Source organism: Pituophis catenifer, unplaced genomic scaffold (assembly GCF_029215685.1).
Source record: "Pituophis catenifer annectens isolate HBS135680 unplaced genomic scaffold, rPitCat1.0.hap2 SCAF_7, whole genome shotgun sequence".
Lineage (NCBI taxonomy): Eukaryota > Metazoa > Chordata > Lepidosauria > Squamata > Colubridae > Pituophis > Pituophis catenifer.
In genome coordinates, this window is record NW_027256887.1 from 59,822,488 (window position 1) to 59,966,666 (window position 144,179).

The 144,179-nt window shown below is 37.7% G+C and overlaps 5 protein-coding genes and 1 long non-coding RNA gene across 7 annotated transcripts; 2 read left to right on the plus strand and 4 right to left on the minus strand.

Annotated features, from left to right (window-relative positions):
* Positions 1-2,228: 2,228 nt before the first annotated feature.
* Positions 2,229-21,154, minus strand: CSDC2 (cold shock domain containing C2). The gene is made up of 4 exons (XM_070947206.1): positions 21,077-21,154; positions 11,234-11,427; positions 5,603-5,725; positions 2,229-3,752 (listed from the first exon to the last, which is right to left on the minus strand). Exons 2-4 carry the CDS (start codon positions 11,407-11,409, stop codon positions 3,590-3,592), a joined length of 462 nt encoding a protein of 153 aa, XP_070803307.1. The 5' UTR covers positions 11,410-11,427; positions 21,077-21,154; the 3' UTR covers positions 2,229-3,589.
* Positions 21,155-29,508: 8,354 nt separating this feature from the next.
* Positions 29,509-57,779, minus strand: ACO2 (aconitase 2). The gene is made up of 18 exons (XM_070946695.1): positions 57,590-57,779; positions 54,625-54,767; positions 51,188-51,446; positions 49,949-50,041; positions 47,087-47,245; positions 46,613-46,763; positions 45,880-45,984; positions 44,578-44,669; positions 43,617-43,722; positions 42,946-43,103; positions 42,767-42,840; positions 41,633-41,744; positions 39,591-39,713; positions 38,708-38,863; positions 35,631-35,822; positions 33,998-34,130; positions 31,273-31,394; positions 29,509-29,984 (listed from the first exon to the last, which is right to left on the minus strand). The coding sequence occupies exons 1-18, from the start codon at positions 57,623-57,625 to the stop codon at positions 29,847-29,849; spliced, it is 2,352 nt and encodes a 783-aa protein (XP_070802796.1). The 5' UTR covers positions 57,626-57,779; the 3' UTR covers positions 29,509-29,846.
* Positions 57,780-59,234: 1,455 nt separating this feature from the next.
* Positions 59,235-67,272, plus strand: PHF5A (PHD finger protein 5A). The gene is made up of 4 exons (XM_070947945.1): positions 59,235-59,507; positions 61,393-61,416; positions 64,598-64,764; positions 66,629-67,272. The coding sequence occupies exons 1-4, from the start codon at positions 59,456-59,458 to the stop codon at positions 66,716-66,718; spliced, it is 333 nt and encodes a 110-aa protein (XP_070804046.1). The 5' UTR covers positions 59,235-59,455; the 3' UTR covers positions 66,719-67,272.
* LOC139319895 (uncharacterized) lies at positions 64,845-71,822 on the minus strand. The gene is made up of 3 exons (XR_011600654.1): positions 71,574-71,822; positions 65,083-65,295; positions 64,845-64,957 (listed from the first exon to the last, which is right to left on the minus strand). It is a non-coding gene; the product is annotated as an uncharacterized lncRNA (long non-coding RNA).
* A 2,926-nt stretch (positions 71,823-74,748) lies between these two features.
* Positions 74,749-86,620, plus strand: TOB2 (transducer of ERBB2, 2). The gene is made up of 4 exons (XM_070947944.1): positions 74,749-75,024; positions 76,990-77,062; positions 79,485-79,560; positions 82,236-86,620. Exon 4 carries the CDS (start codon positions 82,313-82,315, stop codon positions 83,330-83,332), a length of 1,020 nt encoding a protein of 339 aa, XP_070804045.1. The 5' UTR covers positions 74,749-75,024; positions 76,990-77,062; positions 79,485-79,560; positions 82,236-82,312; the 3' UTR covers positions 83,333-86,620.
* A 32,317-nt stretch (positions 86,621-118,937) lies between these two features.
* On the minus strand, positions 118,938-132,396 carry TEF (TEF transcription factor, PAR bZIP family member). 2 transcript variants are annotated; one of them, XM_070947007.1, is made up of 5 exons: positions 132,146-132,396; positions 129,552-129,872; positions 127,488-127,708; positions 124,450-124,661; positions 118,938-120,192 (listed from the first exon to the last, which is right to left on the minus strand). In XM_070947007.1, the coding sequence occupies exons 1-5, from the start codon at positions 132,285-132,287 to the stop codon at positions 120,171-120,173; spliced, it is 918 nt and encodes a 305-aa protein (XP_070803108.1). In that variant the 5' UTR covers positions 132,288-132,396; the 3' UTR covers positions 118,938-120,170. The 2 variants fall into 2 exon arrangements, with proteins under 2 accessions (XP_070803108.1, XP_070803109.1); XM_070947008.1 differs by lacking the exon at positions 118,938-120,192 and having other exon boundaries at positions 124,446-124,661.
* Between the last annotated feature and the right edge of the window lie 11,783 nt (positions 132,397-144,179).

Consider the following 144,179-nt stretch of genomic DNA (forward strand, 5'->3'; position numbering starts at 1 on the left):
CAGCAAAAGGAAAGTGGCCTTCAGATCCTCACTTCATTGGACTTAAGAGCAGCTGCTGCATCGCAAGGAAAAGTCCAGAAAAATTCTCCCTCTATATCTACATACAGATGAATGATAATTCCTTTCAAAATCACTGTACTTCATTTTCTCCTGCATGTATGGAGTTTTCTTTCAAAATAGACCATTGGGGATGTTTTATTTGGGTTTTTAATGGAAGGAGGCAGAATATTCATATCATTAGTCACTGGTATAATGAGGACATTTCAGGAACAAGGGAACAATAATGTTCCACAGAATGACCTTAACCAACTTTTTTATAGCTCTGCTTGAAAAGAACTCATTTCTTATCACAAACATAGTTGTAATAAATCCACAAAGAGACTTCTTGGAATATGTTAATTAACAGCATATTGGGAACAGAGGGGGAATGTTAGGGTACCGTTTTATTTTAGGTTCCCCATATGAAGAAACAAATTCAGGAAAAACTAGGCTAAAACTTTTCTTAAATTTGCACTCCATTTCTACCCATATCGTGTTTATGGGAGAATATTTTTAAAACTTGGCTGTAGTGTAACATCCATCCAAGAAAGAATTGTATGAAAGCCTTCTCTACCTTGGCACCCTCCAAGTGTATTGAAATGGCAGTTCCCAGAATTTCCACACAATATGGCTTTCCAGGAATTGTAGCCCTAGCAAATCAGAAGGGAACTAAGTTGGAAAAGGTTGTGTTATACCAATGTTCTTCAAACTTGGCAACTTTAACATATGGACTTCAGGTCCCAGAATTCCTCAGACTGGCTATGAAAATTTGGGATATGAATTACACATGTTAGAGTTGCCAAGTTTGAAAAATGCTGCATTAGACTGGCATCCTTACAGCTAGTTCTGATATCATTTGGAAGTCCCCAAATCCTTATAGCTATGAGGGCTTTCTTTTTAATCTTTTGGGCTGAAATATAAATAGAGCGGAACTCAACACCCTGTGGCTACCTTGCATGAAATTTGCCATAAATCTAGGTTGGCAGTATTCTGTAGAACTAAACTATCTGTGTGGGGTGTCCTCCTTGAAAACTAAATATGAACATTAGGCTGTTTTCAAATGTTTATTTCTTCAGAGCAACAGCCTATCCTGAACCCTCCCCGTCTCACCTCACACCTAAGTGCAAGTTTGTAAAAGATCAAAGGGGCTGAAATCCCACAAATAGGAACAGTAAAAGTATGTTGGCAGACATTCACACACACACACACTCATTAAGGACACTGGAAATACATCCCAAATACAGAAAGCATATCTTTTATAGACACCAGTTTTATTCCAGCATACTGCAGTACCGTTATGCTATAGGCTCTACTTTCAGACTTCCTCATCTCATTCAAGAGAGCCTTACTAAATCCTCATCTCTCACATTCTTACTTCATTTACTTAAACACACCCACTAATTCCTAGAAGTATAGTATTTGCTTCCATGCATTAATTAAAAAACTTACTATCCATGTACATCTTTTCTTTCCAAGATTATGCAACTTCAGTGTGGCACTGCCCATATGCTTTCAACTTGGCAGACCATACAGTTTAGACTGTCTGACAATTCCATGCAAGTTCTGAGAATGTACATGGTATCATGGGAAACTCTTCTTAATGCATCTAAATCAATATTGTGCTTTTAAACAAGACCCTGTATATCCTGGGGAATTAAGATGTTGGGGAAAACACTGGATAGAATTGGAACAACTGAAGGACAATACTACTAGATACCATTTATATAATACTACTCATTAATCTTACCTCTGCTGAACATTTCTTCATCTTTTCTACACATAATCCTCATTCTCCAGTCACATAGAGGATAATTGTTAAAATCTTGAAGTTTGTACAACAGGAGGGAGAATGGGAGAATTAGCCTAAACATCCATTCTGAGGAAATGTGTTGTGAAAAGTATTCAGAAGTGCAATTACATGCAGATAATACTGAAACCTACATCTGTGAAAGCGTAATAAACAAAGGTGCTATTTTTCAAGCAGATCTTCAGGGCCAGAAACTATCATTCATAATATAAGAGGATGAAACAGATGCTTCCTGGTGATTTTATTTCAGATTTTCCTAGCATAATACAGACCAAATGAGTTGGAACTGCACCTCCCAGTAACATCTGGAGATACTATGTTAAGAAGACCATTCTAGCCCCTTTTAATGTTAATAATAATATAATCTTCTAACAAAGAAAGCTTCATCTGCAGGGGATTTTATTATTATGTATTACTTTCAGTAGATACAAATGCAATCATGGGCAATACTTAACACTTTATATGAAAAGTACAATGTCAGCAAAATAACACATTTCAGTAGAGGCTGAATTCTAGAATACCCTTGGACACATACTTTTAATGGCAAATAATTCCTGTATTTTGCTACCCTTTTAAAAAACAGATGCAACTTAGTTTACAATTAAGAGAAAATAGGAAAAGTTATTTTTTAGGTATAATCTGAATGTATATCACAACAGTCTGGAAGCAAGATACTGCTACAGTTCAGGCTACCTGGGACAAACCACTGTGGTGCGCATGGAAAAAATTAAAGTCAATTTGAGATTAATACATTTAAAAAAGTTCCTTCTTCAGCTACTTCCAGCAAAGAATTATTTGCAAAATTTACTGACTCCTTTGCATGGCAACAAGCAGAAGATCCTGATTTTGGTGATATCATCTTTTATAAGACCAAAAAAATCCCTCCACCCATTTTAGATATATCTGAACAAAACTTCACAGTGAGTTATTAATTTGTCTTTAGAAATGCTCCTTCCTTAGTGTTATATTCTATTGGATTACTGCATAATTATTTCAGACCCTATGCATGAAGTGTTTTTGAAAGAAGACTTGAAGCTATAGCAATAATTATATACACAAGTGGTAACCAAGCCATTGATCTCAAACTCAGCCAAAGATAAATAGAAATTTAGAGAAGTGTGATCCCTATGCAGGAGCAAGCCTATAGGCTCTTTTTTTGCATATGATTATACATGTAAGAAATACACACAACACCCCAAACAACAAAAAACAAACTTCAAGCAGGTGATTTAGAAAACTCTGAAAGAATGACAGCTTCACCATATTTGGACCATACAGAACTGTGTCCTAAAAAATACTATTTCACTGAATGCCTGTTCTGGCCGAGAAGGGTGCATAATAACAATGCAACAGCCTCTGCGGAAGATGGAAGGGGAATTTTTGTTAAAGGGATAGGATAACAGACAATTTCATTGCTAATTTGTTTAGAATAGAACCAGATAAACATCACTGTGGCCAACATATACTACTTTGATAGTAGATTTCTTTCATCCTATTGGGTATAGTCAGGAATTCATGACTTAAGTGTAAATCTACCCAGCAAAACTTTTCCACTCCTTGCTTGCCCTTCTATAACAAAAAAGCACATTTACAAACTAAGATTAGATCTTAGAAAAGACAAGATAAAGTTGCAAACATGTCACACAGCAAACAAAAATTGCCAGCCTGGCTCTTTCATTGCTCCAGTAGTTCCACCACCCACCATATCATTCAACTCCACTTCCTGCAGGCTCAAGAAGTAGTTTATGAGCCAATTATTTGGCCTGACCATGTTTCATGCTTTGTATGTGGTGCTAAATGAGTGAGCACCACCTCCACAGCCTGGAACTTCTGATTCTTTGGTGGGATGGGACAGATTTTATATGTGACCACATCTCCTTCTACTGGGACATATTCCCCCTCAATGCTGAAAAAGAAAAAAAAAGGAACATTTCAGAGCTCTGAATAAAAATATGGTGGAAACAAATGATGTAAAATTTGTCAGACAAGGCATAACAATTTTTTAAATAACTGCATTCCCTTTAGGAAGCTTCAATGCATCAGTATCTAAATAAGCAATTGCTATAAAACTAACATATAGAACTATCAAAGAAAACTGTATAAATTAAACACCATAACAGGATGTGAATTACATTCCTCCAAACATTATGCATTTTGTAGCACTCTAATTTAGGAAGAGTTCTGCCATCGTAGCAGAATTAAAATGTTAGGGTTTGGAATATTAGCCCAAATTTATTTTTAATAAAATTTTCTACTGCATTTACTATGAAGCACCTTTTAGCCAGCCAAAGATGACAACAGAAAATGGTTAATTCAACTTCCTCCAGCTACAAAATTTACAGCAAGATTTCTTCCTGTTTGGAGGAAATCCCTATTTTTAATCATGTACACTGATTTCTGAATATACTAACTGACCTAAGTGTAATTAAATTTCTTTGTTAAATAATTCACTGTATCAAAAAAAAAATATCTTGATGGTATCATAGACTCTCAAAAATGAAAGAACAATGTATACAAACACAGGACAATACTTTATAATTTGACCTTTAGTCTCTTGAACTGCCTCTGAATTTATCTCCTTTCAGTAGAGTGGGAGATTTCTTCAGATGCCACAAGACTCATTTGTATTATTGTTTACAGGCATACCAAATAAAATGGTCTATAAGCCAAAATGGTTTCCACACTGGTGGCTAGAAAATTAGAATATAGGAGATATTTCCATTTATTTTTCAAGCACAAAGTTGCAGCCTTCTGATTCCAAATAATCAGCGAGGCTGTAAGAGATGATGTCTGGGCATTTTAGGAAATGGCACAAGGGCTTCTTCCTTATCTCCACTAAGACAAATTTGAAGAACCAAAGTTCTGGAACATAATGTGCTTCACTGTCATGAATGGGCCAAGTGATAGGTGGGGTGGGTCCCCATCTTGCTGACGTATCACAAGAAACCTCTGCTCCTTTCTAAGAGAAAGCATTGATAATTCAGCCTCTTAGTTGTTCCCTTTATGTACTTGGCTCATATAGAAAATCAGACTGTCTATACTACATATACAATACTACAATAAGAATGTCTATATGCTTTTTTCTAAAGCGTACTTTAACCTTGATCTGGTTTACATAAGTTTTGGTCCAAATATTGTTTGTCTATCCCACTAGGTGCCACTCATTCACCTGCTGTGAAAGTGCCTTCAGAACCAATCATACTTTTCCTCAAGTTGATTGATAGGGAATATTGATGGGACCATTTGTGATGGGACCATGATCCTTGCACTGACTTTTTTTTTTTAATTTGAGGAATCTATCCCATTGGACAGGTATTGTATCACCTGAACAGCTCTCCAACTGGCATTCTTTACCAATGCAATAATTGAGCTACCTTACAAATTCTCAAAACAAGCGGGACAAATTGACTGCTCTGCACACCCCAAATATGTATACATGTATTTGTAAACCTTTATCCTGCCACAAGTGACACAACAGAAAGTTTCTGGAGAACAGTATTTCCTTATAGAAATTGAAATGGAAGGTCTGCAACACAGGTGTATATAAGTGATTATTGTATTGGAGTAGGTAGAGAAGCAGAAAAAATAGAAAGTTCATCTTGTTTTCTGTTAGTATCCATACATGAAAAAATGTAGTGCATAAGAATAGAATAATGTCAATAGTGAAAGTTGGGATGGAGAGAGAAAATAGGGATCCTCATTTACAAACACATAAGCCACTAAAGACATCAATGTTCCATTCCCCATAGAACTCACTCAGAAACATGTACAAATATGTCTTCTGTGCCATTCTCTGGAGTGATGAAACCATGGCCCTGGGAGCGTGAAAACTGCTTACATACACCTTTGTAGATGGGACCAGCAGAAGCACGAGCCGTCCTAGGGAAAAAAAGAGAGGGAAAAAAAGAAAAATGAAAATCAAACTGAGCTGTTCTGGTATTCAGAATAACAGAGTTGGAAGGGACCTTGGAGATCTTCTAGTCCAACCACCTGCTCAAGTAGGAAAGCCTATACCATTTCAGACAAATAGTTGTTCAATCTCTTCTTAAAAACCTCCATTCTTGCTTATGAAGTATTACCTTAATTAACCATATGCTTCTTCGTGAGAAGGATGCTTAAAGTGAGTAAAATATAAACAATTATGCTATAATAGGCAACACTGAAAAACATCTTTGATATACCTCTCATAAGACCAGCCAACATATTACCCTAGATTGTTTATTTATCTACTTCCAATATTATGTATACAAAGATAGATTCCATGGCGCCCTCCAGGTTTTGTGCAATTTAAGATATTACTACCTTTCACTGTTGGCCATGTTAGCTATGGCTCATAGGAGATTTACCTAGAATTCAACATCTGGAGATTCACATGTGTACATGTTTCTAATCTCAGGCTGTTTATACTATTTCAACAATACAATCTATAAATTAGATTCTCCAGGAATCTATTATCATTCAATCATTTTCTATTTTTCATGAGCTAATGGACATCATTTTGCCAAAGGGCCACTGGCAATCAGGCCCTTCTATCCCTTTCCAGGTGACCAGCCCGACATGGCCCAGGCATACCAATACATGTGGAGGGAGTTATTGACTATTAAAAATAATGGCCGTTAAGATAAAAATCAAGTTAAACGACACAATAATATAAAACATGTGATGGACAACATTGCTCAACTAAAAATGCCCCAAAGATGTCCTTTCAGGCCAAATGACCCCTCACCAATCCTGCTGTTTCAAAAACATGTCCTCTGTGGACCCAGATAGAGGCCTAAGGAGCCTCCCTCTTGTGGCAGCCAGGATCCAGGCTCTAGGCCCAGAGACAGTTGTCTTCTCTTCCTTGGGGTGGCAATCTCTCTCTCTTCGTGAAGGAGTCAGCCTCTTTTCCTTGTAGCAGCTTTGTTCTTTTCGCTCCCTCTCAATTCTTTTTTCCTCAGCTCTTCCATTTTGTCCTTCTCCCCTGCTGGGGACTATATTTCCCAGCCATCCCTTCCAGGGCTCCTTCTTGTCCCAATTCCAGGGGAGAGGCCCCAACCAGTCAGCCAACATGGAAATGCTGCCAATAGAGCAGGCTACATCAGGATTATCCGTTGCCAGCTACTACTTTGAATTCTTTTAATGTTTGTATCTTCAATATTAGTATTTAGCCAACCTGACTTCTGCTAGCTTCTTTTTCAATTGTCTTTGATTTTTCCAAGCATTAAGATTTATCCAATGATTGATGCTTTCACATTATGTGTTCAAAATGTAAGCTTCAGATTCATTATTAATATCAGTGGTGAAATCCGGCTGGATCTATCCGGCTTACGCAAACTGATAGCGCTGGTGGTGGGAGGCTCTGCCCACCCTCCGGGACATTATGTCCCATTTTTTACTCTCTGTGCATGCACAGAAGAGGCGTGCGTGAGCATAGCGAGCGCATGCACGCTCACATTCCTGAACCGGTAGCAATGGTAAGTGCATTTCACCGCTGATTAATATTGCAAGTAAGTAATTCAATTTTTACTTCTACTATTGAATAATGTGTTCTTGCAGACCAAAGTATTCTCAAACATTTTTTTTCAAGCAACACAATTCAAAGGCATGCAATTTTCTTCATTTCTGTTTTGTTTTTGTTTTTAATTATATAAACAGCTTTTTGGTGAGAACCAAATTATTTTGAATACGGCAAGCCATAACATAGATGAGGGACTTTATAATTTAAATTGGACACTAGAAGGGATTAAAGTCCAGGCAAAAAAGAAAAAAAAACTTGCCTTTTGGATTGGGATTTAAAAAATGACACTAAAATACCATAACTGAAATATTAAAAAACATCTTCAAAGAATGGGGGCAGAAATTAGTAGCCACAATATCAGTGTCTGCTTTTATGGATAGACTAATGAAGGACCGACAGAAGTGAAGCAAATTTTGCTTGATGCAAAAATAATGGAATCAGAAAGACTGAATTTAACAAAAGTGTGGATTATAAAACAGACCAAGCATTCAACTTGGAAATAACAATTTACAGGAAAAAATGTGGATTACAACACAGAGTACAGACAAGAGTTGAGAACATTTTACTGGATTCATGAAAGAAGCTTGCTAATGTTTTGAAAAACAAAGGGGAAATATAAAATACAACTAAAACATTGACCTGGATAAGGAATTTACTTCTCACAATTTTTTAAATCTTATTTCTAATGTTAAAATACAAAAGAAAAAAAAACCAACCATCAAGCTAACAACTATCAAACATTAATGATAAAAATAAAAAATGTGCACAAAAAAATAACAAATGACGAATATATAATTCACACTGACATTAAATATAAAATATTAACCCTGGTTGAATGCTAAAAAATACATTGAAAATATTTGATACATTCTCTTCCTCTTACATAACAGGTCCACAAGTAATTATAACTTTCCCATCTATATTTAATACTATGTTACAATACCCCAAAAAATGTCCCTGGTATGGAAAATTGTGATTCCATGCAAGTGGTGAGCAATCATGCACATGTGCACGCAGCTCCATTGTCCAAAAGGCAGCCTCCCACACCCACCCAGACTCAGACAAACGGAGCAGCCTTCCACTTGCGTGTCCTGTGAAAAACACTCAAAAAAGCCTCTGCAATGGGAAAAAGAAAATGAATTAAGGATTGAGATCGTTAGAAGTAAAAGAAAGGAATATAACAGTTTGCGTGATCAATATTAAAATATGACATGTTTTTGTAAAGCTCTGGTAACTCTTTAGGGACATTTTGCTAATGTCAGGACTGAAAAGCTGATGATTTATACTTTTGCATATAGAAGGGATAGGCTGGGGGAAAAGATATCTGTAAGTTTATGATGAGTTATTAATTTTTTTTTTATTTGTGATGAAGACTGGCAGCCACTTCTTTACATATTTCTTTTCTTTTGATTCTACTTCTTTCCTCTTTTTGTTCTAGTTTTCTTTTTCTTTCTTTGCACTTTATTTTTTTTCTCTTTGTATTTTTTTCTCTTTATATTTGCTTTTACTATTGTACTGAAAATTAAAATTAAAAAGCTTCCTTAATTGATCTAATTCAGTACCTTGGCTCCTACAGATTACGAACTGTTAATGGTACAGTGATCCTTGGCTTACAACAGGAATTGGCTTACAACAGATAAATTACACAGTTGTGAAGTAGAATTTTCTGTGACTGTGTCACTTAGCAATAGCAATTCTGGTAGTCTCAATTGCTGAAATTAAACATGACTATGTGGACCATTAAGCAAGGACCTCACGTGACAGTAACTTCTGCCGTCCTGCCAGTTTCCCCATTGACTTTGTTTGTGGGAACCTGGTAAGGAATGTTAGAATTTAGTAATCACATGATTACTAAGTAATCACATGATCACGTTTGGCTGCTGTAACAACTGAAACTCCATCACACTGTAAGTGCTTCTTATTCAGAGCCAATGTAATTCTGAATCGCTGTTTAATGAATAGTAATGAGGACTATCTATATTTCAATTGCAACAATTTGAAAGATTTTGGGTAGTTTGGCTAGTAATTCATCAACTTTTACACATTTTTGTTAGCAATATTTTCTAGAACCCATTTAACTATGTCATCTCTTTAGCAATTTTTTATTTCAATTAGACAGATATTCCATTTACTTATACCATCTTTTTTCACCAATATATCTTTGGGTATGTTGTCTTTTATGGAGTCCACCATTATTTAATAGATTTCCTTAACTTCCATGATTTCCTTAAACAAGTCTTTTATTTTTTCCCTTTTGATTATTATATCTAAATATGCAATCCAAAGAAACTGTGGATGTCTCTTGTCTCTTCTTGCTCTTCTCTGGAACTTGATGTTTACTTGAGCAAATACATTTCTGTTGCCTCTTGCTTTTGAACTACTTTCAATATATCAACACACAGTCATTTCACCTTCTTTTGTACTTTCTGCATATCAGGATATTTCTATTTTGTTCCAGCTTTACAAATGTTATAGCACATGTTATAAACATCAGTCCAGAATTTTCATTTATCATATCCACTACATAATATCTATTATTTACCATCATTGCTGTTGCTGAAATTGTATGCTATTGGTTTGATGAATGTTTTCTTTAATTTAAACTATAAAGGATTCATGATCTGAGCTGCAGTCACATCAGGTCTTATTTTTGCTGGCTGAAATCTTTGATTTTGCTCACAGCATATATTTTCAGTCTGATTCAGTTATATGTAAAGCCATCTTTTAGATTATAAATTAATCTAAAATATTTTAAATTACTAAAAGAAGGAAATTGCTTTAAATGTTAAATTGCCTCAGCAGAACTCTTTTAGTTTGTCTCCTACTTCCTTTCTATACTGAAGCCAACTTTCCCATTATTCCAGAGGTTATTTCAATTTTAGCCCTGCAATCATCTACATTGGGAGGATGTTATATCAATAAAGCACTGCACATTATCATAGAACTATTCAACTTCTAGTTCCTCTGCACCTGTGGTATTGGATCACCACAATATTGTCTTTTATATGAATTAATAATGGCTATCCCACTTTTATGATTTCTCATCCACATTAAATCTAATACTCCTCTGATATAAAGTGACTTATTCCAGTACATTTCAGTTTGTTGATTCCCACAATGTCAATATTCATTACTGACAACATCAAGTTTACCTGGATTTATGGTTCTGATGTTCCACAGACTAATGATGCATGTAACAATAGTATCAAATGTACATTGTATCTCTGGGCATCTCAGTGACTGGACATTCTTTCAACCTTAATCTACAGCAGCAGCAGCACCACCACCACCACCAGTACTACTACTATTGCCCTTTATTCTTCCCCAATAGTTTACTGTATATGATACCTTCTAACCTGATGCATTCAGTTTCCAGTATATTATTTTGATTGGGAATATCCATTTGGTTTTCTTGGAAGAACATTGGAATTGGTTGCCATTTCCTTCTCTAATGGAATGGAATAGTCTGATTTCTCATCTATAACCTGCTCCCATATCTGCACTTCCAGGATTAAATACATTGAAATGGCAATTGTATAACACAAAATCATGGATTAAACAGGGCTATGACCTGGTCCAAAAAGGCTCTTATGATAATTTTAATGAAATATGGGTATGATTTGGTATTCTCATTATGTGAGGAACTGAATAATCAAAGTTATCCAAAAAAAGCAGCATTGCAAACATTGCAATGTTCAACTCTTTCTCTAGGATCATAATGTGTAGAGAATCAGGGAGAAATAGACCAGAAATACATGCACCTGGGAACAAGGATACAATTATGACTGCAATTCCTCACTTCTTCCAGCCTCAACTAATAGGCTTCATGTCATCAAATTCTAAAATAAAAATCTGATCAATAATTCTGGTCAATTTTGGATACTTACGCGGAATAAGTCCTTGTTCTTTTTGTGGGAAGAGGGCTGGGTAAGTCCCGAAGAAGGTGACTACCCCTCTCACAAATCCGGCTTCCCTCTCTGTTGAATGGGAAAATAGGCCACACAGGTGACTTTGGAGAGTGGAGAGGCGGTACTGTAGATTGAGATGTCTGGTCAGATGACATGGTGGAAAGATCTGTCTCCTGGAATGAAAGAATCAGTGTCAGTGGGAAATTAAATGAGCAGCAGTGCTCAGCTTTGAAGTTTGACTTGCAGTGCAAGACAGAAGCAAAGGAATACATTGCCTAAGGATTTTTTTTTACTTCATGGTAATTTTGATAAGAGGTTCTAACAACATTAATGTAATTCCTGAGATAATTCAGTGTATATACACACCTACACTATATTGATTCACTATAATTCATCATTACTGTATTAATACCACATAGGAAGAATCTCTCTAAAACAGTAAGGGATTAGCCAGGCAGTGAGAACACTACAATGTGTGTTTGCAAAAATGTTTCCCATTTAAAGTTGGCAAGGAAGGATTCCAGACCCAAAACACCTGAAAAACAACAGGCTGGGAAAGACTGTTCCAAAATGCATCTAAACTTCCCTCCTCTGTCTTTCTGCCTCTCTCTCTGTCATCAGGGAATAACAATACTGCAATAATAAATAATAGGCACCTTGGGTGCAATTCTAAAACATCTACAGTACCATTTGAACATAATTGACAAAACCACTATTAATCAGCTGCAAAAAACAACTTTACTTGGAAATACTTACATCCTGCAACAATACCTTTAATGCCATCAAACGACATTTGCCTGGCCTAGGTCTTGGGAAAGACTCAGTTGATGGACAAAAATGCCAAATCCATTCTAAACACCTGGTTGACTGTACAGACAGCCATAATTTATTAAACTTATATGCAGCTTGACTCTCAATTACTTAGCACACCGCCACTCTAACCTGGTGTCTCTTATATCCTAAACACTCTCCTTCCCAAGTATGCATATCTTTGCATTCTTAGATACAGCCACAATTATTAAAAGAAATGAGTTTTTAATTATTTTTACTTTCATATTTAGCAACCATCTTCATCCTCACCATTCACAGTTTAGTTATCTGTTTGGAAACTAGACAAGTGCATCATGCAAAGCCATGATATGGTTTGTTTTGTTTTGGCTGCTTGTTGTATGAACTCAGCCATATTTTTATATGATTTAGTGTAATGTGTGAAAGTAGCAAGTGGTGACCTATTCAACAGTCTTCATTAAACAAATCACAAAGTACCCTAAAAGATAAACTCAGACATAGAGGAATAAATGTTTTGTATGATTCTCCAAAAATTGAGGGAACAACTTTTAGGGAACAGTAATTCAGTCATCTTCTAGCTTTTTGGCAATAGCAAACATCTGGTTTTGCTACTACTAAAAGATTTATACATCACAGGGCAAACAATGTATGTCAATGTCAAATTCTCAGTGAGTTATTTCTTATGAAATGCAAGGGACAGGAATGAATTCCCTGAATTCTTTGATCCAGGGCAGACTAAATATATCAGCCTAAGGCAGTCTAGTATTGCGCATTTCTTGGAAGTCCTTAGGCTTGTACACTGCAGAGTCTACCTTCCCACATGAAACATTCATAGCATACATCTGGGGCAGAAGCAAGCCTTGGAAAATACTGGCTCAATTCCAAAACAAACTTAACCATTTCTATGGAAATACAGCATCAACTCCCAAATTTTGGATTATTTGAACACTGCTTACAGTCTTAAATCTTAAAATAGATTTTATCTCACAAGTAAATAAACAATTGTTTATTGTCCTATTAAGACTGTATTTTCCTTGGTGAAGTTCAGTGGTTAAACCAAGGCTTCCCAGATAAGTGAGGACACAAGTTCTGCCATTTTAACTTGTTCTTCTTTTGCCAGACAAAGGAGTGTCATGACAGACAGTTAGGCTCATGCTCCTCTTTTGTGAAGCTATGCCATTCTACTTTTCAGAAATTCTTTAATCATAAAGATTGAAGTGCAAAACTGAGAGAATCTCGTACAAACCAGAGTGTAAAGTAAGCCTCTCCAAGGCTACCATGGGAAACAAATCAATTTAACCCTTAGCAGAGTAGGGAAAAAGAGCCACAGATTTACTATAACACTAAGCCATAAACTATACTATGCAAATAATAACTAATTAATGGATTCACACAATACACTAAGGCTGAGCACATTGTAAGCCGCCCTGAGTCTTCGGAGAAGGGCGGCATATAAATCAAATTAAAAAAAAAAAAAAAAGGCAGTGTTTCTCAACCTTAATGACTTTATATGTAGACTTCAGCTCCCAGAATTCCACACATCTTAAATTTGACAACGTTGGGAAACATTGGACTAAAGTAAAAATGAAGAGTTCATTACAGCAGAAAAGAACCAGGTCTTTAGGCAGCAGGCCAAGAGACTTTTCTGCTGAAGTGCTGTTCTTTGGACAAGAAAGATGGCTGCATCTTCCCTCCTTTTTGCTTTACAATGCTCTGTACTCTGTACCTTGCTCTCTTCAAGGGAAAAAAACCAGCAATTATTCCTATTATCTCTCTCTCTCTCTCTAAGATATAGAGATATCGATCTCTCTTCACCCATTGCATTAAATATAATGCATAATATACCAACTAAGTTTTTGGTTTGAAACGTTTCGCTGCTAAATGTACTTGCATTCCCTCAGCGCATAAAAACCGGTAATAGATGCAAAGAATCAAACTGCAAAGGCAGGACATGCTAATTAATTCATTTCATGCTTGAATTTATTACCCAAAACTAGGTCCAGTATGAAATAACTAAAGGGAGCAAGGGACGAAAACATATTAAAATCAGATATTAAGAACAGTAATGTTTATTTATCTTCCAGGTATGCTTAATGAGGTGAGGAGTTATATTCTAATACTCTTGAGGATGCCACATTAGAATAATCTGCCCTAGACTGATACACTAAATTGCTGATTGGGAATAGATTTTACATGCAATTCAAGCAGTCACAATGTAAAAATGACCATGTAGCATAAAGATATCCTCATTAGCGTATCTTTCCATCCTTTTATGAAGAGATACAGTATTATCACACACTTCTTCGTTCAAATACCCTAGAATATTATGGCACGTTTTCCCATATTCCTATTATGTTCTTTAGGAGGCTGCAGATTTTATAGCTAGAAATAGCTCTTATAGCTTACTTTCAAAAGGCATCTAACCATCATTAATTGGGGCAGAAAATTAGGTGAATAATTTTTCCAGGGGAAGAAGAAATTCCCCAACAATTTTTGAATATCAGAACTGCCCACTTAACTGGTGTCTTCTCATTAAAAAAAACTCATGGGCGAGTTCTGTTGTGGTATTTTCAGTTAGAATGTTATCAAATGTGGAAACTCAGACTGCAGATCAGTGGACAGATAATCTTATCTTCTCTTTCACTCTACATTAAGACATACTCCTTGACTATCTTGCAGCTAACTCAGGGCAAGAACTCAACTATCTGCTCGAAAGCATTTTTCAAAAATTCTTTCTTCTTCGAAATAATTTATAAAGTTAAACTCCTTTTCATGTAATGAATTAGAATTAGGAAAAAAATTGCAGATTACTCTGATAAGGATATTCTGTTGTTTTTCCTGTGGCAGTCTGCTAGGTATTATATAATAATAGACAAGAGTCAAAAGAAGATGAAAATAATGGCTTATCTAGTGCTCTTTGGCACCATTTATATCAGCGTGTGATCTACCAGTGTAAGTTTTTCCTTGAAAGAATAAGACTTTAGACAAAACAATTTCTCACTCTGCTCTGTGGGCAATCATTTACTTACAGATGTTTTTAGAAGCTCTTCACTAAGTTAGAGGAAAGTTAGAGTGGTTAGAGCTAACCATGATTCAAGTATATAATAACATCTAGTTTCTGTACTATTGATTTGTTAAGTATTAAAGAAATACATTTATATACACTGCTCAAAAAAATAAAGGGAACACAAGCAGAAGACATCCGAGATCCGAATGAATGAAATAGCCTTATTAAATACTTTGTTCGTTACATACAGTAGTTTTGTGTTCCCTTTAGTTGTTTGAGCAGTGTATAAACTACTGTATATAAAGAACAAAGTATTTAATAAGGCTGTTTCATTCATTTAGATCTTGGATGTCTTCTGCTTGTGTTCCCTTTACTTTTTTGAGCAATATACTACTCCATATGCCACATGTATTGAGATTTACAATAAGAATGTTGTAAAACAACATTTAAAATAATTTTAAAACATATTCATTAAAGGTGGGGGGGAGAGTACTTTTCCAACATTCATATCTGGAAGAACTGGGCAAAGAACAAAGTTTTCAAATGGAATTTAAAATGAAGTATATTAATTATAATTATTATCTGGTTTACCCAAAATGTTAAACCCAAATACATTATATGATCCAAATCAATGTTAGAAGCATAATTTTATCTCCTCTTTCAGGAAGCAGTCCTGGGTCTGCTTATTAGCCATTTTAAAAGAATGGAAAGATACTGCTTTGTGCTAGGGACTACATAAGTATATGAACATTACTCTAGTTAGAACACTGGTTTCCCATTGCCATCTGAACTTATATTTTAGGCCAAAAATGTGACAACTGCAATAAGATAGGGATGCCAATGCCAATAGTCAGATATTGTCTCTGAACAGATATCCATTCTATTTGTAGGATAAGACTTTAATTATATATAATTAATCCATCAGGAAGTTGGTTGATTGCAGAACAGCACTTATTACCCATCCTTCAACAGTTTATAGATTTAGAAAGGACCAAAACTATTTTGTTGCTCTCTGAAAATCAAGCTAGATGATTGAAATACTACAATAGAAAATTCTGAAAAATATCTAATGGAACATAGGAATACAAGAACTTTCCCTTATATAGTGTTTATTATTGATTCTTATTCATTCTGGGCCCAAGATTTGTTTACAAATTCTTAAGCTTTTTTTAGTAAAATAAATTTTAATCTCTCTTTTCTGTATACAAGTTGAGAACCATCTCTGACTTGATGTTGTAACTGCTAGCCACATTATCCCTTGAAAATTTAAAATGAGGGCATTATCGTGATTGCCTGCAAGAAGCAGCTATCTACCAGTCACAGCCTTCTATCTCTGAATAAACCTGTTCTGGTTTTAGTTACTAGGATAAATAATATCAATTTTTCATAAATGTGTCGACCCTTAAAAAATACTCATACTGCATGATGCTAAAATTAATTCTCAATATTAAATATTTAATTTGACATTCCCAAACCTATTGCTAATATTTTTTTCTGGCTGCCTTCAAAATTACACCATAGCATTTTAGTTATTTAGTTGTACAGATTTCCAAAGTGTCACTAGATATAGTCGGTTAGACTTAGTTGCCAGAGCAATACAAAGAATATTTGCTAATGTAACATTATGTTTTGATATTGCTAAATGGGTGTATGGGTGAATGCAATATAAATATTTATGTCTTTTGCTTCATTTTGAGTATTTTCAAGCTTTTGTCAATTTCTTGTATTCATTTACTGCTAGACATCCAAATCCCAGCTGCAAAAGATGTGGAAGGTCATCCTGCTCTGCAGATCATATCAAGACATATATTCAAACATTTGTCGCAGATGAGAACCCAGAATACTTAGCTGCAAGGCAGTGGAGCTTTGGAGGACAGAATTTCCAATTAAACCTGCTCTTTTTGGTGATTTAGGCTTTCAGTTTTGGGCTGCAAAAACCTGAACTAGTAGATGGCAGCAAAATGACACAGAAAACTTGTTCCTGTCATCTAGGGTCACCTGGATTTTTGTAGCCCAGATTTGTATCCTTACTGCTTTACTGTAAAATGCCTTGAGTTTTGTTGGAGTAAAAATCATTAGAGACCCAAAGTCCATTATGACAAAACCAATGCCTCTTCAGACTCAGATTTAACTACAGATAGTCCTCGACTTACAACCATTCAGTTAGTGACCATTCAAAGTTGCAATGGCATTAAAAAAAGTGACTTACAACCAGTCCTGGTGCTTACAAAGGTTGCAGCATCCTCAAAGTCACATGATTGAAATTTGGGGGCTTGGCAACTGGCAAGTATTTACAATGGTTGCAACATCCCAGGGTCATGTGATCATCTGCAACCTTCCCTTCAGGCTTCCAACAAGCAAAGTCAATGGGCGAAGCCAGATTCACTTAAAATTGCATGATTCGTTTAACAACTGCAGTGAGTCATGTAATCTGGCAAAAAAAAAAAAAAAAAGGACATAAAACAGAAATTCTGGTTCTATCGTAATTGTGGTTGTAAGTTGAGGACTACCTATACCTATGCAAGAGTGTTTGGAGTTTGTTTGTTTGTTCGTTCATTTCTTACATATCATAGTTCATGGTGTTCTGTGGTCTTAGAAGAAGATGCAGAAAGTAATATCACAGCATGAGAAAGCACCAACAAAGAAATAGGTCTCTAATTCATTACTCATCATACATTCAAACAAAGATCATCTAGTAAATACTATAACCCTCTTAAGGTTTTCAATTAACAAAGTTATGAAAGTTTTAATGAATATTTGCAATTTAATTTGCCTGTTGAAGGCAAGACAGAATTATCCAATTCTACACATTATTTGTGTATCAGGATCTAAATGTTGTAATTTAGTTTTTTCATTATCCAAGAACCAGAAAGAAGGAGCATGTTGGATATACATATCATCAGAAGCAGGTGGCTTTTTTTTGCTTTTTACTTTTTTTTTAATAGGGTCTATTTATTTAATACAGAACACCTATTCTTTGTTGGAAGATGTCTGAGTGTCTTATGCAACTCATGCTTTAACAACCTTGTCCATGTATATACAATATGCACATACAATGGTGTGCAAAATGCTTTAAGTTGAATTGTTTTGAATTTGAAACATATTGTTCTGAAAATAAACTACTCCACTTCAAGTGTTAAACAGCCCTTTCAACTACTACTAAAGTGTTGTAAGCTCAAAACCTCTGAAGTTTGAAATATTTCTCAAATTCTAAAATAAAACGATTTCATGGGTGTTTCATATTCAAAACAGAGTTGGGAAGACTCAACTCTGCACATCTCTGTGACAATATTTGTGTTCTATAATGAAAAAAGTTGATGATGATTGTCATCAGATTATTGTCCACTGGTTCATAGTAACATGTTGGTTGCTAGCACCCAAATTCTGATTATGTGACAATGGGGATGCTGCAATGGTTATAAGTGTGAAGACCAATAAGCCAGTTTTTTCAATGTCCTTGTAAGTCACTAAACAAATGGTTGAGAATTGAGGACCACCTGTACTTAGATTGTTCAGGCTTATTTTGAGCTGTATATAAGTACCAAGGAAATATGGATTTTATGTCAGACAGAATGAGAACCTTGAATTCACAATTCACAGAACACAATCAGTAAATGGAGTTCAGACCAGAATTCAATTTGCTGTGCCAGCTTTATTCACATTCCAATTTAAAACCAAAGTTAGATTATGGCCCATCAACTTTTCATTCTAATTTCCTGGTGTCAAACTATATAAGGATGAATTGCTTAGATAGGCAATACTAATTTAATAAGGTTTTTCTCTATTTTTCTTATAATAAATCTTGTAAAATTATATTAGTTATTGAGCAAGGATTATAATGTATAAGCAGTTTCAATAATGAGAAAATGACACCATTTGAGCTGGTAAAATAAATCCCTCAATAGCATTTTTGTGCATGTGCACACACAGCCATAACCAATACCAAAAACCAATTAATTTTTAAATGCTATCACTCTTCCATGTACCTTAAATATTGTCATACCAAGGGAAAATTGCCAGAAAAATTATCTGTTTAAATAAATACATTGGTTCTTCCAATGCAGAAAGCATGTAGATACTATACTAAATGGAAGCTTTCACCTAGAGGCAAAAGTAATCACACCTAATTGGATTTCCAAGAGGTAATTTGTTCCCACTGTCTGGCCCTTTTATTAGATCCTTGGTTTTTAAACAAATTATTATATATACATAGTTCAAAAAAGAGAAACATTGGTAGTTTTATGAAGATTTTTTTTTAATTCACGCAATGCTAGCAAGCAAACTTGTCCTCTCTTACTAAATGGCTCCATCAATTAAAAATGCACACTTAAAGATAGTGCCTTCCCCCACTTTATCTTAAAGTGCCAGGAATGAATTAGAAAACAGATTTTTGGCCCCAACTACATCTAGCCATATAATGTTGCCTTGATAAAAACAAAAGACCCCTCTTCTAACAGATCAACATTTTAAACTATAGCCAGAGTGAGTATAACAAACTGATTAAAAGACAGATAAATCCAATCCAAGATAATATTCCATGCATTATTAGCTAAAATTACCTTTGGTCCCCAGAAGTACCATATGAGACATAATCAATGTTAAATCTTTAAACTGGCACATCTTATTTTTACTGCAACAGTTACCCTTTTGGCAGTTATTATAAATGCAGATATACACATTAGTGTGTGTGTGTGTGTGTGTGTGGGTGTATAATTTATTAATGCCACAAAACAGCCTCTCCAAATGTAGTCCCTCAGATGTTAGATTTCTCCTCTTAATCTCCAAGCCTGTTCTAAAATCTTGCCATAAAACATGGTTATAAATCTTAAAGAAATAATAGCTATAAATGTGTGATTAAATGTCACACTTTTATTTTGCTGTGGGTCACAGATTATAGTCCCCCTCTTATACTTCCTTCTTTAAATGTTCAAAACTATACATATGCCACTGAACAGTTAAAAGATTAAACTATTCATTCCTTTCCTAAGATGGTAGAGGGTCAATGCAAGGGAAAACACAATCACTTTCACTTCCATGTTATAAATTTGTAGCAGGACTCAGCACTCCTTCAAAAAAGGGAACTTCTATACAAAAGGCATCTCTGAAAGTAAACAATTTTTAAAACCCACCCACCAATAACTGGGTTTCCTCCAAGGGCTACCACTCCCCTACACAGAACAATCAGTCGCACCCTTATGGAGGAGCCATAGTTAAACAGGCACATTTGCAACCACTATTTAATCTAAGGCGAGATGAATGCCATCTTTATGGTCTGAATACAGAAACCTCCTCAGTGCTAGGAAACCAGGCATTAGGAGGAGGCAAGCGAGGGGAGAAGCGATGAAGACCAAAAGGGGTGCGGGGAACTGAATTATTTTACAAATCCTACAGGCCGCCTTTATGGTTTTTCTAAGGCAAACACACAAACCTCCAATTACGGTTTTCGCATCACTTCCTCCGCCCTCCACTGCCCTCAAATCCTGGCCCCTTGCCGCTTGCTCCCCTGTCAAATTGTATATACCCTGCGAAGGGGCTATATAGCGGATTAACACCTATTGGGGAAAACCCCTCTTGGCGCTTTTATTCTGGGGCCAGAGCTCCTTTTCCTTCGGAATAAGAGGCAAGAAAGGCGTCCCACCTGATCCTAGCTTCAAAGAAACAGAGACAGACGAACGGCAGGCTGTTCAAAGGCATAATATACGTGCACAAGCGCGCACCCAGACGAATCCGGGGGGGGGGAGGGAATCCAGCGCGACCCTTCGCGCACATCCAAAATCTCACTCGGCTGTTATGCATCAGGCGGAATTGTTAGTCCCAGCGCAATAAATGATAAATAAAGACGAATCCCACGCATTCCGCTCCAGCGCCTCTTCTCTCTCAACGTGGCGCCTTTCCCCCCTTGTTCAGCTCCCGTTTTCCTCCTAAAGCTGCCTAGCTGGGAATTTGCAAAGCATCCTTGCCTCCCTCCCAAGAGAAACTATCGGTCACCTTCGCCCGAGCGGTGGTTCCCTCACACGGCGCTTTACCTCAGGGCTTCGCCTTTGCGCTTCCTCGCCCGCTTTGATTATGATCTTCCTCGTCTCTCCCAAACTACCAGCAGCCTTTCTGACGAATTTAAAGGACCGGGGTGTGGGGGGGAGGGGGGATGGAGAAACCTCCCCTCCTGACGTCAGAATAGTGGAAGGTGGGCGGGGTTTGGATGGCGTTTTGTGTACCAGATTTTAAAGAGACCTGGCTTGGCCGGGGGGGGGGGGAGAAGGGAAAAGAAAGGCTGCGTCCTAGGAGTTGCTTTCATTCGCCTAGACAACAAAGCCTTTTCTGCGAGAATTTACCAAATGCAACTGCTCAATCTCTAGAGGGTCTGTAGGAACAAACCTGGGCCGGAAGGGAAGCAAATTTTGTAAAAAGGAGCCTCCTGTGCAGCTTTCTCTGGGCCTCGAAGCTTTGGCCTGTTACCTTAGTGTAGTAGTAGAAGATGCTATTTTCCCACCCTTTCTTCTGCAATGAGAGTCATCTATCAGTCTGGTTGAATGAGTAGCCTGGCTAAGGTGGAGGGTGGGGGGGAAGGGAGAAGGGAGAAGTGGGGAGGGAAATCGCCTTTGCCTTAAGCAACAAAGTATCTTGAGATGAGTTGGACTAGTTGAGTCTCAGGCAAGTTAGTGAATACATCCAGTACATACTGTACTAGCAACCCATGCCTCGGGAGTATTTCTTACTGGGTAGGAAAGCGGAGGTAGATCTCACACATTTGCTAATAGCTGAATAAAAGAGAAGATGGCTTTATTAGGAATTGCATACTATATAAAGGTAAGAACCACCCAGGTGCTGACATTGCCTTTCCTACACAACCTTCAAAAGCAACAGATCCTGCACTCTTTTGTGGCTGGCCAATTCCAGCCATGTCTGCTTATTTCCATAGTAAGATTTCTTGCCAGCTACTATTATGCATGTTCAGTGTCCACTAAGCAAAATAATAAGGTCCACAAAGCTATCGAGGTTCTGTTTGCCGAACATACTAAAAAAACCTAGTTAACTACCTACTACAAAAATGAAGTCTGCAATTCTATTCTCATCTAATGAGGATGAGGACTTTCTAAAATTGGGACTTCACATGCGTTTGCCTATCTAACCCAGTATGGTTTTCTGCAATCTTCTGCAATCTGACCTCTTGCAGAACAATCCAGGTTTGTTGGGACGGTAATTTGCATCATCCCTCTCGCTGTCCTAGCTAGATGATACTGTTGTAGAGTACCAGTTGTAAAGGAATCTGGCTACTTTAGCAGTCACTATCCAGGTAATAGGATAATTCTCTTTTAGAACCTTATCTTTTGGGAGGACGGGGCCTGGTGAGGCAAGTCTGATGTGGTAGTGACCTTTGCAAAGATTCAGCCTACTTTTTCCTTTTTACAGCTGCAGCAGTTAACATAAAAATATGTTTGTGACTAAACCTTGCAGAAGCTTGGTGGACCTACAGTGTTTTTGCATTTTTATGTATCAGGCACACAGACTTACTCCCAAAGAAGGAAAAGGTTATAAATAATAGCTTTTGTTTTGCCATAAAATTCAATTATGTAAACCTGGGTCATCTGGGAACAACAAATTAGTACAAAACTATATGTAGCCCAAGGGTTGCAAGTTCCCCACCTGTCTTAAATGGAAATAGTAGCAAAGTTAGCTTTTTCTGCATGCAAATCATGTGTTTGTTATGCCCCGTAGAGATAATGGGGGAAAGAACTCTGGGAAACTATTTTGGTTCATCTTTGAAGCATTCAAAATATAGAAACATCTAGACTAGAACTTTAAAATTCCATGTGGGATCACTTCTCTATTATCTTAGAAGGACAAACTGTTTTCTGAATAAAATTGATGGTCTCCCAGGCTTCAGCATATCTAGACAATTGCTTATACAGATCAGTGTTTTTTTCACATCTGTTATTAACATTTTTTTCCATGGCTTTAGCTGGAGAAGATTGCTGGGCTCTGCATACACAAAAGAAGGCTATTCCATGTGCCAAGATGCTTCCATTCACAACAGATTGTATCTGAGACCTGAATATAAATCTCCTCCACTGAAGGAGGGGAGATTTTATACCAGTGAACAGAATTTCTATCAAAAGAAATTAAGCAGTTCTTCCTTTTGTGTGGCTGAGGCTTCCTCCTTCTCTCCACTCCCACCCCTTTTTTCATATTAATTGAGAATTATGTATCAATCATATGAGGATTCAAAGTCTCCCCACCAAGATATAATTGATACCTTTTAATATTTGTTCACGTTTATAAACTAATGGTTATTTCATTGTTGGAATTTAAATGTTATGTGGCTTTGTCCAAAAGGCATCCATTCCTATTTAAATCTAGAGGAAAAAGGAGGAAAGAAGTGAGAACAGTTTACTTGTACATTAGGGTTGAACTTTCTCAGAAGAGAAAGTAATTTTTTGTTCAAAATAGTTATTTAAGTATTGCATAAACAAATAAATATAAATGCTCATAGAAATCTAAGCATTAAAACATCTGTTTATCCTGGGTGCATGGCAAATTATACCTAACGATGGTATTATTAATAGAGAGATCAGCACATTTCTAATTTGCTTCATTGTTTGGACCATTTTTACTCCATTCTGTTTTTTTTTTTACTAGAATAACCAACCAAAGAAAAATACAAATGTATGCCACAACATTAAAATAGCCTGACAATCTCAGCATTGATAACCATTGTGATTTAAAAAGGGGGGGAAGGAAATGCTACAAAATAATGTTAAAAACATTTATCATGTTGCTTGTTTCTTATTCTACTCCTAAGGGTTCCTAAGATGGATAATAATGAAAATAATGAAAACATATATAAGATAAATATAAAGCTATATTAAAAATACTAGGAAAACTAAAGTATTACAAAACCTAGATTTAAATGAGGTAAAACTAATGTAAAAGATATACTTGGGTAAATCTACATGTTTTCATCATGTGGTAATTGAGATCAGGATAGAGAGTTGCTCTCAGAAATGTATGCAGGAGCCCCAACCCAATAGAGACTATGGATTGGCTATTTGGGAGACTTGTGGCTTTCAGAGGCACAACTTTCTAGTTACCTGGATGGAGACCCTACTGGTGAAGGTGGAATCCAAGGCTGTTATTAGTATTGTCTTTATGATCAATAGGAGCTTCCCCCACTCAGCTGCTTAATTGTCAATGGTTGACAATGGGGTTTCCCAGACTTATAATGCTAGCTAGGAGATTTCAACCTGCTTTCATTGTAGGTGACTCATCAGCAGCTAACGAAGCATCAATCATGGGCCTGATCCTAGTCACTTAGAGCCTGACAAAGAGCAGAGATCACACTCTAGTTATTCTTTTTTGGTTCAGAGCAGTAGCAATATGATCTGGATGGGGGCAGAGGGACATGTTAACAATCCCTTGCCATAGTCAGACTACTATTAGACTGTTTGGAGGTCTTAATAGCTGCTGCTGCCACCACATCACCTCTCCATAGGGAGGTAGAACTTATTTTGGTCCATTTACGGCAGTTTTATGGACCCTGTTGGATCTCAAAGGGAGCTTTTAGATTGTTCCTGAGACTCTTGTGTATGGTTTAAAGGAAGCCTTTCATGGAATGAAAGAGTGAAGACATTCTTAGATTGCATTGGATCTGTGCAAATCCGTTGATGTAAAAAATATAGAGTTAGCATGGCACTGATTATATATATCCCTTCTCACCCCTATGTGAGTGGGTGGTATATGTCTTCATCAAACTTGGGTTCTCTACCAGAGTCCTGGGAGTTTGTGGGTTCTGAGCAGTATCTTAGCTGTTACTAGCACTGTTCACTTCTGGATAGAGAGCTAATATTATTCCTGGGATCTGCGGGAGCCATTCTCCCAGTTTAAGAGTCACAGCCTAAAGTCACAATGCTCCTACTTCCACTGAGACTACTTTGAATTTTATTTTCCACATCCTCTCTAGTTCCTCCTTCAACCCCGGTATTCTCCAGCTTTTCATAGTTTTTCTTCCTGATGTTGCTGTTATCTGGCACCATTATATCTATCATCCCCACTGTCTATTGTCCAGTGATATCCAGTACTTGCCTGTCTGTATGGATCTGGAAGTTCCACAGGATGTTCTTATTCTCCACAACCTTCTATGGAATCTCCCATTCTGGACTTGGGAGAATCTAGTCCATACAGTGTGTAGATTGTTCCTGTACACATTGCCAGCTACTTGTTCAGTGTATGTTGTTCCTGTCTGAATCTTACACCCTGCTATTGTGTGTTAGACTCCCTCTCAGGCCTCTCTGCATAGTTTGCACCTTGGATCCTGTCCAGTGTGGCAGTGCTTCTGGTGAATCTAGTCCTTAGCGCCTGTTCTTATGCTGCAATGATCAGCGCCTCACTGCTGTCTCTTAGTCAAGCCCTTTCTAGTTGCTCATAGAATTTCCTAGTCTGCCGTCGTAGCTTGCTATCAATAGAACATCCCACACAGCAGCGGTCCCCAATCTTTTTGGCTGCATAGACCAGTGGTGGTACGTGGCGGGGTGGGGAGAGGAGGGGATGAGTTTGTGTGCTCAACCTAATCCTGTGAATGAGCAAATGAAGCTTTGTGCACTCGTCCACTGCTTATGCAGCCTGGTTCCCAACGGGCAGCGGCCAGGTAGCAGGCTGCAGTCCAGGGGTTGGGGCCCCCTGGTATACAAGGTCTTTTTCTTACCATGGCACTTCCTCTGCTTCATCTTCCTCCCAGGTCTACTGCTGCCTCAACAGCTCATTTTACTTATGTATTCCTGGATGTTCTGGGTTTTGTCCAGGGCAGGGGCTTTGACACTCACCAGACTCTACCTGCCGTCTTTCTGGTTGGTATACAGATTTTGGGAATTGGTAACAGTACTGCTGGTAGTTCCAGCCCATCAGTCTTAACTACCTTCCCTCTCTTAAGTACCATATGGCCACGCTTCTCCAATCCAAATGACATCCCAGTGTCTTCCCTGTAGATCCATGTCAAGTGGACCAGCAAGCCAATGTTGACACTTAGCAAACAACTTAATGTCATCCATGTAAAAAAATAATATAAAAATGGGATTTGTTTTGTTGGCTCGAGATAGGCAGTATAGTACTTCTTTTCTAACATCACAGGATATGCATTTTGTTTTATTCTTAAGAAAATAAAACATTTATTGAGGGAAGAGATATAGAAGCAAGCAGTATGAAAGTAATCAGCTGTTTTATTGTTTTCACAGTAGCAAGCATTTAAACCAATTCTGACACTCTGAAGGGATTAACATATGGGGTACCAATGTGCTGTCTTATTAGTCTTGGACTTTCAGCAAAAGCTATGGCCGGAAAAGAAACTTGGTATTGTATTGCTACTAATCTCATTATATTGATTGATTGAATTTATATTGCCATCTATTTGCCCATGGCGACTCAAGGCGGCTTACAGAATATAAAACCACATTTAAAACAATAAAACTAATAAAAAGAATCGAATAAATTAATATAGTATAATAAAATCACACCCCCACCCCCACCCGAGCGACAGCAGATCACACAACCCATTTAATGGGCTCCATCCCACTCTGGGTTCCCCGAGCCCACTGGTAGAACCAGATCTTCAGTGCCTGGTTTGGACTGGTTTGAATCTCATCAGTGTGCAAATAACATAAAACCAAAAATGAATGAGCCTCATATTGACAATATAGACTAGATTGCAAGGCAGCTGAAAAAGTTAACAGTACAAGTAGAAACCATTCAGCTGCCCTATCTTCATGTCTTGTTATGTTCCTGTAAGCAAATGATTAAGAGTATTGTATTTAGTTTGGTTAGGTAGGTGGCCTGTATTCTACTGTGCAAAACGAGCTAAGTTTTATTGGAAACTATTGACAGATAACAGCTACATTTTTATTTTGGTTCAGAACGCAATGTGTCCATGAGTTACTTTAAAAAAAAAATAATCCAGCTTTCTCAACCAAGTTTCTGTGTTAGGAAGCGGTGGTTGTTCCTATGTTGCTATTTAGAAAAATCTTGCTTTTTCCTGGACATTGCATCTATCTTTAGGCAATGGTGTTTCTTGCCTTTTCAAGAACAAATATGACATAGCAGTGAAACAAAATACTAAAATCTATTACAAAAACTATCTTGTTTATGAGTAGTTTTACATCTGTAGTTAAAACTATTAGATATACATATAATTCTATGCAATTAGTTTTTCACTACACAACTTGTAATTCACACTTCATTAGTGCAAGAAATATCAAGATTCTAAAGCTACTACACTATGCTCAACATAGCTCAAAATTAATTTGTCCCATCATCAATAACTAATGAAGCACATCCCTCTCTAATAGCAGGAGTTTAGCTGATTGATAAGCATAGCCAAGAGAGCCTGCAATTCTTACATCCCACTTAAAAAGAAAATACTGGCACCTTTCAAGCAGAGGCAGATACATTTTAGAGGAAAAATGGGAAGCAGTTTCATAAATGCCAAAATACCTCTGTTTGGGGGTAGTTATGTTCATTTGTTTTGTTTTTGAAGATGAACTTATTTGTGTTCAGTGCTCATCTCACTGTGCTCAATTTTTCAGGACGGAAAAGTCTCATGCACAATACTTGAAGCAGGAAATAGCATTAATTTCTAACGTTGATACAAATATTATGAGAGCCAAATTGGTCAAATGGCTAAGGCACCAAGCATATAAGTACTATGAAACCAAGTTTGGTCTACTTATTAAGGCCCCCGACTAGAAACCATGAGATTTTGAGCCCTAATCCTGCTATAGGCATGAAAGCCAGCTGGGTGATTTTCAGTCAGTCACTTTCTTGTAACCCAACTCATCTCAAAGCTTTGTTGCTATGGAGAAAATAGGAGGAAGATTAGGTATGTTTGCTGCCTTGAATTATTTATAAAAATAATAAAAGCAGGGTAAAAATATCTAAATATTATCAATTTGGTTTTGACTTTTTCATATGGTTTGTCGGTTACAGTAGTATCTTTCCCTGCATAAATGTAATATGTTGTTTAGCTTATCCATAATTCATCAGCTTGGATAGTTAAGTATTCCAGGCCTCTAGAAATTTAGGGGATGACTATGTTTAATAATTTTGATCACTTGAAAAGCTGTAATTTTCAAGAATTTACTAAGTACAACAGCAAACTGTATCAGAGCAGCACTCAGTGATTTCAGGAAGATGTTAATAGCACTTTAATTAATATTCATAGCATGGCTCAATACTGAGAAATATGATAAACTGCTTTCATTGCATAAAAATGTATTCTATGTCAAAAATTAGTTTTAGGAATATTCTCTGAAAACTCTTTATGTTGATGTAAAAATAGGAAGGTGCTGACAATTTAGACATGCAGATTGAATAAAAACATGCCCTCAAACTATTCTGTGAAAGGTATAGGTCATTCCAGAATGATCCCAAAGCATTAATATTTGTTGTATAGGAAACAGATGATATGAAAAGCAGCTGAACTCTGAATCAATGCCATTGATATTTTGGAAATAATTTAGAGTGTTTTGGCTATAAACCAATCATCTGATAATCTGTTTATATTTGATTAATAATCTCCATCATCCACTATGAAGACAGTTCTTGATCATCTTGGCTGAATGTGATGGGCATTGAAATATATCCCAAAGACACCAGGGGAATTCCACTACATGAATGTGTCTTAATATGAAATAATTTCACACTATGTTTTTAAAAGAGTCACTTAAACACAATCGGGAAGCAGTGAGAGGTGGCAGGCTCATAGCATCACTAAGACATCTTTTTGTGAACTAATCTATTTCTCAGTAGGAAACAGAAAACTACAATAACGACAACAGAGCTATACCTAAAATATATAAAATAAGCCCCCTCTGAAAATAAGCCCTTCCCGAAAATATTTAAATGCATGCGCAGCCGGTCCCCACCATTTCCTCTGGTTTCCTCCATGTGCTCCAAAATAATAAGACTGCCCCGAAAATAAGGCCAAGCACTTATTTCGGGGTTCAAAAAAATATAAGACATGGTCTTATTTTCAGGGAAACATGGTAGTAAACAGGATTATAAGAAGTTACCACTAAAATTATTTTCAATTTTTCCTGCTTCTTTTAAAAGTAAGACATAGGGATGGGATGGGTAGGCACATTATAAAAGAAGAGAAATGAGACATTTAGAGCTGAGCCACAGGTAGAAATTTCTGTCAAATGGGAAAAGATCTACTTGATATATGGAAATATCAATATGCTGTCAGTTTCATATTGCAGCAGAAATTATTCATAGATCAGGATGTTTACTGAAACTCTTTAAGACAAATAAGGTTGTAATCAAAATTAAAATTTTCATGATTCCAGGTGTATACATATTATTTATGGTACTTATATTGCTAAGTTTTCAAACAACCCACTCTCAATTTTAGCTCCACACTCATGCTTCCATTCCTCACAAACTTGAACAAAGTGCTACTAGGGACGCTCAACAATCAGGTATGTCAGTTACAATTTTATTTTCCACAAGAGCAATAATCATCTAATTTTTCATTCTTTTGTCATCACTGAAATTACTGGGCAAGAAAATAATTGAAAAATAAATATGAAGCAATATTAGACAACCGAAAACAGGCAGTAATGAAAGATAGAACTGTATAATGGACAAAAGAAGAGAAAGAAAATACTTTTATTGGTGTAGGCAAGTGAGTTGAAATGAATAGGAAGCTAAAGTTACATTTGATCACATACATTTATTCTCAAGAATTGTTGTGGAATTGCACTTTAATGGAAATTACTCATCAAGTCCACTGGATACATTATGTGTGTAGATTCAGTGCTTCTGTAGCTCTTTCATTCTGTTGAGTGCACTACCAGCTTTGAACCACTCAATCTGAGTCTCATTGAAGGTGTGGTTCAATGTTATTGTTTCTTGGCTCCCATTAGGATGTTTAATGATGCATTTCAGGGGCTGTTGGAGAAATTAGAGAAATATATATATTTTTGGACTTCCTATGATAAGTATGCATTTTGTTAAATCATCATTAACTCTGCTGGTTTTTAGACATCTGATATCCTCTAAAACATTTACCACAGGAATTTAGGAACATATAGTTTCTGAATTTAGGGGTCCACATAATATGCCACAATTTATTCCCTCATTTGATCATTTAGCAAATCTTACCAAATATTGAACACAAAATATGTAAGGATCCAGGTACTGTGCTAGACTTGGCAGAACACAGCATTTCCCCTAGTAGGCCTCTTAAATTAAATATTTTACTTTAACCCATTAATGTTAAGACACACCAGCCAAGAAATGCTGCTCTCCCCCATTTTAATATCCCTGCAATGCTTCAAATCTCAATAGTGCTCTGGAATGCTCCTGCATCAAGGCTGAAGAAGTTTAGAGAAGCACCACCAAGTGAGTGTAGCTGCTTCAGCACATGAAGCATTGGCAAGTATTCAGTTTCCACTCTCAACACTAGATTTGAAAAAAAATACTTAATTCTTCCCCAAAATACAATAAGTATTCTTTAAATTCATGTATAACAAAATATTTTGTTGAAAGAAAGAGGAAAAAACACAACTACTAGAGTGAAGAAACACTAGCCACCATATATGATTTCTAAATATACTAGGGCTATGCAAAGCATTTTGTTTTGTTTCAAACATGAAATTTCACAAAATTTAAAAATGTTCCATTTTGAATATGAAACTGCTTCTGAGGTGTTTCAAGCCCCAAACAGTCTCGACACCTGTCCAAGCCTGAGGTACTTCCAAAATGCATGGAATAGCTTGTCTTGAACTCAAAACACCAGTTTGCTACTCTCAACAATAAAAATTTATCTTCCAAATGTTTTGTACACTCTTCTAATTTCCTGTAGATTTGAATATTTCTGAGAATTCAAGTTATTTGCAGTACGGTTGTAATAATATTTATTATTATTATCTTCTATACTCTTCCCTTTTATTGGTATTATTATGATTATGATTATTCTGTTGCTTTGCATGTACACTGAGAGCTTATGCACTAGAGACAAATTCCTTGTGTGTCTAATTACACTTGGCCAAATAAAGTATTCAGTTTCATTTGATATAAGTTGTATTTTTAATATGTAAAATTCAGCAAAAAGTATTAATGTATTTTCAAATACATTGTTTCATTATCAGAACCCTGAAATACAGTAGTTCATGATAAAGAAGGTACAAGAAAATGAGTTGGAGAAGGAGTATGGCTGAGAGCTGGGACCATTTACCTTTCCGGGGGCAAAATCTTTTAGACCCACAATGCTTAGCTTGTCCACAGGGTGAATCTTGTCATAATCAGCTGGATCAGCAAATGTTAGTGGCAAGAGTCCTTGCTTCTTCAAATTGGTTTCTGTTAAAAGATTTAAATTTAATATATTAGAATGTGCATTCCAGTAGACTATTGCAAAGAGCAAAACCGCAATGCTATTTGTGCATTTTGCAATATGCCTTGCATCTCATCATCACAAGTACCTTCAAATATTTATGAAATTGATTGCTTATCACCCTACTTGCATCTAATTTTGTTAAATTGATAGGAATGGTAGTTGTACTATCACAAAGTAACATTTTCATTTTTCACTGAAAGATGAAATTGACAGGAAATTAACTCCACCTCTTCAATGGCAGAGTTTAAGATCTTTTTCCTGCCATGTGCAGAAAACTCCATTCCATAAAAGCAGACATGCCATCCTACCACCAGCTTGCTTTGGAGTACAATATATATAGATCCTCTCTCACTGAGACAACCCTTAGTTCCCTAACCCGCTTAACCAGCATTAGCACTATCAAATGATTGCCATCAATTGAAGTATTAACAGGCTGTGTACTTTACTGAGGTACTTTTAAAAATTGCTGAGATTTTAAAGGCTAGATCAGTAGTTCCCAACCTTTTTTTGGCCATGCCCCACCTAAGCATTTCTAAAATCCTGATCCCCCACCCCCCGATGACATATAATTCTTACTATTCAAAAAGTGAACTCCTACTCACACAGAGGAAGCCTAAAAGGTCATTAACTTGGTTTAAGTAAAGTTCCAATTGCCCCCATTAAAAATCAAATTGCTCCCCTATGGGGCGTGGGCCCCACCTTGGGAACCACTGGGCTAGGTGGTTGAGGAAACCAGAAGGAATTAAAGATCACAATGAGAGAAGAGCATTTGAATTTACTAATACAAAATGGAACAAAATACTTTAACATACTGAAGAATAATTGTGAACAATGGATCCATAAACTAATTTTTAAAATGTCTGACATTATGGATAGGCTATGTTTGGAATGATATGGAAAGACATATTATACTGGATATACAAATGAAACTGGATGATATCTTCCTACCTCCTTGTTTGATTGGTTGTTTTGGGGTTGATGCTTGGGATTAGATCCTAAAGATTGGTCACCCTCCCCCTCCCTCGTTTTATTTAAAGCCCTTTGGATAAACTGAGCCAATCATTTTCCAAATACATTCTTCCCGGTTATTGTGAGGTGCAGCCCATGACTTACCAGAAGCCCTTGATGTAGATAATACAGACTGTGGTCTAAGAATCAAAAGTTCTCTTGATGGCACCATCTCTTAAGCCAGTGGTTTATTTCTAAAATTCTTTGTTCCCTCATTGGATGTGGACTTTTCATTAGAAGCACCAATGAAAACATCACCTGTGCTTCTAACTCCTTAAATTTCTTGCTGCTCATAGTTTCCTGATATTGTTTTCAGGGTCATTATCATGTCATTCATCCCCACATGAACGAGCAGAAAGGGATAGTAAACTGTAGGCTTGATTATTTTAGTAAGGCTCTCAGCCACATCTTTGATTTTGCTCCAGGGAGACAACATACCTCCCTAAAATGACTGACGAGTCTCAGGCTGCTGATTCCGGTCCCCTGATAAGTGAATCTCCTACTATTACCAACACTCGGCTTTTTTTTCTTGGGAAAGTATGGGCTACTTTTCTTCCTGTCATAGGAACACTTGATGATGTCCCTTCTCAAGGTATCTGCATGCTGTTGTGGCTCCGATCACCGAGCCTGTGTTATCAGCAGGAGAGGACTCCGAGAGTGAAGGAGAGGAGTTGGCAAGGCCTCCCTCTCCAGGACCCTCCTCTCTGGCAATGCTTCCGGTGTCCTCCGAAGGCCAAGAGATAGGCCCGGGGCCAAGCACTTCCACGCAACCGCAGGTGGACAGTAATGATGATGATGATGAGTCTTGGCTGGACCCTCGACAGCGTCGCAGAGATAAGCGCGCGCAGCAGAGGAAGAGGCGTGCCAGGGATTAGGCTGAGTCACTGGACCACACCCCACAGGGTGTAAAAGGGGGTGTGGTGGCCGTTCAAGCTCTGTGACGAGCAAAAACTGATATTGAACAAACCTCTCTGCATTGCTGGACTTTTTGAATATTCTCTTATCTGTTGTGTGTTGGCTTTGAAAAACACTCCCTTCGTAAGTAAAAGACTCTTGGCAGCCAGCCACTGGGTTGCTGCCAAGTCTGCTCTTAGAGAAACCTTTGTCGGCTGGTTTATTTCACTATTGACTGTCTGTGGGGGTGCGTGTGTGAGACGGGGACAGAACACATGCTTTCTTTAAGGATGAGGATATAAAATCGATTGCTTAGCTCCAGTGGGACTGCATTGAATTGGGCTAAACTAGGCAGCAGGTACAAGTATTGACAACAATTCAAAACTTATCAATTGTAACAGTATATACTCCTAAACAATTTTTATCTTATTTACTTATTTAAGTTTTTACATTTATACCACAATAAGGAAATAATCTCATTCTTACTTTGTCTTGAGTTTTATTAGATTTTATTAACATTGCTTTTTCTCTATCTCCACCAATTGCCTGAAGATATACAAGAAAGTCAAACTAAATATGAATTCTATTATTCTGGTGAGCAAAATATCTTATACATCTAATAGCCTTGTAGCAGCAGTTGTTTTGCAGAAAGTGGCAGTCTTACCATGAATCCTGGCAAAGCTCTTGACAATAATGGCCCTTCCTCCTAGATGTCGCGGCTCCAACGCTGCATGTTCCCGACTTGAGCCTTCCCCGTAGTTTTCATCTCCAACAACAATCCATTTAACATTATGTTTCTGAAACAAACAAAATATTTATTCAATAGTGTAATACATAATAATATTATGTATAATACATACATAAATTATGTCAGGAAGCAAAGCAAAAAATAAGTCTGTTACTCTATTGTTCTTTGAAAAAAATGGTAAGAACAACAATGAATGATTGCATCTGAAAACTTACTTGAGAGCTATGAAAATGGGAAAAGCATACATCCAGTTGTAAAATGTTGGAAGGAGACTAGTAATTGGTAAATTTCCAAAAAATCGTAAGTTGTCTTTCAAAAAAATATTGTGTTGCCATCAGGGAAAGCATACGATACTGGTATATATTTCTTTTAAGCAACTGCCTGTTTTTCCTCTCTCACAAAGCCATCAAGATAGAACTACCCACAATGGTCTGTGAAGTTATAAAGAATGCCATCTGCATACCAGGATTGGGCAACCTCTGGCTGGTATTTCAGCAATACCACGGCCCTCTTTTCTTTTTTTTTTAATTTGATTTATATGTCGCCCTTCTCCGGAGACTCAGGGCGGCTTACAATGCGTTAAGCAATAGCCTTCATACTTTTGTATATTTATACAAAGTCAGCTTATTGCCCCCACAAACTGGGTCCTCAATTTACCTACCTTAGAAAGGATGGAAGGCTGAGTCAACCTTGAGCCTGGTGAGATTTGAACTTAACAGTAATTGCAGACAGCTGGTGTTAATCACAATGCTATTAGTCTGCTGAGCCACCAGGCCCTCTTGCAAAACTCTGCCCAAATGTTCAGAGAAAGGTGGTATATGGAGCTTTCTCTACCTCTTCCATTTCTCAGACAAAGCTTTTGGGTACTTAGGCTGCAAAGGCCTGGCACTAAAAGACACATCCTCGACCTCCAACCCTCTGGTGCAGGACCTTTCCAGACAGCAGCATGCATAGAGGATTTCACCCTATCCCCTAACACATCTGGCCTGCTGGAGAACACCTAGAGAGACCCTTGTGTCAGATTTTGTTTTCAGCTTCCTAGCATCCTAAGAATAAATAAGTAGTGGCAATGTTTTATTTAATGTAAACACCAAGGAAAGACATTTTCATTCTCAAGTTTGAATGCATTTAAATGTGTAGGCCTGTTATCTTGTGTCAATTACTCTAGTGAAGTGAGCACAAATGTAACTAAGGAAAACATTAACATAATAACAAAGTGTTCACAGTTAAGAGAAGGGGCAGAAAAGTTCTCATACTGAGTTAGACCCAATTTAATATTCTCTATTTTAAGTGACAGTTATTCTAGGTTTTCTGACAGAGCTCTTTCCCAGTGTTTCCAAGAGCCATCTAAAAAAACAGAAAAATTCTAATGACGGTCAAGGTCTCAGATCTACCCAGAACATCCACTATTTTCAGTTCTGGACTTCTGTTCTGAGCATATGGTCTCTGGCTCCTCACAGCATCTGAATAGCTGTATTGAAAAACAGTCTCTTTCTGCTGCTACACACACACATCGTGCCTAAAATACAATTAAATTTCAGAGCCTTACCTTGTAGTAACGGGCTGTGTCAGGAACAGGTCCAAACTCCTGTGTTAATGCATTTCTAACTGAGTTTGCCTTGTCATTTTCAATATTTATAGCTCCAATCAATAGATTGTTTGAAATGTTGTCCAGGTGCCCACGGAATTTGAGCCAGGGGCCTGCTGCTGAAATGTGGTCAGTTGTACATTTCCCTTTTACCTGAATGCAAGATAATTTCAGACATTCAGTCTGCATAAAAAGAGCATTCTGACAGCATCAAGCAATTCTTTAGGACCCCAACATTTATTTTACCCTCTGGATCATTACCTTGTAGCATGAAGCAGCTTGCGCATCCCAAGGAAGCTCTGAGCTATACCATTGGGAGTATACATTTCCAGAAGGGTCATCCATTCATCCATGACAGGCAGGTTATAGACAAGGGATCAAACTAAATATGATCCACTGGAGAAGGAAATGCAACCCCCTCCAGTATTCTGCCAAGAAAACCAAATGGATATTCACAACCAAGACAATGTAAACATGATATGGAAGATGAGCCCACAAGATCAGATAGTATCCAACAAGCTACTGAGGAAGACCAGAGGGCAAGTACGAGTAGCAATTATGAAAGCCAAAAGAATGTGTAGTTGCTAATATGCCAGAGACAAAAAGAAAGTTCTTTGCTGTAAATATATATAAATAAAAAACCCACTAGTATGTAGAATGTAGAACCATGAACAAACAAACATGATGTCAGAGCAGAAACTCAAGATTCAACATTGATATTCAGGGACTCAACAAACTGAAGCAGATCGGAATGGGTCATTTCACATTAGAAGAACACCCGATCTTCTACTATGGACAAAGGAAAAAATAGAGAAGAAATGGAGCAGCTACCATTATTAATAAAAGGTTGTCAGAGTCAATGCTCAGATACAACCCCCACAAAATGACAAAATACTATAAGTTTACATCCAAGGCAAGCCAACTAGCATTATAGTGGATCAAGTCTATATTCCAACCACATATGCAGAGGAAGTAGAGACTGGATGATTCTATAGTAACTTGAAATGCTTTCTTGATGCAACACCGAAATGGACACTCCTTATAGGTATACCGGAATACTAACGTTGGGAACGAAATAGCATTTGGAATAATGGAAAAATGTGGTCTTTGTATACAAACTGAAGCAGGAAACTTAGTAATAGATTTCTTTCAAGACAATTAGACATTTGCCTTCTTTCAAGAACCTACAATACACCTTTATATATGGATATCACTGGATGACAAACACCTACATCAAATTGACTATGTAAGACACCAGGCTAGAACTCATGAGATTCTGACTTCTAAACTTTAAGCATGAAAGCTGGGTGGGCGACTTTGGGCCATTCTGTCTTTCTCAGCCTAATCCATCTCATGGAGTTGTTGTTGTGGGGAAAATAGGAGGAGAAAGGAATATTAGGTATGCTTGCTGCCTTGAATTATTTATAAAAATAATAAATGTGGAAATAAAAACAAATGCATAATCTGCAAGTACTACTGTATTCAATCAGCAAAAAAAGAAGATATGTTGCTGTCTTAGGTTATAAACTTCCATTTGCAAAATTACAATTTAAATTAATGAAAACAGAGTCATACCAATGAGATAAGACCCAAGTAATATTCAATATGATTGTAGGGTGAAGATAAAGTAGATTTAATTGGTTAGATTTGATAAATAAGAATGCCTGAAGAACACTAGACTGAAAAGATGAAACAAAAAAAACATCCTGTAAAAGAAGAAAGTGAAGTTGCTGTCTGCTGACATATTGCAAACAGGACATATTTTCAATGCTGAGGAAAGACAGAAAGCAAAAGATGATAGAAATAGAAGAAAAATTGTCTAATTGAATTCCAGAAAACAACAAGAATCAAGAAGTTATACCTCAATAAGCAATGCATTGAAACTGAGGATAACAATCAAATGGAAAAGGCAAGTGATTTAACCTTTTATGCAATGGTTAGAAAATTTAAAGGAACATACACTCAGTCTCTGGCTAATAGACTAAGAATAATCCCACACTTTGGATTCTCCAAGCAGCGCACTGGAGAATAGCAACAGCAAGACTTATATACTTCACAGGCCGCTCTAAGTGGTTTACATAGTCAGCATATTTCCCCCAACAGTTTGGGTCCTCATTTTACTGATCTCAGAAGGATGGAAGGCTAAGTCAACCTTGAGTCATTCAGAATTGAACTTCTAGAGTAAACAATGAGTTAGCCTGTAGTACTGTATTCTAACCACTGCGCCATTACGGCTCCCCAAATTGATTATGCAAAGACTTATTCAATTAATCAAAACAGTGGAAATTGAAGATAAATGGCCCTAAAAATATCACTATACATAGAACTTCAGTAGTTAATTAACATCCAGCTGAATTGCTTAAACTTTTGCAAGATACTGCAATCAAAGTGCTACTTGCAATTTGCAAGTAAATATGGAAAATGTAGCAGCACCCAAGGCACCCTAAAGGATAAATTTATATTTCAATTCCAGAAAAGAGCAGTGGTAAGCCATGGTCCAACCACAAAACAACTATACTTATCTCAGAAATCAGTAAGATAACGTTCAAGATTTTACAGTTCAGCCTAGAACAGGAAGTGCCAGATGTACATGGTAGATTCAGAAGAGAAAGGGATACAGAAGAGAAAGATCACATGGCAAACATTCTGTAAATAATGGAAAAGGTAAGAAACTTCAAAAAAAGATTTTACTTCATTGATTGTTATGTAGTCCATAACAAATTGTGGATAACCTTGGATATACTGATAATCAAGTGTTGTGTTTGTATTATGACATGTGTGGATGTGTTATGACATAGAAGCAACAGTTTGAAAGAAATATAGAGCAACTCTACGATTCAAAATTGGAAGGAGAGCAACGCAGTTGTATGCTGTCACTACATAATTGGACCAATACTTATTTATTAGTTAGTTACTTAGTTATTTTTGTTCTTTGCATTAGAAATGCTTTATAAGAGCCTATATGAAAGTTTAGATATTATCAAATAATTGCACAAAACAAAGCTCTTCAGATTTATCTGTTTGCCTCCAGTTCTCACCTTTATGAGGATCAACATATCTTCCAGGTCCTTGCCATTCCACTTGTCAAAGGGCTCAAGCAGTTGCAAACGCTGGCTAGTGGGGCTCACATCCACATGTTGGCTACTACCATCCTTTGGAGGATACTGATAAGTATCCTGGCCTGGATCGAATTCCTAATAGAAAGTAGGAAAAAGTGACTGGAAAGAGGAAAGGAATATTATTTAGAAAGGAAAGACAAACACTAAGTGTTGGATGCACACTGTGTCTTGTGTATATCAATAAGCCAAATAAACTTTTATCACTTGAATCATTTTGCTCTAGCATCCTCAAGTATTATTGTATTGTTGTTATTTGTACTCAAATAATTTTCCTTTCTCCTTCCCTTTATTGAAAGCTTAAATTAATACTCTTCACCTATCTCACTTCAATGTAATACATTGAACTACATTGTAGTTCATGAGGATTACAACCTATAAGGTATCTATGGAGTATTTTGCGTTTTATACAGCTGTACTTAAGTAAGTGCTACATAGTTAGCCTACCTACCATACAAACAAAATTATATTGCCACACATCTAGTTAATGGAACTCTGTAGGGTAGCTAGAAAATAGAAAACATAATAAACAATCGAACTACATTAAAAAGAATCAAACTGATGCTCTTAAAAATAATTCCTTGCCAATATACTATATACACATATGTATGTGTAACCACCCATATATACACATCTCCATTAAAGTCCTCATACCAGTGCCTGGATGAAAAGCCAGGTTTATAGCTTTTTCAAGAAGGTTGTAACCATCCAAATCACTGGAAGGAGGCTGTTCATTAGGGAGTCACCACGACAGGGAACATACATGCTTCCTAGAATTTCTGAAGATTAAGAAAAAAATAAGTACCAATTTTGGCAACTCATCAGCATCAGGTGGCTCAAGCTTAAACTTCTTTCCATCTGCTCCTGTCAGTAAGTCAAGCTCCGGATTAAATTTCAAAGTGCCAGCAAGTGCCAGGGCTGTTACTATCTAGAAAATACAATCCATTATGAGTAAAAAAGGTTGTCTCATTTCTGTCTTATTATTTGCAAGTAATAGCATGCTAAGTATTTTTGTAACCATCATCCAGTACTCCAACTAAAACCCTGGCATTGTATGAAGAGAAATACCTGATTGGGGAAAGCTACTTGAAGCATGAAGTTCAAGTATTGGATGAGCAAAAATTGGAATATAGGTCCAGAATTGAATAAACAATCTAAATTAAGTAAAGGCCTCTGAGAAAAGGAGGCAATTGAAATACATTCTTTTTCTAATACAGATAGTCCTCAGTAGTTCATTCAGTGCTGGTTCAGTGCTGAACAGATGATGGTTATGACCAGTCATCAGAATTCCAGATTTCCAAGCACCCCTCACGGTCATATGATCTTAATCTGTGTGCCTAACGATCTGTTCACAATTAGGGACAGTTGTCAAATGCCCTGCGATTATGTGGTCACCATTTGCAACCTTCCCTGCGGGCTTCCCCAGCAAGTCACTGGTGTAAGTCTCCCCCCTGCTTGCACACTCTCACTAGCCCCTCTGCACCAACACCAGCCATTTGCATATCCTCATGCATCCTTCCTGACACAGTTTCCCTGACATGCAGGGCACCTCATCCACCCTCCCCAACCCCATGATGTGACATGAGTGCAATGTCACACCAGCCATTTGCACATCCTCCCTGACTCATGCAAAACTTTTCACATATTTTTCCCATCCCACTGGACATTGTCAGCTCTCCCAAGCAAGCCAGACAGGAAATATAACCAGATGAGCTACGAGCTACTTCTGCTTTACTGGAAGGCTATATTCTCAGAATCTGCAAGTCTGAAAATATTCTCCCACTATTTCTTTTATAGCCTTAATTGGGCGGGGGGGGGGGAGGGAAGAATCCCTTCTGAGCCTCTTTCTCCTGCCATTTTTCAGCTGCAGGCTATGACCTTTTATATGACCTTTTCCTAAACAGCATATCTTCCATCTCTGAAGGTCATTGTCACATACTGCTGAAAATAAGACTCAGCCGGAAAATAAGTCCCAGCATGATTTTTTTCAGGATACTCGTAATATAAGCCCTACACCCAAAATAAGCCCCCGTTAAGATTGTCAGCCAGATGGATGCATTTAGTACAGTATTTTCCCCAAAATAAGACCTAACCAGAAAATAAGCCCTAATGCATCTTTTGGAGCAAAAATTAATATAAGACCTGGTCTTATTTTCGGGGAAACATGGCATTACATGCACCGACTTGCACCCTTCCCAACTTGCACATTTCTCATGCACACCCTTGATCCCTTTCCAATCCCAGTGCTTTTTAGCATCCTCTCACATCTTTCCTGACATGCATTTGGGAAGAGCATCATGCACTCTTCCCAAACTTAGCAGCCCCCATTTCCATACACCCTCCTGACTTGCACAGCACCTCATGTGCACATCTTCATGCAGCCTTCCTGTCCACACAGTGGCTCTCATGCACTCCCTCACACCATTCTGTACCATCCCCAACCCACACGTCTTGCACAAAGTTTCTGACTCCCCCAGCATTTCTTATGCATTCTCCCCAGCCCTCTCTTGCATCTTCCCCTTGCTATGCTTCTGTGGTCCTGAGACTTGCAACTTACTGTCAGCTTCCCCACTGACTTTGGTTATGGGAAGCCAGCAAGAAATCGTCTTGCCTAACGACTATGGAATTCAGTTAATTATGGCAACTGGGACTGCAGGGATTGCCATCACTAGATGATGCAGTTGTGCTTTATGACTTCATTGCTTAGCAACAGAAATTCTGGTCCCAACTGCTATCGTAAGTCAATGACTACCTATATACACAATGGGTTTGTATGGTTTTAGTGTGCTGTGTGAAACTATGCTAAGCAATTTGTTTTTACTCTCATACACCTGTCATATACTATACCTCTGGAGACGTTACAAATGCATGTGTTTCAGGGTTGGCATCATTACGACCAGTAAAATTTCTGTTATAGGATGTAACAATTGTATTCTTTTCACCTTTTTTAGTATCTTTTCTGGAAAGGAAGAAAGTTTGTCCAATGATTAAAAAGTTTATCCTGCCATAAGGGTATGAGCAAGTCATTGTTAACTTCCTAAAATTTATGTTACTTCAAGCTAATGCTCCTAAAAATTCATAGAAAAATTCCTATTATATATAAAACCTGAATAATTGGAACAAGAAATAATCTACTCAAATAAAACATTGTCTATAGAATGATGTAAATCAGTGGTCCCCAACCCCCGGTCCGTGGACCGGTGCCGGGCCGTGGAGTACCTGGCACCGGGCCGCACAGCGGCCGGGGGACATGAACGCTGCAGCGCAAAGGCTCCTGGGCTGTGCGCAAAAGCTCCTGGGCCGTGCGCAAAAGCTCCTGGGCCGTGCGCAAAGGCTCCAGGGAAGAGAGCCCCGCGCAGGTACGCACGTGTGGCCCAAAGCCCCCACCCCTGCGCGCGCTCAGCGGGCCACGGTAAAATTATCAAAGGCTGATTGGTCCGCGGCGATAAAAAGGTTGGGGACCACTGATGTAAATGAACAAAACCCACTTAGAAACCACAACTGTCCTCATTTAGCAACTGTCATTGGTTCCAGCAAAACAATCACTAAGCAAGGATCTTTGGTTGCTGCTGCTTCATTTAGATAAAGTTCTATTGTGCAGTAACACCCATATTACTCTCACTCCAGTGTGTGTTGCTATCAGGCACAGACATTTGGTTGTAAGTGTATACATTGATTGGAAAATGATTTTTTACTACTGTTTACTACTATTTATTATAGTTGTAATTGTAAATAATCACTTAACAAGTCAGTTGTGAAACAAGGATTACCTGAAATTTTTAAGTTTCTTATTTATTCAATTTTATTTATTCCTTTTTTATTTCTATTTATATTCTTTAGTTTGTCTAATAAAAAAATAAAACACTTATTTCTTATGGGAAATTAACATATATATATATATATATATATATATATATATATATATATATATATATATATATATATATATATATATATATATATATATATAAAACATCTTACCTGTCCCATTGGCCTATGCAGGGCCCACACGCATTAGCAAGAACCACTCCACCAACATCACGCAAGATTTTTGACTGAAGGAGACAGAAAACAGAATTAGACAGCAGATATAGTGCTGGTCTTCAACCTGATTTTTAAAAAAGCATATTCCAACTTCAAAGAGGAAAAAGAATACTTACATATCCATCTCTTTCGATTGTGGCCCGTATCTGCTCTGAACCGGGTGTAATAGTGAACTGAGACTGGCACTTAACACCGTGACTTAATGCTTGTTTTGCCACTGCTGCGGAGCGCCCCATATCCTCATAGCTTGAATTAGTGCAGCTACCAATCAGACCTGTGCAGACAGAACAGAGAAGAAATATCACTATCAGATTCTTTTAAACTTTACCCTGTTGAAAATACTTTTTCTTCACTGAAAGAATTATCTGAATCCATAATTTTTGCATGGCTCTAGCATCTTAGAATGAGATTAGGAGTAAACAGCCAGTATTCTGTCATATCAATTTGAATTAAATGGCACAAGCTACTATTTAAGAATAAAATGAAGGTCTGTAGTGAATACTTTCATTTTCCAAACAGTTTAGTTAAATAACTTTATTAAATCACTTTGAATATATAATCACAAAAGGACCATTAACCCTATAATAAACAATGAAAAATAGGTGAAAATATTGGTTCCATTATACTACAGTAAGCCAATATTATTTTTTTCCAGAGATTGGCATGGCAGAATAAAATACATTATGCAAAAAATGTTTAAATGTAAAAGAAATGTTAATTGACTGTTAAAGTGGAAAGGAAAGCTACCTTTAAAAGAAAAGAGTCAGCCCGATAAAATCCTACTCACCAACTCGAATATCCACTGGCCATCCCTTTTTTTCTGCCACAGAGCCAATCTCTTCTATTGTATGTGCCAGATCTGGAGTAAAAGGCCCATTGATAAGGGGTTTCAGCTTTAGGAAAGAAAAATTTAGGCAAATATTTGAGAATACTCTAAAGACCATTATAAGAACACAATTGTTTTTTTGTAATACATCAATGCATGAATTGTATCAGGATATGGTATATTTTAAAATTGTTCTTACACAGCAGGGGTCTTTAAACTACGGCCCGCCAAAGCCATTAATCTGGCCCATGTGGGACCCCGAGGCTGCCCCACACCACATCGCCTCATCTACCCGTCAGCTCCCACCTGCCTTCTGGAGACAGAGGAGGCCAAAAACAGGACGCGCAGAGGCCTCAGAGGCCAAAAATGAGATGCACGGAGGCCTCGGGAGGCCAAAAAGGAGCCAGTTTTCGGACAGCAGAGTGGTTCTACAAGCCAGTTTTCAGGCAGCAGAGTGGTTCTGAGGTCGAGGAGGCCAAAAACAGGCCAGTTTCTGGCCTCCCCAGCCTCCAGAGTGAGAGGAGGGAGGGAGAGAGAAAGAAAGACATACACACACACACACAAACAGAAGTCCCTCACCCACCCACCCCAAGACAGCCACATCCCTTCACTAACCTGCTTTCCACCCCCAGGAGCATAACAAATTAAAGTTTAATTTCTGTGTATTGTTTAATGGACTGCTAAATTGGCCATGACCCCCCAGTCACATGACCACCTAGCCACGCCCACTGAGCTGGTCCGCCCCACCCTAACATTATGAGGGACTGTGAATTGGCCCCCCGTTTAAAATGTTTGAAGACCCGTTACACAGGCATCTCAGTAACAAAGATAAGGAAAAAACGAACACGCATAGCAGAATCCAGATCCCCTTCTAAACCTGTTATTTCTCTAGCTTTCTTCAGAAGCTACAAGAATGATTTACCTCGCTGAGATTAATTTCAATTAGCTGATCATAGGAACAGCCAGGATCAGGTTTCAAATGCTCTTGGAATTCATCTGCCACATTAGCAATTTCTGAAAATAGAAAAAGAAGAGGATAGATTAGAAAGAGAAAAACTGACTATGATCACCTGTGAAGAAAGAGCAATTAATTTTTCTAAAATTACTGGACAGGACTCTGCCTCACCCAAAATATGTTTGTACCAAAACATGCAAGCTAATATAAAGTACACTAATATAAGCAGTTCTTACAATTGCAACTGGGACCAGGATTTCAATCATAAATTGTGAGTCGAAAGTTGAGGCACCAACATAATTAGATACAATTATTTTTACCATTTTGGTGGCAGTCATTAAGCAAATCACACGATCATAAATCCAAATCCATTCTCCTGAATGAAAGTTATTTTTGCCAAAAATGGGCCAAAAAACCCTCATCATAAACCATGGTCATCTAACTGTGTGACACTGCAACCAGTCATAAATGTGAGACAATTGCCAAACACCCCAATGCAGTAATGGGACTGGGGGGAAGGGGGGAGGCAACATTTTACAAGGGCCAGAAGTACTTATGAGCCATAAAGCAGGGGTCTCCAACCTTGGCAACTTTAAGACTTGTTGACTTCAACTCCCAGAGTTCCTTAAAGTTGCCAAGGTTGGAGACCCCTGCAATAAAGCACCCTTCCCAAAGGGGTTCTAACTTCAGATGGTCATTAAATGACTAGTTGAAAGTTGGGGTAATCCAAATCTTGATCAAATTAAATAAATTGAATTAATATAAAAGATAATCACATAATAAATGCAAACATGAAAATTAAACTATCTTAGCACTTTCCAATTTCTTCAGATGTTTTTCAGTCTTTCTGCATTTATACATAAAAATATAAGTAATCCTTATTTAACGACTGCCTTGTATAAGTGGCCATTTGCAGTTGCAATGGTAATGAAACAGTAACTTTGCAACCAATCCTCAGATTTATGACCTTTGCATGTCCATAAAGCAAAGAAAAGCTGAATTAAGCTCACAGGCATAGTCCCTGTTTCACTTAGCAACCATTCTGCTTAACAACTGAGTTGCAGGTTCCAGGAGTACTTGCTAAATGAGAACTATATGTATGCATGCATTATTATACCACTATCTAGACTGTTGAATATTCATTTTTCATCACCATCATTTCTATGAAACAATTGTTAAACCTAACTTTATCTCTGTTTCCCAGAAAGGAGAATAGTGAAAAGAAATAACAGCCTTGGGTAAAATCTGACCACTCATCAAAGGTCTTACCAGCACGTCCAGTCTTGGATAAATATGTCTTCATACGGTGATTGTAAGGGAAGACTGAAGTAGTTGCACCAATCTCTGCTCCCATATTACAGATAGTTGCCATTCCTGGAGTTGAAAAACATTCAGACAAGTGAAATTGGAACCCAGAGTAAATACCATTCACAAATTGTTTACTCACAAAACATGTTTTACATAAAGATAGGAGGTAAGTAGCATTTTATGTATTTTAGTTAGAAGCAGTAACTCTTAAGGCCAAAACAGTTGAATTCCATCTCTGATTCTTTATAGTCATTTCTCTTCCTAGTCATGACTAGTCCCTCAGGACTCAATTTATATTTAAATATTATAAAACATTTATTTTCCTGGACAGAATGCCTCCAATTGCTAACAAATGAAACCAAAATACCATTGATATTCTCCGAATGTATTAAGACTCTTAATATATTCGGTCATTGTAGTTCAATGACAGTACTGAACTGTTTTGGCTGATTCAAGTTTGATGCAACTCAGCTTTATAATTATTTTCTAACAGACATAATAAAGGGCCAGCATACAGCAGCATTTGTTGTAACACTGCTGATCCACATGGCTTAATGGAAGTCAAGTATTTCCCTCCATAGATTACAAAAATTATGCATTTTATCCAGTGAAATATCACTCTGTAACACCCTTAATAGTCCATCATCAATGATCAAACATTCATTTTCATTGATATGAAATGGTTGTTCCTCACCTGTACAAGAGATGGAATCCACACCAGGCCCATGATATTCTATGATGGCTCCTGTACCACCTTTCACAGTAAGTATACCAGCCACTTTAAGGATTACATCTTTTGGAGAACTCCAGCCTGATAGTTTACCAGTTAATTTTACTCCAATCACCTGAAAACCACCAATGAAAATAGATTACATCACTTAGATTTAAGTAAAAATTCAGTTCCTCAAATCTTTTGTGTAGTGTTTTACAGTAATTGGAAATACAGAAATAAGGTATTCTTTCGATTAAAAAAAAATTGATTAGTATTAAGGCTCTCATATGTTTAACACAGTGGTCAGCAAGAATGGAGAAATGATTAAAACTTCAGAATTGCCCCATCATAGCAGCATAATTAGCAACGTAGCATCTCCACTTTTAAAAAATACTTTCTTGTTCATATAGTTCCATTTGCTGGATGAAGAAACATTTTTATTCTTCTCTAATTTACCTTTGGACATTTAAGCTCCCAGGGGATTCCTGCCATGACATCAACTGCATCAGCACCACCAACTCCAATACAGATTCCACCCAATCCACCACCATTGGGGGTATGGGAATCAGTGCCAATAAGCATAACACCAGGATAGGCGTAGTTCTCCAGAATAATCTGAGACAAACAGTACAATGTAATTTAAGTAAAGATGAACAAACCAACAATTTAAAATGTTTTAAACAAAAACAGGACCAAAACTGCAGTGTTTGTTATAATCTTTCAAAAAAAAAAATTAAAACTAAGTTAATCATAGAATAAACTTAACATCACAGTAAATAAGATTGCACCATTCCTTTCCAACCCGGGCTTCCTCCAGATATGTCGACTTCCAAATTCCCCAGCTAGCATGATGAAAGTTTGGGAACTGAAGGTCATGCATCTGGAAGGCATCCACTCATTGGAAGGATTCTACCTTTCCTAATTCCTTGCAATCTTAAATTGTTTAACTATAATAATCCTCAAAAAAACAGTATGGTAAAAAATAACTAATTTAAAAGTGAAATCCAGTGAAGATTTATTTGCTTGACATTTTGCCCATCACAAATGTATTCCTACAGAGTAATGCCAAGCAATCAAGAGGTACCACCAGAGAGACTAGTAACCCACAGTGAACAAACAGTAACTTCATCTTGCTAACATTTAGCCTCAGCCTGTTCTACCCCATTCATGCTCTCACAACATTCAGAGACACTGGATCAACACATAGATTGTTGTTGTTGTTAGTCGCGAAGTAGTGTCCGACCCATTGCGATCCCATGCACAATGTTCCTCCAGGTCTTCCTGTCCTCTACCATCCCCCAGAGTCCATTTAAACTCACGCCAACTGCTTTAGTGACTCCATCCAGCCACCTCATTCTCTGTTGTCCCATTCTTCTTTTGCCCTCAAATGTTCCCAGCATTAGGTTTTTCTCCAGTGAGTCCTTCCTTCTCATTGGGGACCAAAATATTTGAGTTTCATCTTCAGGATCTGGCCTTCTAAAGAGCAGTCAGGGTTGATCTTCTCTAGGACTGATCAGTTTGATTGCCTTGCAGTCCAAGGGACTCACAGGACTCTTCTCCAGCACCATAGTTCAAGGGCCTCAATTCTGTAGCTGCTCAGCCTTCCTTATGGTCCAACTTTCACAGCCATACATTGCAACTGAGAAAACTATAGCCTTGACTATACACACTTTTGTTGGCAGGGTGATGTCTCTGCTTTTTAGTATACATACATTCAGTAAATACATTTAGTAAACACATAGATAGCATTACTTAAATGTACACCCCCAAGGTGGCGATGTACAATTGAGCACCATCAGCATATTGATTATACCAAACTCCAAGCCATTCTATGACTTCATACAGAAGTCAGGGAAAAAGGGGATTAATCTTTGTAGTTCCCCCAAAGGAGAGGCTGCTTGGCAGAACTCTCATCCTTACAACCAAATAACTTATCTATTGGGGAAGGAGCAAAACTACTGCAACATGGTTCTTCAGAGCAACAACCCGTTCTCGTAGTCCAGAAGGGTACCATGTTGAGGATACTGAAGGCTGCTGAAAGGTCCAGTAGGACCAGGAGGTGCTTATCTCCCTCCAATCCAGGTCACAACAGATATAATATATCAGAGAGACTAATACTATCTCAGGCCCATGCCTTGGCCGCACTGGAAAGATCCAGATAATCTGCTTCTTCTAGAGTGTGCTATAGCTGAACTCCAAACATAGTCTCATTGTTTTTCCCAAAAGGAAGATTAGAGACAGAGCAATACTTAAGCAGTGCAGATGTAACCAGGAAGGGCTTCTTGAAATGATATACTATGATCTCCTTAATGAATACTGATGTTACCACAGTGTGAATTGCTTCTCAGAAACAATGTGTCATCCTGTTCTAAAGAGCCAGAAAGGATAGGAATGAAGCACACAAATGACCAGGGAAAATCTCAAGAGCATCCTATCAACTTAATCAGAGTTCACAAGACAAAACTGATCACAGTTGATAGGTCTGGCTCCAAACACCACAATGGACGTAACACACGTGAAGCATGATTTTGCTGAACCTGAATAATTTTATTAGCAAAATGCCATGTTACACTGTCAAGGCAGCCAGTGAGAAATCTACCTGTCACCCTTTAAACTATAATAAAGTGGGTTATAAAAAATTAAATTAATAATAATAATAAAGATAATTTATTTAAGAGGGAATTTGCCACTCTAAACAATGCACAATCTGCTGATACAATAAGGGAGGAGGAGGAGTTAAGTTTCTCCTGCTTTATCATCATGGAGTAAGTTTAAGACATGTTCAAATAATTTTACTTTTAAGTTTCCTTGCAACAGCAGTTCAAGTCACTTCATTTCCTTGGAGCCTTGAAAAACCAAGGATGTCAAAGGAACAAGAAGAATCACAGTCTATCCAACAAACACTTATTATAACAAGCTCTGACTCAGAAAAATATAATTTTAATTTGTGGATAAGAAAAAGCTACAGTCATTCAAAATATTGGTTTTCAATAATTCATCTCAGTAGGAAGAAAATACGTAAAGAACTCAGGCAAATTCCCCAATTAGTGAATTAGATTCAAAAGATAAAAAAACAGCACTGTATTTTAAGAGATTGGTGCCACTCACAGAATTATAATGAAATTCTACACAATTAATTACTTTCCTAACTTTTTGATCCTTTTAAACAGAAGCTAGGGAATTTTCTGAAGTTGGGACTGAAGTCCCAACAGTTACTGTCAATCAATATTCAAAATAGTGAGTATCCAATTTAGCGTAAATTAACTTCCTTTGTCTCTAACCTTGCCTAGTTTTCCCTTAACAAAGAAAAAAGTTTACCTGGTGAATAATTCCTGATCCTGGTTTCCAGAAACCCACTCCATATTTGGCACCTGCTGTGGCTAGGAAGTTGTATACTTCTTGATTAATATCCTGTTTATGTGTACAAAATTAAAGTATGTTCATTAAATATATTCATTTGAGTAGGACTGGCTTAACTACTAGGAAAATCCAAGTGACAGTTTCAATTGCACACAGTTTCATTATTTCAAGAGTTTCACTTTGTTGTTCATAAGACAACAAAATGATACCAGAATGCTGCACTGGCAAGCATTTGAGAGAGGATACATCAGAGATTTCAAATTCTCAGAATGCCTGATCAAAAGACAAAGCTCTACTGATTGTGTGATTTCCTTGGTAACAAAAGTGGTTTGCTGCTGCTTCCTTCCAGGATGTTGTTTTCAACTTTCCAGCCTAATCCAGAGTGTGGATTTCCCATCCAAGTACTAGCCATTAATAAGTCATCATAGACTATTAGAATGTTTTCTCCTCCTGTAATGAACTGATATTTACTCATCAAAATATCTTCTTATTAAATACAACAGAAAGGAAAAGATGTGTGTTCTTAGGGAATAAGCAAAGTTAAACAGTAATTTGTATGTTAAATCTTGGACATCTATTGAGACAGAATCTAAAAATGAAAGGATTTTCCTCTACAATGAACTGGTGGAAGCTTTTAAAATGATGTTTACAGCAACTCAAGGGCCTTAACTAGAACAGAGTACATTCACATGGTATGATTAGATGCAATGTCATTGCCCATTCATCCTAACTTATTATGTGTCAAATAGCTACTTTAAAAGTGCAGCTGCAATTTTTATTCTATTGCCATGGAACAGACAAAAAAGAGGGAAGTGTTTCAAAACTTTCAAAGAAGTTCAAATGACTAGCATTAGAATTCAGAAAGCAAAGTCCATAGAGAGGAATATAATAAAAAAAATGTAAATTAACTACCAAAAGCATGCCAAGTAGACAATTCTTGAACAGCAATTGAATAGAGAACACAAAGTAAGGATTTTATAGGATCAATTTTGTTCTCTCTTTGACCTTTTGCAAGATAATTCTCAAATCCAGAGCCTGAGACAGGATAGGCTACAAGTTTATCTTTCAGGCCACAGTTCTCCAAAACAACTCTGAAAAATAATTATTATCTTGTAGTGCAGGAGTCAAAAGTAAGGTGGGCTACATTTCACGTTAAATTTAAAGCAATTATTTCACCGTAGGCTAAATAATATTAACCTTTGCTCTTCGAAGATCTTTTTCACCACCTAGCTGAGCCTCAATAAGGTGATCACAGTGGATAGTTGAGGGCACTGCAACCTTAGGCAACCCACTACTGATGAACTGCAGCATGGCCATCTGGGCGGTGGCATCCTGCATAGCTACACGATCTGGTCGCAGACGCAGATATGTCTTGCCCCTCTCAATATCCTGTTTGACAGGATCATCTAAATGACCATATACAATCTTCTCTGACAATGTAAGGGGATGGTCCAGTCTGTTGGGAAGAAAAGGCAAGGAACATATATTTCAACTCATGTAAAATTGAAATATGTTATTCATATCACATATTTCAAACATAAGAGTTTTAATGAGAGTCTTAAAAATCCTTCCTGTAACTGTACAGCAATAAATGGTTAAATGATCACCACTGGAGACAAAGACCACAAAGAAACAGTTCTCATACTGTACAATCTAATGTTTTTGTTATTTCTGAGGTTATTTCTTTATTTCAGCTGTTGTTAATGTTACATACCGTTGCTTAGATTCATACTTTAAATGGGAAACTCAACATCTGTCTATGGTTTATACTAGTAAGAAAGTAATAGATAAAGAAGTGACAACGTTTTGGAAAACCAGCACCCAAAATCAGGCTAATTGGTTTCAGTGATTCTTCTCTTGAGATATTATGCAATATGCATTTTTGCCAGAATCTCATAGGAGAATGGCATAATCTAGCACTGTGATGGCAAACCTATGGCACACGTGCCAAAGACATCACGCAGAGCCCTCTCTGTGGGCACGCGCACCATCACTAACTTCTCTTCTGGTTTCTGCCGCACACATGCGCATGCCAGAACCCAAAAGAGAGCAGCTGTCCGGTGCACGGGCCGGAGCAACAGAACCCAGAAGAGCAGCTGGCCGCCAAGGGCATGAGCACTGGCTAGCTGCTCTCTTCCAGGGTCTGGTGCGCACGCATGAACACACGCTCCACTTTCGGCACTTGATGCCGAAAAGGTTAGCCGTTAATGGTCTAGCACAATGATCGCGAACCTTTTAGGCACTGAGTGCCCAAAGTGCATGTGCCCAAACTGTAAGGTGCGGGTGCATGTGCGTGCACACCCCGCACATGCCCCACACCCAAACTGCAAGGCACGGGCGCATGCGGGCCTGCCTCCCACACATGCATGAGCTCCCCACGCATGCGCGGCAGAGACCTAAAGACCAGCTGGCCAGCGGGAGGCACGCGCACATGCGCAGCAGAGACCCAAAACAGAACTGGGGCAACGGAGAGTGCTCTGAGTGCCACCTCTGGCACGCGTGCCATAGGTTCGCCACCACTGGTCTAGCACAATACTATTTCACAGGGTTTCAGCTACAATTTAAACTTGTAATAGTGATTCCCCCAAAATAAGACCCAACTGAAAAATAAGCCCTGGCATAATTTTTCAGGATGTTCGTAATATAAGTCCTACTCCAAAAATAAGCCCCAGTTAAAATCATCAGCCAGATGCATTTAGTACCATATTTCCCCCAAAATAAGACCTAACTGGAAAACAAGCTTTAATGTGTCTTTTGGAGCAAAAATTAATATATGACCTGGTCTTATTTTTTGGGAAACATGATAATATGTACACCTATAGGCACTACTTAATGATTGTCATGAACACCCTGATACTGAAACTGTTCTATGTCAGCATAAAATAGCTTGTAAACATCACAGGTAACAGTTGTATTTATGCAAATGGGAAATGGAAGGAGAAGAATGTCAAAATCCTATAACCCATTCCTTTTTGACTGATCATAGATAAACATGTTATGTCTGTATTGGCTCCTAAAAAGATTTGATTTTCAGATTTCTTGATTTCTGATAAGTATCATTTTTGAAGAATAAAATTAGTCCCTTATATGTTAATAAGTATTTTATTAAGGGACCCACAGAGAAAAATATCTCTAAAGTACATATAAATGTAAGATGTAATTTTATTATTTTTCCCTTAGAACTACAAACAATAAACCAGTTAATGCAAATATTCTCATACCCAGATTTGCTATCAACAACGGTCAGTTTAAAAGAAAATACAAAGCAGTTATCCACACAGAAGAAATTTTTAACACCCTCTAATTATTTCTACAAAGTTTTGTCCCAAAGTATCCTCAATTTATTTAATTATAAGAATACTCAAAATGCTATGATGGATCAGATCAAAGGTTCTGCATTCTGTTTCAACAGTGTCAAATTACTTATTTATTAAGAACACTTATGTACTATACTTCAGCTAGAAAGCTTCCCAGTGCAACTTACATTAAAAAAAAAATAGATTGTCCTCGGCTTTATAATTGAAAAAGAAATACATATAAATGAAAAAGAGAGTGATAGGATAAGAATAAGAAAATATGGGATACCAGTTCTTAATGTTTCACTGAATTCAGCATTACTCTTTGCTTTAGTTTGGTCAAATGGCTGCCAGTTAATTGTGAAGAAGCAAAATGTACAGATCTGGATTTGAGGGAAGGTTGCTTATATGGTTGCTTTCCTTCTCTCATCACAGCTAAGAGAAGCCCCAAACTGAAATACTGGTAAACCCTATTATTAACATTCCCCAATCCTTTACTCAGCCTTTTGCTACCAAATTGTAGAATTCTACTTCTTCTGAATCTTCCTTTGTTCAACTTCATTAAATGATGTGGGTTTTAGCCACCATTTTCATATCCTGCCTAACTATAAACATTTGTATCATATCTACTTTGGATTGCATTTTTCCTAAGCAAACATTCCTAAGCAAAATACTGTTTCAGACTTTTCCTGCATCTATTTAATTTCCATTCTATAATACTCTTTTGGGCTGCAGCAAGAAGAATAGTATATTATTTTCTAACAACTGTCACATCATAAAACTGTATGGTGACATTATCATACTGACAGTTATTTTAGATTGTCTAACATCCCACAATAGTACTTGCCCTTTTCACAACTACTGAATGATCTACTATTTTCATTGAGCTATCCACAACTCCAGAATCCCTTTCCTGATCACTTATCATTTCCTAGGCCTGTTCAATAGATAGGTAGATCAATGCACTTTATAACTGATTACTCTAAACTGCATTAATCATTTTGTTCTAACTTTCCCTCAAATTTAATTTTATTTACAAACTTGATATATTAAGCATTCTGAAAGTATTCTAAAATCTTAGCAAGGAAGAAACTTGATTCCAATGATACAAGATAGAAGATTTATCCTATATGCATGATAACTTTTAACAGCACGTTTCATCTAATTACCTGATAGGGTGATTAAGGAAACTAGCCTATACTTCCCTGAATCTTCTATGAAAACAACTGGCATATTTTGGTCCTTTGGAATTAAAGCCAAGCAGATACATTACACAATAAAGCCTTCAGAAAATTACATATTTCTGTGTAATAACAGCTATATTGTCTTCATTCTTACCTTTTCTGAACAATGTTGATATTTTTTTCAAGCTGTTCATACTGTATATATTCATTAGGCTCAAACTGGCTCATGGCCACTTTGGACCGTTGGCACAGGAAGGTAGATACATGGTACCTTCTAACTCCTTTACTTAACAGTTGCTGAGACAGAACAGATAAGAAAGCAGTTAGCTAATATCATTGACAATTAAATGTATACTTTCTGTGTATAAATATATAATTAAACCTCATCAGGACTTCCAGTTTTTAGGAATTAAAAAGGTCTCTGCAGGGGACAGAAAGCTGGAAGTACCATTTTTTGAACAATGTATTTATTTATAATGTTACTTTTTTATGCTTGTAGCACTTCACTAAGGTGGTTCATTTTTCCATTCAATATCCAACAACATCATGTCAGCATTTTGTTATGATCTCATCTCATCTGAAACAAAATTCTAACCTAATCATTTAAAAATAGGGCCGATAAAATATGAGAATTATAACTAAGACAGTGGTATCCTGAATCAGACTCAAGATGTTATTTGATGTCACTCTTGATCTATTTTCCACCAGAAACAGTGGAAAATTGGATCTAACTCATGTACTGGATTGGGTTTCCACTACTGCTCTGAAGCAATGAACCATAATTACAATTAAATGAATACTTGAGAGGAATTAGAGCTAGTTTGATTGCGTGGTGAAGGCACCAGGCTAAAACCAGGAGACCATGAGTTTTAGTTCCACCTCAGGTCTGACTGAGCCAGTCATTCACTCCCAATCTCTGAAAGTTAGTATTTTAGATTAACAAAACCAATTTCCATTTTATATTTATTAAGCTTATTTATCTGATCAGCTGTGCACCAGTCACTAGAGAAAGTGAACAAAAATTAAAAGAAAAACCAAATTCACAAACCAGTAAAGAAAAAACAGTAGTAATTTCTGGTTGTATGCACAGAGATGGGTATCTGAAACCAACTAAAATGACCCTCTACTCATTTTAATACAGCTTGCAAAGATTACTTTCTTATAGATCAGTTTCTATTTACTATAACAAATATGGCATATTTAGGAAGCAATATTAATATTTAAATAATTCTATTTTTAATGATGCACAATATACTATTTAATAATAATTCAGACAACCTCTGCCTACCTCAGGTCCTTAGGAAGGATTTGATAAGTAGATAAAAATGCAAAATCCAGTATAAGCAACTGGCTGATTGTGTGATGAACCATACAATTTGTTAAATGTATATGCTGCACAACTCCTCTAACAATTCTAGATGGCTCAAAATTATTAAAATATTTAAAATGAAAAAAAAACAAACCAATCACACTCTCTCAGTCCAACCCATCTCACAGGATTGTTGTTGTGGAGAAAATAAGAGGCAGGTGTGTTGGGTATGTTCATCACCTTGAGGTATGAGGTATTAGTAAAAAATTGTAAGGGCGTGATATAAATAACTAATAAATAAATATACCCACAAGGGGGAGGGAGAAAGAAAGGAAGTATTATCATATCATTTTTTATAAGTGACAGAAGAACACTACTGCAACATTAATATAGGATAGTAGCTCTTTTCAGGTTTTTGGTAACTGTACAACTTGATAAATCTCATTTTATGATTAGGAGAGAGGAACAAAAAGTGAGAAGAATTTATTGTTCTGATGCTATTTAATTCAAGTCTAATATGAAAAAGCTATTAATATTTTAATCATCTGCTTATCCATTAGTAGCAAGTTCTGCTAAATTCAGAGGAACTTATTCCCATATAAGAGGTACTTATTCAAATATAAAAGTACAGGATTATATATTTACATAATATACTCTAAAGCCATGGTTTTTCAAGTTGACTAAATAGCAGGCCTTAGTGGAAGATTGTGAAAAAATTGTAAGAATTTTGCACAAATTTGTTCCAAATTCTACATATACTCTATATATTGTATAGTTAGTTTGGTCCAGTGGTTAAGGTATCAGGCTAGATTGAAAATAGGAAACCATGAGTTCTAGTCCAGCTTTAGGCATGAAAGCCAACTGGGTGACACTGGGCCTGTCACTTTTTCTCAGCCAATCCTACCTCATAGGGCTGTTGTTGTGGAGGGAAAAGAAGGATGGAAGAGCATTAGTTATGTTCACTGCCTTGAGTTAAAAATAAAAGCAGGATAAAAATAAACAGATAACAGAGCTGAATGATAAGTATCAAGTTTGCATAAGCAAAATGATGGATCCAATGATTATGTGAATTAGACTGCTTGAGAAATACCTGCTAAAGTATTCTCTTACTGCATCTCCTTAGTAGAAAAATTATGCTTGTAGAATTCCTAAGTATGTTTGAAAAGGCTGTGACTCTCTGCATATCGACACATACTGACCCCGGCTCTAAAATAATGTGCCTTAAAAATGGGGATTTTCTTACACAAAACAAAGCAATATGCCACACTAATATCTGCACTTTTACTGCAAGCACTGCAATTGATTAGGAGTTCAGAACAGAATCATTTGAATAGGGTAGGAATTGAATCTAGCTGGCCTAATTATTTCAAACTATAATACATGACAGCAAAGCAATATTCAGCATGTTTGGAATACATATTGAATGATTGAATTACAATGACCTAAGCTGCCTCAAAAAGCAAGGCAGGATGCCAGTCACCTTGCCCTCACCTTGGCTGCAAGGGCAGAGAACTACCGGGCAGACTAGCAGTACAAAAAAAAAAAAGAGAGAGCAAAACCTATTAATGCACATGCCGAGGAGAGAAGTCGATTTGCCGCTTTGCTACCGAGCAAATATTACTCCACGCGCTCCAGAGAGCTGCAAGCAGGAGGAACATGCTGACCTACAGAGAGGAAGGAGAATGCTAAGAACCGAAGAACAGACCAAACAGGCCCCCTTCGGCTGCCATCCTCGCCATCAGCTAGATGGGAGACGCTCGTTTTTTACCTCGGATCTATTAGCAACCCGCTCTATCGCCACTTTGCTCACCTGTAACCGACTGACTAGGACATAATACGGCGCCATTTTGTTCACTGACAAAGATGAAGTCGCCTGGCAATAGCGTCACGCACCGACGTTTTGTAAGCACGAGCTGATAGGCGGGGCTTTTTTAGGGCCATCATCACGCTTTCCTTTCCAAGAACTCAAGAGACGCGGTCTCCTTGGCCCTGGAAGTTATAGTACGTGTAGTTCCGGAGGATTGAAAGATCAACAGGAAACAGTTTTAAAAATTCCGCAGTTGTCAATTATTGTATAAAACATAAAGAGACCTGAAAAACGTAGAGGAACTCATCTTGGACAGGGTTCCTACCGCTTTACGTTGAAAAATTTGTACTTATTTCTGTTTCAGTGGCTGAAGCAAACGCTGCCTACATAAAATAAAAACATTCAAGCGTTATTTTAAATTCAGTCTATTGACTTCCGATTGCACATGAGCGGGTGAAGTAGGGGCTTTATCATGAAAGGACTAGATAGGTTAGTTTTTGAACGTGTATAGCCGGAGCAAAATTTGCAGCGGATCAGCAGAATGAAAATCTGCTCCAAAGACATAGCAGTACTGACTTATCAGATACAAAGAGAAATTAAATACCTTATCATGTAATGTGGGGAGACGATAGGATAAATGAAAATCTAGAAATCTAAAATTACGTATGTATGCCACTAGGAAAGCAAAGGCAGTTAATCTTGCGGCAAGGTGCAGGTTTAATTTATATACAGAAATACCTTGCCCTGAGTTCAGTGGAGCTTGTTCCCTAGTAAGTGGATTGTATTCTTAAAGGCAACCTGATTTAATTATGACAGTCCTGCAATTTGCAATGTAATCTGTTAAGTGCATTAAGTAAAACTACATTGGCTGCAATTAACATCAAAAGAGGGAGTGCTTGGTACACGAGAGAACAGACACTATAGAATTAAAAGATGATAAAGTAAAAGCTATAAAATTGGAAAACTAAAAATTGAAAAGCTATAGGTTAACTAAGATTTAACTTTTAATTAAAAATCAGAGTGAGGAGTAAAATTATATGCTGCAACAATATTAGTTATAAAATTAAGTAACTAGAAACAGCAATATAATAGAGCACATCACGTGTGATCAGCCTGATTATTCTAGCTGGACGTGAACATCCAGATTTTTTTTTTAACGTTATTGTGCAGAATTTGGCAGCAGTTTGTGTTATGTTAAAGTCATAAATGTAGTGATCAGAAAGGTTTTGAAGGATGCACATGAAAAGTCCTGCAATTAAGCGTTAGACATGGGACTGCTATAGACTCCGATTCCCCCTCACCACCCAAGCTTTTTTAGGATTAAATAAAAAGTAATTCACTTACTCCTTTCAAGGCGAGCCTAGCCTTTAACTGCATGCTGGCTCCTAAAACTACGAATTACAGGTCGATACTTTGTTCTTTATTCCTTTCAAATGTTTAAACGCTTTTAAAAATGCTTGTTTAGATGCACGATTACTTGTATTTAATATAATCTGCATTTTATAATTCTTACAAATTAAAAAAAAACGGCTCTGACTATTTCTTTCGTGACTTTTTATATAAATCCATCTACAATACAGGGTAACTACACGATCAGTGACGGTAGATATAAGGGGCGGGCTTTTTCAGGTCCTAGAAGAGAGAGCGATACAATTTAATAATAAGTTAAAACTTCATATTCTCCTTCTTTATCTAAATTGTTAGTTCTACAGTATTTTAAAGCTCGAAGCAAGAGGACGTACTTTTCTTTCGCTAAGAGAGGAAGCCCTCCGCTTAATTCGCAGGGCTTCTATCGTCCTTTGGGACCTGAAGAGTGGAGGTCACGGGTAAAACGTCGTTAACAACGGCGCGAGACGGGAACCTGAGGTGATGGCTAAACATCATCCAGATTTAATCTTCTGCCGCAAACAGGCGGGAGTGGGTGAGTAGTCCGTTACAGAGAGGGCGAGTATTGCTCTGCAGCCCATACCTGAAAGAGTTTCGTTTAAAAGATGGCGGGCGGGACGGAGAAAAGTAATTATGAACGATGCACGGTAGCCATTCAAGTTGATTTCAGTTACTCGTTCCCAACCAACATGCTGGGCAATTCTGCCATGTTTAATGGCATGTGCTATGTAGCTAAAAGCTTTTTGTAAGTCTGGCGGCTGTACAAATTTAATAAATAATATTTTTTGTAATATTAAAATAAAATGGGTGAGTTTAGGCCAGTCATTCTCTCAACTCAGAACAACCTCACAGTTGGTGGTGGTGGTTATGGGGAAAATAGGAGGGAGTACTACCGGTATGTATGTTCGCTGCCTCTTGAGATACTTATAAAGTAATAAAGGTGAGGTAAATAAAACCATCACCCATTTTCAGGGCCAATGGTTCCATCATGTAAAAGTAAAGTGCCCGAAATGGGCAAACTGAAGAATTTGGGCAATATAATGATAAAGGGAGGGTCTGAATTAGAGCATTCTGAAATTGTTCCATTGTATTGTGTTAGAATTCTCCTTGAAGTCTTTTACAATCAAATATCTAAGATTTCTGAGGAATGTGTAATTTAAGTGGATGGCAGGCACTGAAATAAACCAAGAGGAAGAGAAAAATGAGTTGAGCCAGAAAAATATTTTTTTCTTTTTTATTGTTGGCACTTGGAAAACTTCCTTGTCTGCTTTCCTTTTTCAGAATGGACTGGAAGGTTGATAAGCAATGACTGGGTTGGACATTGGATTAAGTAGAATGTTACGAACATTATGCCCTTTTATTTGTATATCAAATATACAAATTTGTATATCATTGTTAATATCCTAGGCCAGATGCCCATTCTTTTCTTAAACTTCCCCAAAAAGTGTATATCAGAAGATTCCCTAATTTTTGACAATTCAATCTAACAAAATTAAAATCTAACTACTAATTACAAGAAAGTAGCCTTTCAAATCTTTGCCTCTTTTGTGCATCCAGTTAATTATGACTTATTCAATAAATGCTTATATAGCATGATATATGTAACCTGGATCAGTTAAGAAATCTTCAAACACAAGTTTTTTTTCATATACATACATATATATAAATAGTTCACTGCTGATTTTCTTCAATAGCTTGTTAAGGAGAACATTTTTACTTACTATTTTAAATGGATATAGCAAAAAAAAAATTTTTTTTTTAATTTACTGGCAACAAAATCCTCTAATCTACAGTTGTGAAATTCTGGCCTCTCCTTTTTGTTCACAAGCAGAGCAATGAAGCTTATGTATCTATATGCTTCTGGTGATGTGTGAAAAGCTGGCATTATATAGAATCCCTAGGAAATCTATAGAATGCGTGAACTATTTGTTGCACCAATGAAAGCTAGAATGGCATTTTAGTGAGAATGTTTTATACTTTGCCGGTTTGCCTTTTGGCATTGCATTGAATGCTTAGGAAATATGTGAAATATTAAGTTCATATTTCGACATTCCATTTTTAGCATTCTATAGATTTCCTAGACATTCTATAAAATACCTAATTTCATACATTGACAGTAATATATAAGTATGAGCAGTGTGGTGGCCTAATGGTGAAGACACTTGCCTCCCGCTTGTTAACTGTCTTAACAACATAAATTTTGGCCTCAATTGTGATCATAATTTGAGGATTACCTGTATGTCACTACCAATCTCTGACTTAGTGGAACATAAACCTTCACTACTGTCTTTAAAAATCATGCTTATGTCACTTCACATATGCATGAATATTAGCATAATAAAGGGAATGCATAATATTTAAATTGATGTTTTGTTTTGAACTCTGAATATCAATATGACTTTTATTTTTTGCTGTTGCAGCTATTGGGAGACTATGTGAAAAATGTAAGTATAGTTTCATACATATTTGTTGTGAATTCATGCCAGAATTGTTCACTAATTGACTAAAATATCAACATCTTTATTTTGTGAATATAATTAATTTCCTGGAATAATTTAAGTTAAAATCATTAGTGTTCTTAAAAGTTTGAATTTCATTTCCAAAAGCTGTTTTGATGCATGCAGAGTGCAGTTAAAACCTATCTGCAAATTTTAAAAACAATTCTGAGATCATATGGCATCTGCAAGAGGTTGTCTAAAGCTCTTTTCATGTGCAAGTAAATTCTATATGTAGATACCCTTTGGAACTAAATTTCATATATATAGCTGTATTATTGCACTTTGAATAGACTTGTGACATACCTGACCAGCAACTCCTTCGACCTAAATCAGGAAACTTGTTCGATTTGGTAGTGTTTCCAAAAAGCTAGATAGTTAATTAAAATATGAGAGTAGCCAAAACATTTTATAATTTGAAAATAAAATATTAGAAAGAATGAAATATGAAGGGGGAGTGTGATTCTTCAGGTAACCTGTCACCAAATACTAAGAGCTTCATTAACTCTTTGAATTGAACCTGAAAATGGTATAGAAAACTATGTAGGTGACAAGGTAATAACATTAAATGAAAGTGTTTGCCATTTCCAGTTGATAACTTCCTGTGACTGTACTTTAAATCAGCTTTTTCTGAATTGTTTTTCAAAGATGGGCTGATAGATAACCATAATATGATCAGAAGATAAAGCATAGCAAATCTGTGTCTACAAATGTGAGAAGCAACAAAAACGTTCATCTACAACGTATATGAAAGCTGTTGTTAGCATCAAATGATAGCTTAGAAATATTTGGCTGAATCAGCCCACAGTTGTCACTCTTAATACTGTATACGATATCAAATATATTGCTGGTCCTTTCAGACAAGCCAGAATATATGCAACATATTTACCAAAGACAACTATGGAAAGACCCCTCTGCAAAGGAAAATTGGGCCAAGAAAGGCTTACAAACATACACATAATTTCTGTGCCAACTTTCCTACAGATAAAGAGATAGCAAAGTATTTAATTAATTTCAGATAGTTTACAACATTTATTGTGAAGAATTTTTTAAAATAATGCTGCTAGTGGCATGACATGCAGTTTTCCTTGACTATAAGGTAGGGATAAGTAATATTTCAGTGGATATAGGAGGATGCATTATCTTTTTTTTTTTTTTAATTTGATTTATATTCCGCCCTTCTCCGGAGACTCAGGGCAGCTTACAATGTGCTAAGCAATAGCCTTCTTTTGTATATTTATACAAAGTCAGCTTATTGCCCCCACAACTGGGTCCTCAATTTACCTATCTTAGAAAGGATGGAAGGCTGAGTCAACCTTAAGCCTGGCGAGATTCGAACCTGCAGTAATTGCAGGCAGCTGGTCTTAATTTAACATTATTCAAATGGTAGCCAAAGGTATCATCCTGACATACTGATGGATAGGTCTGCTGTTTCTGTGGTGGTTGTTTTTAGGTGTGTTAAACTATTCTCAAAAGTAATATATCTATTTCAGCCATCTTTATTTTTTAGATATAGCTGGCAAATATTGATAGTGAAATTCTAGGTACCAAATGACTTCAAAAAGGGATCTAAGGTCTGCATGCTGTATACAGTGCTGAATACTTGCCATTATGAGGCAGAAGCAATAGTGCAAGTTAGTACAGTATAGACTAGGAAAATATGGATAGAGAAATCTAGTTGTTATACTTCCTCATGATCAATTGCTTCGTGCCACACTAATGTAAACCAATAATTTTATTCCTTCTGGAAACTAGAAATTGAATGCTGGTGGCAAGATTTTGAGCAGAGGAATTATAGTTTTTCCCATCCAATAAAAATGGAACTGAACTGCAAAAAGAAGTCACTTGTTCTTTCAGTAGGAATAAACTTACATGAATTAGGGCACAGATAATGTGAATCTATCTCTTCATTGGTAGGTATTTCTAAATCTATTTATATGGTCCAGTGCTTGTCATTGTCTTATTTATATTTTACTGCATTCATTGATGTGTATTATCAAGTTCATTTTCAACTTCTAATCACCACATAGATTTTTCGATAACAATCTGTCTCCATCCTGATGTTTCAGATCTTCCAACTGCACTCATCGCCACTTTAACGGAGTCTCTTCACCTTGCTGTTGGTCATGCTCTTCTTTCCTTCAACCTTTCTCAATATCAGGCCCTTCTCTAGGAAGCTAGGTCTTTGCATAATGTGGCCAGAGTAGAATAATTTGAGCCAGGTCATTTTGTGCCTTGAGTGAGAACTCTGGATTGATTTGTTTGATGATCCATGTGTTTGTTTTTTTGGCTAACCATAGTATTCTCTGGAATCTTCTTCAACACCAAAGTTAAAAATGTCGATGTCCCTCTTATCCCACTTCTTCAACATTCAACGTTCACTTCCATAATGGATCACTGGGAGTTTATTTACATTGCTTGCCCAGTACTGATCTTTATAGAGACATTACAGCATGTGTATATCTTTTCCATGTCTGCTCTACCAAGTTTTAGTTCCTTACAGTTGATTGTTGATTCTAAAAGGTGCTATCCATCATTTCAATACCTTTCATTGACTTCTGTTCATTCTGTGAGATTCCACCCCCCCCCCGCTCTGACTTCAGTGATGTGTTTCTAAATTGCTTTGTTAGAATTGCCTAAATGCTACTTGTCTTTTCAGCATTTCTTTTGTATAAATGAATAAATAGTTTATAAACTCTTGAGTTTTTTTATCCTAAAAATTATTGTAAGCTTATATTGACAAAATATTATTTTGGATTGATTCATTCTATTTGTTTATGCCCAAACTTGATAGTGCTTTCTAAAAGAAAGAAAAAGGTTAGAGTTGGTTAAAGAGGATTCTTTCCCCATACACTACAAAATGGTAGTTTGATTAAAGATATGGTGAAAGTCACTTACCATATATGCCAGTTGCCTTTTGCAACTTTTAAATGCAGTCTGCAAGGTGATATATTTATATTTTGGATGTTAAAAATCCACTGCAAACATGTAAGGTGGAAGAAAAAGGTCCAGTGACTACCTTTAAAATACATTCCCTATGTAATCAGTTGGACTACAGCTTCACTTTGTTTGAATGTTATCTTCTGTATATCTCTTGTCTCAAGTAAAATGTGTACACTTTTGTTCTCAGGTGATGGTAAATGTGTTATCTGCGACTCTTATGTACGGCCTTGTACACTGGTGCGCATTTGTGATGAGTGCAACTATGGCTCTTATCAAGGACGTTGTGTGATATGTGGGGGTCCTGGAGTCTCTGATGCTTATTACTGCAAGGAATGTACTATTCAGGAAAAAGATGTAAGTTTTTTTTTTAAAATTATTTTTATCCTTTTAAACATATGTACATACATACAGTGCATTCAGAAAGTATTGAGACCCCCTTCACTTTTGTCAATTTTGTTATGCTTCAGCCTGATTCTATAGTTGCTGAAATTCATTTTTGTCCTCAGTACTCCATAATGACAAAGTGAAAACAGAATTTTAGAAATGGCTGTAAAAAAAAAACAAAAAACGGAAATATTACATTGGCATAAGTATTCAGACCTTCACTCAGTACCTTTGGCAGCAATTACAGCCTCGAGTCTTTTTGGGTATGGCGCGACAAGCTTTGCACACCTGGATTGGAGGATTTTCTGCCACTCTTCCTTGCAAATCCTCTCAAGCTGAATCTGTAGACAGGCATTTTCAGGTCCCTCCAGACATGTTCAATAGGGTTCAAGTCAGGGCTCCGGCTGGGCCACTCTAGGACATTCACAGAATTGTCCCTAAGCCACTCCTGTGTTGTCATGTTGGAAAGTGAACCTTCAGCCCAGTCTTAGGTCTTCAAAGCTGTGAAACAGGTTTTAATTAAAGATATCCCTGTACTTTGCTCCATTCAGCTTTCCCTCAACCCTGACCAGTTTCCCTGCTGCTGAAAAACACCCCCACAGCATGATGCTGCCACCACCAAGCTTCACTGTTAGGATGATATTGGGAAGGTGATAAGCAGTGGCTGGTTTCCTTCAGACACAACTTTTAGAGGCAAACAGTTTGATCTTGATTTCATCAGACCAGAGATACTTGTTTTTCAGAGTCAGAGTCCGTCAGGTGCTTTTTTGCAAACTCTAAGCAGGCTTTCATGTGTTTTGCACTGAGGAAAGGCTTCCATCTAACCATTCTGCCATAAAGCCCAGATTGGTGGAGGGCTGTAGTGATCGTTGTCCCATCTCTACACAGGATCTCTGGTGCTCAGTCAGAGTCACCATCGCATTCTTGGTCACCCCTCTTACTAAGGCCCTTCCTCCACCAATTGCTCAGTTTGACTGGGCAACCAGTTCTTGGAACAGTCCTGATTGTGCCAAATATCTTCCATTTGAGAATTGTGGAGCCCATTGTACTGCTAGAACCTTCAGTGCAGCAGAAATTTTATTGTAGCCTTCCCCAGATCTGTGACTTGCAATAATCCTATCTCTGAGCTCTGCAGGTAGTTCCTTTGATCTCATGGCTTTTGCTCTGCTACAGTATGCATTGTCAGCTGTGACAGCTTCTATAGAGAAGTATGTGTCTTCCCAAATCATACCCAATCAATTTAATTTACCACAGGTTGACTCCAATCAAAATATAGAAACATGTCAGCAACATATTAGTACATCTGCCATATACTATCTCTTACTTAAAAAAAAAAACCTGTACTTTGAATGTATTATATCCATTCACTTATACCTTTTTGTTGTCTATGCCTGCTTCATTGTTTTTATTTGTCTGTTGTTATTTCAAATTCAGTGTTCCTGAGTTTCAGGATAGTGCTATTCAAATAATGCACCTTTTGTGCAATTACAATTGATTGTAGAATTTTATGGAGAAATTGCATTGAAACAAATCCTACCCTTTTGTATTTCTATGCTAGTCTCATCAAATTTAGCGACAGCCTGCTTTTCTGTAAGTACTTTGTAAGACTGCAGTCTGGAATGTAAAATACTATCTCTTAATTTGATATTAGGAATGGGACATAATTATCCATAGGCAGTATATGGGTTAATACAGGACAAAAAATCTCTCATTCTCGCACACATACATACACACAGACACATATTCTATTGGAATTGTGATATACTATGATTATTCCTTTTGGAATCTATTAGGCTTAGCTTGTTCTAACTGTTTGACTTTTGCATCATTCCAGCGAGATGGCTGTCCCAAGATAGTCAATTTGGGGAGTTCAAAAACAGATCTCTTTTATGAGCGAAAGAAATATGGCTTCAAGAAAAGATGATCCCATCTCCACTGTGAAAGTACTCCTGAAAAATTTTGGACTTCATTTTTATAGGAAAGCAATTAAATGTATTTTGTTTCAATTCTAATAATTTGATGGAAAATATTGCTTACTAAAAATTATTGTCATTTTTCAATGAAAACAAATATTGAGTTAAATATTGTAATTTGAATCACTAAGTAAGTAAACTGGAATTCAGACCATGGATCTTGATAGACATAGGTCTTTTTTCTGATATAATTCTTTCATTGTATATTAGGTCAAACCCAAGGTTTTCTCAAGAATTTGATTAGCTGTTCTTTCAGTGTTATGGTGGATTATACCACAATAAAGTTTTTTTATAGCCTTCTAATGGAAACTTTCATATTTCTTGATCTTGGGTTGGCATATATTTGATTGTTATTTTTTGTTATCAGGGAGATAAATTAAGGCATAAATTGGTACTGGTAGTTTAACATCCATAACAATAAGGGGTTATAAACAGTAATCTAGAATTGCTCAGTAACTGAGACAACATACAAGCTGAATAAATCAATAAAGAACATTTGGCATTACCCTAACTTGTGTTTCTTGCATCAGTACAATATATTTATACCATAAAACAATTTTTTTTCTATGAAAGTTTATTTGCCCTTTGAGACATACTCAATTATTCATTTGCTTATTGTTCAGCAAAGGGGAAATAATATAGTATCTGAAATTCCAGGTGCAAATCACAAGAAGCAGAATTTAAAAAGTTGGGTGTGCATCTTTTTTTTGTGCGATAGCCATCCTATTTACAAAATCATCCACAAATCCAAAATGTCACCTGTTATTATCAGCTATCAAATCACAGCCAAATTTTACATATGTTGTAGTCCGTTTAGAAAAAAGCATATGGTAGTTATAGAAACTTTAAACACAAAGGTAATAAAATACGTATTCACAAATCAAGTTTAAGAAAGGAAATAACCTCACATCCTCCTAATCCTTTTCTCAGGCATTCTTAAGGTTTTTAGAAAGACATAATTTTCAAATGCTTTTATTCACTTCCAGTGTATTTAATGATTTAAGCATATAAGCTCATACTGCAGACTTGTTACTCAAATGGTGTTTTGGAATAGAATATAACCATGTGATTTACTTAACTACATGATTAGGCTGTAATGTGGCAGTGAATCAGTTCACTGTATTTCAGCCTCCCTCAAAACAAATATTTTAATATACCTGTTTAGGAAATAGTAAAGAGAAGATTGGGGATCATAAATTATTTTTAATAATCTTTTGGTTCTTAAAATATGCAAATTGCAACCAATTTGGTATTTTTAACACTATTATTCTAGGAAGAAGTTTATCATTCTAATTGGATACCATTTTATTCATATGGATGTAAATGGAGGAACATGTACTGTACAAGGATCTTTCAAGGGGTGGAGTGGAGCTCCTTTACAGAATGTAAATTTTATTATTATCACAATATTCCCTAATGGACTGCATTACTTCAGTCCAAATGAGTGAATAATCATCAGTAATCTTTGCTAGGACATAAATATAGAAAGCAGGAATATACCACAAAGTAAGCCAAATGTGAAGTTTCCGAAAGAAACTTCATTTCTACCCCATACAACCTGAACCATATCTTAAGCCCATTTGTATCTATTAACTCCCTCTCCTTCCCCTGCCCTCAGGGTATATTTGTTTACCTTCATTCCTTTTTATGGTCATTATAAAATATAATAATTTTGTGGATTAGCTCTGAAATAAGATTACCCATTCTAAAAACTTTTTGTATTTCTATTGTGTGTATTTTGTGATCATACAATAAGTAGAAATATATAAAAATACTAAACAGAAGCACCAGTTATCAGGCTGGAAATTTTGGAACTTTCATTCATCACATAATTTATGCATCTGGACTATAGAAATGTCCCTAGTTTCTTTGGCCTTTACATCAGGCAAGTGACAAAAGATTATTTTTTAAAAAGTAGAAGTATATAGAAACTTGTCATCTCATCATGAACTAATACTGTACCTAAAAATTCTGTAGCAAGTTTAAGCTAGAATTTAGTGCAATGAGATTACATAGGTATTATAAAACAGACATTAAGGATACCACGTTTCTTTGTAGGGCTTTAGTCATAATTCGAATGGAAGTACCAAGTCCATGGAGCATGTTAAAATATGTGGAATGATAAAGAAGTGATCTGGAGAAAACAATCTTGTCAGGTGTCTACTGTAACTAATGGGCATTAGCAAAACAGCAATTTTCTTTTCCTACAATTCTCATTCATTGCAGTGGGGATATGCAAGACATATTTTGTATACATTGGGTTCCTTTCTCAATATATGCTTGTACATATAGTGGTTCTGTATAAAAAGACTGTACAACTGCCTGAAAATTGCAGTATTTGCCCAGACCAGGATGGAATCATAACTATTAAGCTTGGGCTAGATCATGAGAGCAGACATGAAAAGACCTATTAGTAATTATCTGAATCATGTGCATATAATGGTTATATGGTTAGCTTAAATTCAGATGTCGTCTCATTTGTTTCTGAAATCTTGCCTACAAAGGGTTTTCAGAACAATAACTGTCTAATCAATTAAATCTTTCTAACAAGGGAATGAAGCACTGAATCACCTGAACTAGATTAACATAAAACCTAATGTACTGATTGGAATAATTTCTTGTCCTAGTGAGAACTGCTTCTTCTGTTACAATTGGTCATACCTCCATAGGACTACAAATGTCTAAACTGCAAAATCCTCTGCAATTAATAACATATTCCTGTTATATTGTATTTTGCATCTCAAAGTGACATAATGTGCTTCTTGGCACCTTTCATTTGACAGGCAGGAAAAAACTCATTTCCTTTGGGTTTAAATGTCAGCTGATGAGAAGAATGATGGATGATGAATGAGTGCTAATTACAACTAATTATAGACTGACTAATCTTTCCTGGTATTAAAACTACTATGATAGAAGGGTGTTTGTTATTGTTTTCTTTCACATTTTTCTTCTAATTGTTCAATAGATGCCATTTGATGTGATTACTGAATTTTCTAGACTGCTTTTACAATCTGTATCAGACTTCCATTTTGGGCTGGAATTTTATAGACAATAAGTGATTCTGTGTTACTGGTAAATACTAGTAACTATTAACATGTCTGGATTTAAATCTTTATTAATACATTCCTATTGTTTCATATTATTTAGAAATGACTATACTGAAATACCTGAAAATTTAACATATTGGAATTTTACAGCAGTTTGCTTCCAATAAAAAAGGAATTAATGGATTTATTAATATACAATTGCTTATGAATTTACTACTACCATCTGTCTTCCTAATTAACTAGTTCTAATATAAATATAAATATAAATATGGTGGACTATTACATAGCAATGAGTTATCTACTTGAAAAAAATATGCATTCCTAATGATTGATCTGCATTCTTAAATTCCTTGGAATAAGAATCAATGGCTTTTTCACATAAACAATTTTAGTCTCAAGTACTGTGACAGCTGGATTTGAAAAAGGGCCTTCGATGTGTCTTTTTAAAGATAAGGGATGCTATCTGAGCTCCATTAATTTAGGAGAATAATTATGGATTGCAATTTTAATTACATTACTTTTCTATGTCTAGAAAAAGAAATATTATTTTAGGAGTGTAATTACGGATTGCAATTTTAATTACATTACTTTTCTATGTCTAGAAAAGGAAATATTCTTATGATTGAACAAATGACCTTTTAACATCAATTTAACTTCACTATTCATCAAATACAGCTGCGGAGCACAGAAAAACAAATTATTTTATTTATTTTTTGCATTTCTAAACTGCCCTTCAAAGAGGGCCTCTTATTTTATTAACATTTTATGCCTTTTAGTGGCCAGTCACATTAAATGTCTTAAATTTTAAAACATCATTTTAAGAATATAGGACACTGACACTATATAGTTATGTTTCAATTCATTCTAATCAAACTGTTGTCCAGTATTCAGCAATCTATAGGTATTTCAGTGTTTAACCATATGTACTCTATCATTACGCCTTTCAGTTTAACTACTGTACTCTTGTACAATACATTGATTTGATTTGGGCTTCAAAGGAAGAATAGTTAAATATTAAATTTTTAATGCAATTGGAGAAAATGTTTTTACTGTGTCTATTTTTATTTTATTCAAAAACAAGGTTAAAATACAACTCCAAAAAATGTAAAAAAAGATCAAAAACCCCACAAACCCAATCAAGACGCTAAAAAAGAAAAAAAGTGCATCAAAAAACCCTGAACGCATATTACACCCCCCCCCCCATTGAATACTGTTTAATATATTACTACGACATTGATTCTTGGGAATAAATTGGAAAAAAATGTTAAGTGCGCTTGTAGATCTTGGGATTTTCAGTGAGTACTTTTTAACATTTAGTTTCAATTAAAAATAAGTGTTCAAAAACTAGATTTAGATTTAAGACCTATTTTGGAAAGAAAAAAAAAGCTTTGCTTTAAATACTAGATGGGATAGCTGGGTCATTTATTCAATGCTCGTAATTATCACAAAAGAATAGTACAATATTCTTATAGTACAATAGTACAATAAGCTGACTTTGTATAAAATATACAAAAGAATGAAGGCTATTGCTTAACGCATTGTAAGCCGCTCTGAGTCTCCGGAGAAGGCCGGCATATAAATCAAATTAAAAAATAAAAAATATATATAATTGAAGAATTTTGTCCCGAACATAACAGCTAGGCTATTCAACTAAACACCCTTAATCTATGAGCTATGCCAACAAATAGGATTAACTGAACTGAGCTCCATGTTCTTTAGCATTAGAAAATAAGTGAATAAGATTCTGAAACCAACTCACAAATGCTCTAGTATGAAAATGTCTTTGAAGAAAAATAAAGACGTTAGTCAATAGAAGCTGATAAAACACCGTGTTGCCTTCCTTTTGAACAGCGGAGCTTCACGTTTTTATCCAGTTGCTTTTTATTTGAGAATGCCGAGGCCGCTTTTTTTAATTAAAAACTACACTTCCCATGAACCTCCTTCGAACCGTCCAAATTTTTCTTGCATACGTAGGAAAATCTTTTAGCCACTGGTTAAATCAAATGGCCAATCTGCAGAACCCCTCATACCTTTAGCCAATCGGAAGGCTGTTGCTATCATGGTGCTGTTATTTTTAGAACTGCGTGAGCTTCTACGCCTTGCAGGCTGTTCTCCCGAGTTCTCTGCTTGCGTCTGAAGTTACGTTGACGAGGATGATGCACCGGCGCACTGGTGAGAAAGTAGTCCCTAATCATGCGCATTCACAGTTCAGCCAAGGGAAACATACTTCATGAATAGTTAAAATGCCATCTGACAGCCGTGTCTTGTGAGGTTTTGTTTAGGGGATGTGAGGTGATTTGCATATCCTTCAGCATCTGCGAGACGAAAATAAGCAGCAAAATATGTGCGCTGAGCTTAAATATGCGGGCTGCGGATTTTAAGCGAAGGAGTAAGCGAGAAGATCGGAGGCCTACGCGGAACCTTAATTCCTCGACAATGTATTGTTTTGAACAGGTCCGCGAGCGATAGGAGCGCAAACGACGAAGTTGAGGGATCATCGAAACGAAGACGCTTAACTGTCTGCCTTAAAATTAAACTGACCGACTGGGAAACGCACACATATTGCGCTTCGGTAAATGTTGCTAGTTTTTGTAGACAATACGGCTGTCTCCAAAACAAGAAGGCTGGCTCTATCCCGCTCTGTGCCAGGTGAGACGGTCCTCCCGCCGTGAACACCACCCTCCCCACCTACGGACCACCACCAGCCCTTCTCTAAGGGAAAGTTCAAAGTCTGCTTCACCAGATCTTTATTAAGAAAGTTCAGGCCTCAACAAAATAGGATGTGTTACCATCAAACACACAGCAACCAGCCAGTGGTTACTAGAGTACCCTTGGAATTTTGCCTTGTCTCAGAGAAATTAACAATGGGCAAGTTTAGGAAGGTCTGTTGGGACTGACTTCAGGCAGGGGTAAAACAGACATGCTTTTTTTCCTGATATGTACACTATGTAGTCAACTTCCATTTGTTTAGTGACAATTCGACGATAGTGAAAACAATGACTTTGGACAATTTTTCACATTCATGAGGGTTGCAGCATCCCCATGATCATATCGTCAAAATTCAGACATTGGACATGTCCTGGGGTTATGTGATCACCTTTTGTGACCTTCTGAAAAAGTCAATGGGGAAGCTAGATTCACTCAACAGCTGTGTTACTAACTTAACAGCTGCACTGACTCTTTAACAATTATGGCAAGAAAAATCCGTAAAATGGGGCAAAACTCACTTAACTGCTTAGCAATGGAAATTTTGGGCTCAATTATGGTTGCAAGTCCAGGATTACCTTTGTATATCTGCATATATATTGTTTAAACAGGTGTCCTTTTGTGCAGAACTTTCTCAGAAATAGGGTAAAAGTAGGGTTTGCTTATAGGTGTTTGTCACATGCAGATATCAGAAACTGAGGAAGGTTTTGGAAAAGCTTGAAATTCTACACAATATTGGCTACATTGTAAGAGGAGAGTTATATATAGTTTATAGTAACAAAAACTCTGACTTTTACCTTTTATTAAAAAGCATAAGATTGTTTCAAAACCATACATATAGGTAATTTTCCTTTAGACAGGTAACTAACAGAAATAGGCACTGGTACCTAAAGAAGTACATGAGAAGAACACTGATCATTATGACTGATAAAGAATATTTGTAGCTCAGGTTTGAAATGAGGGGTCCTTGGTGCTCTATGAATTTGGGGTTTTTTTTGTAGACTGTTCATTACCTCAACTAGGTAACATCATATGACCCATATTTCATTGGGTAATGTATCTGCAAGAAAACAACCAAGCTCACACAGCACCAAGGACCCTTTCTTATGACTGAATTAAGCCACTTGCTTCTGCTTGCATAGTCTTATTTTACCATTTAAAATAATCTTAATACTAATATATTAAATATTTTTGGAAGTTACAGTAGCATGAGTAAATTTAGGAATTTACCTCTTCAAGGAACTTGAATAAACTTTAAACATTTAGGAATAACCTCTTCAAGGAACTTGAATAAATTCTAGTATGTACATCATTGTAATCTATCTTGCATATATTTAGGGCAATAGCATGCCATCTTTTAGCATTGTTGCTTATATTTCTGAGACATCATTTAAGGATCTAAATATGAATGGATAACGAGTAGCTGAAAGAATGTTTTGTATTTAATACTGCAGTTTATTAATGAGGCAGGCTTCTGCAAAGTTTTCATTCCTATGCATTTGTGCATTAAGATCAGCGTTCAGAAGATTGCATTTTATATGCAAGGCAGTAGGAAGTTACCATAAACCCATTTATAGTATTTGTGTGTCTAATGCTGGGTTGTTTTTGAACGATTCTATCCCATCAGGAGTAAACTCTACTGTTCTCACATTTCCTAAATTTTAACATACAAACTGTCTATTTGTTTCATTAGAGAAAAATGGAAAATTAAAGAATTTTTGTGATGCTAATGTGTCTTCATTAAAGGTGAATGGTAAAGTCTTGGTTTTCATTTAAGGCTCTAATACAGAATCAGCAGCTGTGGTTACTTCTGATGAATTAACTTAGGTAAAGGGTTGAGACCTTACAGGTGGTCCAACTATTTTACTAAGTTATTGGTACCGTAGTAATGGGATCTAATCTATATTAAATGATTGGTTTTATATTTATACTAATTAATGCAAAAAAATTACTAGAATTACAGTATGAAGGGGTTAATTCAATAACAGTACAAAGAAAATTGCTGTTAGCGATAGAGCGATCGACTTACAAACATTTGCAACAAGAGCAAAGCGCACGCCACGGCACATCGCGAGTTAAATAGAAACCGACGTTGGGGAAGTAGTTCCGGTCCGCCCTCCCCTCTCCTTCCTTGTCCTTTGCAAGTCGCATCACCATGGGTGTGGAAGAGAATATCCTTGCGCAGGGTTGCTAAGGGTGAAACTTTTCATTTACTTTGCTCACTTTGGGCCAGGGAGAGGGTGGCTTCAGGTTTCCCGCGGAGGGAGGAAAGTAAGGAAAGAAGGGGGCTCTCCATTCAATATCCTCTCACCCCACTTCTGATTTGGCCTATAGAGGGGGGAGAAGTTATCGAAATAGCATCCGTACGGTTTAAAAATATATATCGAATATACCACATCAGCGCTTTGTGAAAAAAACTCCCAAAAAATATCTGGAAAGAAAAAGAAGCCACCAAACCACCTTTCCTGGTGCTGAAAAAAAAAAAAAGGAAAAAGGAAAAAAAAGTAAGTAATTGCTTATGGCTAGGGAGAGGGAGAGGGAGAGGGTGGGCATTATCGAAGAGTATTCCCTATAGATATACTATTTACATTTGTTTGAAGAATGCCTTTTTGACCAAGTTTGCCGTCTCGACACCCTTTCCTATTCAAGGTTGCTTTTTCCGCCGCTCCTTTAAAGGGCGATTTCATCGGGGCCTCTTTCAGAAGCCGCCGCTCTTCCAAGTCGGGTTCTGAGAAGTCATGTCGGGGTTCCTTCTCCGCCCGTTCCCCCTCCCCGCCCCCGGTTCCCTAGGGGAGAACGGCTCTGCCTTTACAAGCAAACCTTCCCTTCTAGTAATATTGTTTCCCTTAGAACCAGCAACATTGCTGATATTACAGTATTAGTTTGAAGGGCGAGGAAGTCTGAAAACCATTTAGCTTGAACGACTGAAGAGACTCCAGTTCACCATTTTGTCTTCGTTCATTTTATTGGAATCGGGACCCGACTATTAAAAGAAATTCCTATAAAACAGATTTTGGTTTAAAGAGAACATACTGCGGACGAGCTTGTATTCTTCGCTTTTTCTTTAAAGGATATGAAAATGGTTGCTGATATCAAATAATGGAGGTGGAGCGAAGGGGGCACAATGGAAAGTCGGGGGTCGACCTAGGGTGTTTATTTCGTTCCATTTGGCTTAATCCGGATCAATGGCCAGCGCGGCTTTGTCTAAAAAGTGGTTCCATCCCTTTTATACTCGAATTTTCTCTCCCCACCGCCTCCTTATGATTTCGTATGTCACAAACACAGACCTAGGGAAAAAATAAGATGCGGGTTCCCATCCCCCACCTCCGTCCGAAGGCTTAAGACGGGTAAACTTGTTCTTCCTTCTCAATGGTTTTTTTTTATTAAAAAAAAAAAAAAGCTGGATTGAGAGCCGGAGAGGCTCAGTCAAATGAAATTGCCGTAGTCGTTCCTGCAGCAATACTTTCTGGGGATCAAAAACGCACTTTCCGGCTTCCATCGATCTTCGTGAGGTAAATTAGACTCGGCATTTTCCTTTGAGCCACAAAGAGATCCTGGGGCCTAATCAGCGCCTTGGACGCCTCGCAACCTGGGATTATTTGTTTTTCCCCGAAAGAGAAAAGCGGGGATGACCCTCTCAGCCCCGAATGGAGCTAGTGGTAATCGGTTGAGCAGGCTGGCTTTTAAAAGAAAACTCGGCCAGGCTTGGGCTGTCCCGGGTTTCTTCCAGGGAGAAGGTCAGGTCTCAATAACCTTCACTTGGGCACGGACTTTTTTTTCCCTGCCTTCGGTGGGCTTTGTAGGAGTGTTTATGCGAGTCCCCTTAAGGAGCACGAGAGGGATTAGGGCCACAAGGGTACCTTGACACTTGCAGGGGCGAAACGGAAACCTCCGCGAGAGGGCCGGCAAAATAGCTCCCTTGCTCTGTGGAGAAAATGGCAAAGTGGCTTCTCTTCCCCAAGGAAGGCTACATCTCAAGACTTGCCCTGCCTCCGCGTGTAAAAGCTTGGGGGGGGGGGGGTGTCTTAGGAAAAAGGTCCATCCTGGGTCTCACTTCCAGGTAGGCAGGATTGCGCTGGGGGTTGGGGAGATCTCTTATGGGCCTCCAGCAAAGGAGGAATGAAAGGCTAGAGTGGGAGAGTAGGAGCTGCTGTGCTTTGCCAAGTGCCTGATATTTCCTCAGCCGGCCTCTCTCCTGGCTCCACACGCTTTTCCGCACACAGGAGAGAAAGAGGCGAGAAGAAATCGGCGATTATAGCTGAAATGCGAAATGGCAAGGGGGAGCGGCGGCGGGGGGGGGGTGGGGGGGGGTTGAGCAATAGAGCGCAAAGAGCGCATGCGCCATGGAAAATTTTACACGGCTTAGCTGAGCAGGCGCTCGCCTGGGCCAGCTTTGGCGCAAAGCAAATGGAGAAGGGTAGTTAAAAGACAAAGTAGGTCACTTACTCGGGCGTTCCATTTTGTAACAGATGCTGAATTCATGAGGTAGTACGGCTTCGGAGACACCGGAATTGGGAGGAGGCCAAGAAACTGTTCGCAGAGGTAGGGTCATTAGAGAGGCTTCATCAGCGAATGTTGGCAACTGCGCTTAAGGAGGCAGGGGGAGGGGCAGGCAAGCCGCCCGAGACCTTTCGGGGGGGGGGGAGGTCCCTAGGGAGAAAACAGTACATCAACTTCGCACGTGGGCGGAGGCTTGGGAAGGAGTTGGTGATTTGTCCCTATAACCCTATGGGGGCAACGGATTTTGATAGAGGAAATACTAGATTGGGCAGTTGTGGTTCGAGAACATTTCTAGGATTCGCCCCTCTGTTCTTCCTTCGTCTTTAAAGTAGATAACTTGAGTTTCTGTAAACAGCGGATTGCTGTGAGAGTCGGTTGAACCAAGGCTCCTGTTCTGTTTAGAATGTCTCCTGTAAGGATAGGTAACAGATTAATCAGGAATTCAGATTTTTTAATTGGTCATTGTGGGCTTTTATTTTTTAAAGTACTTCTGATCATCAGCCTAACAGCTACTCTAGATAATTAAGAACGTTTTTAAAAAGTTCTCTAGTATTCTATGTTTAAAGTATTTTACTCAATTACTCTATGACTAGGCAGCTATACACTCCTCCCAAAGAAATAACTATAGTTTAACTGTTTATATGCAAAATCATTGAGTAATATTGATTACAATCTCATGGAGATTGTTATTTAATTTGTTGTCTCATGGATATAATTGCCACATGCAGAATAAATTGCAATTATATTATATTCTCGAGATAATTGGCTATTCTGAAATAACTTCGATTTTATTATTGAAGCTTTATAAAAAAAACAGATTTAATTCTGTTATTAGTCTCTGATGTTGTCTCACTTGTTTCCAAATTAACGATCTTAAGGATTAAGGAATTCTAATGAATGCAAGTTTACTTTGCTAATAATTAAAGCTAAGGTATTATTTTTCAGATCTTTTTTTAAAATTGCTGTACCAAATTTGGAGGATTCTTTTATATTTAGTAAATTTTTGTTCTGATTTTATAATTTGAATATACTAAAATGTACAATATTGTGAGGGGGCTCCTTTAAAATTATTTCTTGGTACTTTTAGTCTGATGAGAAACCACATTCTATTCGAGAAAAATTCGAAGCAAAATAAAACATCCTTGAATAGAAACATAATGCCAAGTGACTTGGGCTGATTTGACTTGCTGCCTTTTTGTTACTTGATCTAATTACTATTAATAGATCATTGTGTAGGTCATTATTTCTTATTTCTTGGGTTTCAAGACCATCAGATTAAAAAAAGACTGGGTAATTTACAGTTTTTTAAAAAAATAGATACTTTTTTAAAAAGTCACCTAACATTTATGTCTACATTAGAACAAAATGGATTTCTTTAGATCCAAATGTTGCTGTTCTCATTACATTTATTTGGCAGTAAGCCCCTTTGAATCTGGAGGGAATTAAGCCTAATTATTCAGAAGTGAGCTCAAGGTGATTTGCGTCCTGTTCTTGAGAAAGTGGCAAACAAGAATAGTATTTTCTGAATAACATTTTTCTTTTTGTATGTTTCTTTAGGATGATTGGCAAGATAACTCTATAATCATAAATTATGGTATGCATGTTATAGATCATAGCCTTGTGCCCCCCCCCCAAAAAAGAAAACCTTTCACAGTCATAAATTACTTTCCTAAATGTTCTAGTTTCTCAAAACAATAATTTCACAGGACACAGATACAAACTATTTTGTATACTTGAGCTGTGTGTTAGTTGGTCTTGCCTTCCAAGTTAAATAGGCATATTCAAATAGTTTTGATACAGTTTATAGCCTAGTTGCTCCTGGAGTACACTCTTAAGGTCTTGGATTCTGCTATCAGAAATAATTTTATGGCTATCCCCATTCAGATGGAATTATTTTAGAAGCTTCTGTATTGGTTGCAATAACAACACAGGTAGTCCTCAATTTACAACCATTTAGTGACCTTTTGAAGTTACAATGGCACTGAAAAAGTTGACTTATGACCATTTTTCATACAGTCAACCATTGTAGCATCCTAGGATCACATGATCAAAATTTTCTTGGCAACTGGCATGTATTTATGATGGTTGCAGTGTTCCAGGGTCATGTGATCACCATTTGCGACCTCAAGCAAAGTCAGTAGGAAAGCCAGATTCACTTAACAATCATATTACTAACTTTATAACTGTAATGATTCTCTGAACAACTGTGGCAACAAAGGTGGTAAAATGGGGCAAAATTCACTTAACAAACTGTCTTCCTTAACAATGGAAATTTTGGGCTCAGTTGTAGTCATAAGTTCAGGACTACCTGTATGCTTGAAGAATAGAACTTTTAAAATCTTGTATATATACTCCCATTTACATTTTGATGCAAAGCTCTGCTTTATATTTTTAAGAGATTTGCTGGGTTAAAACAAAGACCTGTTTTCTCTAATATATTAATTTCCCACAATGACTTAACTAGATACCTATGGAAAGTCCACAAACAGGACATGAGGGCGGTCCTCTTCTCATTGGTTCACAGCAGCTGATAATCAGAGGTATGCTTCATGTTAACCTGGAGATAGCAAATAACCTTCTCAATTTAATAGCCATTATTCTTTGTAAATTTATTCCCTTTGACAATCTCTAGGTATTACATCTTTTAATTATTGAAAGAGGAGGATTTATTGCCAATCTTTCTATCTCTTTCCAACAAATGTAAAGTTCCCATAGATAGCTGCTCCTTAAATACCAAAAGATAAAGATGAAAGAAATGACACTGGAGCATGCATCCTTATCTATTTTTCACAAATTGAACTGACATTTGAAGGGTGCTGTCTCAGATTACTGTTTTGTGGGAAATTCCATAGTTTAATTACTGTAAGAGATGATAGTTTATTAAATACATCATCTTATGTCCTTTTGCCACACCATTTAATATGCTTTCAAGTATTGGTACACAAATGAAGTTGCAATTAGAAATGGCAGATATGCTGACACAGATGTCTAAGAATGAGACTATGAGTGAAAAAAGATGATAATTTTTCTTCCTGTTCCTTAATGGAATGCTGTTCTAGTCCCAGGTTTCCAGTGGGCTCCTAGCTTCTGAATACCGGTACCAAATAGTTTATCAGAAGAAATACTTGCCATAAACCGCCACATTTTGTAGTGCATCATTGAAATTCAACTCTAGTATTCATTTTTTGAATATTTTATGGACCCAAAACAGGCTGTTGACTAAGGTGCCAATTAAAAACTGGATCTGTTACATTGCAGGTAAATTGATGATACATACAATCCTCAATTTAAATAATCATATATATCTTTTCTAGGCACTTAAGAGTATTATTGGATAGAGTAAAACAATGTGGATTGAAGTATTATTGAGAGAGACAGTAAATCATTTGGTAGTGTAACCCCCCCTAAAAGAAGAGAAGTTTGGTTAAGAATTTTTTAAACTAGTCTGCATGTCACACAGAAACCATTAAAAGCATCATTAGATACTTGCATCTTTACAAGTGACCGTTTAATTGAACAATGCTGGGGCCAGTAGGTACTTGTTAATTCCTCTCCAATATTATTTTTTGTTTATATGAAATGATGCTAAAGAAAGAATGTTTCAAATATTTAATAGTTTGCTATTAGAACAACAGAGATGGGAGGCATTATAATTTGCTTCTCAATTTTATCTCCTTAAATGTATTGAACTGCTATATCTAGTAGCTTAAAATGAAATTTAAATGTAACTTTGTCTGTTATATTTAGTATCAGAAATTCAGAAGGTAGGTCTATCAACACATCAGCATACCATAAATTGGGTGGTTGTGGTAAATGTGCTTATTTATATCATTTGTATCTGTACAGAACATACTGTTCCAATGTTAAATACTGTGAGTGTCTGAAGATACCAAGTATCTAAGACAGACAGACAGACAGACAAATGAGGGGGGAAGGGGGGTAGAGAGAAAGAGATCAGTGTAGTTATTGGGTGTCATATAAGTTTAATGTTTAGATAGAACGATCAATCAGTGCAGTCATTGGGGGTGTCATGTGACATACAAGTTTAACGTTTTATTGTTATAAAACAATGTTTCCATGCTATTTTGAAGGAAGAGAAATTGGGTAAAAAAACTTACAAAATGAAAGTAAGCTGTTCAGTATTTATTTATATTTCTTATTTCTTAACTGCTTATTTCTCAGACGGGCTTTGGGCAGTATACGATGTAGTAAATAAATGCAGACCAAATATAGCATGTATATAGGCTAAGATACATATTTCTTGGAAGCAATAATTAGATCCAGGTTGAGTTATTTATTTAGAAGATTTATATGGCCTCCCACTCGCTCTCTGTGACTCTGGGCGGCTTACAAATAACAGTGATTACATGACTAGAACTATCATTTTCAGATCATGAGAAACAGCATTCCCAATTTTTTCTGTTCAAATCAGCTCTTACTTGGAAGACTTGCATATATTTTTTGGAGCTGCATTTTAAGAAGTACACAGATAAACTGGAAGGTGTTCAAATGAAGTAAAACAATACAATTAACGTGGAAAACAAGTCATCAAAATTATGATGAATGATTAGCCAGTGGATCATAGATTTGAACTAAATCACTTAAAAAGGCTCTTTTCAGTATAGTAACGTTATATATTCACACGTGCATATGTAAATATATAGATTTGCATGCATATAATGTGCAGGCACTCTAGAACTTTAGTGAGTATGCTGTGCTATGTTAAATTTCTATTAGAGGACATGGCAATATTGTATATTATAATCAGCACATTTTATTCTTTTACAGATACCTGGCTTTCAAAATCTCAGATAAATAACAGTTGGCACATGAGAAAAAGTGACTTGAATTCTTTTATTAACTTAACTTTGTAGGAAACCCAATAGAAAATATATATATAGTGCCAGTTTATACACTCAAGACAATAGTACTTACTTTCTGGTTTCTAAATCACTTTTATGTCCCAGTCCAAAAAAATCTATAAAATTATTTAAACAAAGCTGTATATTAGATTGGAAAATCAAATCCGTAGTATCTTAAAATCCCATGTAAGAACTTGATTTGTCCACCATAACAATCGCTCTGAAATTACATACAATTTATACATAGCAATTGCTTTAGCTAATTTTTGAATTGTTTTAAAACAGAAGTATTGCTTTGCCATAATATTAAATATACCATGCTTACTCCTTTTCTTCCTTTTCTCTTTTTCCAGGAGCCAAAATCCATTTATGGTTGTATCCTTTGTCTATTTTTAATATACTGCCCTAATTTGCTTGCTGTAAAGGGAGTATGCATCTAGAGATCAAAGTTGCTCTGAACTTCATCATCTCATATCTGTACAACAAGCTTCCACGAAGGCGAGCTGACCTGTTTGGTGAAGAGCTAGAGAGGCTGCTAAAAAAGAAATATGAAGGTCACTGGTATCCAGAGAAACCTCTGAAAGGTTCTGGCTACCGTTGTGTTCACATTGGAGAAACTGTGGACCCCGTAGTGGAAATGGCAGCCAAACGGAGTGGACTTGCTGTAGAGGATGTGCGAGCCAATGTCCCTGAAGAACTCAGTGTTTGGATTGATCCCTTTGAGGTTTCTTACCAAATTGGTGAGAAAGGGTCAGTCAAGGTCCTCTATCTGGATGACAGTGAGGGCTGCAGTGCAGCTGAGTTGGACAAGGAGATCAAGAGCAGTTTCAATCCTGATGCACAGGTGTTTGTACCTATTGGAAGCCAGGAGAATTCTTTGTCTAATTCTCCATCACCATCTTTTGGTCAATCACCTAGCCCTACATTCATCCCACGATCTGCTCAGCCAATTACTTTTACCACTGCTACATTTGCTGCCACAAAGTTTGGCTCAACTAAGATGAAGAAAGGTGGAGGAGCTGGAGCAAGCACCAATGGTACAGGGGTTCCACAGCAGCCACAACGTTTGGTCCGTTCACCCACCAATAGCCTGCTGAAGCACAAAGGCCTTTCCCTGTCTATGCATTCTCTGAACTTCATCGGGGGCAGCCCAGCCCCTCAGTCTCAACTCTCCCCCAATGCCAAGGAGTTTGTTTACAATGGTGGATCACCAGGAGCCAGCAGCCTCTTCTTTGATAGTGTAGCCACTGAAACCCAGGCTGGTGGCATTCCTCCTGCATCACAGTTCAGTGCCAGTAGTGGCAGCAGCTTTGACATGGCTCAGGTTTTTGGTGGAAGCACCAACAGCCTTTTTCTGGAGAAGACACCCTTTGTGGAAGGACTCAGCTACAATCTGAATGCCATGCAGTATCCCAATCAGTCGTTCCAGCCAGTGGTTTTGGCCAACTGACCATCATATGAGTATTCTGGGGAAAACCACTTCCAAAAAAAAAAAAAACCTGAGAGAAAAATAATTAAGAAATATTTGAAATCTTATAAATATAACTTCTTGGAAAGAGATGAAACTTCTTGTGTCATGCCAGGGAGCGCTGCTGAAGCACTGATTCTTTTTAAAACTTGTATTCTGTGCTCTTTCCTACCTGTTGTTGTATGTTTAATGAAAGAGGCTATCCTTCTTGGCCCAGCAGTGGTTGGAACCAGAGTTACTTTATTTAATCTCCCATGCTGCTCATTGGAACTGGTCTTCAAATATGCTTGCTGTAAGGATGGCCTTGTTCAGGTGCTGTCATGTTCTTCATACCCAGATGTCTTGAATTTTCTCAGTTTTTCAGGTGGCCTAGGGTAGGGATGGGAAATGATCAAATACCTCTGGTTGTGTAACATCTCAAGCACTTCCCGGGGAGACTTGTGGTTTGTTTTCATATATATATGAGCGGCATAGATGGTGGGATAAATTAGTTAAATTTCTTAGAACTCTCAGATTTTATAATCCTAGAACAGAAAACAAAGTTTATCTTACGCTAACTGGTGATGACAGGGTCTTGCAGTGAAAATTTTATTTCCCTGGAAATTCCTCTAGAGGATAATGTGACATCTGGGACAGTATTTTGCCTCATGCTTCCTACAAGCCTCTTTTTTTCTCTAGTCTTCTTAAAAGCTAGATTGTGGTGGATTTTAGGGAAGCTCAGGCCAGTTTGCTAATAATATGACAAATAGAGCTCTATATGAAAATTCTTCTGACCTGTGAAAAAGAATTATCCTTGTATATTGCACTCATTCAAGAGTAAGGGTGAATGTTGGATTTGTTGGTGTTTTGTGCCTGAGAACATCTGTTGGTGTTTCTCTGGATTAATCAGTTGGAAATTTTGTCAGGTTCTATGCTCTTCTGATTGGTAGCTGATCATTTGGTTACTAGTTCTCATAGAAAAGATGGTTCTCCTACTTTCAAATATTATAAGCACTACGTTTGACAGGGATAAAGGAGTTATTGTGTAGGCTATTCTCTGAATGGGTGGTAAGAGGGTTTGCACTTTGAATTTCACATCTCCTAGGACTTTTGACCAAAAATGTTACATTTTTCATTGGAAAGGAATCAGGTATTCTTGTATAGAAGAGCACCTCACATACCTGTTCCAGCTTAAAGTTGTTCCATCTCAAGGCTCTGCATCAGGGATGAAATGGGCTTGCCATAGAATATCCAAGTGATTTGAATGTGAAGAAAGTGTTCACTGATAGAACTATAGAGTCTGTCCTTCCTTATTATTGTTGGTGAGCTAGCAATCCCAATTGTATTCTGTATTTCTCCTTTTTTCAGCGGGAGAGGATGCCAGGAAGAAATAGACAATAGTGGCCTTCTAATGTTGAGTTTTTTGCAAACCAATTGACAGAATTTGCCTTAGATAGGAAACCTTCCCCATCTATGCCTTATAAAATAATTATGAGTCCCAGAATTTACCTAGCTATGGTAATGAGTAAGCAATCTTTTTAAGGAGTTAAATGAGTGAGCAGTGAAGATAGGAAGAGGAAACTGACTGGTAAACGGTATCCCATTTAGGCAGTTTTACATCCTCCACTTTATGCTCTCTTCTATAGCTCAGTTTGGGTTGTATTAACTCTTGCTTCTGCAACTTTTCTGGCAAAGTCTTGTCAAATAGATAAGCTAAAATACGTTCTTCTAGAGCTTGACCTTTTAAGTTTCCCTTCCCCACTCCCTCAACCTACATTAAGGATTCCTTGCTAGAATATAAAAGAGCCTTAACCTCCAGATGCACCTATCCTCCAGAGAACGGTAACTATTTTTTAATGTGTTCAATATCATGGGTGTAGTTATGGGAAATGTTTCCTGCCTAGGCACATTGTGGGATTGAATTGAAGGATATTTTAATATGCCCCTAAAGTGAGTCCTTTCTTTGTTTCCTCCCCTTTCATGGGACGAGGAAAGAAGACACTAAAAGTATATTGAACACTCTGCCTGTTTTCTGATGCACTCAGTGGATGAAGAGGGAAAGTACACAGTAATGAAAAGGTAAAACTGCATAGGGCTGAAACTTTAAACCTGAACAAAACTATTACAAACTGTTCAGCTTTACGCTTGTTCATGCTTTCCCCCAAAAGTATCACTGCCACCCACTTGCCCCTGTGGAGTGTATTGTAATGTAGACTGCCTAGTTATTACACTGGACTTGAACCACATCTTCCTCCTGGGTAGAGACTATCCATCCAGCATAATCTCTGTTAATTTATTCCTGTAGCAGAGAAGGATGCCACAAACCCACCTTTAAGGATTATATGCATACCCTTCTAAGGTTTAGAATAAGAGGGAGGAAGTCTCACTTAGCACCTGCAATTTGCAATGTTTGACACTGCTTTATTATACTCTTGCTTTTGGAAAAGAAGTCTACATGCACAAGGAAGAAAGGGGGAGGGACCAACCTCTATTTCCTAAAGAAACACATAATGAACACATAACTCTGCTTCAGAAGCATTTCCAGTGCTGACAACAATGAAACTCACGGCCTCTTTTTTGGTCTTCTTGTCTCAAGAGTTAGATGTTTGGCTTCAATTTTATTTTTAAGACCTGCACTAATTTACCTGGTTTCATAGGAAGAAAAAAAGAATTTTTTTTAACTTTTATTTTTATGGGTTTGTGTTAATTTTTTGTTGTCTGTTTATATTGAATAATTTGCTACATTTGTAAAATGTAAGAGGTATATATAATATATGTATATTTCTAACGTACAAAATGAAACTTTTCTTTTCAAAATTTTTTCTTAGAGGAGAGAAAAATATTTTTTCAGGAAAATTTTAAAAAAGCAGCATTGAAAGCTCCTTTTTCCCTTGTTTCCCTCCTTCCTGACCCTTTTTGAAGAGTGAATCAACAACATGTGATCTAAAGTGGACGGATGAACACAAAGAGGACATAATTATGTATGTTTTTTAATGCAGAGGTCCATGCTGTTCTTGTTCGTCTCTTTGGTTTTCTTGTTTTTGTTTTGTTTTTTACAGGCAGAGGGCCATTGAGTAGGGATTCAGAGGGGGTGGGGTTCTGTTTTCTTTTTTTCTCTAGCAAAGGAGGAATACAATCAGCGTTTTGTATTCAGAATGTTGTGCAATATTTTGGAACAGGACATTGGCATGTCTAAAGATTTAGTTAAAAACAACAAAGGTTGATCAAATCTGTACAGTTTCTATTGTTCCAGATTTTTTTAAGTTTGTATTAAAAGCATGATACATAATAGCTTCTTGTCCTGTTGTTTGTACAAGCACATAATGTTTAAGGATGAAAAACAAGACTTTCTTTTTGGATTTGAAAGTAGACATGATTCCACATAAGGCTGTGGTATACAGAATTGTGGGAAGCCTGAAGGAAAAAAACTTGGCTCTTTCTCTGAGATGTTCCCCTGAATAAATGAGATCTAGCTTTAATATCCCCAAGTTGGGCTTGTTTCTGTTAATTAGACTAAAATCAATAGATCTGAAGTAAAACTAATTTATGACAATTTAACGTTTTGCAATGGCATAGGTTAAAAGAGGTCAAAACATTGGTACATAACCTATATTTGTCTCAAATACATATTTTTTAATAGAGCAACTCTTTGTTTATATGCAACTACATTCCACCGAGTTCATCAGAGTAAAACTTCACGTTTTGTGTGTTTTCATGCAAGACGGTGATCTTTTATAAAGAATTGATTATGTTGTTGATAGTTTTGCTATTTGGACTAGATTTTCTTCCTTTTTTTAGATTTCTCCACATAAAATTGTGATATTTTTACTTGCCACATTAAAACTATCCTGTTATGAATAGAATGAAAACCTGAATTCTGTGCCTATGGCAGGATGTATAACTTTTTCCCCCCTATGGAGGACCACTAGGAGATGAATAGTGGGCATGAGTAAAGCCCAAACACATGGGGATATCTTTGCTGTCTTTGACAAATACTTTTTTTCCCCTTTGACAGTGTTCTCCCATGCAGCAGATTACTGAACAGGATAGGTTCAGTACTTACTGGTTACATAACACCTTACTGTTCTTACTGAATAGAGTAGGTCTTGGGCAAATTCAGCTACAGCAAAGTGATGCCTGGTGTAACCTGATGCTGTATAATCTGGGACTTCGTAAGTAATAACCCACGTTTTAAATTAAGCCTGGAAATTTGGCAGGTGGACACCAGCAATCTAATCTGGTTTTTGAGCAGTTGTGGTTTCTGTGTTATCTCCAAAAACTCTTAATGGCCTTTGGGAATTCCTTTCTCCCAAGACAGGTTATGGAATGGTATATAGCTGTGATGGCGAACCTATGGCACACGTGCCAGAAATGGCACACAAAGCCATCTCTCCGGGCATGCGGAGCTATTGCCTGTTGCTCTTCCGGGTTCCAGAGCGCCTGGCCAACTTGGGCACATGGGGCAGGGTTTGCTAGCTGGGCAGCCAGCCGCCCCGCCCACTGCTCCTGCCACTGCAAGGGGGCGGCGGTGGTTCTTGCGCTGCCAGTTCCAGCTGGGATGCTGGAGCAGCCAGGAGGAAAAGGAGCAGGGGCCGCCATCGGGGAGGCGAGCTGCCCCAGGAGGACTGGAGGAGAGCACAGATCCTCACACATGGAGTAAGGAAGTGGCCAGGAAGGGGGAGAGGCTGCACTGGCTTGTTCTTGGTGGGGTGGGGGTGGGGCGCTTCATCCCAGCAAGTTGGGGCGAAGCTCTCCTGCCTGCTGGCTTCCCAAGCCGAACCCCAGGAACACCAACGCCCCTTTCCTCCGAGGCTGGGAAGAGGCTCTGGCTTTCCAGCGGAGGGAGGCAGCATTCCCTGCTGAAAAGATTTATGCGCGTTCCCATTTTGGCACTCGGTGCCGAAAAGGTTTGCCAACACTGGTATATAGACATCAATTCCAATGGGTGCTCTTGGTAAGGACCTTCAAAAACTGCTATTGGAATAGATATAATCAAGTCAATTGCCTCTCAGGATAGCAATAACTTCAGTCAATCAAAAAAACAAGGTGATTGATGTGGCAGCATTTAGCCCGTAAAAATATCAGGTAAATTGAAATAGGTGGACTGCTGAAGATGTTAATTTCAATTTTTAATTAACATGACAGATTTAGCAGAGATTGTATTTCCCACATAGGGAAACAAATACCAAATGCCTCACATTGTTTATAATTGGACACGTATGTTTCTGCCTATCTGTATTTAGGGAATTTGTACTTCAGTACTGGGGCACTGGCCCCAAGAAAGATCTCATCGGTATCATTTTGATTAGCACGATATGCTCTTCTAGGGTCAGTTGATTTTGACTGCTCAAACAGTTCATTTTTGTTTTGCCTGATAAAACAGTATGCTTTGTAATCCAGTCAGCATCTTCAGAAGTGTACATCTTACTGGCTTCTATACTTTTATGGAATTATTGCTGGATTTTATGCCTTTCATGGAGAGCAGAGATTGAGTTGACATTCTGGACCTCTGCAGTACCCACATTCTGTAACTTCCTTCTCTTAAGGTGCAGCACATTATTTTTCACCTTACCTCTACCTTAACGTTCACAATTTAAAGAATGGGGACAAAATGGAGATCTGGCTCTACTGCTTTATTTTCCTCTTTTTGTCCCCAACCCCCAGGCTGTGGCTCATTAACGAGCCTCAAGCCCTTTGAAATCTGAATTGGGCGAGTGCATGCGTGTGTTTGTGGATCCCCACTTGCACGAGTTCACACAGAACATCCCCATTTGCATGAGCTCACCACTCCATCTTCCCGAATCAGTCTGCAAAGCCAGAAAGTTTGGGGAACTCTCCTCTAGGCCTCTGAGAATTTAATTTACAGCCTTTGGAAGATGGCAGAGAAGATCTTTAACCCCAAAAATAAAATATTGACGTTTTATAGGCCTTATGGAGTGATGCTGTTAGAAGATTCCTGGATCTTGTTATTTCAGGAACACTTGTCTATACACCAGGCAGATCCAATAAACAGACCCCTTTTCAACTGCTCCAAAAGTTTATCCATCCCAGTCATCAAGCAGCTCTCTGGTATTTCTTGTTTAATTCTGTATAATCTCCACCAAGCTTGTTTGTAGAGTTCATGATTGAGATCCAGGGTTTCTGAAAGAGTTTTATGATTCCTAGGAGGCAGGGTGGCTCATTGGCTTAATAGATGCCAAAAGAACGTCTGTTTTCAGGTCATTCAAGTCCTACCACCACATGACGGCGTGAACGTCTGTCACTTGCCTCAACTCCTGCCAATCTAGCAGTTTGAATGCACCTAAAATGCACGTAGATAAATAGGTACCACTTTGGTGGGAAAAGCTAGTAGTGTTTGGTGTCAGCACCATAAGCTCTATGCTCTGGCGTGATATCATGCTGGCCATATGACTGCAGGATTGTCTTTGGACAACACTGGCTCAATGACTTGCAGAAATGGAGATGAGCACCGCCCCCTGAAATTGGCTACAATTAGCGGAATAAAACTCGCAGGGACACCTCTATCTTTACCTTAGGATTCCCATCCTTAACATCAATTTCCTTTTCCATGATTTTGTGCCAAAAGTTGAGCACTTTATAAACTCCCTGCAAAGTGTGGATACTTCACCTGTTTCAATAGCATAGCTGAGTGCTAAGTAGCAAACTGGGAGTATACTTGCTTAGTCTTGACTCTCTGCTTCACTATTAGAATAAAGCACTATGAAATGTTTTCCAACCTTCTCATTTGATTGTCTCCAAAACAGTGGTGTCTCCCTTTGCCTTTAGTTCAGCGTATGTAAAACATATGGCTTCACATGATAGACTCTAGAAGGAATGTTGTACCTGGGATTTCAACTAAATAGAACCCAGTTGTTCTTAGACATGGCACAACCTTGCGGTTTGTCCTGTTCATGTCGGGAGCTCAATGCTTGAAAGTTTTCTCCCATAAACAACAGATTTGTAATAGTTCTAGAGTGCTAAGCAATAAACGATTTATAAACCCTCAAGGAATCTCATAGAACATTTTCCAATCAATACATTTTATTAAAAAGCATAAACATGTTGAGCTACAAGTATAATTCATATAACCTTATTCCTTTTAATAAAATATGTTGGGCTGCCATACACAAACAGGATTTTCCACTTAAACTCACATAATCCTTGCCACAAAACACACTGAACCATTAACTGACTAGCTTTGCATAGCATACTAAACAAGAGACAATAAAGTTTTAGCCTAAAATGCTGGGCAAGCCCAGTCAGTAAGGGGTGAGAGACTGATTAACCTAGTATTAAAGAAGGAATGGTTTGTCTGCACTTTCTGAATTAGGCATTTATCTTGAGGAAACTGAGCTGAGCTCTCAGTCCTCCTGCATACAAATTCACATCTGATTACTCAAGTTTTTATTTCTGCATCCTACTTTAGGTAGAAGAATATTTAGCTGTTGGGAATGGATAGCCCTTAACAATCTGTGAAAATCACTTGAGAGTCATATCAGAAGATCACAGTCTGTTGCTTTCTCAAACAGCACATGGAACATATCTGAAATTAGGAATAGCTTCCAAGTGATGTATCGCTTAATCTTTGTAGATGGACTTTGCTGCTACATTGGATACAGAGTAGAATGGTGTGGGAAGTGTTAGTCAACAGGGCTGAAGGCTTAAATGTTTATTTGCTCTTTTTTTGCTGCCCTACATAACACTTAAGGTGGCTGGCCAGCATCAGTCACTTAAATTAGTTGTTCTACTCCTACTATTTCACTCATCAATATTTTTTAAAATGCAGGTACATTGGGGATTCACTCACAAAAGCAAATGAGAAAGCTGTGTTCCAGCATACATAATAAATGGCTCATGCTCATTTTGACCCTCCATCAGCAGGCTTGCAGGAATACTATTCTCTCTCCACCTCAGTAAAAGGCATGCCTCAAGAATTCAGTGCTTAAAAATGTCTGTTAGTCTTTTCCACACTACTATCACAATATAGGAATGTAATAACTGTAATGTTGCAGTTCTAACCAAATAAAAGCAGAACAATTTATAAGTGAGATACAATTAATCATAGGTCTTAGATTACTGAGATTGCTGATTTTTTTTATCTGCAGAGGTCACTGATTTTAAAAGGATCAGAGTAGTTGGAAAACAGACCATTGTATTGTTTGGCTAAAATAATGTCTTCTATAGTATTTCAGAGTTATGGATGGAAGAAAAACTGAACACACATGAAAACTTTACATCTAATTACAGTATTGATGTAACACAGTTAAAACATGTTTTGTTTTGATCCTTCTATTTTTGAAGATGGGAGAATAGCATCACCAATTCTGCGCTGGCTCAATGGTAGTTTTGGGTTTTTTTGTATGTATGTATATGATTGTTTTGGGAACAGAGCATTTCAGGATAATTTCAGCAGATAGTTTGTGTTAAATTCAATCATTATTATAGTTTTGAAGCAGAAGGCCTTAGATCACTGAAGATGAAGATATTTAATAATTTTGATGTTAGATATATTGTCAGTAGGAGCAGTCCTTAATAAGGAAAAGCATTGATCCCCACTTGCCTGTTCAGTAGTGTAATCAAATTAGGCACAGATTGATGCAGCTCAGTATAGTTTATAACAGCATGTTACCTGCATCATGGATTGCTCATGGTCACATACTATCTATGTTTTCCTGTATATCCTAAAGGTGCTCCCATCTGTGACCTACTTTTTCATATTACATCATCGTACAAAATGTTGTGCTTATCCAAATGGTATAAATTCTATGAAATCTGAATATAACAATCATGTCTCAATAGAGGTATATTCAAGTTTACACATACAGACATATAAATCCTTTGTTATGTGCATATTGAAATGAAAGGAAGGAAAATAATACCTTGGTATTACCCCTATGCATGATCTTCCCCACAATGATTTCACTCCACTAAGCAGAGGTAGCCTAAATCCAGTAGATAACATTTTACTAAATATGTTTTCAGCCTTAAACATTTGACTTAGTTGCCTAGTCAAATATCTAAGTTCATCTTACTAAATGTAAATTGTGAATTGTGCTTAGATCATTGTTTTATGGGACAGATACCTTGTTACTGCAAGATTTTATTTGATATTTAGCCAATTGTAGAAGAATAGCCTTAAACCTAAGACCCCTGATATTTATATTATCACAAATATATGTCATTCAGGAAGGAAATTGTGCAAATAGTGCAGATAAAAAATTAAGGAGGTATTATATACAAAATAAGTATTGGGATACACAGGCTTTGGTGAAAATGCTTGGGAAAGCATTTTTAAATTATTTATTCTCCAAGTTATACTTGTTTTGTACTTCTTACTTGTAATCCAAAGGGGCTTTTTCAGGAGGCAACTGGACTTACTTGTTTTTTCTTTTGATGACATTTTGCTTCTCATCCAAGAAGCTTCTTCAGCTCTGACAGAATAGTGGGGAATGGAAGGATTTACATTCCTTGCAGACAGCTGGTATAGAATGCAAATTACCAGCTGTCTGCAAGGAATATAAATCCTTCCATTCCCCACTATCCTCTCAAAGCCGAAGAAGCTTTTTGAATGACAAGTGAAACGTCTTCAAAGGAAAAAACAAGAAAGCCCAGTTGCCTCCTGAAAAAGCACCTTTGGGACAACCATGACCTGGATGACTGAAAATCTCCACAGACTTCTTATTTGTAATCCAGAAGACAATAGTAGTTTCATGTCTCCTTCTCCTTACCCTTCATTTGTCAGCCAACTGCAGAGGGTTTTTATGAGGAAAACAATTGGTGACTGGACAGGAGGCCTTTTCAGGTCTTGATTGGGTTTACCTACAAGTTAGAATGTAGCCATTGTAATTTATTCTTTTGATTTTTCACTTGCATATCAAACATAGCATAGTCAACAAACTATGATAAAAATGAAAGATGACTTGAAATGCCAGTCAACCTTTGGAATATCTTGTGGTTCCCCAACTAAGTATTAACCAGATTCAGAATAACAGAGTTGGAAGGAACATTGGAGGTCTTCTAGTCCAACCCCCTGTTCAAGCAGAAGATCCTATTCCACTACAAACAAATGGCTGTCCGATGTCTTCTTAAAAATCTCCCACAACATCTGAAGGCAAGCCATTCCACTGATGGATTGTTCTGTCAGGAACTTTTTTTTTATTTCTAGGTTAGATCTCTCCTTGATTAGGTTCCATTCATTGCTGTTTATCTTGCCTTAAAGTGCTTTGGAAAATAAGTTGACCCCCTCTTCTTTGTGGCAGCCCTTTAGATATTTGAAGACTGCTATCATGTCACCCCTAGTCCTTCTTTTCATTAGACTAGATATACCCCGTTCCTGCAACCGTTCTTCATATGTTTTAATCTTCAGTCCCCTAATCATTTTTGTTGCTCTTCTCTGTACTCTTCCCAGAGTCTTAACGTATTTTTTTATATTATGGCAGCCAAAACTGGATGCAATATTCCAAGTGTGGTTTTATCAAGGCATTATAAAGCAGTGCTAACAGTTCACATGATCTTGACTCTATCCCTTTACTGATGCAGCCTAGGACTGTGTTGGTTTTTTTGGCGGCTACAGCACATTGCTAGCTCAAATGTAGGTGATTGTCCAGCAGAATTCACAGATTCCTCTCAGAATCTGTTGTTAAGTCAGGTACCACCTATTCTATACCTGTGCATTTGGGGTTTTTTTTTGCCTAAGTATAAAACCTTACTTTTCTTACCACTGAATTTAATTTTGCTGGATAGGGTCCAATGTACAAGTCTCTTGAGATCCTTTTGGAGTCTTCTGGAGTTCTGGCTATTCTTGCCAATTTGGTGTTGTCTGCAATTTTGATGAGTTCCCCTTCTGTCCCCTCATCTAAATAATTTATGAAGATGTTAAAGACTATTGGGCCTAAGACAGAATCTTGAGGTACATCTGACAGCTGTGGCCAGGGGGACTTTTTGTCAGGTCCGCCTGATACGCCAGTTGCGGCCCTTTCTTGATCGGGATGCCCTGCGCACAGTCATTCATGCCCTCGTCCCCTCTTGCCTGGACTACTCCAACGCTCTTTACATGGGGCTCCCCTTGAGGGGCACCCGGAGGCTCCAACTGGTCCAGAATGCGGCCGCGCGGATAGTTACAGGAGCTGCATGGCGCTCCCATACAACACCTCTCCTGCGTGAGCTGCACTGGCTCCCAGTGGTCTTCCGGGTGCGCTTCAAGGTGTTGGTTATCACCTTTAAAGCACTCCATGGCATAGGACTTAGATATCTTCGAGACCGCCTGCTGCTACCGACGGCCTCCCATCAACCTGTGCGCTCCCACAGAGAGGGCCTCCTCGGGGTGCCATCAGCCAAACAATGTAGGCTGGTGACCCCCAGGGGGAGGGCCTTCTCTGTGGGGGCACCCACCCTCTGGAACCAACTGCCCCCAGAGATAAGGAGAATCCAACACTCGGTGCCTTCCGCCGTGCCCTTAAAACCTTCTTTTTTCAGCAAGCCGGGCTGGCTTAACTTTTTTTCTTAATTTTTTAAATGTTTTAAATGGGTTTGTTATTGTTCTTAAATTACGGGGCCAAATTTATATATATTCTTTTAATACTATTTTAATGTTTGTAATTTATGTTTTTATTCGGCTGTACACTGCCCTGAGTCCTCAGGGAGAAGGGCAGTATATAAATTGGATATAAAATAAAAAATAAATAAAATAAGAGCCTTGATAGTACAGTGGTTTAATGCACCCTGTTATTAACACAGCTGCCTGCAATTTCTGCTGGTTCGAATCTCTCCAAGGCTCAAGGTTGACTCAGCCTTCCATCCTTTCTAAGGTAGGTGAAATGAGGACCCAGTTTGTGGGGGCAATAAGCTGACTGTATAAAATATACAAAAGAATGAAGGCTATTGCTTAACGCATTGTAAGCTGCCCTGAGTCTCCGGAGAAGGGCGGCATATAAATCAAATCAAATCAAATTAAATAAATAAATAAATAAATAAATAAATAAATAAATAAATAAATAAATAAGGTTTTGGAATTGTAGGACATATTTTTATAAATTAATAATTTAGTATGAAGCTACATAATGTGCTTTCTAATACTCAGGAGTACCAGTATTGTGCGTTAAAGAAACTATACTGGTACCAGGGATTACCACCTTACAGAGGAAGGTGTGCCATTCAGAGAAAATATGTAGGGAGTACAGCTGAGGGAATGGGGTAAAATGAAGAACAGTCTGAAGGCAATTGGTACAAGTGAGCTGGGTCCACTGGTGAGACAGTTACTTGCCCCATTAAAAACAGAGAAAATTCTGCAAGCGCATGTGAGCAAGCAGCCACTTTATGCAGCTTCCATTCTATTTGGAACAGACCTATAAATAGAGTTCTCTATTTTGGCCTGCTTGACGTCACACTTCAACTCCTTAACTCTCTGCTAGTCTCCAAAATCTGCAGCAGGAAGAGTCCTGAGCTGCATGTAGGAAGAGAGGGAGAAGTCTTCATCCTTTCTCTCAACAGCTGATTTTTTTTTTATTGGTCTTTCTTTGAAGCATCCTGCTGTTTGTTATTTTTCAAGTGCAACTGCTGAAGTTTCTAAATGGAATGACTCCATAAAGAGGCTACTGATATTTATAAATAATCTAGTAATTTTAACAAGGAAGAGAGTTTGAAGGTTAACAAAGCCTGGTTTTCAGCTCTCTCTGACATCAAAATAAAATAATCCTTAACAAAACACCATGTAGATAGAATTTTCAGCAGTTGCCAGCCACAGTTGCCGGCAAAATGTCAGACTACCAGATAAAGAGAACGTGTTCTATTAGCTCAGAAGCTCATCACTCCATACTGTACTGTACTGATGTAACTGTGAAACCCTTCACCAATATAACCTGAAGTATATTTCTGTTAAATGAGCATAAATAGGGAACACAAGGTAGACCCATAAGTATGCATTCTGACTGCAAACTAGCATGAAACTGCAATTATTCACAAATTCTGTCAATTGTTAAGAAATGCAGATTCAGCAGATTCCTGACCTAGGATATCAGATGGGAGTACTGAAATAAATAGCTTGAGAAGTCTTCAATTAGTTATGGATTAAGGGCATCTAAAGATCTCCTGTATTTATAATGTCAGCAGGAAGAGGAGTCTGACACTGTAATGAGGTCAGATGAGGTTAATTTTTGTTTTCATACTGTCTGATACAATTCCATGGGCAGGAAGAGAAAGGGATTTTTGCCTTAGTAAAATTGACTGATGGGAACAGAATTTTCTGTTTTTTTCTTGCAATTGACGACATAGTTCTAAATTCAGCATATTAATATCCTTCTTATTTTTCAACCTATCCATCAGACATTTTATGCGTGTTGGCATGTTCATATACACTGTAATCTAGGTAGTTTGTTAATATAAACTTCAAACTTGTTTTAGCTCCTCCACCCGCTTTAGCTTTGCAGAACAAGCAAAACCAAAACAGTACATTCAGTAAATTCAGTTTCTTGCAAAAGTTTAGATTAGGGTGCTCAAATTGCATGCTTCAGTGAACCCCTGAATGAAAGGAAGCTATCGCAATCTCTTCATGGTGCAAAATTAAAGATATTTTTCGGCAGTTCTAAAAGCATAACTACTATTTATGTGCAGCCTGTTAGAGTTTTGCAAGCTGCAGCAGTTTAAGAAAAGCTGATAAAGGACATTTGCTGTTTTCTTCTGACTTGAATGAATGAGATGTCTTTCAAATGGAATGGATGATATAAAATGATGCAAAGGTAAACCAGCTTGTCCTTTCCATTAAAAATGTGATTCAATATTTTTTTTTCTTATTTCAAATGGCTTTATTTATAAAGTTTCGTTTGTAGACCCTAGTATAGGATCATCCATGGAATCTAAGGCAGGAGGAGGCCAGCTTAGCTATATAGAGTAGCTTGTTTGGTCCATCTAACTTGGCCTTCTCGACTTGTCTTCCCTCTCTTGCTTAGGAGAGGGGACCCTGCCTCCCTGCTCTGGTAGGTTGGGTTTAATTAGGAAAACACAGCCCTTCAAATATCCTGGTGCCAAGCCATGAAGGGCTTTGAAAGTAACAACCAGCACCTTGAATTGGACCCGGAAGCAAGTTGGCAGACAATGCAACTCTCACAGGAGAGCAATTCTAGGCCTGCACAAAACCAGCAGTCTGCCTCATTTTGAACCAATTGAAGCCTCCAGATACTTTTCAAGGACATCTCCATGTAGAGCATTGCAATAGTCAAAATGGGAGGTGACTAGGGTGTGGTTAGGTGTGAGCAGAAATTGGTGGTCCAGGAAAGGGTGTAACTGTTGCACAACCTGCAATTGTGCAAAGGCCCTCCTGGCCATGTCTGCAATCTGCTCCTCCCATGATCTGATCATGACAGGAGGATCAAAGACAGGTCCATCAATTCCACATCACATTGTCACTGCTCTAACAAGAACACCAAATCAGGTATGTAACCACTATTTCTAGTCAGGTCAAGGACAGGCCCATAGAAGTCATGGTTTCCCTGAAATCCTCACCTCCTTCCACCACTATGGATGGAAGACTGAAGGCCCTCAGAACAATAAGCCTGTCAATCCTGCAGTGAACTCAAGAAGTCCGGGTAGGGAAGCTGCCACTGATCCCTCAAGCCCAACATAAGAAAGAGGATCCCACAATCAAGCACTTGCCCTGGAGGCTGCCAAAGATTCTCTGATGACAACAACCTACCCACTCCCCGGCCCTAGTCTAGGCTGGTGCCATACTTGATAATCAGCTGGGCACATTTCTGAGAGAGCAATGCTTCCTTGAAGGCCCAACCAGATCTTGGTGATAAAAGAAATATTGTTCTAACCACTCTGTGCTTCTGATGAGATGAGCTGCAACTCACAGAAGCTTATGCTTTGTAATAAAATTTGTTAGTTGAAAAGACTGCTACCACACTGCTTATTTTTGGCCACCATGGACTGACACGACTCTTTTCCTAAATGCTAATAGGATAGGATAGACCAGACCAGACCAGACCACCAGACCAGACCAGACCAGACCAGACCAGACCAGACCAGAATAGAATAGAATAGAATAGAATAGAATAGAATAGAATAGAATAGAATAGAATAGAATAGAATAGAATAGAATAGAATAGAATAGAATTCTTTATTGGCCAAGTGTGATTGGACACACAAGGAATTTGTCTTGGTGCATACGCTCTCAGTGTACATAAAAGAAAAGATACATTTGTCAAGAATCATAAGGTACAACACTTAATGATAGTCATAGGGAACAAATAAGCAATCAAATCGTATTAGGAAACAGTCAATATCAATCGTAAGGATACCAGCAACAAGGTTACAGTCATAATATAATATATAACAGAGCATTTTAGTACATGTAGTTATGTTTCTCATACTCTGATTGTCATTCAAGTTTACCAAAAGTCACTCCTGACTTTTCTGTGTCCCAATCAAAGAAAAACCCTTGTGCATGATTCAAATTTTTTTTAAAATGGAAAGAAGCAAAAAAAAAAAAAGTGGTAATAAAAGGCTAAACACATAAGCTGAAGAGGCCTTCTGTAGGTAACTATTTCCCTTGCCATTAAGGTATCTTCTTGGAAATTAGATCATTCTTACAAGAAGAGCTTAATGAACAATTAACAACCAAGATACGGAAAATGTTATTTATAAATCCAGCAAGGCAAAGATATTCCCGAGAGACCAAAAATTCCACCTCATCCCAGTTCTCTCCTCTTGGGTCTCATCAAAGCTCTCTCTGAGGCAATTGTTTCAGCAATGTGAACTCTGCTGCATATAGCAAAACCTAGTTGCTTGTAATACACATAAGGTCATCTCTTGAAAATTATTGGGAACACGCTAGGGGGAAAACGGCCTGTACAACATCTTGGGGTAATTTGATTCATTAAGCTATAAAAACAATCTTCAACAACAACAACAAAACTAGCCTTGTTCTTGTATCTTTACAGAATTGTTTTTTTTTTCCAATTTAGTGTCCCCAGATACATTGAGCCTAATTTCTCAAAATATTGATTTTCTATGTTTTAATTTTATCTTAATTTTAAGCCATTCAGAATCTTCAAAAAGAGCAACATAAGCTGAAATAATATTAAAAAAATAACCCATCATTTCAGAGGGAGAGGTCCCACAATCAGCACACCTTCCTTTAAATAAGAAAAAAAGGAGGGGATGATTAAGGGGAAATAAATTGCATACCTACTCTTGGCCCTTTAGTGTAGAAGCAAAGAGCTAGAAAAATTAGCACTTCCTTCTCCTCCTCCTTTGTGCGAAGGAAAACCAATCTCATACAATGAAACATTATTTTTAAAAAGAAAATATTTTTTTAAAAAAACATCACTTTTAATTTTAAATAGTGAGATGGAAAACAATCAATGGCTGAGGGAATAAAAATATCAGGCTGCTCAAATTACAGACAGCATTCAGAATAATTTCCAAATAAAAATGTACAAGAAAACCAAAGGTTCTGAGCAGATCCCAATATAGCATAGCAACTTTGATCTAAAGAGATGTCTATATTAAATCCACAAGGACTGAGCATGCAGCAAAACAATAATTACCAGAGACATAAGTTAGATACATAGAAAAAGAAACAAAACTCAATGCAAATGCTTATTCTTCCAGAGAATAAGAACAGATGGAGCTTCTATGCTGGTTTGTTATCTGGAAAATTCTCCCTGAAAATTATAATATATATCATGTTTGGAGAGGAATCTTAGCTCTTTCTTCACAATCTTAAATTCTGGGATCTCATCATTGGAAACTGCTTATGAATCATAATCTGATCTAAGATGGATCATGACAATAATAATATTTCTATTATATATCTACATGATAAACAATTAAGAAGTAAGCATCTTCACTCCTGGTTGGGTCAAAAGAATGAAAAGATTGAAATTAGTACTGTATTTAATACTAATGTTTCCAAATTAAAAACCATCATAAATTTTTATGATCTGATTTTTAATCTGCCCAGTATCCCAACCCTGCAGTAGGATGATTATCAGGGGATAGCAAAAAGAAAAAAATAAAAAGGAATATATAGACATTACAGAAGTCAGAATTAAGGCGCACAGAAGGAACCACTTTTTACTTTATCACAGAGATGCTATAAATCAGAAAACAATTCCAGATATTTAAGAGATATATGAGAAGATCCTTCTAGTTTTTCTTAGAAAGACATCCATTTTACAAAGATAAGTTTATTTTGAGAAAATACCATCCCCCTGATTATACATAACTTCCTAAATTAAACCTGAACTAATCTTTGGTTCTTTGTCAGTGGTGTGATTTCCCCACTACAACCTTTCTAATCAGACAGCTTAGTTCTGACTTTCTTTGTGTTCTCTCACACTACATCCACTATATCCATTCTCTCAAAACGATTTTGTTTTACTGCCAGTCCATCCAAGTCCATTTCACAGCTGCCACTTTCAGATGCAGGAAAGCAGAACAGTGATTTTTTTTTTTTAATGTGATTTATATGCTGCCCTTCTCCAGAGACTCAGGGCGGCTTACAATGCGTTAAGCAATAGCCTTCATACTTTTGTATATTTATACAAAGTCAGCTTATTCCCCCCACAAACTGGATCCTCAATTTATCTACCTTAGAAAGGATGGAAGGCTGAGTCAACCTTGAGCCTGGTGAGATTCGAACTTACAGTAATTGCAGACAGCTGGTGTTAATCACAATGCTATCAGTCTGCTGAGCCACCAGGCTCAGTGTGATGCTTCACACTCATGCTGGGATCCTATCAGCCTTTTAGAAACAGAAGTCTCATGTCCCTGCCTCCTTCTCTATTCCAAAGCTGACATGATGCTTAAATGGGAATCAGGATGGAACAGAGACACTTACACACAGTGAGCAAAAGAACCATAGCAATCAAAGAAAGATGAGAGACCGACATTACTAAAACTCTCTTTCCCATAATTTTTAACTGGGCAAAACAGTGCACATTTTGAACCAAGGTATCTCCTATGAGCTAACTTACAGAACATGCCCAAAATCCAGGACAATGGAATTGAAATATAAAACATTTTATGACATAAAATGAGCCGAGGTGGCGCAATGGTTAGGGTGCAGTACTGCAGCTACTTCAGCTGACTGCTAGTTCAGCAGATCAGTGGATCAAATCTCACTGGCTCAAGGTTGACTCAGCCTTCCATCTTTCCGAGGTGGGTAAAATGAGGACCCAGATTGTTGGGGGCAATATGCTGTTTAGTATACTGTCTTTGGTGTAAGCCGCCCAGAGTCCTCGGAGAGTGGGCGGCATACAAATATGAATAATAAAATAAAATAAATAAATAAATAAAAATTATCATAAAACAATTTATGACATGATATAAAATGTCATAAAACATTTCCTGATGTTTGAGTGCTATACAGTTCAATGGGCTATTTTCAACCCAGATCTTCTGATTGTATCCCAACTTTTCCAGTGAAAGCAATACATTAGAAGTTCTGTCATTGTTGAAGGCATTGAGGAATCTAATGGGGAAATATCTCTGAAAGAGATGTCTGTGTATTTGTGAAGGGTACTATATTATATTAAAAACCGAATCCTCTAGATTCAAGTAATTTATATAAATACTATTAATTACATTAAAATAAATAAATAAATAAATAAATAAATAACTTTGTTAACAAGCTTTAAATAGGAGAAATGGCAGGTTCCTGATTATCCTAGTAATAAATATAGAAACTGAGTATATTTCCTTTGATTGAAAATATTCTAAACCTTCAGACTGTACATGTCACCATTTCCACTACTATCCTTTTCTCACTGCTGATCCTGCTGTGTTTTCTTAATCTCCAACTCTGCTCCCGGTAGCATTGCCAGCCCCTCTCTTTTGCTGTAACATTAGAAAGGTCACACACTTTCTAATGTTACCCTTTCATACCCAGAAAAGAGGGAGGTAGAGGTGGAGAAACCAATTCTTTTGATGTTCTATCATTATGAAAATACGACAAAATTCTCCAGTTAAGGAATAGAAAGTCTGAAGTAAGAATGTGCTCACTTAAGGAGTCACTATATTATTTAAGCTTATTTTTTAAAAAACATACTCAATTTTGGGGGGTGGCCTTTGCTCTTCTATGTAGATGTACGCTTAGTGTCTTCCAATGCAGGCCATTAACTCCTATTTTTATTCAATTTATCAGCCTCTCATACTGAGGGAGATCTTTTATACATGTGTTGGAAGAAAAATCCGGTCTGGTTTCAAGCTGGGAGAAAGATGGTGGATATTTAATTTAATTTAATAATTTAATTTAATTTAATTTAATTTAATTTAATTTAATTTAATTTAATAATTTAATTTAATTTAATTTAATTTAATTTAATTTAATTTAATTTAATTTAATTTAATATTTAATTTAATTTAATTTAATTTAATTTAATTTAATTTAATTTAATTTAATTTAATTTAATTTAATTTAATTAATTCAATTTATATGCCGCCCCTCTCTGAAGACTCAGGGTGGCTCACAATACATTTTTAAAAATCATTATAAAAAACATTTAAAAATTAAAAACATTAAAAACTCATTCACACCATTCATGGCCGGATCTCGCCAGATCACAAGAACGAGATCAACGGCCCCAGGCCTTCTGGAAAAGCCAGGTCTTCACCACTTTTCGGAAGACCAATAGGATGGGGATGGTCTGGACCTCAGGAGGTAACTGGTTCCAGAGAGCTGGGGCCGCCACAGAGAAGGCCCTCCCCTGCAGGCCCGCCAGCCGGCATTGTTTAGTTGATGGGACCCGGAGGAGATCAACTCAGTGGGATCTTACTGGTCGCTGGGAGCTATGCGGCAGAAGGCGGTCTCGAAGATAACCTGGCCCTGAGCCATGTAGGGCTTTAAAGGTAATAACCAACACCTTGAATTGTGACCGGAGACCAATAGGGAGCCAGTGCAGCTCGCAGAGAATTGGTGTAATGTGGGTGTACCTAGGTGCACCCACGACAGCTCATGTGGCTGCATTCTGGACCAACTGTAGTCTCCGAACACTTTTCAAGGGTAGCCCCATGTAGAGCGCATTGCAATAATCTAACCGTGAGGTGACAAGGGCATGAGTGACTGTGAGGAGAGCCTCCTGATCCAAGTAGGGTCGCAATTGGTACACCAGGCGAACCTGTGCAAAGGTCCCCCTAACCACAGCTGTCAGATGTTGCTCTAATCTTAGCTGTGAGTCTAGGAGGACACCCAAATTGCGAGCCTGGGTTATTTGGGCTATGTTGGGGTCTAAATTTAGGGAGATAGGGGTCCCCACATACTTGCCCAACGTGTCCTTGAAGACGTCCTGGAACTCGTTCAGGAGGCTGTCCTTCAGTGACGGCTCGGACATTCGGTGGACACCGGTGAAACCCATGCCAAGGGCTCGGAACCACCCCATGCCCAGAAGGCTAGGCAGTTGCTTTGTGACGATGGTTAGCGGCAGGTCTTTTTCGAAGTTTCCGTAGGTGACTCGGAATGTGCCTACACCTTCGAGGGGGACTCGGTTTCCCTGGTAGTCTAGGATGCGCAGTCTCTGCTTAGATAGCTGGTCCTTCCGGAACGACTGCAGGATGGTTTTCAGGGTTGCCCATGACATTATGGAGAGAGCTGAGTCGATCTCCATCGAGCATGGCTTGCCGTTGATCTCGACCACCGTGCTGACTTTGTCCTCGATTGCCATGCTGGCCTGATCGATGTGTATGCTGCGGCCATCTCGCGGTTCAAATTCGCGCCGTTTCCTCGTGCCTCCTTTCTCATTGGATGCTTCTGGCACGTTGGTTCTGATGGCTGCGGCGCTCACGTGGTTGGTGTTTTCTGGGCAGAATGGCTCTACAGACTCGCGCCAAGTGCCCTTTTTTCTCGCAACGTCTGCAAATAGCCTCTCTGTATTTGCAGGACAATCTATCATGATGCCCGCCGCAGCTGGGGCAGTTGTGCCGGGGGCTGCCTGCGTCTTTCCTTTGGTGCTCTGTGCAGAAGACGTCCTCATCTGACTCGGACTCCGAGCTGGATCCGGCGTCTTCCCTGTGCACTGGTGCAGACTTGGGGCTGTCCTTGCTGGTCAGCGGATGCTGTAGTGTTTCTGCGGCTTTTGTAGAAGCTTCATGAGCCCTGGCTTCATCTAGGGCTCCAGCAAGCGTTAAATCAGGCTTGGCGAGCAGACGCCTTTGTAGCCTTATGTCACGAACGCCACAGATTAGTTGCTCCAGCAACGCATTGTCCAAGTCCCTATAGTCGCAGTGTGTTGCGGCTTTATGCAGGCTCGCCATGTAAGCGCTGACCGGCTCTCCCTCTCATTGTACGCGCTGTCTGAGTTGGTATCGTTGCACGAACTTAGAGGGCACGGGAGCGTAGTGAGCCCGGAGAGTTGCCATCAGGGTGTCCCAGGAAACGGTCTGGACTGGTGTTGGCTCACAAAGTGACTCTGCCATCTCGAACACGTCCAGTCCGCAGTGGCTTAGGAAGAGGGCTCTCTTCCGATTAGCGGAGAGTCCCTGCATGTCGCTGGCTTCGAGCGAGCACTCAAACCTTGTTAGGTACGAGACCCATTTTTCGTGGGCCGGATCAAAAGGCTTGGGCGGAACGTAGGCAGACATGTTCGGTATGCCTTCTGTAGTTCACCTCGTCGCCTAGCTGAAGCTCGTGGTCTCACTGGTTCGCCTCTTGTGGCCTCAATCCCACCTTCGTCGCCAATGAAGTGGTTCGGGAATAATGAGAGGCACAAGCAGGCAAGTGACAACAGCTCTTTAATATACAGTGAGACTTCAGCAAAACTCAGGGGCTGCAGCCCTCCTTATATACAATTCCGGAGAGGCTGTCAACCAATCAGAAACTTAGGCAGGTTTGAAACTCCCGCTGAAAAGTATCAATACATAACAATCATCATCATATCTTTGCTACCCAAAAGTATGCTGTTAGGAAACCACAGCTGTAGCAAAAGTTTGTACTGCTTCCTAGTGAAAATTGATACAAAATGCTGCATGATTAAGAGAGCTGAGAGATAATATTTCTAAAGAAAATAAATATTATTCTGGATAAATCAATACAAATCAGGTTTGAAAAATGGTATCTGAATTTAAACCATTAGGGCAATAAATCACCTACCATAATATATCCATATGTTTTTCAATGTCAATAAGAATGTATTATAGAACTACATTTTTCCCATATTCTCTTTTCTACCATTTATCGCAGCATATTAATAATAAGTTGTCTATAAAAAGCAATGAGATGTAAATGCTTTACAGTAGAAACAGCATTGGCATCAAAATAAAAACAAGAGTTTTATTATTGATCAAAAGCAATCAATCTAAAAAACAAACCTGAATCGCCAATGAATTACAATACCTAGAAAAATAGAAAGAGAGCATGCCAGGGAAAATATTCCAGAATTGGCAGAATTGGCTCCACGTGATAAAGATTTATTATATGGACAGTTTTTTAAATGCTTTTTATTTTAAGGGGTTTTTTTGTGTGTGTCATTAGCTTTTATCCTATTTTATTTTGTACACTGCTTTTAATAATTAGCAGTTTTGAAATACCTTAAAAAATCAATAATTGTCTTACAATGCCTAGAAACAGTCTGTATAAGTCTGCCAGTTAAGAATTTCTCAGCTAATTCTAAATCAATTAACACTGATAAGACCTCTCAGTGGTAACATATATAAAACATTGCAAAAATCTTATCTTCACTTTATCCTAATGCAAAAGAGAACCATTATGGCCAAGCTACATCTGTTTCAAAAGAGCCACTGTGGCAGGTAGTTTATACAGAGATTAAATACAGTGCATGCTACAAGTAACACAAGGTATTTTAGACCTGTAAAGAAACTAGAGGAATTGGTGTTCCTGAGTAAGAGCCTAATCCTTTAATTTATAACCCTGTTGGTATTTAAATATTCTATGGATATAATTGCAGAACCCAGCTGGATGAGAGAGATTAAAAAGCAAAAACCAGTATTATTAATTTTTCTTCAATATGGAACCCCCATCTCTACCTCCTTCTCCTTACTTGATATTTGGGCTGTGCTGGAGCTTTGGGGCTAATTCAGGGCCCCGGGCAAAGCAGTGTACTGGGGCCCCTAGAACAACTACGCACAGGAATAAAAATGTAAATGGTCGATAAAATTAAACATACATTTATTTTATTGGCACTTCGAACAAAATCAGTGTTGAAACATTAAAAACATGCTGTGCAGCAACAACTAATCAACATGATAAACATTTGAACAATACATGAGGCTTGAAAAACACAATAATACTCAGTAAGCCATACAGCTGCTGTATTTATATGATACAAGGTGCATTGAAGGGTTAACATACACAGATTAGTATGGGGCCCCTATGCTCATGGAGCCCATGGGCAAGTGCCCATCAGGCCCATGCCTTAAGACAGCCCTGGGCTTCTTGGGGCTTCAGAAAGAGAATTCCTGTTCTAATCCATTGCAGTTTAAGGTTCTTTTGATATATAGTACCGTATTTTCCGGCGTATAAGACGACCCCTGAATTTTCCTGTTAAAATATAGGGTTTGGGCTATACTCGCCATATAAGACTACCCCTCTTCCAACGCACACCAAATAAAAATTAAAAAACATCAACTGGCTCACCCACAATGTAAAAGCAGCTGTGCTAGACCCAAAATGGCCCCTGCAACAAGCAGAAACCTCACACAGCCACAAAAAGCCTCAAAACCCAACTTTCACACTTTACACACACAAAATTCCACATACAGCTTTGTGAGATTTTGTGTGTTTGTGTAGTTAGAGTGAAACACTACAGAAACACACTAAATCTCAGAAAGCTGCACAAATATTATTTTATTTTATTTTATTTTTATTTTTATATGAAAGCTAAATTTAAAACTTCCTAAACTTTAAATGGCTAGGTCTAAAAAAGAACAACTTAAAAAAAACCCCAATTAACTATTTTTTTTAAAGATCCCAAAGGGGAAAAAAATTACCCAATAGAACAGGGGTCTCCAACCTTGTCAACTTTAAGACTTGTAGACTTCAACTCCCAGAATTCCTCAGCCAGCTTTGTTTTGCTGGCTGAGGAATTCTGGGAGTTGAAGTCCACAACTCCCTGCCTGCTTGATTGCAGGCAGGGAGTGGCTTGCTGATGGAATGGATTCAGGCAAGCGAAGCAAGGCAAGCAGCTAAGGTAAGCAAGCTGGAGGGAGAAAACTTTTTTTCTTCTCCATGGCTCTGGCGATCCCAGCTGCGTTGCCTGATTAGCAGATCGTCAGAGCTTGGATCGCCAGAGCCATTTAAGGCTCGTCAGAGCCTTTTGGGCTGGTCTGCCTGGTTAGAGGAGAACGACACCCGGTGTATAAGATGACCCCCGACTTTTGAGAAGATTTTCATGTGTTAAAAAGTCGTCTTATACGCCAGAAAATACGGTACAAATTATGAACTGAACATGGGATTTTTTTTTCAATTGAAAAAGTAAAAAAAAAACCTACACCATCCAAAATCTGCTCTTTATAGAATCAATACTATAATACAAGCATGATGGGATGTAACATTTTGTACAAAGAAGTTTGGGATTCCTGTCTTGTGATATGAGAATGAAAAAGATAGCCCTGTGATGCTGTCATGCAGCTATAAACAGAATTTAGTAAAAGATAGGAGGAGGTGGTGATCGGAAATGAAAGTCGTGGATTATAATAAGCGGGGCAGGCAACTTGGTGATAGCCAGATGCTATAGAATATAACTACAGAATGTATTAACGCTGCATGTTATTTGATACTTCCAGAACTCGTAATCCAACATTTCTGGAGGGCATCAGGCTGCCATTGGAGCATTTTGCAGCGGAAAGGATTAGAATTGAATTTTTTCCATTAAAAAAAAAACCCTCCATCAAAGCAGATAAATATTTCTTTGTTGTGCACAATCTGAAGGAAAACAAGAACAGGTATACAATCTGCTATAAACCCATTTTGTTTTCTCACAATATCCAAGGTAAAGATAAATGAAGGCTCTTTGTAAACTGGAAGTTAAAAAATTTGTATCTGTTTCTTCACTGACAAACCTCAGGCAAAATATCACATTTTTCTTTGAGGGTTCTATCCTCTTCCCCAAAGAGATGTGATCTAACAGAATTGAGGTCACCTTGAGAGCCCTTCACTCTCTTTCTTAGCTTGCAAATCAAAAGTATTTTCATGTATTCGCTTTCCTCAAAGCTACTCATTTATTCAAATAAAACTCACTAAGAATGTGTAGGTTGCCAGAATCTTGGCCTGATGATGTAGCCAATTAAGCTGTTGGTTTGAGCTCCGAGCTTGATGATTTGATTGCAAATGTTTCACCATCTTTCAAGGAGACATTGACAGTGCCATATGTAGCCAATGCCAGATGCCACCAAACTGCAGAATTTAGGCTGGATTGATTGCAGCAGAAAAAGCAACTTGCTTCTCTCATGTCCTCCTTAATTTCATATCTATAACTTTAGTTTCTTGAATTCCACAGGCATCTCGTTTAATTCTAAAGCAATAGGGGGCCCAAATGTTAAACAGGAAAGACTTTACTGGATAGTCCCATCTTGCTTTAAAGGGCAGTGCCCCCCACAGAACAGCTGCAGATGGAAGGCATAAGGAGCAATCTCTCCTGCCACATACCCCCAGCGTTGGCATCGAATTGGCAAGGTTGAGTGGTGGCAGAAAAAGCAATTGGAGTCAGAAATAAGTGATAGGCATTAGAGACGGAAATATAGTAAAGCCTGAAGTTCGTTCAGTATCTATTGGCAACTTTGGGAGTTACACTTTAGCATTGAAAAACACTTGACATGTTGCTTTTCAGCTTGGTTAAGGGGCCTTGGCAAACCTTGGGAGGCAGTTCTTTTCCTGCCCAGTTTTAGCTGCAAGGGGGGAGGTGGGAGGATATAGTCTCCAATCCTGAGGAACAGAGCCATTTGACAAGAGACCTGGTAGATAAAAAGAATCTCTCCTATAATAGTCTGAAGATGGAAATCTGATAGGTAAATATATGTAAATATTAATATTTAAATGTAATATTAACTTTTAACAGGCCTGTGGGTGCAGGGAAAGAGCTTTTGCCCTGAAATGGCAGTGAAAAAGCTGGCTGGCTGTGGCATGCCTCTGAGCCAAGAGATTGCTCAATCCTGATGCGTACAAGGGAAGAATAAAAAGAAGTGGACTCTCCAATTGCCAAAACCAGAATGGCTCTGGAGGACAATGGCCAGGGACTGGAGGGAGGCAGCAGCTTAAAGTGACCAATAGGAGTTGACAAAATCCCATCCTCTTACCTGCATCATCAATGACATCACCAGTGAGGCATCCTAGATTGGATTATGTCCATGGCAAACATTGTGTTAGGCAGCGAGGGAGAATAATAATTTAAAGCTGAAATTGCAAAAGAGGACTTGAAGTTGATTGTGGTAAGGACTATGGATGAGAAGAGGCAAAGTCATCAAGACATGTCACATGAAAATATTTACTGGAGCATTTTTATGCAGTGATTAGGAGGAAACACAAGGATGAACACTTGTTTTGTTGCAATATTGCCATCTAGTGTCAGGCTGTTAGAAAAAAAAGGCACATATGATTCATGTTCATTTCATTTGTATAGAACTGAAAGTAGGGATTAAATGATTTTACAAGAGGAGAAATGCGTATATGTGGAGGTGGTGGGAGTACAGAGTCCTTCCCTGCCTTATCTATCTGTACTGTAGCTCATAAGAAAAAAACTGCACCTGGAGAATGATTCTATTGCAGGCACTCAAGGGTAAAAATGGCCAAAGACAAATTATCCTTAAAAAAAGGCAGGGGAAACAGATTCAAGTCAGGCAAGGAGTGAGCCTGCGTGTTTCCTCAGGCTGATTATTCTATTTATTTTCTATCCCAACTTTCTACCTAAAAGGCACTTAAAATTTATAGCAAATACAAGCACGTAAATAAAAATAATTCAAATTCTTACTATTTGCAACTTAGCAGGTATAGTTAAAGGAAGGTTTTAATTGCTTTCCTGAGGATGGATAAAGTAGGGGTGTAATAATCTTAGTTGGGATTGGGAATAGTGTATGAGATCCTAGGCCTTTCATGCCAATCTTACTGCCTTATCAATGCCACCTTGAAATAGGCAGAGTTGTCTCTCAAATAATTAGGCCCAAAATAATAAATTTCCATTATTATCTGCTGTATTAAGAATTGCATTATTATTCTTAACACAGAATATCATAAAACTGTATTAAGAATTGCACTATTATTCGTTATACAGAATTTCATAAAACTATCAAAGTCAATGCTCTTTCCTCAAAATTGGAAGGCGTAAGTGTCCAGTCTTTGAACTTTGATTGCACTAAGAGTATTCGGAAGCACTTTGAGTAGCTGAAATTGTCAATAGTTGATGGTCACATAAATCATAAATATGTTCATTTCTTGAGAGAAAATATATCTTGTGTAATCACACCTTGGATCACCTGATAACCATGCCTGGACTACTGCCACTACCTTTACTCTGAAGTCCTATCTGCCCATTCAATTGCACAAGCTTAGCTTTCTGGGCAAGTCTCCTTTCACAAAAGGAGAAATCTGCAAGGATACAACTCTTTAAAAACCATTTTCTAGAGCTCTTTTGTTTTTAGGTAACAAATAAAAGTGTTCTTATTTCTATGAAGGAATGGAGATGAAAAATTCTAGTAAATTCTAAATGAGAACTGCTCTGGTCCTATTGATTGAAGTGGCTTATAGTTTTATTGGAAACTGACCAAATAATTATCGTAATGAAAAGTGACTCTTAGTAGTCTCTCCTGCTTCAAGAGCAGTTGGACATTTAGCCTTCTCTTTGCAGATACATACAGTTCTTGAGTTACATGACTGGAAACTAAGTTCCTTAATATTTTAAACAATTTTGTTCGATACTTAAGATTAAGTATCAATTACTGATACTTTAGAGAAAGTGAATAAATCCTTCATAATCATAATTTAATTTGTACAAAATATTTATATACTATTTTGTACATTGTTTTAAAAGATGATTCAAATATGAAATATTTGTTGTAAATTGCTTCAGTATTCTTAATTAACAGTGGACCACTTGAGTGAGGGGCATAAACTGGAGCATTTTGCATGTGTGCTGCCCACATGTTTCAAGGAGAGTATTGGATTTTTTTCATTCTTGGAAGCAGCAGTTATTGTTTTTTATATTTCTTGTGTGCTATATAAATGTGAAGAAAGGCAAAATGAATAAAATCTTTGTATCATAGCCTACTTGGAATTCTAGCAACAGATCAAAACATTATGTTCAGTTAGTGGATTAGGCATACAATATATTGGTAGTCACAATATTTAAATTTAGTAGAATATACTTTTATTTATTTTTTTGAGAAGGAAAAATATACTAACATAATTCAATACAATCAAAATGTTATATTTTAAACAAAAACATTACAAAAAACACTTTAGCAGAGACTTTAATATATTCAGAAAATCCAGCCCTATTTCACACTCAGAGAGTTCATAATCTTAATTGCATCCTTTAAAAAAGAAACAAATAAAAATTGATACCATATATAATTTGATCACTGAAATGTTACTTCCTTTCCAGAACAGTTTAAATCAGAGGTAGGCAATCTATATTTCCTACATAATTAAACATTTCCATAATCCAAATCTCTATGTATAGTGCTATGATTTATAAGAATTATATTACCTGAATGGTATCAGATTGTCTACCTGTGCTTTAAACTTTTTCACTTGCCATTCATTAAGCTTTTGCATATTTTGTTTAAAAAAATAGGATTAGAGTATTTGCAGAAATAACAAATATAGCAAGATATATCTCAGCTTTTTAATGGTAATAATCCTGTTGTGGTGCTTTTATTCAGAATCCAATGTTTACATACGCATGTAAAAATATAAATATATATATATATATATACAGAAATTGCTCTTCACTCACTACAAACTAGACATACGAAAGAGAAATGCAGATGTTGAAAGTATACAGCAACACAAGTACACATTTTTAATATAAAAATTATTCATTTTTATAGTTTGTCTCATTTCCCCCTAATCATACATGGAACTAAAAATGTTTATTCTATTAGAAAATAGGAAGAATTTAAACTGAATGAATTAAAAAAACAACATCCTGTACCCACAATACATACATTTCATGTTATTACATTAAAGATAGCTGATTTCTTGCAAATTGTGATATTTTGAAGTTTCCTTAAAAACATCTAAATACCGCCACTAAATTGGTTTTCTATTGTTCTTTCAAACCATGGAGTTTGCATGCAACTGTTTACAGTACAAAATACTAATATAGGACAAATTGAGTTTTCAAATCTATAATATTTTTTGCCCAAGTTTTCAAAATAGTCAATTAGCTGGTAAAGCATTTTGAAACACTATTCTGGCATGAAAAATCAGGCAAATTTTCCATTTATTAAAATATGATTAGAGCAGGAATATAAGCGCACAAAATGCAAGGCATGTCCAATTTCTTATAGTTAAAATGTTAGGAATTTAATTCATGATATAATAAATGGTAATTTGCTGTATAGTGATGAAAGGTGCAAATTAAGGCAAAATGCAGAGGTCCTTTGTTTTTGAAATCACCATATACTTTTGTCAATGAGATTTATTAAGTGAGAACTGCCAGTTAACCTTTGTTCTCAAATGAGTTTGCTTTAAATACTATATTACTATGAATAAATTCAGTAATCAAAGAAATAAATTTTGTCACAATTCTTAACTCTAGAGATTTAATTAAATGTTTTTAAATATAGTGTGTTACAATCCAAAACTCAACATTTAGTTTTGTTTTGATATTTAATGTATAAAAAAATCACCTTAAGCCATGCTACATTAAAACTTATTAAACAAATTTGCAGAGATTGTAATGGAAGCACCTATTACTCCATGAGGACTGAGATTTAATATTAAAGTGTATTTACATATTTGTAATACAAATGCAATATTCCAATAATGTTAATTAACCACCATAGTTCCGACACTAATATAACATTCATTTTTTGCTATTTTGAAATCTACTAAGCATTTTTTCAATTAAGGTTTCAAAGCATAAGTAAATGATCCCAGTTCAGCCAAAATAAAATAAAATAAAATAATAAAATAAAGCTACCTTTCTTCCAGCTTTATTTGTCTTACTTATGAATTTAGATAAGATTCATAATTAATAAAAACCCCATAGCAAGAAACATGTACCTAATGGACCAAACATGGAAGGAAACAGTATGTCCTTTTTTGTTATTGGATTCTAAATGTTCACAAGAAATACGATCAATTTTTAAAACTTTCATATCAAAAGCCATAAATGAATCCAAACTAATAAAATTAGGATTCCTAAGAATGGCTATAGCATGCTAATATATCTATATTCTCATTTTTGTTTGTTAGCCATTGTTTGTTATCTGTTTCACCTATCACTACAGACAAACTTAGAATTTTTATGATTCATTTATATTGCAAAGGGAAGGAGGCAGAAGAAATATGAAGGATGTCCATGCATTACAAAGTCAGTTAGGCCATGAGCACCTAACTCATTAAAATTATCTGAAATTGTATTAATTTCAGCAATCTCTTAACTCATTTGGCGTCATCATATTTGATATTTTTAGATACCACAGGTAGTTCTCAACTTATCTGCAAATAAGAGCATTTCTTCAGCAACCATTTAAAATTACAATGGTGCTGAATGAAGAGGTATATGACCATGCCTGAAGTTATAACCATCGAAATGCCCCCTTAGTCATGAGATCAAAAGTTTGGGTCTTTTGCACTCCAGCCACACTTCCGACTGCAAAGGCGCTGCAACTACTAGCAAGCACTTCTCTCTCCTCCCATCTATGCCTTTTAGGCCAGTGGTGAAATCTGAACTGGTTTGCCACCAGTTCATTGGCTGCACATGCGTGTGCTGTGTGCCAAATGCACGCTGCGTGCGCATGTGCAGTGCATACCAAATGTGCACTACATGCGTATGCATGCGCAGTACGCACCAAAAGGAGGCTTGGGAAGGTAAGTAGAACAGCAAGGGAGGAGATCAGCTGTGCCGCATGATTTAGATTCACTAGAAAGCAGGATTTCCTGCTTTCTAGCTATTTTAAATCACGTGGCACAGCTGATTGTTGGAAATACTGGTTAGTAGGAGTCAGTAGCTTTTTTTTACCACCAGTTCGTCCGAACCGGTAGTTTTTATCACTACCAGTTCGCCCGAACTTGTGCGAACCGGTAGCATTTCACCACTGCTTTAGGCCCACTGCTGCCCTGTTTTGCTGCCTCAGCTGACCTTCACCACCACCTTCTTGCTCCTACTGCTCATGAGGCATGCCTGGCCGCATTGCTGGGCCATATGGGGCTGATTTTGTGCTGCAAAAAAGAAAGGGAAGCCAAAAGCACCTTTTTCTTTGTCTGCAGCTCAAAGCCAACCCCAATCCTGCCAAGAGTTCTTTGCAACTTTGAACTGTGAGGACAAAAAGTTGTTTTCTTTTTCTCAGTGCAAAGCAAACCCCAAGTGCTCCTAGATGTGGCTGGAGCTGACCCTTTGCTGGGAAAAAGTGCTTTCAGCTCCCCCCCCCTCCCATGCAATGCCAACCCCAAAGAACTTCTGGGATGAGAATTTAGAAGCCTCTCTGCTCTGGAGTTGAAAACCCTGCCTGGATTTTGGCACAGAGGATTTTCAGCTCCAGTACAGAAAATTTTGGAGGAGGGCTTCCAAAAGATTACAAGAATAGCGCTAGCTTGGAAAACAGCACGAGCCAGCCTGTGAGAAGGTTGCATCTCACATAAGGTGGGCATACTTGTCAGCAGCTGGAGAAAAATGGCAAAGGTATATGGGGCACTTTGCATGCACTGGTGCGCTATATGGGCGATAAGGCTTCCCAAATCTCAGCAGCTTTGGCTGGGCTTATGGGCCAGGTGAGGTGTGAGCTTTCCATGGCTGCCACTCAGTGTCACACTGCAGCACACACCAAACTCATAGCTTGCCTAGGCCTCCAGGGCTTCCTCATTCCCCTGAGACATCCCACATTCCTTACCTGGGACTGATTAACAACTGCAACTGGGAATGCTAGCATCTCATTCATTCAGCAAAGCTGTCATGCTTAATGATAGCTGCATTCAATGACCAAGATTCCAACTGTGGTCGTAAGTCAAGAATTACCTGTATGGGGAATGCCAGAAGCTTCTATACCCACAGGTGCAGACCCGCTTTACTGTTGCTTTGCCAACAATCATTATCAACGTTGATAATGTCTGATTGATAGTTATGGATGCATAGCTAAGAAGTAATTTTGTATCTTTCTTCTACTTTCTGCTCTAGGCAAACTATTTGTATAACTTGTCTTTAGACTTACAACTAGAACAGGGAACAGAAAATTCATCATTAAGTGATACAATTAAGTGAGGCATCCTGTGACTGCACCTGATTTTACAACCTTTTTTGCCGTGGTGGTTAAGCAAGACAACACTGACTGTGACTTGTGACTTTTCTGCTTGTTTCCCCTTTGACTTTTCTTATCGAAGGTCAGCTGAGAAGGATGCAAGTGGTGATCACATGACTGTGAGATGCCGTAAATGTTGAAAGTGTGAGCTAGTTACCAAGCGCCCTGGATTGCAATCACATGACCAAGGGGACAATTGTTAAGCGCTGGGACCAGTCGTAAATCATTTTTTTCAGCGCCGTTGCAATTTTAAATGATTGCTAAATGAGTGGTCATAAGTCAAAGACTACCTGTACTGTAATAAAAACTGTAAAGGAGTTGGATGTAAATGCATTTCACTTGTGTATTGAAGAAAAGAACTGTTAAAATGCAAATGAGCTGATTTGATTAATTTGAAGCAAATATTTGGGGATTTTTTTATCAAAAACAAGCAAACAAAATGCCCAAAGCAAGAGTATTATGAGTGTTACAGTGCAGCATCAGCTACTTTTGGTTATTTAAAGAATGTTTTTCTAACATTTTATAATATATTTGCAAGCTTTCCTGCTTATTCTCTTTCACTTTCTACATTTAAAATACTTGATTATTCCAGGCAGCACAATACAATATAACTCAAAAAGGACATGAAAAAATGCCAATAAATATATACTGTACTTTTAAAAAGCTACAGATTTTGCTGATTTTTTGCAATCATACAAAATGGCAACAAAGATAGTATAGATTAAATATCAAAGCTTCGAGAAGCTTCAGAATACACAATATAAATGTCTCATCAACTATTTCTTGAATGAATTATACCAAACTGAGACTCTATCAAAATTTCACACAAAATCTGTACAGAGATCACAGAGAACTGCAAAATCTCCTTTAAGACAAACCAAAGTAGAAGGTTCACACTAATACTCAATTAAAAAAAAAAACTATGCTATGCCTACTCAAATCAATTATTTAAGAATATTAGTTTATAATTTTAAAAAATGTTAAAACAGGTAGATGGAAAAAAATTGAATAAAAAGGGATATGTTATTCTCCACTTATGAGTTACTGCTTTATGGTATCAAATTACTACGGTATTATGCATCTGGTTGTTATTGAAATGATAAATATAGACAAAATGATAAAATATTGTTTTTGAATGGATACTGAATGTAAAAAAGCAAGTGGGAAACCAATGGCTATACTGACTAAATGAGATGGCTAAAACTCCCAGTATCAAGAAACTCAAATATTTGGTAGCTGGTACTTAGCAGAGGGTTGAAAAAAAATTATCTGTAATGGCAATGTTTCATATAGAAAGAACCCTATGACATACATTGTTTTAAATATTTTTCAAACGTTTTTCTTCTTACGGTCTTTCGTTTGAACTCTTAAGGAAAACTGAGGAAAAAAGATAATGCATGGTAAACTCTAAAAACATACATTTCCTACCAAACAAGTAAAACAACACTAGTAGACTTTTCTCTCTATTTTGTGAATTCAAATTTCTTTAAGAAATGTTTTGCAATTTTTTCTAGAATGCCCTTAAAATCACTTAGATTCCTGTATTATTTCATGAATTTTTCATCCCAGTACTTAGAATTAATTTCATAACATGGGGCTATTAGTGGCAGGTGAATAAAACCTGAATACCCATACAAAACTCATTGCTGTTCACAAACATTTCCTATTGTCTACTGTAGATCATACCAGTTTATAAAGAAGAATTTTCACATCTACTATACTGCCTTCATTTTCATTACTTATTTAGATACATAATACTAAGCATATATATTTTTCTGCCACAATGGAATTACCAAGATGAAGAGTTACAAAAGATGGTAGGCCTATTTGTGCTTAAGATCTATACATTTTCTCTTAATTTAGTTTCTCTTAATATTCCTAAATTTGTTTTTGAATTGGGACAATGTCACTTCTAACAAATTCAGAAATTGTTATATAATTTCACATAGTTTTGTAGTTAAATATAAAGTGATTATAAGACTTCCAAGCAACTAAAAAGCAAGTCAAATACTGCAATTTTCCTGCTGTATACGTATTTTTATAGCATGATATTAAAACATAGTATGCTACACTACTGAAGGCTTATATGTGCAGGCCACAAATAATTAATAGTATTTCTGCTACTGAAGATTTTTAGTTACATAAATATATACAATATCATTTGACATATTCCTACAATTTTTGCTAGATTGTATTATGTTCTTCATTCATAAAATCTTCACAAACTATAGCAAGAGAGTTTAATGAATATCCGACACATAGATTATTATAAACTGCATTTGTATCATAGTATAAGTAAAGTTATTAGAAATCTGGCACCAAATGCAAGTTTTAAGAATTTGCAGCACAGTCTTTAGAAAAGCATGAGATAAGATTGATATTATGATTATTTTGTTCTAATTTATACCAATTTTCTCAGATTTTTACAGTCCACATTCATAGAATTTGAAACAGCATCTTTATTTGCTTACTAATTAGAAACAATAAAACCTGCATTTTAGGAAGGACAAGTTCTAGCCTACCTTGGTTGACCTGGAAAGCTAAACAGGACCTTGTTAGGATCAGGACTGGAAATTACCAAGAAATACCAAGTCTATAAGCTAGCCTGAGAAGCGGAAACAATAGTCTGTATTGCACGATGAAATCTGTGGATATGTTCATGAAATTGCCAGAAGGTGGGCTCATTCTGAGTAAGCTTTTACTTTACCTTTTGAACTATACTAGAAACAGCAATGTTCATCTCTTATATGCTTTTTAAATAACTTTAACTGAGTGTTCATCATTAATAAATAAATCTAAATATGTATTATTTTGACACATTACAATTTAATGTAGATTACAACTCTAATTTCCACAGAGTTGTAATTCCTATATCACCATTCGACCTTTGCTATGTGGTTTACCAACTATTTCTACAACTTTACAGGCATGTGTCAGAATTACATTTCATTATTATATGTGATGATATTATAATTCTAAATTAAACTTTTATGAAAGTTCACAAATTATTTAGGAAATGTAAAGAAAGATGACAAATAATTCCATTATTATTATTTGCAATTCAGAAATCCAAAAAAACCACCCCTCCTTTGATGGGCTAGCTAGTACAAACTAAATGATTCACTGAATAAAGAAAATCAGACACTGAGTTCTCATCTCTCTCTATCTCCATGTATAATAAAGAAAATGTGGACTAAAATTATTGCATCTTATATCTTTTTTAATCTGTCCTTTATTAATTTTAATACTTGTTTTTTTTATTAAATTCTACAGTTAAAAGTATGTTTAGAAAAACAAGGACAAACTACACTATGTTTATTACAAAGAGTATACTGTGAAAATGCATCAGCTCATCAGCACAGTAATCTCACCAGAGTATTGTCAGATGTCAGGAAGGAAAAATGCTAACTTAGAAATCTTGGGATGCTTGCACAAATCTATCTCATCTCTCCTACCCTTTCCCGAATAGCAGTCCTGAAAACTCTGCTCTGATCACCATGAAATAGACCTGCATTCCTCAGGATGACTAGTGGAAGGGCACAAAAAATGGCAGACAGCCCACTACCCATATCAACCAGAGGGAACTGCCCCTGAAAAAACTGGAGATTGGTGGCAGTAGGGAAGAATTTCCACAGCATGAGATCCAATAATGGAAAGCTAGCTGTCTCCCCTCCCCACCACCAGCATGCAAAGAAACATTACAAATGGTTATTGCAGGGTTTCCTCTTGCTCCACAACAGGACTAACAGTTATTCAGTTCAGTTTCTCAAAAGTCCACAGACTGACAGGACATAGGGGCAGGGCAATATCAGATCAGTGCGGCCCTCATGAGTGAAAGAAGACCTAATGTCAATGATTATGAATGATAAAAACAGCTGCCAACATTTGATAATATGCAGTGCATCTTAAGGTGCTTGTTTTTTTCCACTGATTGGATATTGAATTGGATATTGATATTGGATCTATTCTGGTCCATTTCTTATGTTTTCTGTTTCAACAGTATTATTACTTAATAATGCTTGGAGGCAATATCAATACCCCTTTTGTAGAATAAAACAGAATGTTTAACTTTTTTATTTAGTGATTTTCGATTAAAACTTGTTCTTTCCTCCTATGAGTTATCTTGCAAAGCTACGGCTTGCTCAGGCTATATTCCGAATCACAAGCACCACAAGTGGTTGAAATGAAATAAACAATGTACTGCAAATTGCCACAACAAGGAAAAAGAGCAGTACAAAGGGAAGTGTAGAACTAGAGACCTTAGTCTTTTCATCATGCTCAGCCCTTAGGTAGTTCAAGGAGATACTTGCAGAGAAGCAGAGTCATCAGATGATTTGTGTAGAATACAGTGTGCCTCACTGTTCACTTTGATGGCAGGTGGTTTCATGTGTAGTTTTTAGTTTCTTTTGTGATTTTAAGAGTCTTTAAAGATGCATCATTCGGAATCGGATAAGTCACTTTAAACAAAGCAAAGCAAGAATATGACTATTTATAAGACAGTACTTTGTTACATTGCACTTCCACTGATGTCACATTTTAAAGTATCGTTTCATTTATTGAAGAAATTTTAAACTAACAATGAAGTGCAGCCAACTGCACGAAGAAAAAGATAATAATAAAAGAGAACAATTCTAACAAAGTTTTCATAATCACATAAAATCAGAACACTTTTCATCTCTATTGAGGAACAATATCAAAGTTTAAAATAATTGTTGATTCATATCTGACACTAACTATATTTATTTATTTATTTATTTATTTATTTATTTATTTATTTATTTATTTATTTATTTATTTATTTTATTTTATTTCTATACTGCCTTTCTCCCGTAGGACTCAAGGCGGTGTACAGTCAAGAAAAATATAGACACACAAACATCATAAAATTGCTAATTAAAATTATTACTTAGTTTGGTCAATTAAATAAAACCCAGAATTAGATAACATTTAAAAAATCATTCACATGTTCATATGTTTAGCCCCGCCTGTTGGAACATCAGGGTCTTGAGGGCACGGTGGAAAGCACGGAGATCAGGGATATTCCGTATCTCTGGGGGCAGTTCATTCCAAAGGGTTGGAGCCCTCACAGAGAAGGCCCTCCCCCTGGGAATCGCCAGTCGACATAATTTGACTGACGGTACCCTGAGTAGTCCCTCCCTGTGAGAACGAACTGGTCGGTGGGAGGCTATTGGTGGCAAAAGACGGTCTCGTAGGTACCCAGGTCCTAAGCCATGGAGCGCTTTAAAGGTGATAACTAACACCTTTGAAGTTGTAGATTTTTATATGAAAAAGACAGATTGAAAAAGAATGTGTACAGCAGAAGATAACCATTATAAGACCTTTATTTACCTAAAATAAAGGTAATAACCCAAACATTAGCTTTCATTATGTCTAAAAGCCAGTCCAAACATTTAGCTTCCTTCTCTCCTTGACACTGTTTTATAAAGAAAAACTCTAAAATAAGGGGTTGCTTTTTAATAAATACAATTATATCTACCTTTGCTATACAGGTAGTCCTCAACTTACAACCACAATTGAGCCCAAAATTTATGTTGCTAAGTGATAAATTTGTTAAGTGGGTTTTGTTCTGTTTTATGACTTTTCTTTCCACAGTTGTTAAGGGAATCACTGTTGTTAAATTAATAATATGGTTGTTAAGTGAATCTGGTTTCCACAATGACTTTGTCTGAAGGTTGCAAAAAGGGATTACAATCAAACTACTTGCAAGAAGGTGGAACTTTTTCTTATATTGAACAATAAGCCTTTTGTAAAGAATTGCTTTAAAAGATTTAAAACAATCTCTATACTCATGCTACTTTTACAGCATAGTTTACAAATCATTATCTTTTTTTAACTTTTAATTAAAGTAACAAAACTGAAGTCTTTCAAAAATGTAGTAAGCATTTTGCTATATCAAATGTATCTGGTATTCAAGAGCCTTGGAATCATACATCCTTAACTAACATACATTATGTTAGTTTAAAAAACTAGTACAAATGAGTTAGAGGTAATTATTATTGTGAGTTGAGATAAACATCCAGGTTTTCCAACTTCCAAAAATACTTATAATATCCAAAGTAACACCTCAATAGCATGGTTTATGTGAAACCACACATATTTTTGTTCCTATAGAGACTAAAAATAAATAACTTGGGCCTGAAATATATACTTTCCTCAATATAGTTATTAGAAATTGTGTTAAGTATTTCAGTTTACTTTATACTTCTTTCATTAATGAATTCTAATGCTTCATTTATTCCACATTATATAATACACTATAAAGCAAAATAAAATAACTTTTGCATTAAATACCGGTGGTCCTTTGGTGGTCCGCGGCAAAATTTTCGTATTTTTGCAGGTGGTGCAATACGGAAAAAGGAGCGCAGCCCTCACCATCCGGAATGAATGGTGCTGTTGTGGCGGTCGGGGAGAGGGCGGCAGAAGCAGGGTTTGCGATGACTGGAAGCTGCGGGAGCGAAGCACTACTTTCATTTGCACGGCAACAGCATTCCACCTCGGTATATTTGTGCCAGCCAGTGGCGCAAGGCAGCCCTCCTCTCCTGTCGCTTGGGACTCAGAGCAGTAAATGGTGTCTGATCCGGGGAGCAGCCGGATTTTGCTCTCTAATCCGGATGCCAGATTGGCCCCCTGCAAGCTCTCGTCTCTCGAGGAGCTCTCCCTGAAGCGGGGCTGGAAACTTTGGTCGGGCTCCTCGAGAGATGAGAGCTTGCAGGGGGGGCAACCTGGTGTCTGCAATGGAGAGCAAAATCCGGCTTCTTCTATCCGCTGTAAGTGCGGCATCAGGATTCCGCCTTGGTATATTTGCGGCACAAGGCAGCCCTCATCTCCTGATGCTTGGGACTCGGAGCGGTAAATGGTGACTAGTCCGGGGAGCAGCCGGATTTTGCTCTCCATTGCGGATGCCAGATCAGCCCCCTGCAAGCTCTCGTCTCTCGAGGAGCGCTCCCTGAAGTGGTGCGAGAAACTTTGATTGGGCTCCTCGAGAGACGAGAGCTTGCAGGGGGCTGATCTGGCATCCACAATGGAGAGCAAAATCCGACTGCTCCCCGAACCAGATGCTGTTTACCGCTCCGAGTCCCAAGCAGCAGGAAACAAAGGCTGCCTTGCGCCGCAAATATACCAAGGCAGAATCCTGATGCCGCACTTACAGCAGAGAGAAGAAGCTGGATTTTGCTTTCCATTGCAGACACCAGATCGGCCCCCTGCAAGCTCTCGTCTCTCGAGGAGCCCGACCAAAGTTTCCAGCGCCGCTTCAGGGAGCGCTCCTCAAGAGATGAGAGCTTGCAGGGGGCCGATCTGACGTCCACAATGGAGAGCAAAATCCAGCTGCTCCCCGGACCAGTCACCGTTTACCGCTCTGAGTCCCAAGCGGCAGGAGATGAGGGCTGCCTTGCACCACAAATATACCAAGGCGGAATCCTGATGCCGCACTTTCAGCGGAGAGATGAGGGCTTCCTTGGCCACCGGCTGGCGCAAATATACCAAGGCAAATGCTCATGCCGCGCAAATTCAAGTAGTGCTTCGCTCCCATACTTCTTCCAGCCCTCGGTCTCTCAGGGAGATGCTTGACTTTCTCTCAGCCCCAAGACACTGGCTGGCCCATGAGATGAGAGAGAGAGAGAATGAGAATGAGAGAGAAAGAGAGAGAATCAGAATGAGACAGAGAAAGAGACAAAGAATGAAAGAGAAAGACAGAATGAAAGAGAATGAGAGAAAGAGACAGAGAGAATCAGAGAGAGAGTGAGAGAGAGAGAATGAGAGACAGAAAATGAAAGATAGAATCAGAGAATCAGAGAGAGGGACACAAAATGAAAGAGAATCAGAATGAGAGAATCAGAATGAGAGAGAGTGAGTGGGGGAGAGAGAGAGAGAAAGAGGGGGAGAGAGAAAGAGAGAGAAAGAGTGGGAGAGAGAGAGAAAGAGGGGGAGAGAAAAAGAGAGAGTGAGTGGGGGACAGAGAGAGAAAGGGGGGTGAGAAAGAAAGAATTGGGGAGAGAGAGAGAGAAAGAGGGGGAGAAAGAGAATGAGAGAGAAAGAGTGGGAGAGAGAGAGAGAAAGAGAAGGAGAGGGGGAGAGAGAGAAAGAGAAGGAGAGAGAGTGGGGGGGAGAGAGAGAGAGAGAGAAAGAGGGGGAGAGAGAAAGAATGAGAAAGAGAAAGGGGGAGAGAAAAAGAGAGAATGAGAGAGAGTGAGTGGGGGAGAGAGAGAAAGGGGGAGAGAGAAAGAGAAAGAGTGGGAGAGAGAGAAAGAGAGAGGGGAAGAGAGAGAGAGAAAGAGAAAATGAGAGAAAGAGAGAATGAGAGAGAGAGAGAGAAAGAGTGGGAGAGAGAGAGAGAGAGAGAGAGAGAGAGAGAGAGAGAGAGAGAGAGAGGAGGGAGAATGCCTGAAGGACCCCATCCCGTCATTGGGAGTCCAGGTGCTTCAGCAAGCGGCGCACTGGATTCGTATTAGTGGTCCACGAGATTTAAAATTATGAACTTGGTGGTCCCTGAGGTCCAAAAGGTTGGGGACCCCTGGCCTAAGACCATCAGAAAACACATATTTTCGATGGTTTTAGGAATAACTTTATGGTTGGGGGTCACCAGAACATGAGGAACTGTATTAAAGGGTCGCGGCATTAGGAAGGTTGAGAACCATTGCTCTATAGAAAACAATTCACAAGACTAAATACAGTAAAGGAAAGAGTTTGCTTACAAGGATCCGTATCTGCTCTCATATTTAGAGACAATATTCTTGCATTTTCCCACTTCCTTCCGTAGTTCTGCAACTTCGGTCCTCAAGGCTGTGTTCTCCTTCTCCAGAAAAGCAGCTCGGATTGTGATCTGATTCTCTTTTAGGCGCCGAGCATCCCGAGATCGCTTGGCTGCCACATTATTTTTCTTCCGCCGTGTCCAATATTTTTCATCCTATGTGGAAATAATCAGATTGACAGTTTAGTATTTAGCAAATATTTCATTGATTCTTGATCTATTATCTAGTTTTTCTTATGACCAAATATGACTTGACTTATTTGCAAGCTACTGCACACAGTTATTGTTATCCATGCTCCAGTAACCTTCAGATTAGGCTACCACAATGAAGTGCAGAGGGCTACATGTGAAGATTACTCAGAAATGTGGTCCAGAATATTATGATGTAACAGATATGAAAAAATGGGAATAGGAACTGACTAAAAATACTACAGTTGATCAGAACTAGTCAGGCAAAATACCACGCCAATTTTTAAATTAAAAATTTAAATTTTCTGACTACCTTTTACCTAATGGCAACTTTTGTTCATCTACATGAGAAGCCGCTAATTCTGGTATGGCATCACAGTGCTCTCAAAATCAATTTATAAATCAACTGACATTAATTGATAAAAATCAAATTGTATCTTTATTTGATTTTTATCCCACCTTTATTACTTTATAAGTAACTCAATGCAGTGAACATATCCAATGTTACTTCATTCTTTTTTTCTCACAACAACAACCCAGTGAGGTGGATTGGGCTGAGAAAGAGCGACTGGACCAAAGTCACCCATCTCATTGCTAAGATGGGAATAGAACTTACATCTCCTGGTTTCCAAGCCAGCATCGTAACCACAACACCAAACTAGCTCTTGCCTTTTAATTCCATCAAGGATTTTTAGGAAGATGAATTCCTAAGATGGCAAAGCTTAAGACATAACAAATTGAATACTGTCCTTAAATTGGGAAAGGAACAGTCACTTCCCCAAAGAGGTTGGCTTTCATACCGATTCATTCAATAAACTGGTAACCTTTCCTTAGAATAGAGAGGAAAGAAGAAAAGCAAATGGAACAAGATCAGAGGTGAAATGCTCCCAGTTTGGACCGAATCGCCTGATCTGGTAGCGATGGCAGCAGGTGGTTCGGAGAACCGGTAGCAAAAATCCCTGTGCGCCCCCCCCCTCTCATGCCCAGCTGAGCCGCACAATCATCAGACTTTTTTTTTTACTTTTCAAAGCATTTTTTCTACAACCTCTTCAGCCGAAAAAATGCTTTTAAAAGTAAAAAAAAAAAAGCCTCTGATGATCGCGCGTCTCAGCTGGGATCGTCAGAGGCTTTTCAAAGCATTTTTTTCTGCAATCCCTTCAGCCGAAGAAGTTGTAGAAAAAAAAATGCCTTTAAAAGCCTCTGGCGATCCCAGCTGACTTGAAAGCCTGATCGTCAGAGGCTTCTAAAAGCATTTTTTTCTGCGACCTCTTAAGGTTACACAAAAAATGCTTTTAAAAGTAAAAAAAAAAAAAAAGTTGGCCATGCCCACCTAGTCACATTACACCCCCCCCACCAAGCCACGCCCACAGAACCGGTAGTAACAAATTTTAGATTTCAGCCCTGAACAAGATGGATTCTATGAATTTCTAAGCAAGAAACCCACATGATTTTTCTCCATCTTCTCCACAAAAAACATTCACTGAACCCAAAAACTTATTCAAGGAGGTAATATTCAGTGGAGAATCAGTTTGATGTAGTAATTAAAAGTACTGAAACCGGGAGATTTCCTGTCTTACACATAAGCCCAACTAGGTGACTCTGGATCACTCTGTCTAAGCCCTGGGAAAAAGACAACTAGAAACTTGCAAAAATTGTTGCCAAGGAAACTTCTGGAACTGATTCATGTAGATCAGGGCTGTCAAACTCAAGGCTCACAGGCCGAATCCGGCCTGCGGGGTTCTTAATTCCGGCCTGCGGGGCCAGCCTGGAAATATGAAGGGACTGGCCTACGGTGCCTCTGGAGGCTAAAACAGGCCATGTGCGGGCCCCCTCCCCCCACGCTACGTTTTAACCCTCCATGGTTTCCTGCAGCACTCTGCCAGCTGAAACTGGGCCAAAAAACGGGGCCAAAACAGCCCAAAAAACGGGCTGAAAATGGGCCATGCAGCCTGTTTTTGGCCGGCAGAATGTTGCAGAGGCATCAGTCCGACCCACCCACCCACCCCCCAGAGAACTACAATGCTGATATGGCCCTCGAAGAAATCCAGTTTGACACCCCTGATGTAGGTGCTAAGAGTCAAAATAGACTAGTGGGTAGGTAGGTAGGTAAGTAAATAAATAATTAAATTAACTAGGCTGACTGCATTGATTTTAATTCATTTTTATATCAACAAATTTAGCTTAATTAATATAAGCAATTTTTCATTATAATCTTCCCTATATACACTATACAGCTACATCTTGTGCTTCAGGTTGTAAGCAAGATTTGTAAACCTTTTATAGTTGGGGGAATGACAATTCCTTTTATTTTTCCAGACCCATCTCCCCTCTCTCCCTATTTTCTTGAAGCTGAACTGCACCAGAAAATCCTGGATAGAAAAGCAAAGAATTTTTCAGAAGGATAGATTAAGGGACAACAGGAAGTTCAGCCTGATTAATTGTAGTTTATAATAATTATTTTTCACTGGGGAAGCCTTGGAAAATGTTTTAGATTATTCTCCTGGATTGCAACAATCTGAAATAAATGAAACAAAGTATCCTTGATTAAATCATAGCAATGTTATTAAATTATATTCTGGGGACAAGTAAGAAGATGGTAAATTGCCATTCCTCAAGAAATTCACACTAAATCCACCAGAATTTTAGAACAAATAATCTGCTGATTAAAAAGTCTCAGTTGTGGGAAACTCCAGTAGCATAGTTGAAAATGTTCTTTGCAGCCAACAAACATGATTTCAAGTACTTCTGAAATATGATCACTCATCTAAGCAATAACAGAATAAACACAGTTACCTTTTGATCATCTGGGACAAAGACTTTCTTGGCTTTTTTAATCATAGGCTGTGGTTTCAATTCCTCTTCAGCAAATTTATGCTTTCTAGGATTAAAAAGCTCTCCTCCAGGCACACTGGACAGCACTAAATCAGCAGGGTCAGGGTTGAAATTCACATCAATCTCAACACAATCTGGATCAACAGGGCTAGGAGTCAATCTTTCATCATCTGGAGAGGACTCTGGAAAAAGGAAAACAAATTTAATAGTGAGCAGCATGAAGAAGATAACTATGATAAAACAGAAGCATTAAAAGGGCCCTTTATTCAAAAAGCATGTTATGTAGTGCAATACCATTTTCACTGAAGAAAGCTCACTCACATAAAGAGGCTGCAACACTGGAAAGTCCTGTATTTAGCCTTGCTTTAAGGAAGACAGTGGTATTAATTTTCAGAATTCTCATTTTCTCTATGTCCACTAAGAACATTGAGGGGAAACAACTTTAAATGGCTCTCCAGATATATATGTGAAAATCTGATTAATTTACCTGGCACAGAAAAACATTTCAGGAATTAAAACTATGAATTAACATCTGCATGGGACTATTCTCATACATATTCCCAAAGGTTTATCTTGCATCTTAGGAACCTACACAGTTGAAGTACATATTTTTTCTGGATGAAAGTGGGAAGTAATAGTCTTCCAATAGAAATTCTTCAGGAAAGAGAAAAAATAATAAAGTTGAAACAAAAAAGGACCAAAAAATTATTCACAAATGCACTACTATTCAATAAGAGTTTTATGTCTAGAAAACAAAAGTGATGAGGTGAGAGTACTGTTTAATAAAGGCAAAAAAGTATAATTTTTAAGTCAAAATGAATTCTGGACAACCACAATCTGTTTATCTACTAACTTGCAAAGAAATATTTTGGAACTATATCCTTTGGACATTTGACTGACACATAGAGGAATTCAGATGTATGATAATATGGGAAACATTAGAACATGAGCAAAAACAACCATTTACACTTTATCTGTAAATTCATATGCCTTTTATGCAATTTCTCTTTATATTTTCTAACATTTTTAAAATTAGTTTTTCCAAATAATACCTTTTTGACCTATCATAAGCATTTTTCTAGATTGCTCCAAATATATATTTTTGAATGCATATTTTCAATGCATGCTGCAAAGTAAAACTGTATAATGTGAATTATAACTACTAGCTAGTTTCCATATAACTTCAATAATATAATTCCCACTGAAATGTAAACTTCCTTCCTTAATAATGTATCACAAGTAAGAGAGAAGGAAACTGGCAAAATATTTTCCATCCCTTCATCATTAAATCTGAAACCCAGTGATAAATGCATTTAATATAGCAGCATATAAGGCAATATATATTAATACTAATCAAACAAGACAGATTTTACAATAGTTCTTCATTCTACACTTATTTGAATTAAAACAACATATTTCCAGCAAAAAGCAGTATACATAGTGCTACCACCTTCATCTCTTTACATAATATTAATAGAATCAATAATGTGAACCAGTGAAATTAGTTGTTTCTTCCCTGTAACTTGCTGTGAAATTATTTGTTGTTAGATTGTGTATTACTGAACTACCCATTTCTAAATTCAGGTTTAATTTTGCATGACAAGCAAAGTGCTCATTCTAATCATTTAATTACTTTTCTGATTTTTGCATTGCAATTAAACTAATAACCAGTGGTGAAATCCAATTTTTTTTACTACCGGTTCTGTGGGCGTGGCTTGGTGGGCGTGGTGTGGTGTGGCTTGGTGGGCGTGGCAGGGGAAGGATACTGCAAAATCCCCATTCCCTCTCCACTCCTGGGGGAAGGATATTGCAAAATCTCCATTCCCACCCCACTCTGGAGCCAGCCAGAGGTGGTATTTGCCGGTTCTCCGAACTACTCAAAATTTCCGTTACCGATTCTCCGAACTCAAAATTTCTGCTACCGGTTCTCCAGAACCTGCTAGATTTCACCCCTGCTAATAACCCAATTAGGCAACATAGGCAACCTTTTTTCTGAGCAGCATCCTTTTGAACCCCTTAACACACCTGAATTTTTGGTCGTTTCTGATAGATTGAAAACCACTGTGGAAGATGATCCAGGTGGAGTGGTAGCAACAGTGACAGGTTCTTTTCCTTCCAGTTCAGCCACAGGCAGGAGGGGATTCTGATTCAGATTTAGATGAGAAGGACTGGAAGGGATTCCATTTTCCAACAGGAATTCATCAAGATCCATATATTCCAGATGAAAAGACTCCCCATCATAAGGAATAGTTTTATCCCAAATGGGAGGCATGAGGGAGGCAGAGACTGCCATTGTACTTGCAGCTGCTGCTTCATCTTCCTCAAGTTTTTCCTTCTTCTCTTTATCTAGAAGTAAACAGAATGATTTATTTATTTATTTATTTATTTATTTATTTATTTATTTATTTATTTATTTATTTATTTATTTATTTATTTATTCATTCAATTTATATACCGCCCTTCTCCTAGTGGACTCAGGGCGGTGCACAGCCAAAACTAAAATACATAACAATACAAAATTTAAAATTAATTAAAAGAATTATATACTTTGGCCCGAATTAAAACAGTGCGAATTAAAACCCATTAACAAATTAAAACTAAACAATTAATAACCATTAAAAACTAAAAAAGGGGGGCAGGGTTCACGCCAGCCCTGCTTGCTGGAAAAGAAGAGTTTTCAGGGCTCGGCGAAAGACCCGAAGATCCGATATCCTTTTTATCTCCGGGGGCAGATCGTTCCAGAGGGCGGGGGCTGCCACAGAGAAGGCCCTCCCCCTGGGGGTCGCCAGCCGACATTGCCTGGCCGACGGCACCCTGAGGAGTCCCTCTCTGTGGGAGCGTACTGGACGGTGGGAGGCTATCGGCGGCAGAAGGCGGTCCCGCAAGTAGTAGTACCCAGGTCCTATGCCATGGAGCGCTTTAAAGGTGGTAACCAACACCTTGAAGCGCACCCGGAAGACCACTGGAAGCCAATGCAGCTCACGCAGGAGAGGTGTCACATGGGAGCGACCCCTCGCTCCCATAATCCCCCGCGCGGCCGCATTCTGCACCAGTTGGAGCCTCCGGGTACTCCTCAATGATGATATTAGTCTTATGCAGAACTATATTTAACTATTTGTGTTTTTTTTTTATATGATGATCCAAGAACTGGAACCATTTGCTGTATCAATACTAAGATGGTAACACCTAGCTGCTCATGGCTGATCCCCCAAAAGCTAATAGACTCTGTACTGCTGCCAAAACAATCTACATGGAGGTTAGCCAATTTGAACTTGCTAAAGAAATCTGATCAGTCACTTTGAGTATATGAACCAACAAAAAATAAAGTTGAAGAGGTTTTCAATATATTAAATGGCTCATTTAATATATAGCCCTTTCACCCGCAAATAATATAATAATGCACGGAATATGTGATGAAATGTTCATTTGTAAGTACTAATTTTAAGACGTAAAAATACAAAGATGCATAAAAGATGTAAACCAATACCATAGGTCAGTTTTCTGTTTCCTGAAAATTATCCCTTTGTGTTCAACTAATTGTATTCTTAGTTAAGTAGATATAGAACTGGCTCAATAAAAACAATTGCATATCTTAATTAAACATAATTTTTCTGCATTAGCAGCACCAGAATTTAGTTCTTAATATTATAGCAATGTAAAATGCAAAATAAATTATAGATGTTAAGAAATTAATTCAAAAGAATATGAATTTCAAAAATGTAATCTTGTTTCAAACACATATACCAAAACAGAAATGACCAATAAGATAAAACATTATAAGTGTGATTGGACACACAAGGAATTTATCTTTAGTGCATATGCTTTCAGTTACATGGCTACTATATTTTCAATATCAAGTCCACAATGCTGCTGTTTCTTTAGAAGAGGGGGAAGACAGAGGATATCAGAGCTACTTTCATATAAATGAATATTTAAAACAAAGATTTGATTATTCAGGCTGAGGAACAAAGTGTTGACAATTTACCACTAACGTTTGCTGGTGAGTTTAGCTATTACTTACTACTTTCTTCTCTTGTGCCAAAAAGACTAATTCAAAGCATTTAAAAAGAAAATGCATGATAGCATACAAAAGTCAGCAAAGCATTCCTCTGAAGATAAGGGAAAGAGGTATATGACACACTTTCAGAATCGAACAGACAGGAATCCCCTCCCAGACTAAACGTGTGTATGTGTGTGTTTCGCGCCTATATTTTGCAATAGATAAGTGCAACAGACCGATTCGGAACTTTAAATGTGCTTCCAGCACCCCTTCGGGGCCGATCGTCCTATTCGCGGTTATCACAAGGAAGCCCCGCTCCGTTATGTGGAGATTATTTTCAAGAAAACAATTCACGGACTCGCCGCCTTACGCGCCCAGAGCTTCAAAAACAGCTCCGGATATACGCCAATAAGCGACGGGGGCTGCAGGTGCTGGGCGAATGAAGCGCTCCGCGGCAACCACCAGGAGCAACCCCAGCGCCCGCCAGGCCACACGGCAAAATGGATGCGACGTGCCAGTCCGAACTGAGGCACTAGCCGCCGCCGCCGCAATTCCCTCTCCACCCGCATTTCCTTCTGCGGAGGCCGAGCCTACCCCGAGACGCTCCCGCCACCCTCACCCAAGCGTGCGTCCCGCGGAGGATTTTCCATCAGTTTCTTCAGCACCAAAGGGAAAGCGCCCGTCGGGCCCCGTTCTTGCTGCACGGCTCCCGCGGTCCCCGCTGCCGCTGCTACCTCCTGAGGCGCGACACGGCTGGACATGCTATTGATGCGTAGGGGGCCGACCGGCGGAGCTCGAGCCCCCCCCACGGAGGCCCAGAGGGAAGAAGGAGGCGAGAAGCGACGCCAGCGGATCGGACGCCGCGGAAAAGAAAAAAAAATAATAATTAAATCTATCGTTGCCCTCTCGAAGCTAGCCAAAGCGCATGCGCCACTTCCCTCGGCGCGCCTCCGACGGCCCCGGAGTCACTTATTATTCATGACCGCCTTTAAGTTGCTCGTGCGGTGATTGGCTCGCCTTACCGAAAGACGGATCTGGCTTGGTCCCGCAGCCATTCCGCGACAAGCTTGAACGGAGGCCCGGCACGTGCCGCGGAGCGAGGAGCGTTTCGCGAGAATGTGGGCACCGCCCCTTTTCCCCTCTGCTGGCGTCAGTAGCCCCACCGAGACTCCCAGCGTTTAGAACGCGGCGAGCGCCTCCAGCGCTAAACCTCAAATGACCCCAGAGGAGAAACAGCGGCAAGGCGGAGCTTTTGAGCTGAAGGAACTCTGGGGCGGGGCCAAGTGGGAAAAGGAGCAGATAGGGCTTGCAGACCTCAGCGGCCGAGGGCCTCCGCTCCAAAAGCAAAGGGAGGCGCGGAAAAGACCGGAGTGAAGGGGAGAGGAAGGCGGCGGTTGAGCAGGCTACTCTAACCTGTGCCCCGCCGGTTGGGTTCTACTATATTGCCTCATGTGGGGTAGTCAAAAGCCGTGACCGGCTGGCAATTACAGAAGCCCACTCAAAAATTCCCCAGGAGCGCAGGTTGGGGAAGCGCAACTGTATATATTCATTCGGTCTTTGGACCAACAGGTTCTCAGCCGACGCACAACTTAAGTCATTCAGAAAACATCACTTGGAGAAAACCATTATATCCTGTCCCAAAGGCTCGTTGAAAATAAACAAACTTTTTGCAAAATGGAGAAGTTGATCTGCGAACATTACAGTAGATGGAATCTTTGCGCTTGTGTTCCTACCAGCTTAGGCTAACTGGAAAAACCTCCCCAGGGTGGTTTGTGTTGTGTGTGATACCAATTGTACACAGCCATGTTGTTAATGACGCACATATCCTCTATGTTTTAGCAGAATTGTCTTCCTAAACTTGTACATGGTGCCATTTTTTTTCTCTTTCCAATCCTTTTGAAGCTTGTTTATCTATATTGGTCTCAGCAGATGGCAGTGTGTGACCAGCCTTGTCAAAACTCAGAGGCTGAGCAGGGTCAATGGAGTTAATGTTTGGATGGGTTTCTGGGGACCCCAGGGCTGTAGAACACCCCAGAAGAAAGCAGTTGCAATCCTCTACTGTATTGCTGCCAAAACCCATTCTCAGCTCTAATAGATGTATCAATAAAGACAACACCAACTGAATTTGGCTTACAGGAGCCCATGCCATGTGTTTCCCTTTCTGTGTCAGAGCCAGCCTTATTATTAGGCAGGATGAGGTGAGGAAATTCACTATTCAGGACAGGGCAGTTGGTGGTGTGACCATAGGCCCAGTGAAGATGCTATCCCTTTGATGACATCAAAAGAATGCTCTGTTGGCCAACTGATTTAGCAAATGGGCTGGGAGGGAAAACACAGTCTTGTCCTTCAAACGGCAAAATGTCTTTGGCAGCTGTACACCCTTGGGGCTGAACCTTAAAAAAACCAGTTAAAATAGTGACATGCAAAAGAAAAGGGTCTACATATGCAGTCACACCAATTACCCTTTCATTGATTGTTCTGGTTCTCCTTATTGCCCATTTTGAATATAATTTCCTTGGGAGTGGAAGGAGATTGATTTTCCTAGATTGATAAATGTTGCAGAAATATTAACATTTGATTCTTCAAAAATGCTCTCTTAAATAAATATTAACCATTACAGGTCACAGCACGTAACTGAGCTAATCAGGATCAAAACTGGCTAGTCCTTGGAGACCAAGTCACCAGGAAAGTCTCATATGATAAACTAGACTGGAACTTGAAAAAAAACATCCCAAAAGAAGATAATTACAAACTGTTTCCACATCATTGCCAAAAAACCTATGTGTAAACACTAGAAATTAAATTCGGTTTAAGGGAATTTTTAACATTAAATGTTACAAGTGAGCATGATATTCCATTGCTTTAGCACATGGGTTATTTTGATTGGCACATACCATTCTCCTCTTACCCTACTTTAATATTTCAACAGGGATTAGTAAAGCTTTTAAAGAAACTGAGAGGTAAAGACTAGTTTTCCAGGATACACTAGTCAAGTCAGAACAAAATAGTCTATACTAATTCCTTTTGATCATTAAGCCAACACCAGCTGTTTATATTTTTGAAAAATTCAACTGGATATTGCATGTTCAGTCCCACTGAAAACTTTTTCTTGTCAGATAATAATAGTAACACCACCTCCAGCAATAATAATTTATTAAACTTATCTAGAGCCTATGTAAACAAAATGGAACTATTTCTGAGCAAGAAATTTAGAGCTCAGAATAATATAATTAATCATAATAAAATTTCTACATTCTTAATATATCCTCAGCACAAAAATGACATGATAATCAAGGTATGTGCCTTGTTGAGATTTTGGCTGATCTGTTATTACTATACAGATGACACCCAATTTTAATCACATTCAAATAAATCTGACTGATATAAGATTGATCTCTAGAGCCAGAGAGGATTGTATAAAATATATAAACTGAAGATTGGTATGGAAGAGATGAGTTTTTTAATGGATGCATCTTCTTGCCTGGAAAAAAATGTTCAGCCTGTATTTTTATGAATACAAATTTTCTCCAGTATTGCCCTAATCTACTGGATTAAAATGCCCACCCCAAGATATCTAGTTGGCCCCAGTCTCTACTTGAGTCATCTTTTGGAACGCTGTCAAAACCTAGCTGTTCTGACAAGTCTTTGGAGATCAATATCTGTTCTTTGCCTGCCATCTGTTTGGCAATACTGTATGCTATCTTAAATTTACATTGTTTTAATGAATGTTAGATTTTGGCTCTACAGTTTTATTGCTGAAGACAGGTTTTAAGATATTTTCGTGGTAATATACATACAAATAAAGGAAGACAGATGATAGATAGATAGATAGACAGACAGACAGACAGACAGACAGGCAGACAGACAGACAGACAGACACACATAGCATCAATGACAACCTGAATTTGAGCTAAAGGATTCTTAATGTATCTAGGAAATCTTATATGATGGTCTTATATGATATGATTTATGTTAACTGTCTCTGGTCCAGGGTCATAGTCAGTATTAGGAAGTAGGGTGTTTCTTTCCTTTATTTTTAAATGAAAAAATACCCATCAATCAATGCATATATTTCAGTTTAACATCAAATTATAGGATCACATTGGGGAGAGGAGGTATGATAGCCCTCTTCAATTATCTGAAGAGGTAAAACCTGGAGGAGGAGGATCTGTACTCTATTGATTCAGAATACAAAGTGGAGGACATGCAATACTGGCCTTAAATTACAGGTTCCAATTGAACGTTAGGACAAGTTCTAATGTAAATGGAGTCAGTGGTTGAGTTAGTTAACTAGGATAGTGGTAGCTTCCTTATAATTGGATGTATTGAAGTAGAGGGGAATAGACTGGAGAATGCCTTAATATATTTCTGCACTTATCAAGGATAGATTTACTAACATAAATAACCTTTGCCAACTCTGATTTTAAGGACTGTTCATTTAAAACAATTGCATTAATTGTGCTTGGAAGTTAATAATTAAATATGATTCTTTCAATTTAGCTCTGATCACATAAACCTGTCAAAATGTTAAGGTATTCCTTAGATATCATTTCATGAGTTCCAGTCTTTGAGAACAAGGCAGGGAATGCCCAGAAACAAGATTTTCTACTTTGGTACTCAGTTGTAGAATATTGCTTAGAGTGAGCCTGACACAGAATGTTTGTTTTCCTTTTTTTCAGCATCATATTGATTTACTGAAAGCAAGAATTGAGTCCCAAATTAATCCCAGGCAAATTAAAAGCTAAATTCCAAACTCTAAATAAAAGTGTAAAAAGCTCATTCATTTAATCATCAGTTTCTCAGTTTTATCTCTTATTTTTCATGTCTCACCATAAATTTTTCCTTCCCCTTTGTATCCATCTCCTTTTAATCCCTCCTGCTTCTACCTCAGATTTCAGATTTCTCTTCTCTTCATATCTTTCTGTCAGTCTCAATTTTCTTTCATCTCCTACAGCTTTCCAGACATCTCTTTTTACTTTGCCAATCGCTGTCTCTTCTCTTCCATACAGAACTTTGTGATATAACAACATAGTTCATTTTTTTATGCAAGCAATTGATATACATACACACAGGTAGTTTGCAAGAGAAAATGGGTCTTTTGGTGTGGGTATTTGCAACAGATTGATATAAAACATTTGGTGTCTCTTGAATCCAAGAAAAAGATAATCACTGTTCTCCCCTGTGATCTGAATATTTGAACAAATTCCCAATAAAAATATTTGGAATTCATCCAAGATGTAACAAATAATAAAAAATGGCTTATAAGCACATGAACCTTATATGATGCAGACTTTCCCAAAGCAAAGTAAAAGAAAGAGGTAATCTCACTGACTGTAAGAAACAAGCAGAAACCTGTTATGCATGGTAGTTCATAAAGGTGTAACAGTAATAACAGGAAAATGAAAACACTTCATAGAATTTACCCAACATGTCAATCTAATAACATTGACAATCTAAGGGACAAGACTTTTGTGGATATTCTTGCCTGGGCAATTTATCTACATACCAAGCACTCTCTAAAGCTTAACCAGAATAGTTAAATACATACCAAATATAGAAATATTCTATACAGCAGGGACAATAATGCACAGTGCCCCACAGTAAGTAGTCAAAAATGTCCAGTGCAGAAGAAGCCTCTTTCTTGCATTCAAATTACTCCCATAGATATTACACATGCCATGTTAGCTTGATTTCTCACCTGCCAGTAAAAGTGTCTCTATTATTAGAAGCTGAGGGATGATTATTTTAGAAAGAGGCCTTGATGTAAAAATATATTTGAATGGGATGGCTAGGATCCCAAAGCATCATATTCAGTACCTCCAGTAATGATGAAAATTATTTCTTTATGAGATAGGATGACCACTCTTAAAGAGTGTTGCCGTGGCCTCATCATCTGAAAATGGAATTTCAAAATAGTCTATATAGATACACCTGAACATTTACAGATCTCGCAATTTCCGTAATCCCTCTCACCAGAAATTCATTTTTATAACACTTTTACATAACGTTTCTCTGGAAAAGAGAACAGAAAAGAGGGTATCTGAACTGCTCTCAAAGTACTTAACAAGCCTGAGAATGTAAATCGGTCAGCAGCAGCCCACAATCCTGCACTTCGTCGTCTCCCCCCCCCCCACTCTTTTCTTACATCTTTTTCGGCTCCTATCCCACTCCACAGGCCTCCTAGACCTTTTTGCTGTTAAACTGCCTATTACGATTCGCGTCACCCGCCGTTTGCCCGATCGTGGGAAATTCACGAATTGTCAGGCGCTCAAATTATCATACAGACATTGAGATGCAATTCACCCGTTCCTTCTTACAGCCTCGGGAACAGTTAGGCGTGGGGTGGAGGTGACTTGTATTCCTACCTTTCGGAGCGCCCGTCCAAGGTAAATGGTATTCCAGGAGCGATTTCAGGACCTCGGGAAAGTCCACGGGACCGGCCCCGCTATTGTGGTAGCTAGTCATGGCCAATCGCGGGGCCGGCGGGAGGGGAAAGTATTCCCTATCTTTCCAAGGAAAGGGCTTCTGGGTTGCTGAGTGAGCCCCTGAATGCAAAGAACTTTTTTTTTTTCCTATAACAAAAGTAACTTGAAAGCTTGGGCTATCTTTAACCACATTGCTAAAATCTTGTAATCTGAAAATGAGGGCGGAGTTTGAGAAAGGGAAAGCCAATCAGAGGTGAACCAACATTCTTTCGCCGAATTTCTCCCCCCACCCTCCCTTTAATCAATCGGCCAGTAATAAAAGAGGATTGGCTGAGCTGCCTGAGCTGGTTTATAAGGCCCGCCTCAGCCAATCAGAATACAGAGAATTGGGACAGTTATCTAACTAAGGAGTGGAAACAGTTTGGTCGTAAGAAAGGCATTATACAAAGTATGAGCGAACAAGCAACGTTAGCAAATGAAGGTCTGAAAGGGTAATAAGCTTACTGCAGTAGATCGGTGAATCAAATCTGAGGCCCAGTGTTCTCTTCTAATCATCAGTGCTGGCTAACAAAGAATATTAATGTAGAAGAAATGTATTAATATAAAAGCCCAATTTGTTTGAGGCCCTGAAAGGTTTTGGTCATTAATGATCAGCCAGTGTATTTTTAGTTTATCTCACAATATTAAAAAAAAAGTCAGCTACTTTGTGGGAAGATCATAATTTGAAAGATCAATATTTGGAGTCTAAATTTTGAGAATTCTGAATACGAAAAGTAACATTTTGTTATAATCTGTTGCCGAATAAGTCAGTACCTATTACAGTATCTATTACAGATTGATACAATAGAAGACACAGATATTTGGGAAGATGCTGAAGTTGCTCCAGAGAGCATTCTAACCAGATTGAGCTGTCTGCTGTTTAATAACTTTGGTTATTATTGTTGTTATGATATGCTTATGGTTCATTGCACAGTCAGCCAGATATTCAGACTGGATTTGGCATTTTTGTCTACCTATCAAGTCCTTTCCAAGGACCAGGGATAGGCAGATGTAAATGTTTAATGGCAGTACAGATATTGTCGCAGGAGGTTGTTATTTTTTGTGCTAAATGTGGATATATTAAATTGTTTTTGATAGCATGTCAAACATTTGTAGTTGAATAAATAAATAATAAAATAAGGATACAGCAATACTAAGTTTCAAATGGTTTAACACAAAATGATTATTTCCAGACCACTTTGTATTTTGGAAACCTAACTGGAAGTCAAGTCAACCAAACTGATCAGTCACACATAAATACAGGGACCCTGGGCAGCATCATGTAATGTTACAATGGTTTACAGTACATATTTCAAGCAAAATGTCCTATCACATATCCCCAAGGGAATATTTTAGTTATCTGCAATTTCAGTTATCATTACTCACACTGTACAAGTTATTTTTTAATCAATAGTTGTTATTTTAATATTTGATTTAAAAAAAATGGTAGCTAAAGAAGGGCTAGAATTATTTTCTTCCTAAGGCTTTACATATTTATCTAATATTTGTCTAATATTTATCTAATATTCTAATGTTTGTGCACTTTAATGTTCATTAACAGAATTTACATAAAGAATATTCTGAGAAGTAAAAGAAATGAATATATAACAGCATTTTAAAACAGAGAACAATTAAATACAATACAAATATCAGAAAAGAGGGAGAAAAAAAATAGTAGTTAAATCCAAGAGCATACACGGGTTAACTTCATTTCTTATTGAAAAGCTGAGTAGCAATCCACTGCCCAACAGAAATCATGTCTGTTGGGAAAGGGTTTGATGACACTGCACAAAGTATGCAGAAACAAAACCACAAAAATCCCATAATTGCATTAATCTTTCTGAATTGGCATGTTGTAATGTATTAATAATACATTCTGATTAATCCAATGGTGGAACTGACTATGCTATAGTAGGATGAGTGCACAGAAGAATTAATAATTTCCCGCTAAGAGAAAAAAAATAATCTGTATCTAATTGCAACTGTTTGTGTTGGTGGGCATGAGCTTGATATCCTTCAATAGAATCATAGAATTATAGAGCTGAAAGGAACATTGGCGATCTTCTAGTCGAGCAATCCCCAACCTTTATGACTTGGTGGCCTGGGGGGAGAAGGAAACTGGCCTGTGGAAGCAGTGGGCTGGTGCATGCATGTTCACACATACCAGCCCGCCACTCACGTGAATCAAACTGCATGCCGCCAGCCTGCGCAAGTCGAGCTGCACACGTGTGCCAGCCCACCACTTCCGTGGCCCACTTCTGAACCAGCCACAGTCTGGTAGTGATACATGGCCCAATAATTGGGGACCCCTGTTTTAGTCCAACCTCTGTCCAAGGCAGGAATCCATATATCATCCCATACAAATGGCTGACCAATTTTTTCTTGAAAACTTCCAGTGAGTGAGTACCCAAAACTCTGAGAGGCAAGCTGTTCCAATCCTTCAGTACCCTGGGATTTAAGCCATCTGGTCCCGGATTTTTTAACTTTTCTAAAGCAAATTGGTATTCTCTTACCAATTGCTTGCCTATCTTGACCTGCATTCCTGTTCTATCTCCCATGGTATTGCTTTTGATAAACTAAATTATTTTTTCATTTTGCATGATGACAGGAGGGTTAGATTTTCCATTCGCTGCAGAGTTTGTTTCTCAGTTGATGTCAAGGTAGTTAAAGACTTCCATTACTATAGTGGTTTTTTAGCACACAGCTAACTGATTAGCAAAAAGTTCATGTATTTCCTCAGCTTGGTTGGGTGGCTTGTAGTTCCTTCACACCTATAGCAATTTTCCCCCTTTTAATTGAATGTTAGTTTAGAAGATAATCAAACAGATAAGTCAGAATTTATAACAATCAATGTTTCCTGTCAAAATAATTGCTAAATTCATTATTTCACCCTGTGTGCTTATGGTCTCTGAAACTCTGGAGAGAGTAAAACCAGTCTTACTGACATATCCAAAGAACCTTATCATTAATATCTAATCTTGCACTGAAGTATTCTGCCAAAATCCATTTATCATTAGGGAATTAATTAATTGTTGTCACTGATTTAGGATAGCAATCCACATGTAGAGAGAGAAGCATTCATTAATTTTAAAAAACTGATTCTTTATCTGCTAGTTAATAGCAATAGTTGCTTGGTCACAGATTACAAGAATAAAAATGGCTGAGCATAATTTGACAGAAATTAAGGTGTTGTGGTAGAACATCTAACAGAGCCTGGGGGCAAGAAGGAGGGAGGTTCCAGGAGGAGTAAAGCTAAAGAAAAGATGCTTTAGTTTAGGGAGGAAGGAAATGTGAGAAAAAGACTTAGAATAACTCTGCCTTAGTTAGTTAGACTTAATATAAATTGATCTGGATAATTGCTTTGCCAGGGTTTCAAGTTTCTGTTACATTTCTCTGCTAGTAATAAAGATCATCCAGAATATAAGTGGTTCTTGTTTCGTGAATTTGCCAGCCTCAAAGGGCTTGACATTAATATTGAAAGCCTCCAAAGTTACAAGACAATTATTTTGTGTCTTACACCTTCAGACAATAGGCCTTGGACATCTTCATACTCAAAAGAGTTTTATTATAAGCCCCTTAAAAATAGTTCTCGCAATCATTCCTTGTGGGGCTTACTTTACGGCCCCATTTTCTCTGAATGGATTTGATATTTATCTGTTTTTGATATTCCCATTGTTTCCTCAATGGTGCTGTTAAATTCCTCATTCATTTAATCATGCAATCTTTGACTAGCTGAATTTCTGAATCACATTTCATAGAACCGTATCACAATATATACTGCATAACCTAATGTTGCAGATGATCCAATCTGTAATCCAGTTCAAAATTATCTTAATCGTTTAGCTTAAAATTTCACATAGCAAATAGATCTTCTTCTTCTGCATCTTGTAGAATTTTGAGTTTGATCTTCAGTATTTTATCTTTAATAAACTTATTAATTTGTCATTGTCATTCATTAAATGTGGTTTTTTCCATTCTCATTGGGACCATTTGAAATTCAGAAATAATACTTGATAAGATAATTTATTTTTACTATTGATATTTTTTCTAGCCTTTTCCATCATATCAGCCATTATATTTTTCCAGATTGATGATGTTGATGATCATAGGTGAATAAAAATGCTAGATCCAGTTTAAACATCTGGCTGACTATGTGATGAGCCGTAATAACAGTTAAATAATAGTGAAGTCCTAAACTAAAGTTGAAGGAACTGGATGAGCTTTAATCTGTTACTGGAATCTATCACAAGACTGAATACGTATTGTTGTGTAAAAGCAAAAAGTTGTGGTTGTAATGTTGTTACCGTCTACTGTGCTAAAAAAAGTTGGAAGTCGGTGCCTTTTCTCTCCCCCCGCCCCCATTACACTATATCCTTTCTTTTTCCCTCCCTCTCTTCTTACTTTTCCATGGTTTTTTTCTTTGTATTTTATACTTTGATAAACTAATAAAAAGTTAAATTACTAAGACTGAAGCCAGTCTTGAGACTGGTTGGGAGAGAACTCTCAGATTGTGGTGAGAGACAAGAATAATAACTAAATAAGTCTTGTATTATGCTTTCAAACAGGAGAGTGATTCATTAGGAAACATACGGTATTTTTCATTACAGAAGTATCTGTAGCTCTAATTTAAATTTAGTCTTGCTGTCAGAATTCTGGCTCTATTCCAAAAGTTGTATCTTGGTATACAATAAACATTGATCACTTAAACCTACTAATTTTAACTATTTTTACCTTTGAATTTTAAAATGGACAATGCTTTGTGGTTGAAAATACAATTTACAATTATAGACAAAACATCTTAATTAAATTGCAATCTCATCCTGCGTTTGCATGCAAGTTACTCAGAATCAATTCAAACAAGCCTCAGCTTCTCCTTGGCATCTCTCCTCTGAGTCTTTTCCATAATCTTTCTTCAGCCTGGAGGCCTTATGTGTAAAATCTCTGCCCTACCTCTCTTATTCCTTTCGCACTTGTAGGTGTGCCGCTTCTAAATAGCCTTGCTTCAAAAATGAAGAGAGATATTGTCTCTGGAGAATAAACAAAAAAACTGCCCAGTTGCTCCTATAATGGCTAAATATATGACTATTTAATTGACATATCTCAGAGACAAGAGAGAGGGACAAAAACAATAACAAGGGTGGTGGTGAGGAGAGAGATACTTAATGAAAGATATTGAGAGACTAAGGTTGTCTTTTGAAGAAGACTAAACTTGATGTACAGCAGAGCACCTGTGATGAAATATTTATCACAAGCAGGCTCTCCCAAGTTCAAGGGATTTTATTTTTTCACAAACTCTTTTGTAAAATACAGTAGCCATGTTATACTAGGTAGCAATAGGAATAACACAGAAAAAGAGAAAGAAAATAGAATGTTCCTAATTTTAAAAAGATTCCATTGCTATTATAGCAGTCAAGTAATTTTGAAGAGAGAATTCCATTTTAGAAGATGTGAAATAATAATTTATGTGCTTCCAAATATGTTTAGAATGAATATATTTCTGTAGCTTCCACCCAACTCTTATATTTGGCAGGACTTTGAATGGTCTGCCAAAGTCATGCTGCCTTGAATGGTCACTAAATGAACTGTTATAAATCAAGGACTACCTACATTAATATCTATCTTTGAGCAGATAGAAGATAAGGTTAGTAAAAAAACAATTTTTTTTACCAAAGTCACATAACAAAGGGAAGCTAGTGGTAACGTTTTTCAATGAAAAAAAATATAAAAAACATACAGCAAGAGACTCTGAGAGTGTTACCCCAGCATGAAAACTATTATTTTATAAATCTAAATCCCAACTGAAAGAAAAAAGAAAGTACAGCTGCGAGAGTTGGTCACATTTATGTTAGCACATTGCCAAATATGATGGTTCATTATTATCTTAAAGCATTTGGATCAAGTTAGAAATACATGGTTGCATGCCAGTTAATTTAGAAATTGAATAGAACAAAAATAAACATTTTCTCATGGAGCTTCTACACAGTTCCATCTATGTGCCACTTGTGACTTCTTCTGGAATGGAAGCGTTTGCTTATAGCCACTTATGCTTTAGTTAGTTGGACTACTATAGTGATACTGATTACTGCAGTGTGCTGTATATGGGTCTGTCCTTGAGAAGCATTTAGAAGCTACCTTTAAACTAAAATGTAGCAGCTTTTTCATTGCACCCATATATCTCTGCTACTTTTG

What these genes read in the sequence shown, in the direction of transcription:
- CSDC2 (XM_070947206.1), bottom strand. Translation starts at nt 11,409, where the DNA reads ATGTCATCTGACCAGACATCTCAATCTACAGTACCGCCTCTCCACTCT. An exon ending in AGAACAAGGACTTATTCCGC is followed by an intron (nt 5,726 to 11,233) that starts GTAAGTATCCAA and finishes TTTTTTCCCTAG; the next exon opens with GACGGCTCGTGCTTCTGCTG. An exon ending in ATATTTGTACATGTTTCTGA is followed by an intron (nt 3,753 to 5,602) that starts GTGAGTTCTATG and finishes TTTCTTTTTCAG; the next exon opens with CATTGAGGGGGAATATGTCC.
- ACO2 (XM_070946695.1), bottom strand. Translation starts at nt 57,625, where the DNA reads ATGGCGCCGTATTATGTCCTAGTCAGTCGGTTACAG. An exon ending in GGGAGCTTAAATGTCCAAAG is followed by an intron (nt 46,764 to 47,086) that starts GTAAATTAGAGA and finishes GGTGGTTTTCAG; the next exon opens with GTGATTGGAGTAAAATTAAC. An exon ending in ACACAGCCCGTTACTACAAG is followed by an intron (nt 34,131 to 35,630) that starts GTAAGGCTCTGA and finishes TGTTTGTTTCAG; the next exon opens with AAACATAATGTTAAATGGAT.
- TEF (XM_070947007.1), bottom strand. Translation starts at nt 132,287, where the DNA reads ATGTCCAGCCGTGTCGCGCCTCAGGAGGTAGCAGCGGCAGCGGGGACC. An exon ending in TCCGCGGGACGCACGCTTGG is followed by an intron (nt 129,873 to 132,145) that starts GTGAGGGTGGCG and finishes GTTTACTTCTAG; the next exon opens with ATAAAGAGAAGAAGGAAAAA. An exon ending in TTGTCCCAGATGATCAAAAG is followed by an intron (nt 124,662 to 127,487) that starts GTAACTGTGTTT and finishes ATTTCCACATAG; the next exon opens with GATGAAAAATATTGGACACG.
- TOB2 (XM_070947944.1), top strand. Translation starts at nt 82,313, where the DNA reads ATGCATCTAGAGATCAAAGTTGCTCTGAACTTCATCATCTCATATCTG.
- PHF5A (XM_070947945.1), top strand. Translation starts at nt 59,456, where the DNA reads ATGGCTAAACATCATCCAGATTTAATCTTCTGCCGCAAACAGGCGGGA. An exon ending in CCGCAAACAGGCGGGAGTGG is followed by an intron (nt 59,508 to 61,392) that starts GTGAGTAGTCCG and finishes TTGCTGTTGCAG; the next exon opens with CTATTGGGAGACTATGTGAA. An exon ending in TGGGAGACTATGTGAAAAAT is followed by an intron (nt 61,417 to 64,597) that starts GTAAGTATAGTT and finishes TTTTGTTCTCAG; the next exon opens with GTGATGGTAAATGTGTTATC.